Raw genomic sequence first — 142182 nt, 5'->3', positions numbered from 1 at the left:
TGTCAGTGCCGTTGTTCAGCGCAGCATTATCCAAGCACACTTACAAGATGACGTGATCCTGGCAAATATCGCAAATACAAACATCAAAAGCCAACTTGTTGGAAACAGATTATATGATAGATGCTGCATCTGTGAAAGATGTGTTATTTGTCCTTACGGAAAAACAGGCGACTGCGCACAAATGGGGGTAACATATGAGATTGGATGCTTGATGTGCAATGCAACTTACATTGGGGAGGCCGGTAGGAATGTTGGAGTTAGGATTAATGAACAAATGGCAGGAAAACGACGAAAAAGTTTGATAACACCGCTAGGAAGGCACAGACACGAGTCCCACAATTATGATGTGAAATGCGTTATACTGATTCGCGAAACAGAAATATCGGCAAGGAAGACGTTGGAGGCTTTTTGGATTCTTAAAAGAAACGAAAATAAAATAGTAATGAATGTTTGTCGATAACGAATGAGTTCTTGCAACTTGTACCGCTCTGTGACCTATGACCGCCTGATATTCTGCGTGTAGATCAAATCATCTACACCGTCGCTAGTGATCTACACGCAGCAATACTCATTTGCTGGTACACTGAGTGATAAGTGCGTGCTACCAGCCACGCCACATCCGGTGGAACAACACGTAAGACTATTTCAATGTAGATGGGTTTGTGTTTTCACTCCCTTGAACGATTATCGAAACACTGACCCAGGGTAGTGTGGCTCTTGACGGGATAAACTAGCACTGCTCAATTCATCCTCTATTTAGGCCTCTGAAAACGGCGAAAAAGCCGAAACGTCAGGCAAATAAAAAGGTTCCATCTAAAAACCTCGCAGGCACACAATCACAAAACACTGGAGTTAATCAATCCACATGGGATGCGCCCCACGTTCACTTCAATTCAGAATCGTTTGCGGTTTACGAACATGTAACTGGCCTATACAATGACTTGCGGTGGTTAGCCGATATGTGAAGTCAGTGTTTTTATCCTCCCAGACAAGTCCGGTACCAATTTATCGACCACGGAAGGATGAAGAGCTTGGTGAACCCTAGGGCGGATTCGAACTTCCGTGCAGGAAGCGGAACCTCTAATCGCTACACTATACCCGCATACTGTGGATTAATAAAACAAGAAATGTTACGGAAACCTCACATTGGCCCCCGGTACCATGTTCATGTGCAGCAGCGGCTTGTCGTCAGGAAGCCAAGTTGATGGGTCACTGAAGGTATACGTTATGGCCGGGGAAAATATGCATGCTATGCCTTTCAAGCGAAAAGAATCTTAAAAAGTGTATTTCACCTGAACCCAGCAAACTCCGAGTCAGATTGGAAGAAGACGTCTGAAATCTTCAAAATTATGGGTAATAATGTACTCAAAAAAGTTTTTTCAGCGTTTTGGTGACTTCCATTTGAAAAAGAAATTTTTCTGAAATGAAAAGTGAAATGGAACTTCTGGGATTTTTGCATGTGTGTCTGAACTTTGCCAGAAAATTCTCACTCTTCTCTGTTTTACTTAAGCCTGACGTACTTTCGGGGCTTTTACGATGGGTACATTGCCAACGACTCTTCTCGCCGAGCACTGAATCGTCAGAGAAGATGATAGCGCCAACATCGGGGAGAAGCATCGATGTCACCTCAAGCATACTCATTTGATTTTGTTTTTCGAAAAAATTTGGACGAGGTGAAATGGATCAAAAACATTTCCATTCAGAATAATTTCAGAAAAAAAAACCAATTTGCAACTGCAAGGAATTCAATCATACCTGAACGTTTTCATCAACAAATGTTACTGTCTTTTTGTTCTGCTCAAATATTATCCGATCTCCTAAAAAAACAACTTTTAAAATTTCTATTTTTTTTGTTTATGATGCATCTAAAATGTTGGTTTTTTGTCGTTCAGAGACAGGATGATTTCCAATCAGTGAAGTGCAAAAACGGAGTCTACAGAACGAAATTTAGATTTCGATAAGGAATTAGAATATCTCATTTCCATGATTTTGTGAGGATGAAATTAATAGCTCGAATGGGAAGAATTGGAGGACCTTGCTTTCGTGTTGGGTCACATCATCTTGAAAAAAACGTTGGAATTAACTAATGCATAGATGTATCATCACCTTGACAAGGATAATCCTGGTTCAGCCAGTTTTTCAGGTGCGTGAATCTTGTACTCGCTCCAAAAACAAACGTTTTAGCTTCCATTCCTTCCAACAAAATGCTTAGGATAACCAGGAATCGCATTCCGAGAGACTCTGAAACGACACCACTACGACATGGAACTTCTGAATTTCTGTTCTGATGCATATACAGTTTGCGTCGAATGTGTCCGGAGTGATGCGGCTTCTACTCAAATATGTCAGAGCGAAAAGCGGAGGAAATTTACTTCAAGCAAAGTAAGGAAGGCAGAAAGTGAGTGAAAGAGTGCATTGCGAAAGATTCATCTCGATCACACAGTTGAATCCATAGGGCGTGGACTATCCGACGACACCAGACACTGCCACTTTCACAAACTGATATCAGAGTTGCTATCCACAAATGGAAACTCTTGTGTCCAAGTTCAGAAGGACGAAAGACGAAAACACTAGTAGAAGGAAATTGTTATAACGAGCAAAATGTAAAGATGACAGTTGACAGTGACAGCTTAGCAAGTTAACACGGTATAAGAATCTGATCACATGGCTTTGTAGAAATTATTTACAATGTGCCATACGATTTCTTGCATTTCAGACCAGGTTCATCTTTTGCACCCTAAAAATTACTATCACGCATTTTCTGCTGTCTATGTCCATAATTGATGGTCTTGTACTCTTTTCCTCATCCTCAAAACAACTTGTCCAAGTTCAAACTTCTATTCAGTCAACCAAAATAATCTAAGTTCTGATAATATGTAGTTTCCAGTTGAAGCAATGAAGACAACTATATAGGATTAGGATAACTTCGTTGTATACAGTAGATTCTCTTCAACGATTCTCTTCTTTAACTGTCCACTCTTACCTCTCTCTAGACTCTATATACAACATAAACGGCTGATCAATTTTTTGAAATGAACTTCTCCACTTCTATAGAAGTCTCCGGCTCATTTTCTGGCGAATTTCGTGGTGACTTTCGGTAAACCGCGACATGACGATGAATCGTATTGAATTTAGATCAGTTGCAGTCAGGATTGTTAGTTGATTTGCTGCTCAGCGTTAAGTAAAGTGGCATTCTCTAGATTTCTTCAACATTTTGCTTCGTCATATGGCGTAGCGATCAGACTTCCAGTACCAAGCAGACGATGTTATGTGATTTTCCATTACTGAATTAGCCATTATGCTGAATACTCACTTTAGACTGCAGTGCCCTTAGTAGTTACGACTACGACTGTCTGATCACAAAGCTGACTAATTTAGATGGTCAAACAAATCAAAGGGGCTTTTAGATTCCCTCCACGACCTTGGGCGCTAGAAAGTAAAAAAGGAGTCGAGAATGAAACCGAAAAATGAGTCCTTCTTCGGTACAACGAAATGATGTTCTGGGTCTTTCTTCAAGATTTCAAGATTTCGGTATAGGTTTCAAAGGATCCGCTTCAGTTCATTCAAGGAGGGTTAGAAAGCGCACTGTTTTGCACGGTCCGTGCCCATTAGTAGCCCATTCACTGGTTTTATTTCAATGGGCTGGTGAAGACACCACTTTGACCTTGGACTGCTCACTCGCGGACTCCGCGCGCGCACAAGAGAGTGGCGTTTTCACGTACCTCGCAGAAAGAAATGCAGTTTCCCACACAGCATTTCAGGACTATTAGGAGGAATTGAGCGGATCCATCCCTGTACCAGTAATCTACACCCCTAACTCTATATTTTTCCATACGTTTCCCAGTTACACGGTACGTTGCTTGCTGCTCACCGCATTTTTTCCTGCTTGTGAAGTGCTCAGGTTTCTGAAGCATAGGTGAAAGCAAGAAGGACTGTGGTGTTGAAGAGGTGAGCATGAAGCGGAAGATCTTCTTCAGTACATTCTTGGCGCTATTATAAGCTCCTTAGGGTGCCTGTTTCCTCCTGTCCAGCTTGGGTGTCAGATCGTTCTTCATGTTCATTTTCTGACCCGGATAAGAGTAGATGGTGCATTCGAATATGGTCGTTCCGTTGAGCGTAATTGGGGCATCCGAGACTCATCCGTTTTGCATGAACATCGTTTTTTTTTCAGATACAGCTGAAGACCCATGCATTCACATGTTTCGTCGAATTCGGTCAGGATTCGTTCCGCCTGGCTGACGCTAGATGTTATCAGAGCGATGTCATCAGCAGAGCACAGATGGTGTAGCTGCCGACCGTACACGTCCACCTCCATGTCGTCCTATTCCAGCTTTCGCATTGCGAGAGTGCTTATGAAAATTAAAGGTAAAATTGTGCCATCCTGCCGGGCTCTTTTCTTCACGATGATGATATCTTCATAGAATGGTGAAATTCCGATCGTTACGTTACTGTATAACTCTCGAAGTATCATTATGTACCGTTGAAGGTGAGAAATAGCGGCATCTTATGCTTAATTTTCCTAGCTTGCATAATCGATGGCTGCTTCCTACGCAAGCGTCAGTTATAAGTACAGATCGCTATCCTAGCCCTTTTCCTTTTCGGTGGCCTACATGACTCCTGCAACCCGTCTGTCCAAGCGCTACCGTCCCGGCTTTCCGCCGTTGTCAGGAAACTCTCATTACTGTGACATGTGTAAAATTTTAATACCCAAGAGCAGGTTTCAAGCCTCTATTCCTACGGGCTTTTGGGAGAATGTTGCGTCCACTCAAACTAGACAAATGAAGCCTATTTGATGGAGGCGGCTTGGAACTGCGTCTATTGCACCTCCCAGTCACTTGAAGCTTTTCGCAGCTTTTGGCCGGACCGACGGGTTACAAGAATGTTTCTATTTCAATACTAGCACAACAGAAACGGGTAGTCCGTCTTCTGAATCCACCCACGTCTCACGGCAGACACAAGGTCGCTTTTGGTCTGCGATAATACCCCACCAACCACCTGGGGACTGTGATCTAGTGAAGGAGATCCGTGGAAGTTGGGTAATGCACCTAGTTGAAGGCAGCATACCACGGAATAAATGATGTTCGGCTTTCTCCACGAGTAGGTGGCGTAGACCAGGATCAGGCATGTGGCTATAAAAAATAACCGTCCAGAAAATGACCCCTCATCTTATTCTTTCTAGTATAGCCGCTCATACAGCAATGAAAATTAGTTATAATAAACTGAGTTGAAAAAACAACTTGGATGCCTAATAAACCAATCGAAATAATATAATTAAGTGATTATTACTAAACGGTACTATAATGGATATTAACATAAAGTCGTGCAAATGCAAATTGTAGTGCAAACAGTGTTCTGGGCTTCTCCTTTTACGCCGGAGAGATGAAAGAAATCACCCTCTTCCCCACAATCTACGACCCCGTATAGGCATATCCCACCTGAAATCCGTACCACCCAAAATTCGTGGGGTGATGCCTTTATTTGGTTGTAATGAAGGAGTGTCGAATTACTGTTCGAAGAAAAAATGAAGATGAAAGAGATGAAGTTCTCTTACGACCTTGTAGTACTCAATACGAAGTTACCTTTGGTAAGTTCCATTCATTTTATATAAGATAATAATACAGAAGTTTGAAATGCTCAGATTTGATAGTTATGGCAGCAAGTTAAATTCTTAGGAGGATCAAAATTTTTACTTAGCCACGTGGATTTAAAACATTTCACTACCTTCACAACTTCTATTATATTATTTATAATGCATCATATTTACTTCGTTTTTTGATGTTTTGTCCTCAGAATGAGAGCTGACTGTGCATATCGGATACTCACTCGTTTTGATTCCTTTTCTGATACTCAACATCTTCGTTTTCTTAGTGAAATGTTTTAAAACAACTCACTTTAAATCAAGGCCGCAAGGGGTAGTTCAGAATGAATTATATAATTTACCTTCTTTTTCTACCTTCGTACTCATGACCCCTCGCATTTATCCTAATCTCGATCCTTCATTTGTTTAGAATTTTCCCAAACTAGTCCCGTACCAAAAGGTATCAAATTATGCCAGCAACGTCTTTAAAAAATACTTAACGCCTTTTTTTTGTAACATTCTGCATCCCTTAATATGTGCTTATTTAACTTCTACTAAACTCTCGTTTTTTTCTCTTTGTTCTCTTCTTTTTTATCCTCTTCCGACAAACCTTACGGCCCCCTCCCCTCCGTTTTTCTAAGTATCTACGGGGAATCGAGCGTGATCGTTCGTGAGCTAACCCTATGACCCTTTCTATTCTTGGCGAGATTGTAATGCTCTCAATTCCTTTCGTGTACGCTTCTTCCGAAACAACCGCAAACTAATAAAGCTGCAATTAATTATCTATTAGTTAAAGGAAGATATGGGTGTATGCATAATATTAGGGTGCTCGGAAAGTATCTGCGGAAATACGGCAAAATTTCAAAACAACACAACCTTTTAACAACATTTTATTATTCGTCGAAATAATCTCCATCATCTCCAAAAACCTTCTACCAATGTCTCACAAGATCACGGATTCATTTGGCGTAGAACTACGGCGACTTGAAGGCGAAGAAAGCCCGAAGGTCATTTTCGAGGTGGTCACGATCATCGTAGCGCTTCTCTTCCAGGCGATGCTGAAACGATCGGAAGAGGTGGTGGTCGCTCGGGGCCAGGTGCGGGCTGTACGATGGGTGCTGTAGAATTAGAAAGTTCCAGAATTTTCTGGGAGCTCTTCTTCGCGATGTGAGGGCGCGCGTTATCGTGCAGTAGGTGAACGTTGTAGAGCTTCGGGTGCTCCTTGCGGATCTTGTCGGTCAGTCTTTGCAGTTGAGCGCAGTAGACCTCGGCAGTAACTGTCCTGTTGTCCGGCAGCAGTTCGAAATGGTAGATTCCATGAACTCCCCACCAGACCCTCAGCAAGACCTTCTTCTGATAGATTTCACCTTCCACGAAAGGATCCGGCATTTCATCGCCAGCGCACCACGCACCTTTGTGGGTATGGCTGACGTAGAGGACCCATTTTTCATCTCCAGTGACAATGATATCCAGTCAGTCGAATCTGCAGCTTCTGGAGAGCAGCTGAGTGCAGATGTCCAGGCGTCTTTGGCGGTTGCCGTCGCTCAATGCATGTGGGAGCCACTGGCCGAGCTTTTTCACCATTCCGAGAGATCGCATTCCATTGCTCACGGTGGACAGCGAACAGCCAACACTGGCAGTAAAATACCGCACACCTTCATATGGATGCTGCTCCGCCAGATTCTTCAGTTCGTCGAACGATATTGCAGTCGGTCGACCAGAGCGAGGCTCATCTTCGAGTTTCTTGTTTCCAGCTTTGAAGCGCTGGAACTAGCCGCGCACAGACCGCTCAGAAGGGGCTTCAGTGCCGAATACTTCACTTAAGTTGCGATGGGCTTCAGCGGGTGGCCAGATTCGAACTCGTAAGGGAGTACGTGTCGAATATGGGTGGAATGTTCGGCCGTTATAACATGTAATAGGTAAGGAAGAGGGAGCCAGATGCATATGTTATTTATATACAAACGATAGTGTCCTTATATAATATATTTAAAACGGGAACTTCCAGAACATCTTAAAAAATCTGCGCTACTGCGAAATTTTCGGCAGATACTTCCCGAATACCCTAATAAATCACTGAGAAGGGGACGAGAGTAAACTCATGTTTCATTCTTTCTCCGTCCTTCTTTTCAGGTTCGATGCTTCTACTTCTCTGAAACTGTCAATTTTCGGATCGACATTCTTGTTCTAATCAGCTAAATGTTCTAGACTTTCATACTTTTCGGGTTTTTGCTTGATTGTGGTGCATAGAATTCTTTTTATTGTTGTTGTGCTACATGAATACGCGGGTAAATTTCAGCACATGTAATTGAGGTAAAGTAAACAGCTATCTTTGAAAACTATAATAGCTGCTAATTTATGATTGCGATTTGATTTTCAAACGTGATTAGGACATACGGAATACGAACTACATCACGAAGGAGAAGATTTGAAATGAGGAACTGAAAGGGCACTTTGAAATTCACTCATATGGCTCTATCTGACTTCAAAATAGATCGAGTGAAAGAAATCAAGCTCTTCACCACATAACAGTTTATGCAGAATAGTGAGAGAGGTTGAAAATGGTGGACCAGAAAACGGAAAAATATATCATGATGACAAAAGGCACTGTCATTCTTGGAAACCAAGACACGACCGTAAATTCAGCAGCCGGACTTCTCTTCAAGTTACTGGTTGCTTTACCGCAATTACATCTAGCTTCCCCCGAGGAATTCATATGACATGAGAACATGACAACCTCAATAGAATCGATTGAATGAATGGGAATGGGGGAGCAGAATAGTGGTTTAAAACAACACAAGAACAACAAAAAGAATTATACATATCACAATAAAGCAAGAAATTGGAAAAGTTATAGCTGAATAGAACAGGAATGTCGATGCGTTAATTCAACGACCGAGCTCCAGTGTAGAACTAGAGGGATCAGGAAGAACAGCAAAAAGAATGGGAACACAGGGCAACTCACCATTGTTCGACATGAAATTATTATATGTGTAGCCGTCAAAGCGTATACTCTTCTCTTCCCTTTGAAGTGCGTTTTGCGTTTGAATGCGACGGGACCCACGCAATGTGACGTCCTCCTCGTCGTATGCTTTTCAGGCCTTGCAGTTTTGAATCACTGAAAACGCGAGTGCTATTCACCAATCGGAGGCTCTGTGACTTTCGATGAACTCGGCACAGACGTTAGTAAACTGCAGTGGTACAGTCGAATGATTGGTTGCAGCATCTTTGCTAGGAATGTTCATCGCTGCAGCAGGCGACGGTGCTACCTCTATACTAGCCTCGATACTACCACCGCGCCGCTTCAAACGCAGCCGTTTTACAGCTACATCGAGCTTCATCCCGTTTTGTCTCGGCTATAGGTATGGATAGAATTGGATGTGGTTGAATGTTGATGCAGGCTCCGATTTTGTGGAAATCCTTTATTTCTACAATTTCCGTTCTCTCCTGCTTGTCATTTCCTTTTACATATCTTGGAATTTCGAACGACATGGCTCTCTCTGGAATAAAAAAACGAGCGGACAACTGAGGAAAAGAGAAGATCTTTAACAACATTGGCAGAAATGCAAAAATAGGAAGTAGAACGAAAAACGAAAGAAATTTGCGAACGGGACCCATGCGATGAACACTTGGAATCAACCTAGCATACCTTTAATAACCTGCAATTGCTCTGAACCCAAGAAATTGCGCAACATGTTGGGACGAAATCAGAATACGTGCCAGGATCCGTCAACATCATGAACATTAGACGAAACTCATATCATTTACGCTTGACGCAAACATGGGCGTGATTGTGGTCACCATTTCTCGATAAAACACCGAAAAGTATTCTCGTTAGACCGAATTATTTCAAGATATGTCCAGTGGACACTCAACGAAAGGACGAGGTCTCTGCGTCTCACGGTACCGTATTCTCTTTTGCTCATTCTAGCCGATTGCTGATCGAATACCTACTACCCGAACTCTACGCTTTCGTTGTGCCGTTGTTTTCTGCTCAACGTCGGATTCGTGGATTGCTGTCTTTAATTCAAATTTTAGGCTAGCATCAGAATGGAGATTTCGAATAGATTACTACCACTACAGACGGACTACTTTGGTTCTCGTGCAATATTGTTGTATCACGTGTGAGGTTAATAAAACAACTCAGTGTTTAGATGATGAAGGTGTTTTCTCGAAGCGATTCCAAACTGACAATAGATATTGTTCGATGGTACTTCTCCGACCAAAAAAAAAGCCATAGACTAAAACCTACTCTCCTCAATCACCGTCTAGTGGCAACCTTCACTTCATCCGAGATGAGAGGAGGGCAGAACGATATTTTCCCCGTAGTGAGGTTCTTCTTTGCTGAATTTGTGGAACTCAATGCCTTTTTTTCTGAATGTTCGGCTTTTGTATGGTTTCGCAAAAACTGTCTTTTGAAGAAAAACTCTCCTCTGAGAGTTTGAGTTGAAAGGCAACTGAGAACATGTTTGGCTGCACGGAACATATTTGCACTTGCAACTTTGCTCATTTAAAGTGAATGAGTTGAAAAAGTTCTACTAAATGCCCATATTACTATGAATGTGAAACCACTACGTTAGGTTCATCCTAACTCGTAATGCTAAGCTTTGCGTTTGGAAAAGAAAAGTAATCGTTCCGTAGCTTTTCTGTAAATGAGGTAGGTTCAAAAAGCCCATTGAGCAAATCAACACAATTGTCGAATGTCTGTGTCAGAATGGATAAGGCAAATGACAGGGCAATCATCGATAACTGACTGAGTGGCAAAGGATGAAATTTGAGAAATTCATTTTTAACAACTTCATTGTTGGCTTTAAGGAATATAGCTAAGCTAGAAACCATTCTCTGAGCCATAGCAAATCTCCAACTGGTGTAGCCCGAGGGCCATATACAGATATTCCAATAGGGGTATGTGGCGAGGAAAAAGTCAGCTGAAAGACTGGAAGTCAATGTAAATTGATGTTCTTCCTCTGGTTTCTTGTAGTCAGTTCAAAAACAGAGTAGTTGAGTCGTAGAGTTAAATCTATCTACACAGAAGGCGCTGACATCAAACTATTCTATAATACCACCTCTGTTCAAATGTGTTATGCGCGGGCGTCCAGCGTTAATGTTTGACAAATTGGCGGGAGTATAATTCAATATTTCTACACAAATGTTGTGCTGCGAAACTACCCTGTTCCAGAAGGAGGTCTCCTGGAGTAATGTCTCAGATTTCCTAACTCATCTGAGCTTTATCAATTCAAATTGCCTTCCACATACGCTTTCTTAAATTCTTTGACTGATTCAAAAACAGCTCAACAGAATGATTTCTACATCTTTCTCTTTGTTTAAAATTTCACTTGAAAAATGGAGTGCTGTGCATTTTCTTTGACTCTACACCGATGCGTCGAACATCTTACAACGGCAGTGTCCTTCATATTCTGCAGTCTGCGATCTCCGAAGATGCTCTCTCGAAAGAATGCTGTTTTATCGCATGTTGTTTCTCATTATTCTGCCCAGTTACTTGCTCCTTTTTGTGGTTGAACATTTCGTTTCCTTGTCGGATTAGAGATCAAATGTGTCTACATAACTGGAACAGATTCGTAACACAAACGCATGTGAAATGTATACGACTATATATCATGGAAAATTTGTAAAACGTGAGTAAAGTTGATGAAGAAGATAAGCACGAATGAGAAGAACCACGTTTTTTCGAGAGAGAACGGAAATGGAAGTTTTATAAGAAGATCAAAAACGTGTTCGCAACTTCATGAAAATGAGAGTGTGCTTACTAATTAACAACTGCAATAAATTCTTCAGTTCTCAAAATGCAGACAGTCATTGATTGATAGCTGCGCCGTACTGTAACACAACACCTAGGACTCAATTTGCAGTTGATAAACAGTGGTGCCACCGTTTGTTTTTGGCGCCACAGTCAGGGTCAAGCGTGTGTTGAGAATTTCTCAACAGGGGGTCGTAAGAAGGGTGTCGTAAGAAGGGTGTCGGATCAGGGGGGGAGGGAGGGAGTCGTAAGAGGGGGTCGGAAAATCAGAAAAGAGCAAGGAGGAAAGGAAGACGGGGTTGTCGTTTTCAAACACACACATATTAAGGTGTACAAAATGAAGTGTAATTTAGCTATGCGACATTCAGCAGAAAAACAGGAGTGAAAACTGTTTCTTTTCAGACGTAGTACTGAAACTTGGAGGATGATCAGCAGTAAATGGCATGTTTTTATCGCATATCAGAAGATATTCACAACGCATTCTAAGGCTTTTTTTCAAGTCCGGATATCTGCAACTAAAAAATGGAAGAGTTGTCTCAAAGAAGAAAAAACGTCAATGATGCATATTCAGTACTTGAGTTCTGTTTAATATAGAAATAAACGATATAGAATAAATAATTTTTTCAATATTCGAATAAACGATTGAAGAAGACTCGCGGTTGCAGTTGAGGAAGACTATTGTAGCATAAAAAGTTAGGATAAAAAGAGGGTACACAAACCAAAAAATGATTTTTAAAAAATTTATTCTTCATAATTCTGGTGATGAAACTAGTGCCCTTTTTGAGCCAATCTTGAAAATGGACGACTTAGCATTTTTTGCTGCTCTAACTGATGCTTGATGACGTCGGAGTCACTTCAGTGGACCAAACCAAAACAATTGAAATCTTGAATAAATGTGATGCATAATAAATAAAGTGATAATGTTGTGATGTGATAAAATAGGAAACCCATTATTTTAAATGCAATTAACTACCTGAAAGTTTTTGTTCTTTCAAAAAATCGACTTTTTGTCAAACCCATCAAGTCTCAGCACTACAAAATTACAGTTCTACAAAACAAAATTACAAAATTACAGTCTACACAACAAAACTGTCTGTTACAAATTTATATGAAAGAAATGAAACTAACCAGAGGTGACCTCGTATTGAGTACCATAAAAGGCAATCTTTATAGCTTGCACACTGCTTTGGCACTCTTCGTCACAGCCAATTCAATATATTGAAGATCTGCAGTTGTACGGGAACGGATGACAAACGAGATCTTCAGAAGCTAAAAGAAGTGTAAGAGCACTAAGTAAAAGTAGAAGCATAGCTGCAATGAAAAGCAAGTACGCTGGCTCAAGTTGGTAAGTGTAGTGCAGACTTATTTATGCGCGATTACAAAGACTTCGATAAGGATATCTGTTAATTGGCCATTACACGCTCTGTTGAAATAGGGCTGATGCTGCTCATCTAACAAAATTGGATGGCTCAACGAGATCCTGCGCTGTTCTTATTGTGACGGTCAGGGATCAATCCCTGGAAAGGTGTTATCTTTGCATTTGGCGTAAAAGAATTTAGAGAGCACATTTCTCATCCTACAGTGATCCTAGTCCTTCTTACTTTCAGTCGAAAAAGCAAATCTGATGCTGCTACTGAGCGAAAAAAAGACATCTACAGGCGCAATTAGGGTTAAAATTAGTACAAAGTAGGCTCCACGAGTTTCTGAATATCTACGCTCAAAGTGAATTTTATGCAATAATGCAGGTTGCGATCTGTAGAGAGAGATTTCTTCTGTATTTCTACAAAGTTTGGTGGCTCAAGCTTTCCTAGTCTTTTTGAAACCTAGTTGAGAAAAATCCCAATTTTTGCCTCAAATTTTCGAGTTTTTCTCAACTAGCTTTTGAGAGAATCAGAACACCTACAGAGGCCAAAATTTGCATTCAAAGGTTTTCCTTGATGCACTATCCAAATATGGAGTCGAATTTTTCAACGGCGCTACCGTATCCTCGCAGCGGGAAAAAGAGCGAAATCTCAGATTTTCGGCAACGCGTCAAAATCTGTGTTACTTTAAACAAATTTCCATAACTCTGGTCATAGTTTATAAAAACGAATTCGGTTTAAAGTTTGTTGTAGAGGAAGATTTTTGCTATCATAGTTTTCTTTTACTTTTTTACAGGTAGTTTTCGTCTCTAAAAAAGCTAGTTGAGAAAAAGTTGAGAAAAATGCCAAATTTCTCAACTTTTTCTCAACTGGGTTTCAAAAAAACCAGAGGGTCCCTACAAAAGATTTTTAAACCATTTTATAGCCCAAATCTTCCTCCACTCAACGCAGCCAGCTTTATCTTCTTATGTCTCTTTGTGAGTGTTAGTGAGTTATTCATGTTTATTTCAAGGTAACAAAATCCGACCTGTCCAGCAGTAATTTCCAATTAAGACCTGGTTTCAATCGCTAAAATAACCTCTATATAACACTTGTATGTGGCAAACAGTGCTGCTTATACAATTTCAAAAAATTACCGATGAAATGTTCTCCACAGTGATTTTTTTTCGATTCTGCAAAAATCTAGATTCCGGCGGGGATCGAACTCTCATCCGTTCATTTCCATTGTCGATGGGTAAAATTGTCTATTAATAGTTGGAAATAGTGTGAAAATTGTTTTGGAAGGTGTTCTTCTTCTTTTCCAGCTGTTTTTTCGTTTTGCAAAAATAATGGTTCCGGCGGGGATCGAACTTTTGTTTATTGTTTAAAACTTTTATTTTTCTTGATCTTCTTCCATCTGGCACACGTCACGAACATATAATTAACATCTTAATTAACATGAACATATAATTAACATGAATATATAATTTTTAGTTATAATTTATTCCATTAATATCGCTGCATTACAATATGTATTTTGTTTTACTTGTAGCATTACTATTTTTTAAAATAACCTATTATTTGTTTATTACATCGTATTGTTTTAATTTATTTATTAGGCGTTTATTTGTTTTTTAAATTTTTTATTATATACAAATTTTGATTGCTGTGTGGGCAGCTATACTGGTAGGAACGAGATGAGGGGTCGTTTTTGGGAGGGTCTGCGAGGGGGGGCGGGTCGTTTTTAGGAAGGATTTTTCCCAACTATACGCTTGACCCTGGTCAAAGCATCGTTTGGTAAATTAACACTTGGTGGTTTCACTCACTCATGATTAATTCATTTTATCATCATATTGTTTTATTATCGCACTGAAAAAGAAAAATCATATATTGCAATATCATAGTCGAAATTTCTTAATTGGGAAGGAAAGGGGAAAAGATGAGGAGAATGGTCATTGGCCTGCCAACATTGTAATCCATACAGCTTCGTAGAACCACTCTGGATACCGGTCTACGTCTGCCTGTTAGACCAAGTGCTCCTGAGGTATTAGGTTGAAGCATAGGTAATGGCAATTTTTAAAATTCAAACATGCCCACAGAAAAAAGATAACGTTCTGTAGCGCGATATTTGCAAGAGCACTTTGTTCTCTTCAAGAGAGCGTCTTTCGTTATTTTTTTGAATGCTGATTTGGTTGTTGTTAATTTTTAGATCCGTAAAATAAAGTGCCAAGCTGACAACAATGAGCACTAACAAAAAAAAATTAAATCGACTTAAAAAAAAACAAAAGAAGGCTTGTAGAGGAAAATTTTTTTTTTTTTAAATTTTTAATGTGGGCCCTCTTTTTTCTTTTTTTAATTTATTTTTTTTTTCTTCTTTTATTATCATAAACCCAATAGTAAGACCCCTGAGCTGCAGTTATTTTTAATAACTCTTTTCTATCATTTCGTTTTTTTAAGCGGAAATTATAAACATCTACATCGTGTGGTTCAGTTCATCTTTTTTTAAATAATTTTTTTGAAAGTGACCCTCCGATATTGCACTTTTAATGAAACTGAATGAATGAAATGAGTGAATATGAAGCTCGAGTTTTGTACCTTGTTTCACATTTTCACACTTTTTATACATCTATACATAGTTGATTGCTGCTTGCGAACGAAATGGTCGTTAATAGGAGAAAACATAGTTTCTCAAACTCGTCTTTTTTTCTTCGTTTGCTTCTGCATTTTCTTTTATCAGTTTTCCATTAACCTCTTTATTTTGTTTTTTTCTTGAGTATACAATAGCAGGCGATTATACGAAGAACATGTAAAAAGTTAAATTACTCTGTTCATGAAAAAACTAGTCGAAAATTAAGTACATTTTCTACATGTTGTAGCTTCACGAATTTCGCTTCTTTTCCATTCCGTTTCGATATGTGCTCTATTATTTACTTGAAAAACTGCGTATTTTGCATGAATGTATAACCGATACGGTCTTAATTCCTCGAATGAATGAAAGAAACAGGAATTCCTGGTAAAAAAAAAACTTTTGATCATCTTTCCCCAGCAAAAACCATGATCACAAATGCAATAGAACATGCTATGTGCTGCTAAATAGAATGCAACGGAAAGAACAAACAGTAGCCGAGAAAAAGATAATTACAAGTTGATCACAAGGAAGCACTGATATTTCTCCGTGAGCCCCGCTGTGCTGAGAGAACGCTCACGAAGATCGACCCAGAGAATCGTAAATATATGTTCAATGATTATGCCTACGGACAAAGGGCGTCATATGAGATAGTGGTGGAAGGAAGTCAGGAAATACCATGCCTGGCACAGGAATGCATCGTAGGCAAAAGAAAACAGAGAGTGAATGTGGCAGATGAAGAGGTTGCTTGACAAGGAGTAGAAGCGTAGCGTCGACCGACTCCTCTCCGAGCCTAATCGTCGTTGAACGGCATCAGAGTGTGCCATTGGGCGACCGATCTCCTTGGCGTGGCCAGCATGTCCGTCCACTGCTTCAACGCAACTCCAGAGGCGTTTGCTCCGATGATCACCTGGAAGTTTAGTTTTCTGATCAACAAAGACCACGAAAATTCTTCCGAAAAAGCAATGTTGAACAGTCTAATTCATTAACAACCAACAAGGATGAAATTTGATGAAAATAGATCTTTTCGGGGGAGAAATTGCTGCTATAATTTCCATGTTTCAGATCTTGGTGTGATTGAAGTTTTTGATAATTGAAAGTAACGTGGAGTCGTTGAGACAGGCCTTCACGACATTTTTTTTCTATTTTGATAAGAACAAAATCTTCGGCAAGTGCTGATGGTAACGACATGCGCGGACGACGCGTAATAAAAAAATCTCATGTTCACAAATGAACGGGAGTCAGATTAGTGGTGATTTTGCAACGTTTTTGCAAATGTTGACCGGGCGGTTTAGTCCCTAATCGCGATCCATTTTGAGCTATACACTATGCACTGCTAATTTAATTCCATGAGTTCGCAGTCTAGCTTCCAGAAGTTTAAAACTACTCTCGAAAAAATAGCATTTCGACCACCTAAAATACCTTTAAAAAAACTATCTGCTCTTAGACCTGCAGAGCTGTGAAGCGTATGTAGGTCCCTCATGTGCACCACATATCGTGATTCTCACTAACTTTTTCTTGCAGAAATTATTGATGCAAAACGTTGTAATCAGTTTGAATTTTTAAAAAATCCATCAGATCTTATAGTTCTGCTTGTTTTGGTTTGTCGGGATATTTGAATGCATGGATGAACAGCTAATATTTGAATACACGAATAAATTAATAATATTTCGGTTGCTTTGCACCAACACGACTATCTCAGGTTTATCTTACCATAAATTAGAAGCAGATTTTAGAAGTGAACTGGGAAAGATCAATCTTGAGGTGCTCCAGAAGTACGTAACACGCATTCGCAGGCCTAAGAAGCAGTCAAAGAAATTGGATATGTTCGCTTCAGACATAAATAACATCATCATTGTAGAAAACATGTTTCGTGGCTATTACCTCAGGGGCAAGTGTCATAAAAAGAAGAAAGAGCAATGCTGAAGAGAAGCAGAGCATATATGAAAGGGCATACGCTTATATGCCCTTTCATATATGCTTACAAATGTATGCATATGTATTCATATAACTTTCGCCTGACATCAAACTATATGTCGTAGTCCTCGGAAAGAACTCAGCAAAAGAAAGGTAGAGAAATAAAAAAAAAATTCATTCAAACAGCGGTACTTGAGGGTATGGGTCACATGCCGCCTAGCGTCACAATGACCCAAAAATTTCTTGTGAGTGGTATTTTTCTTGCTCTTTCTTGCTCTTCCAGATCGCCGCAAACTTTTCGTTCTCTTGCTGCTAGGATTTTCTATTATAATTTGTTTTTTAACGCGCCAAATATGTTAAAGCGCGTGAGTGGGACGCGCATGTCGCAACGCAGGCTTTTTCTGGCCTTCTTGCATACACACACAAACAAATTTCTTCCGTCAACTTTGTCGCAGTCGAGTGTGCATCAAATTCAGCCTTCCAGATACGTTAAGCCACATCTATGCACTACTTCTATGATGAGAAGGAACTTCAAAACATCATAGTAAATATTATTGAGCGGTGAAAATTGCTTACCTGTCCTATTCTTTCGTTCGAACCAACTCTGTCATAATCGGACACGGTGACGTGAAGATGGACCCTCTGAATCAAAATTGACGTGGCCTCCAAGAAAAAGAACCATCTCTGAACAGTTCTCGATTACCTGCATTTTCTCTGGTGTTACGTCGAAACTAAACGATTCGTTGTAGTATGGATTTAAAGTCTTCATTTTGATAGTAGTCTTCTTCTTTTCAAGCCGTTTGTTTTGTAACATCAAGTAGATCTTCACGTATGGATCTGAATGGTGGAACTGAATGCTTTTGGTGGGCATAAAATAAAGTGCTAAACTTCCGATATCAGATCAAACCAACAACTTCCGTGTATAGTCACAAATAATCAGTGTGGGTCGCGCTTTGAGAACAAGTTACAGTACAACGTATGAAAAACTATTCGAAGCATTGCTCGAACTCTATTCATCTCCAAATAGTTCAGTTCCTATATGTTACTATGTGAGCATGGCAGGAAACCCCTCCATAGAAAGTTTTGGCCAGCAACGAAGACTATAGAACGCTAGCAAACTCAGAACCCTCCTTCATAAACGTTATTTTGATTCCCTTCTAGTTCTTTCTAAGGAGGCACAGCACTGCTAAATTTTGCATATCGTGAGGAGGAAGAAAGTTCAGGGATTTCTAGATTTTCCTTTCTAAACAGCTACGACAACAAAAGTTTCCTTGCATTTATAATAGGATTGTTTTCTAATCCTATTATCCGATCTATAACATCTAGAGACCCCAGCCGCATGCAAGGTACTATGTAACCATTTAAAGGCATCACCCCACGAATCTGAGGTGGTGCAGATTTCAAGTGGAGTATTCTTATAAGGGAAAGTAGATTATGGAGAAGGGGATGATTCCGTTCATTTCTTCCTAATTGCCGTAAAAAACGGTCCGGAAGATTCGGCGCCGCACAAGGCTGGCGCGCTCCAGTCGAACTCCTTGTAGAAAATAGCGCGCCGCAACGCTCGGAGCCCGTATCTTCCGGGCCGTTTTTTTACGGCAATTAGGAAGAAATGGACGGAATCACCCCCTCTTCTCAATCTACGATCCCACATACGAATACTCCACCTGAAATCCATACCACCTCAGATTCGTGGGGTGATGCCCTTAACTGGCCTTCGTATCGTGTGCTGATTTTTGTGTTACTGTTTACATCGTGTTATATATAGTCGTTTTGCTGTGGAGCCATCTTGTATTGCCTGGGCACGACGAAACCGATGTTTACGCGGTGTGGATTTAGATCAATATATCGATAAAGTCGGCTGTGAACTCCTTTGAAATGATCATCATACTCGTAAACAGCTGCTGAATCTCCAGTTGGGGAAGCCTCATTAAGCTTAGAATAAAACTTAGTAAATGTTGATGAATCGGTGGAATCAGAATTACCCCTCGAAATGATTATCACATTTGTAATCGTCGTAATCTCGGTTGAGAAGTGTCTACTGCGTCAGGTCAATATCAGTAGAATCCATATATCAATGCATCCATGCGAACAGACGCAACGAAGAACAAACAACACGTTTCTATACGTTTTCGTTTTTCGATACCAATAATTGACAGTTGCCAGATTTTTTTAATACAAATCTCCTCAATAGAGTTCCCAAGGAACAATAACTGCTTATTCCAGTCGGTATAGACGTGTTCACCCAGGCTAACGCGCCGCCTTAGCGAAAGTAGGCACCGCCGCTCCATGAATTCAGCGCAGCGTAGTTGTCGTCGGATAGGAGGAACGCCACTGTCCGATTACATATCACAGAAGAGACGCTTTGAGAAGTGTTCCACTTAGCGTACGTAATGTAAACGTTTCGATTAATCCCCATATCCAAAGCGTACGTAATGTGACGCAAAACTAGAGGGACAAGAGTTCATCATAGTTCCCTCTTATTTCGCTCCCATTCATTCATCAAACAAAAGCAGCTGCTGAGAAATGGAGACATTGAGAGCGTTCCCATTGTAATGCCCTATCGCTAACAAAAAGTGATGGTCACGACAGGCATTTTAATAATATACAGTAACTCAAGGCAAACGTATCACGAAATACATCACTATCACGAACGTATCATGAAATACGTTTCCCAACTACGCTGACACCGCATTCTAGTAATCAAGGAATGCGCACTAGTAATCAAGGATTATGTGAAACACTCTCCCGTGATGCCATCCTGCTTACAGTGCAACTTATTACGCGATGGAACGCGGACAACTCCGTCGTCCAATTTCCGCAACCGTATTAATGTACCTTAGGCACCTGTACAATGCGACAGACGTGTAGAGGATTGAGGGGAGGGAAACAAAAAAGATGCTAAACATATGATCTTCTGGATCTGTGCGGGGAATTGATCGTGACTGCGCTCAAACACGAACGTGAACTGCACCCTAAACCCACATATTCACGGAGGGATCCCAACATCCTCAGTAACGCAATATGCAGCCTCTAGATTTCATTTTTTTGCCGAACATGTTCAGCCAGAAAACTGGTAGAACAAAAAAACGGTGCAAAACCGGTCATGTGAAAAGTGCGAGTTGCTCAGTTGAAACGCGAAGTCACATCTTCACTATAAATTTGGGAATTATTTAATTACTGACTTTAGTCTTTAATTATTGACTTGGTTAACCATTTAAAATTTACCTGATAAACCTAAAACGTCCATTTTCTTCAAATTTTTGCACTCCATAACGACAACAGAAAGTTTGTTCTTATTCGGAACGTAACGTAACGCCAAGCAAACTTCGCCAAGACGGTTCTCCTGAAAAGTTGCGTAGCGATTTAAGCGTCTGGAACTGAGTCGATTACGAAAGAAAAATGATGTCAAAGAAAACGTACCGGTGGGCTTTCAATATTTACTGTTTTCTCGATAGTCGCAGCAAGATCAATTTTGCCGAGGGGGATCGAGACCTGACCAATCTGAAACAAATATTCGAAACATAGCGAAGAAAACTGTAATGTATGAGAACTAATTCCGCAGTTTTTTCAATTTTTTATTCTATTTCATTGAACTGCTGCATCTCCTTTGCTATATATTCCGTCGCTGCAATTTGTAGTAAGGGGAAATCAAGGGAACAAATATGGTGTCTATGATGGATGTGCCGCATTTCAAATGCGGCGACTCCGCTTACGTCAGAAGAATGTTTCAAATATGAGGAAGTTCAAATTAACTGGAGCAAAACAATGTGTCAGTCTTCGAAAATTCAGAACTTCATGTTTCTCAACCCATGAAAGAACGGTTAAAGTGCTACGCGCTGTTCAATCCTTTTAGGACGCACCTACTGTTTGAAGTTAACGAACGTGTCCCTCTGCTGTTTCCGACGCCTATCGCTGCCCTACACCCCCAGCAGAGTATGAATTAATTAGAATACTAGAATTAATATTACAGATATGAATGTAATGAATAACAATCTTTACACAGCTCCTATTCTGGGGCTAAAAATACACATATTCAGTGACTTCATTGATGCTTTTCTTTTGTTCTGTTCTCAAGGAGACCACTCAAAAATTATTAAAGCATATCAGCAAGAAAGGGCGGGTGTAGTGTACAGGTTAGAGGTTTCGCTTCCTGCACGATCGATCGGAGGTTCGAATCCGCCCTAGTGACCACCAAACCTTTCATCCTTCCGGGGTCGATAAATTGGTACCAGACTTGTCTGAGAGGATAAAAACACTGACTTGACACATGGACCAGCCCCCGCAGGCCACTGTATAGGCCAGTTTCACGTTCGTTAACCTCAAACGATTCTGAATTGAAGTGAACGTGGGGGCACATCCTAAGAGGATTGACTAACTCCAGAAACGCTATCCTTTTATCTTTATCAGCAAGGAGATAAACTTTCAGTAAAAAAAAACGTGAAGCGGTACACAGAGCACATAATAAATAGTTCTTTGAAAAAGTAGAATTGAATTGAAACTGGTATCAAGGTCCATAATTCGCTAGGAATAATCTGACAGTTTTATCAGTAAGCATTTCTTCCATCCTTGCCCTGAGCAAGCCCTCCAGGAAAAGCAATACAGTGAAGCAGCCATAACGATTAGCCGATAAATAAGAGCGTTATGTGGTACTCGCATACCAACAGTGATTTTGTGCCGGAATTAATTAGTATCATAAATCCATTTCCTATTTCCTCTGCACAGTAGAGTGCAGTAATGACAATAACACAAGTACATATTTTATGAGAAGTAATATTTTTCAAAATGAAAAATCCTCACGCATGAAAACATATATTCCTGGAATTTTATAGTTATTAGTAAGGGAATCCTCTTATTCTACAGGGAGGTTTTGTCCTTATTTTCTTGTTTCATTGATTTTGCTATTTCAGATCATTAAAATGAAGTGTCAAATTCACAAAAAGAAGCATTTTCGACACTGTCGGTCCCTCTGCAGATAGTCCAGGCGATGAAGCCACTCGTGAGATTAGTGACCTGCGTAAAGTAACGATTAATGCAGGGAAAATTTGAAAAGAATGAAAAATACTTGGAGAAACAACATAAACCATTGAAAGAAGACAAATACAAACATAAAAACCTAGTTAGACGCACGACAAAACTATTGATCGAGCAGAGAAAGTTGTTTCGAACGATTGGAACAACGGCAGCGGAGAGTACGCAATTGACTAATTTGTATTTCGTTTTGTCTTCGAAAACGAAGTCAGGACAAAAAAAAAGAGTTCCCGCTCAACCTAGATCAGTTGGATGAACTGCTGTGATTCGTTTTTGAAGTCAAAATCCCCAATTTTGAAGCTCGAGGACTAAAGAAAAGATTTTCTAGCACTGCTCTTTCTCTATACACAGCACCTATCTCAGCTTATCGTTTCGATCGAAATGCAAAAAAGAACAGATGGTGTCGAAAATGTTTCGTTTTGTTCACTTGACACTTCACTCCACTCTAATGATCTTAAAAACAAGAGTCAACATAATGAAAAAACCTGATCCTTTATCTTGTAGAAGAAGAAATTCTCCTTTGAATGGTATGTAATATTTTAAAAATACTTATTTCGCAAGTCACCTTAAAAAAGGGCTCACGGCTCAACCCTAAAACCAAACTCTTTCGAACTGTTCATTTTCCTGCCCATTTTTTCTTTGTTTTTTTACTTCTCACTTCCCTTTCCGCTTTCATCTTCAATTTTTACCTTCCAAAAACTGGGAGCGTTCCCAATAGTGATATATCATCTGCACAAAATCTTCGGGTTTCCAAAGTAATCTATCACTAGGTTTTTCTTCTGTGCCTAACCGCCATTTTAAACGGATATTTCCCTGCTCTTTTGAGAGACGACACTACACGTTCTCGTATTGCATGTGTTACGCGTATTCCTCCATTTAAACAACTCTTTGAATTCGATTGCATCCACCACACGAAGAAAGTAGAAAAACCCGGCGTCCCTGTGTTTCGCAGAAATTATGGCTAACCTGGTCATGTTTTCCAAATCGATCAAAATCGAAAACATTCAACACCAAGGTCTGACCGCCTATTTCATTGTACGGTATCTGAATTCAAATAGGTATCAAAGCAAAAGAAACATAGAAATCAAAAAGAACTTGGACGAGAAAATGTCGTGAGAATAGCGAAGTATCACGTATTTACCTTGAATGTGAAACTTTCGTTGAAAACAGGATTGAGGGACTTCCGTTGAACTTTCGTCTGGAACTTCTTCTTCTTATCGGGAAGAAGAAACAGTTTCACATAAGGATCTGAGGTACCGCCGAGATCCATTGCAGGCAATTCTTCGGCTTGTACTATGACAACTGTCAGCTGGAAAAGGATCCTTGTGGTTGGTGCAGAAAGAAATTCTCTCATTCCGGATAAACAAAGGAATTACTTTTTACGATCTGCTGTCCTGCTACCCGTTTTGCATGAACAGAACACATGTTTTTAGAGAACTGCAGGGAATTGTAGTGTAACGAAAGGGTTGTAGATACAGAATGCACTTTTCCACGACTCAGACATTTTGTGGCATTTCTTATAAAACCGAAGATGTGCTAACAAACGAAAATGAAACATCCCTATATATCGAATCTTAAAAAATCAATTTGTTTATAGAAAACACATTTCGAATTTAAAAAAAGAAACCGTGCTTTATGTCCTAGAATCATTAACCATTTTGAAGAACTTTCGCTGCTGTAACTGTCGACCTGAATTATAGTAAATAGCTGAGATTACATAAATATAAAATAAAGGGTTTAAAATGCAAAGCCTAGGTTTTTGCTGGAAATTTTTTCTCTAGTCTTATTTATGACTTATTCTTATTCTCTTATTTGTGATTCGACTAACCCGAATGCTGAGTCACTAGAACGCTTCTCATGCTTCTCATCCACAAAATGGGCAATTGCTGGAAAGTTCACTGACTTCGCAACTTGTTTTCGTGCACCAAAAATGAATCCATGCGACTCATCCTGAATTCTATATACTCTCCCCCGTACATGCAGTGAAGCATCAGTCATCTGATTTCTAGACGCTGCTATTTTTTATTCACATCACTTATTACTACTATTACTTATTATTACTTAATTTTCACCACTTCCAGAAATCTGAGGGAGTGTTTTCGTGGGCCACAAACACGAAGGCGATGTATATGAACATACGTATATATTAACTATTGAAGTCAAAATCCGAAGACTTTTATTTCCCTGGCACGCCATCTTCCTTAAACGAAAAATTTCTGCAAGCTTCTTAAACTGTGCACTATCTATAATCTTTGCGTTAGAAAATCTAGCTAATGAGTCAAGTACACGTCAGAATCGATCATTGTGGGATGTTGCACCCGAGTAGCGCAACATTAACTTCGTTCCTCAGTTGCTTTTTAGACTGGTCTGTTGTATTTCGTCTCATTCCATTAAATTTACCCCATAGCTGCTGACGTTTTTAGCCTCCGCCAAAGCAATTGCAGTAGTCATTGAAGCTTGCCGTAATTCTCATAGAGGTGATATTAAAAGTGCAAAAAGGGCGACCGAACTACTTTTTTAATTTTAAAATTCGTTAGCCCAACTTTATGTTGTTTTGAGCGTCCTCTCTGCAATCTTTCAGAGTTTGCTTTCTTTCCTCATCACATTCGTTTTCTCATCCCGTTTAATTATTTTCTTTTGGCTTCTGATTCCTGGACTTAGTGCGTAGCCTTTTTCCGTCTTCGATGCGCTCAAAACTAACATTTAAGCCTAGTTTCTCTCTTCTACAATTCTCCCCACTAACTAACCTATCAGAAGCCAACTCATGAATGACATTAGCTATTTTCGGTCTTCAATCCCAACAATTCAGTGTCCACGTTAATCACGCAAGACCCTGATTCAATGCATATGTGTGAGAGGAGAAATTCGAACTTCTAGACTACGAAACGAAGCTTAATCAAGCGATTGTGCACGAACAAGACCGCAATCAGTCGTTCTTTCATTTTTCGTTATTCATCCGGAAAAGCCCTAACATAAAAGCATGCCTCAGGGACACATGAACATTCCAAATCCGGCTCAGCTCCTCAAAACAAACACTGGAATGGTGTTTTTGTTTTGTTGGGATTGCTGTGCACATACATATATGATTGCATAGAGTATACGAATTGTTCCGTCTCAGAGGAACTCAATGGCAAGCACAGGTGACTGTCAAAATATTGGCACAGAAAGAGTTGTTTTTGGTTCTCGACTGACACGAACAAAATTGGCTCTGCATTTGAAGGACAACCCTTAGCGCAATGACCTTACAAACCTTGCATAAACAAGATTGAAAGGATAACGAAATTGATGTTGATGCAATGGAACTAAAAGTTTCTACTTTGCATCTTTAAAAACACGGATGACAGTTTCCTGCTAGCTCAAGCGACTGAAAAATGCCGCAACTGCCTACGCAGTTGCTGCTGCGGTGCGACCGTCACTGGCTCCACTAGGACGCCACCATCTTTGCAGTCCAGTTAGAGCTAGCGAGGGTGATGGTAACTGCTTACGAAATTCCATTACCGTCAGTTCGTACCTCAACTGTTTGTATTCTCACAACTACAATACCTGACTGTAGTTATTGTAATTGTGAGAAAAGCATCACATCGGCATCGATGAAGAAGAGATAGCCCCAGTTTCAGTCATTAGAAATAAATAGGGAGCTGCCTACAGTCACACAATTCTCTGTACTTCCCTTTTTTGAAATCAATTCATAAATCCTCTAGAAGAAGAGTTCCGATCAGGTAATAAAACATTTGCCATAGCCATCTACAGTATTCTCCAGCTGCGGATGGCCATTCGGCTCGTCAAGGTATGTGGTTATGTCACCTCCTTAGAAACTCCTAGTGTTCGCTTAGTTTTATTTCGTTTGGCAACAATTTTCTAGTGGAATGATTGTTTTCATAGTAAAAAAAAAGAGCTTGTGGAATCAAACGCAAATAAGATAGGTCCTCGACGTAAGGGATCGGTTACATAAGCACATACGTCACTCACGAAACCCTATTACTGTTACTGACTTGAACATTGGCGAAATGGTGCAACAACGCTGTTTTGGTGGGTTTGCGGAAAATGCCCAGGCAACCACAAAATGCTGTAAATCGAATCCGACGTGTATAACCCGAAGATTCACTGCATAGCACTGGTGCGACAGCAGGCGAATGTGATGGACGCGACGTCGTTTTTCAGTACTTCAAATTCAATTCAATTCACTTTCGGTCCTGTTTGAAGGAAGTGGGATTGACGTGGCACGGAACCCCTTTGGAAAACGCAGAGCTCCGGTTGCTGTTTTTCGGAAACGAACGTAGCGATACTCAATTTAACCTAGCCGTCCAAAAAAAACACGGCTCAGGAACCGCTTCAGTTATTACGAGGTACATTGAAACGCGCACGCTCGTGCACGGTTAGGTCCCATTAGCAGCCTATTCATTGGTTTTCCTTCAATAGGCTGGTGAGGAGACCCCAATAATCCTCAGTCGCTTGTTTGTGGCGCTTGCACAGCGGTGGCACGTTGCAACTGATTTCGTAGGAAAGAATGCTGTCTTTCACGCCGTTTTTATGGCGATTAGGAGATGACGAGCGAGAGCCACGCTCATTTCTGTAATCTGCGACACGAACTCTAAATTTTCCTTTGGGTTTCCTTGCCACGTCAATTTGGAGACACGTTTAAGAAAGTAGTTCGAATTCTTTAGAATACATGGAAAGCATGAGAATTACTTGAGTAGGAATTGAGTGACCATCTGCAGCGTGCAAGGTCCGAATAGTCGCCAGGAATTTCTGTTCTGCAGCGGGAGACTGGGTAGGGTTTCTTCATAAACGTTTATTTTTATTGCATTTCAAGGAAATATGAAGCAGTTGAAAATCGATTTAGTGGTTCAAAACCAACTGATGTGCGCCCTCAATTCCGTTGTCGAACATTTGCGGCGTTCTCGCTTTAAGTTAGTTTTAGTGCAAAAATGAAAGAAAAATAAGTGTTCCACGGTGAAATCCTCCAATTTGCTGAACAACAGAGCGCAGCACACAGCTCAGATGATTCTGACCTGACTGTAGATTTAAGTCATTAAATCACTATTTCTGGGTATTCGAGAAATTGCACAAAACCGTGAGCCATAATTCAGGAGAAAATTGGAAAAAGTACAACTTAGATTGTTTGGAACATTTAAATCAAAAGGTTTTAACATTAACTTTTTTTAGTGTGGTAAAATTCTAATAAAAATCAATTGTTATGGATTTAAAGAAAAAGGTTCGAGTTAACTCCCACATTTTTCAGTTGTTGTGTGTCGAAATTGGGAAAAACAAACCAAAGTAAAAATAAGAAACAAATGAGAACGCAAATGGAAGGATATCCCCAAAACAGAGCCTTAGACGCAAGCAAAAGGAACAAGCGATCAAATCAATTTCTTATAGATTACCAGAAGGATCTCCTGGAACAATGAATGAAAAAATCCACGTATCTTACCTCACTCCATAGAATCTCAAACCAAGTTAATCTGCGAAGGAAATTTCTCCCTTTTTTCTTGGGATTGGTGGGGAAAGGGAGGTTAGATGCAGATCTGTCCAATGTTAGTGCCCAAATATGAAGAGGCCAGGTGGATTGCACAACAAATTGTCAGAAATGTAACACCTCCTCGATAACGCACAACGAGTGCAATTCATGGAAAAGAAGACTGAAACAAAGAACTCAAGGTACACTGACCGCATTTTTATCGAAATCGTAATCCAATTTGTATGAAAGTCGACCGAGAAATTTTTTCTCCTTCTCATCTTCTTTTTTCTTTGAGAGCGACATGCTGGAAAAAAGAACAAACGATTCTTCTTATCCGGAAGTAAAATCAAGGATATCAATAAGATAGAATATGAATGGAATGCCGACAACGTCATATCAACAAAGGCAGCAACAGCTTTTGTGTTGGACAACAATAAGATTTTGCAAATGGACTCACATCACAACACTTTACCACAACAACGCGGCGAGGTTTTTCGTCAACAGGGAGATTAGCGCACTCGTTTTAGCTTCTTAAAACTGCATCGTTAACATTCTTCCTCGGACATCATTAACATTCCCATCGGAAGAGTTCGAAATCACGAAAGAGTTATTGGAATTTAGGGGAGAAGAAAAGAAGAAAAATAAGACCCGAAGACCTATCATTACAATTGAGAAATTTTTCAGCACGATTGGACTGGACACGGTAATTTATGGATAAAATAACGGCAAGAATGGTTTCCTCGCGGTACTCCGTGTTCATTCATCTCAGTAGCCTCTAATTTCTTACAATGCCAATTCCAGTGAGATGTACGGAATTCCAAAAGAATCTGTACTGAATTCCTACATTTTTCATATTTCTTGGAAGACGATCCGGTTTCCAATATCTTCTTCAAGTGTTCTGCCACCAGAGCCATGCTCAAAGCGGGAGACCAAGAACCTGCCTCAGCCCCGTGACCTTCTCATTACGAAGGCCGTGAAGGCTAAGAGATGGGTCACGTATTGTAAGACCAATTATGTTTCTTCAAACTTTGTAGCAGTGGATACATCCCTATCATCGAAGGAAATGAATAAGGCAGCTATTGGAGTGATTTCTAACTTCTAACTTTTTTCTAAATTCAGAAGGTATGCGTGCGTATACCGGGTACTATCCTTACCGCTACGGATGTATTGTTTATTAAAACAGGGCCCCAGTTATTTCAAGAAAAACTGTGAACGGGACATCCCTCAACCACATTCACAGGTTACCCCACGTTTTGAAGCGTAATTTGAAATGCTTGAAGAAAAAAAGATTTTGGATGCTGTGATATCAGAAGCCTTTCCAGCCATCTCTCGACCCATTTCCATTTTTCTGCCTCATACTCAATAACGAGGACTGTGCCTTCCAGCTAACACACCCTCGGTCCCCTTTTTGCCCTTGCACTCTCTTCCGTGCCTGCTCTATCTTGTTAGGAATACGGCTAACAAATTCCCGCAGGTATATGAAGTATAGTTTATTTAAGACTGTTCTGAGCAATATATGACATATTTATGGTATTTCGGATATTTTATTGGAAGGCGAAGGTTTACCAAATTGCGCCAAATTACGATATTGCCAGCAATGTTGAGAGGAAAATTGCCCACATACTGGATTATACCGTTTCTCTCTTTTTCAATTCTCAGCTGCTCGTCTTTTGCCATCAACGTGAATTAATTTAGTGTGTGATGTTATTCCAAAGTTTGCTTGTTCAGAGAAGGAATGGCCATTAAGTGAACAATTCACCATAACCTACTCAGTAACTCCTCACTGTGCTAAACTCCAGTGTATAGCAACCAAAGGCAAATAGTCTGCCAGGTAAAATTCGTTGCTTAGTTTGAGTCCCTCGACCAAGAAAACAAGAGAGATTCACGAATTGCCCGCCTGTCTTCTGGGCCACATCCAATTCTCGAAATGTAGCAATTATTGTATCCTTCTATGCGAAGCCGTATGTAAACAATCAACGCTGAACTAAACAAAATATGTGCCCAAAAAAATGTGCAACATACTGTCTTTGAGAAGGTGAACAAAAAATGCACTCCCGCTAGCAACTGCTAGCAATTTGTCACCGCTTGGAAGTAGTAAAATGATGTTCGTGTCCAAAAGGCAACAAACCACAAGACGTACATAGTTCATTGAAGAGCTGTCGCAAAAAAACGAAGTGAATTCAGGAGAAAATGCAGGGTCACTAATCACGACGAAAATAGCTTCAAAAACTGAGCGGAATTCGAAGTTCCAACTAGTAATTGCCAAGCCCTTCACCAGATATTTTCGGAAATTCTGAAACATTGGAATTTCCAATGTCGCAAAAAACTAAGGAACAGATTAGAGTTCAAGAAAGTAACAGATCATCTCGGTGACGTCACAATTATGGACATCGGCGATGTCACAATTCAGGACGGTACTGTAAACATGGTGCACTCAGAGCGAAAGATGATCTGACCACGAAGAGATCTAGAGCACCATGAAATCACCTCTGAGACTTTCAGATCCTTATTATTTAGCAATTTGATTGTTATTCTACATCATGGTGCTCACAAAGAGAAGGCAAATGATGAATGTTTGCCATACTTTTCGGGAATTTTCTTGTTTTCTTTCAGGGAAGATCGCTGTCTTGCAAAGCTTGTGAGTGAAAGAGAAATGAAATAAAGAAAATGAACGAACATTTAGTTGACAGTTCGGGTGAATTATTGATGATTTTTCTAGACGCTCTAGACATCTCAAATCACATCTAATATCACTTTTAGTTGCGTTAAAGAGGACAAGAAAGAAGAACAGAATACGGTAACTGAACAATTCAATGGTAATTAAAGCTTCTCATTTGGTTGTTTTTTTCCTCCTTAGGAGACATTAGGTCGATATATCCTCATTAACTGATTAGGCAGTCACCAGGGAACGTTTTTGCAGATTTGGAATAAGATAAGCATGCTTCAAAGAGCATATCGAATAAACTTGAGGTGGGAAGAAAAAGACTCCAGTAGTTGAGGTCACAATTAGCTGCTCGAGTCAGTGGAGCGCACCAAACAAAGCGGTGGGAGCGATGAGGAGTTAAATTTTCGAAACAGAAAACCAGCAGTCCATTCAGAATCGCGGTGAGACGTGAAAAAAAAGATGAATAAACAAAAATAGGAATGTAGAGAGATGAGTGAAGAATGTCCCTGTTCATACCTTATACTAAGGTGATTCTTCTCTGACAAAATTGGAATACATAAAGTGAGTTAAAAGAGTTCTGACTCCAGTGTTAATAACGAAAAACAAGAAAGAGCGGAAAAAGTTCATATTAATTAAATCAGGTGCTCAAGAAAAACCAGATCATTGGAAGTGTTGTTGTTGTTCTTATCGTTCCTCATACCTTTTGCAAGGAAATGACCAACTTCTTAACCAACAGTTCGAAAAAAGCGAAAGCGGCCGGCGGCTGCCGAGCACTTCTCTGCCAAATGAGGCGTCTAAATAGCGAAATGAGCAAGGATGCATGCTTTGAGATGACAAGATCAATAGTGCGGGTACCGACGGTGGGTGTGTTTCCCCAAAGCGAAGTTATAAATGCAGTTTGGGGCGAAACGCTGAAGTCATGCCACGATACGTTTGCTGGGTTTGAGTTTCAATGATAGAGCAGCTCATATATCGGTAAAAGAAGTCTTCGCACGACGCTTCCACTACAATCTTGAAATATGATCACGTTTCTACTACATCACAACAATTCTATTCAAATCTGCGCCACAATAAAATTACCTTAATACGTGTTTTTACATAAGGACCATCTGGAAGAATTTTGTTCTACATTCCTGTTTAGACCGAGCTGCCTGGATGTTATCCAGTAGAGCAGCGAAGAAGACAAATTGTGACAAGGTGGAACGGCAGAGGACGCACACAGGTGAAAAAATGGTGATACAAGAATAGAACTTGTTCTTATACTATAGTAGTAATAACTGTTATAATATAACATATAATACATATGTAGCAGTAAATAATTACACAGCGGTGAAATAATACAAAAGCGAAGTTAGTTGCTTTTCTTTTGTGCTGTAAGTACTCCCACAAAAAAACACCGTTTTTCATATGTTGACGGAAATGCCTTCAAAAGATCCTAGCTTGTGCACTTGTATTTTTTCTTCAAAAAATTTGCTTTAATACATTACAGCATCATCTTGGCAGTAACCTCGCAATTTACTATTGTAGAATTCACTTGTAAGAGATTCCAAAAAAGAAATCTGCTTTTCTTGTTGACAGTTTTTCCATTGATCTCCGTATTTTGTGTGGTTGGAGAAATATTTTAGGGAACGAAGCATGAAAATATAGGCCTAAAATAGAATAGAGAAGATTAGCACGCAGGAAAAGAAAACGCATAGCGATTTTCTTATATTAAGGTAACATATGAACTTAGATGCGCAGGACCGACAAATTAGAACTACAAAAGTGAAAACTGCAGTGGACCTTCCTTTCACATTTTCTAGTTTTTCAAGAAGAAAACTTAAAGAAATATTGCTATCATATTAAATATTGCGAAATATTGCGTTATGGTACCATTGGACAAATTTTGCCGAAGCGTTGCTTACTTTTCCGTTACAAATTTTTTCGATACGACAACTTTTATAGCACGGGATCGTTTTGAGAAAATGATGAATGTTGCGAAAAACTGCAAAGGACACCGTTAGTTAAGCGACTAAATCGGCAATGACGTAGCGCTAAAAATATGATGATGTGGTCTGTTGGAGGTGTTTAATCATCGTCCATAGAAGAGCATAGACCTTAGAGTTTTATTCTTTTCTTTTTTAAGAACGTTTGTTCTTCATAATTACTAGTTGGTGTAATTTCCAGCAATTAAGAAGTCCAAGTGATTGATAGTTCAGCTAGAGCCAAGACATGCGATCGAAAGGAATTGTCTTGGGGAAAACACTGCCAATTTCCGTTTTTGTTGGGGATTACCTTCCAGAAAAACACCTCTTCGCCAAGTGGAAAATGGGGACCCACAAAACCCCGTTTAACTGAATAGTTAACTTTCAGTTCTTTACATACCCAGCAGAACTGACGTAAGGCAGCGACAGAAGGTTCTGCTGCGAGTGCACGGCCATTGCTTCAGCAACCAGCCCTCTTTGAGGTTTGCGAAATGGCACGAGATTTTTTAATGAAGAGAAAACCACTGGATGCATCGGTTTGCAGATCACTGTATAGGCTTATTAAGGGTTCATAAACCTCATACGTAGAACGAGTTCGCACATTCCAAAATGATTGCTTGAAATGATTAAGCGCTTTTTACTTGGTTCAATAATTTTTTGTTCATTAATTACTTTGTTTCTTGTTTTCTTTCTTTTTTGCTGTTTGTTGTTTCCTCTATCTACTGAGAAAACGGAAAGAGTCTACAATTACTACTTTATTTTCGTACGAGATTTATACATCAGACTGAAACTAAGCGATTTTTGTTTTAATATCATAAAATTCTAATTTTTGTTCCATACAAAGACTGTTAGCGACATATCCATGGAAAATGTCTTGCAGGTTTCCCGTCAAGCCATAAATCAGTTTTTTTAAGGTAGGTGAGAGATAAAAGGGATGGAGAGAGCGGAAATATAGCGGAAAATATACTGCAGTAGTTTTTCTTGTATGTTTATTTAAGCGGAACAGTTCAAAAAGGTAATAATAACACAAAAGGCTGCAAATAGTACATATCCTGAGACCACGACTTAAGAGTGCAGCATCCTCCGCTGGAGGATAAGAATACGACTTCGCTAAAGCTCAAAACCTTCAGCAGGGAAAAACTGGAGAAAGTATCTAAAACTCCTAACACCAAACACCAACATTTAAAACCTACATCTGGAAAACATGCATTAAAACTAAAAACTCCATGAAGCATTTCTAGTGGAGTGAACGATACGCCATCAGAATTGAGAAATGTCCTTTGCCAAAAACGATAAAAGAGCGAAACCACTGTGGAACACGCGGATAAAGTACATGGATGCTCTTCTAGGAACTCGAATAACCGACTGAATAAGAAAAGCTACGGTAGTTGTTGAAGAAAAGGTCAAAAAAGTCAACGTTCTGCTTTAGTGAATACACAGGTGGAGCCAGTAGCACGGATTTTGTTACGTACGCAAGTTTAAATGTCAAAGGCTTGGAAGTAAATAGGAAGATTGCGGAGAGAATCCCTGATAGACCATCTTCCCCGGATTTTACAACGAATAAAGAGAGCAGCAAAAAGAAAGAGACCTGAGAAACCAAATGCTTATCCTTTTTTTAGCGGTCCGGCAATACGAGATAAGCGTGGCGACCAACTCACAACACTCGTTATCTGGAACCAAGTGTATCTGACGGGATTACTCCTCCTCCGCCCCTTTTTCAGAGCAGCCATAACGAATCGATACGTTGCATTGCTATCCTGGAATTCGATTCCACATACTAAACATTAGCGCATTTCCATAGTTATTGGTTCCGGAGACGTCGCCACTAGATGAGGATTCCCTCTCTTGGATGAACGAAAATCTGCTTCAGATTACGCACTACTCGGAAAAATCACATTAAAGAATTCAATAATAATAAAAAGAACTACAAGGCAAAGAAAGAAAAACGCTATAAAGCGCTAGAAATACTCCTGCAATCAACAGATGACACAAACGTAACCTTATTGGAATAGGAAGTTTGTAAATGTCTGTTGAATTTGCATGTCGTCAGCAAATTCCAACACGATCTCCATATTTTTTCCCGCAGGCAGTGTTTGCTAAGCAAATTAATATTCCTTAGCAAACGCAATATGCATTCAGCGTTGAAAGGTCTCCATTACAAGTGCTCGCTCCAGTTTTCTCCATTACTTTATCTCAGACCTCCTGCATTGCCACGAAATTGGCAGAGGTAAATATATATATATATATATATATATATATATAAGAATTTTTCTTTTAGAGAAAACATGGAATATAGAAACATATCTAATCTTCACGAACGATGAAACGAATGAATTTGAGGGGCACCAACTCCAAATAAGGTTGAATGTAAAACATGCAACCGAGCCCTAATGATTTTCCGGATCGACTTCCTTACAGCTCGAAAAAAACGTCTTGTCTCGGACGGACTCAAATGGTATCACTATGGGTTTTCATCTTGTTGTTGTTCTTTCTACGCAACAACAAGAATGAAGAAGCAGCTACAAGTAAGGGGGTTTCAGCATCATTCATCCATAAGGTCATGGGGTTTTATGACCAGAAAATTTCCAGTTATCCTTGTGAATTATACGTAGACAATTATTCCATTCTAGTTATTGGAAGTACGCACACTAGATCCATTAGTAAAGATCTGACCTGCACAGATGATCTGGCTGCAGTAACTTTTGAACTGCACGCCTTCAAAGAAGTTCTGGTGATGTCAAGCGAATACTTTCGAATTAACAAGAAGTAATGCAGTGATGTAACGCTAAGGGCAGAAATCTGAAGCAGAAAATAAATAAGTCCTTTCAAATTGTCCGATTTCGTACTAAGAGCGGAACGCAACGACTCTTCCGGAATCAATCGCAATTCTGAACTTCTTCTGTGAGAAAGCTTTATTACAAAGCACACCGTCGAGCTAGTGATACTATAATTAACTAAAGTGGTGCGCTCTGAGCATCAGGGGACAAATGGCTGCAAGTGCAGGACGACAATGATAAATTCTCAAAAGTACACAAGGTATTCCTTATCCATTAGCTTGATTCTTTTCTTAACCGCTCATTCGTGTTCCACCTCACATTGTGTGAGGTCATTCCGTTGTGTAACCTAGGATGCAGTCAAGAATTACGAACATTCATATGTTGAAATCTGGATTCTTGCTTCCGTCCTACAACCACAATGGCTTTCAGTATAGTGACCATCGCTATAACCCATCAACGTCGACGCTGAAGTGTTTCCCTGAAAGTTTCCCCACTGTTAATTGGATGAGGGGAAAATGCTCTCGTATCGCATGCAAAAGCTTTCATGGCCTCGGCTTCACAGCAGTGTCGCATTTCCACGGGTCTCATGCTTTCCACTCACACGCGGAGTTCACGGGTCTCCATGTGAAAACAAAGATACTGTCGGGGAGGCACAAGTTTCGTTACGTTCTACAAGTCTTGTCAGTTAATCTTTTCGTGATCTTTTCCTCTTAAAAAATAACAAAATAATGTTCCATTTTCATCAAAAAAAATCTTTGCAGTATCTAATGCAACACTTTGAGAAGGCTGTGATCTCTTATCCAAAGTTATGATCATCTACAGGTTATCTCACCTTACGCGTACTTCTAAAGGGAAATAAAGGGACTTGTAGAGGGCTTCCCGCCGTCAGCGAGAATTTCTGGTAGGATAGTTGAGATCTGTGAACTAAAGCAGAAATGATCTTGCACAAATCGAAATAGTATATTCTAAAAATATCGGCTAACATAAATCTTTTAATTATTAGAATTGAGGAGGCTAGAGACTACCGTCGCAACCGTACTGTGAACTACCGAAAACCAACTTTCTTCTTCCTGAAACAAGAAGTTTGTGTACATTGCACCCGTCGTTGATTTATACGTTCCTCTAATATAATCTAATATAGTGCTATATCTAAACTAATATAATGCAATATTCACGATTTCAAGGTTACAATTGCCCCAAATCCTTTTGACCATGGTAGATTAATAAATGATAGGTAAATGAACAAATAAATGAATAAATAAAATGCAAATGTTCGGAATTGATCACTCCTTTAAAGTACGATGCCACGTTCGGTTCGTATTCAGTATTACTTCAGATTTACGAATACGATTTCGTATGTGGCTCACAGAATGATTTGCGGTGGTTATCCGACAAAATTAAGGATGCTCAAGGACAAATCTGATACCACAATGTCAACCCCGAAGAGATGCAAGGCTTCGTTTACCTAGGGCGGTGTCGACCCACAGATCGGATGTAGTGATGATCTCTTACTGCTCGATTACAATCGCTTACAGATAACTAAATTAAAGTTATAGTTGACAAAGCTGTAATAAAAGGAGCACCTTACAAATGTAGGGTTGCGAACATTTACGTTAGACATAGGAAGTAAGAACACGACGAGGTTTAAATAGAAAACTTTTGTCCGTCGCATTATTCTTCCAACCCTGTTGCCCGCCGGTGTCGTCTATTTCAACGTTATCCTCCAATATTCCGCAAAAAAAAGCACAACCACACATAAAAACCTTACGTGTGAATGCCTTAGAAATGACGCAAAGAATCTCGCATTAGAGCAGTATATTTCTTACAAAAATATCAATCACGAAAACCTCATCATTTTATTAATGTGGTAAAAAATGAGCAATGAATGTCGCTGCGGTTATCAGCGGATTACAGTGTGCAGCCAGTCATCAACTTGAATATGGAGTGAAATTCTAATATATATCTCTCTTGTCCAACAGCCAAAATTTCACTAAAAATTTTGAATTATGAATTTTTTTATGATGTTTTTATTTCTCTGTGTCCCACAATATAGTTCGAGTTAGTTTGCAAAATATACATTTGAGAAATAAGAATGTGAAAACTAGAGAGGCAATCAGGAAAAAAGGAAACAATGTGACGAATATAAAACAAAAAAACGGGGAAAAGTGGGAGAAGACACGTCTCCGATGCTTCCAGGAACAATGATATTATAAGTTGCTCAAAGGACTTCGATTAATCTAGAAATTTCCGTGTTTGATGTCGTTTCAGCTTCGAATGCATGTAAGGAATTAAAGAGACAGTTGCAAGAGAGAGAGAGAGAGAGAGAGAGAAAGAGAGAAAGAGAGAAAGAGAAAGAGAAAAAGAGAAAGAGGAAGACAAAGAGAGGGAAAGAGGAAAAGAAAGAGAAAAAAGGATGGAGAGTGGAGGTCACGGAATGGGTAAAAAATGCATCCTTATAATTACGTAGGGCACCGATGAGGGTATGAGGAGCGTTCATACAGTCAGAGAGGTACCATCCTTCATTCGTTTTAACACAGAATTATTGCTTTCATTCTGAGTTCTCTTGTAGATAGCGGATAGCAAGAAACGAATCCCACGATTCCACCTTTTCACTGCAAAAACAACTCAACGGACATGATGTGGATATGCAGCGGGGAGGAGGCGAAAACTATAGATCCTGATCAGTTCAACTGCAGCTGCCTTGGTTGCGAGAACGCGTTTTCAATTTGGTGCTGCTGCTCTGATGTAACTTAAGAGAACAGTAAATTTTCTATAACTCAATTTTAGCATATATGGGATTAGTGTATATAATATACGGAAGTTTTTCACATTAAGGCACAGGACTGTGTTCTTCTTTCTTGGATTCATCCTGTTGATAGGTCAATTTCACCTCTCCCTTGGGTGCAACGAGTTGCGTCGTTGAGCAAACTGAGACATCTGATGGTACTGATTTAACTAATCCTCGATCTCGTATGGGTTTTTTTCGTTTTCGCTTCCATTTTTGAAGACTATGTACTTGCCGTAGCCTGGCTGTGGTAGAATTAATAAAAATCCGCAAGCACGTTTAGAAAAGTGGTAAAGTCCAAATCTCTCTCGCTGTTACAGTACTAGGGTATAGGTCCTTCGAATGATCCAGAACTATATTATAGTCAAGAATTAATTATTCTGTGAATATTTCCCTACTCGTTCATGCTTTGGTGAATATTCGGAAAACAAATGTTTTCAGAAAAGCTGTTTTGAGAATATTAAAATGACAGGGAGAATTATTGAAAATGAGACTAGTGAGGTGTGGGAGAGGACGAGAAGTCGATGAAGAGCTACTGCGTGCGGTAGCACAATCAGCTTGGGTTTGCAGCAATTCCGAGTGGACGGCGTCCTCGCCGGAAGTGCGTCGAGAACTCGTAGTAATGCATAATTGTATTTCTACGGACGAACTCATTTGTAGCTCGTACACTGGCACTTTCGAGGAACTTTCTGATGCCTTACGTAGCTTCTCAAGCGCTTACTAGTAAACGTTACTTCCACATACTTCGAGAGACACAGTAAACTTCCATTTATCTATTTACTTGCTTATTACATCATAATCCATGCGACTGTTACTCGCTACCATGAGATAACTAAACAGTATGGAATTTTATGACGAAAGTATCCAGTAAGAAAAGATGTAATGAGAAAATTTGTAAAAGAGCACAAAATTCTTAACAGGTCACTAGCCAGTTGCGTCTGTTTTTTGAACTTTGCCATGTCCGACGGCAATGGTAACAAAACAAAGTGAAAGTAAAAAAAAGGTTTAGTTTTACAAGCCGATAAAACATGGAGTTAACTAGGAGTTATGAAGTCAATTCACACGAAGGAGTCCAGGCGGCCATTTACTCTTGGTAGAAGAGCGAATATAATAAATTATTCGTTTATAACTAGAACAACTGCCTAGGTGGTTGGTCTTAACACGAAAGCTTCCGTTTTCTGTTCTCATCGCCATTTATGTACGTAAGTTACTAAGCAACCGAAGCTAAGGAAGGACGAGATACTACAAAATGAATCAAGAGAGCCAAGATTAATTGGAGTTCCCCGTTGGATACCATAATGCGATGCGCTTGTACTGAATTCGCAAATCTTATAATGCAATTTGCTTCCGTTCCTTGAAAGCAACACATCCAAAGACTCCAAACATTGCCCGGAGTCGACTTAGCGCTCACAGAAGCCGATTTATTCGCCAAGCAAGAAGTATTTGCCATCTTCCAGCAAGCGAGTTTGGCTATTCAGGACAATCGAATCTATTAAAAATTGAAGATACGATGAAAAGTACTTAGCTAAGAACGGATTAGAACAATTTAAAAGCATCACTCCACGAATCTGAGGTGGTACGGGTTTCGTGTGGAGTATTCGTATACGGGATGGGAGACTATGGAGAGGGGGGGGGTTCCGTCCATTTCTTCCTAATTGCCGTAAAAAACGGCCCGGAAGATACAGCTCCAGGCGTTTGGCGCACTATTTTCTACAGGGAGTTCGACTGGAGCGCGCCAGCCTTGTGCGGCGCCGCATCTTCTGGGCCGTTTTTTACGGTAATTAGGAAGAAATGGACGGAATCACCCCCCTCTCCATAGTCTCCCATCCCGTATACGAATACTCCACCTGAAATCTGCACCACCTCAGATTCGTGAGGTGATGCCTTTAAGCCTAGTACAACCGCCTACGCCTTCCTTGCTAGAGAAGTAAGTGCCCATAAGTCATCTCTAAGGTCCCGTGTCAGTTCCTGTTAGGTTGCATTTCCCGCGGTCAAACGCAGTGTCTCCAGCACTAAAAACACTTTCACTCTAGCAGAACTTGTTCTTGATTAAGGAAGAAATTAGCAAACAACAAAAAATAGGAAATGGCGTTCGAGGACACGATGTTTTCCTGGTTTATAGACTAGAATGCATGCTCGGCGGGCATAATTGCAGTGAAATGGCTCGAGTCAACGTGAGTTGTTGGTTTCCGGCAGTTGTTCGGAATTCCACCGTTTTCCAGAACAATGACGAGCAATTCTGCAGAAGAATAAGAGAACATTGACTCAGAATGCTTAAACATTAAATCGTTTAGTAGGTAGATCTTCAGGATTTGGATTCTATGGAGTAGGACGAGAACTTTTGGGTATGTTTTTGCAGTCCTACGAAGATGGATGGGAGAAGTTTGATTCAGATCATATACATCTTGCACGGATTCCTCATTAAGACTGTATGTACTGACGGTTTGATGAATAAAAGTTAATTCCGAAGAATTTCGCACAAATACTTGCATAATTTATTTTCTGGTTTTCATACCGTTTACGTTGTGCATTGTGTTGCTTCGTTACAAAGCCCTGGAAAGGCAGAAACACTCCTACCAAGCGTGATTCTTCTTGGGATACATAGTAGCGTCTCACTTCTCTTTCTTCTTTTACAGAGTATAGTTATGAGTATAGTTATAGTAAAACTCTAACGCTAATTACATTTTGGTACCCACTTCAGCGAACATGGCAGACACAACTGTCTTGGAGGATAATCCTCACTTTATGAAAGCGCGGTTAGCCAGAAACAAATCGCGTACAGTCGACACTGATTGTCTCGATCGGACGCAAGCTTCTTCCCTCTTTTGCACATAATCTCTTTTCCTTGTGCCGTTCCCAATCGAGGACGCCTTTGAAATTAACAACTGTCCTACCATGCAAAAACATCGAAAATAACCTCATAAGCGTTTTCCTTTTTAGTAGTGTCTTTCCTTAGTATTAAATGAACTGAATGGTTTTAGTCCAGTCTTCTGGCTATTCCTGACCTAATTTGTTGGTTAATTGTTCTATTTTTAAACACACGTATATCCTTTACAATTTCATAGTTTCGTAATCACACATTGATCATCCGTCACTGTATCCACCGGTGTTAACTATCCCAGTGGTCTTTCTGAGAAGATTGGAGTTCCTTGGGATCAGAAGCTGGTGCCTAAGACTTGATGAAGAACTCAACAGCGGAGGGTGGGTAAAAGAGTTGAACAATTTTTGCTTCAGCGAATCTTTAAGTGCCTAGAGCAAGTGGTAGTCTGGAGAATAGGGTAGATGGGCCCCTTTCCCAATCCAGGACTTCTGTTGGGGACTAGTGGCCGAAGCGTGGCTCGTGTAGCCGCCCGTTGTGGTGGAGAAGGCGAACGGCAGCACGCCTCGTTCGCTTTTCTCAAGGCGGCCAACTCGCGAGGCTGAAGCGTCGACCGTCTGGTTTCGGGCAGCAGCTCCCTCCACAGCGTTCCCAGCTAGCTGCGGACGGTAGGCAAACCTCAATTTTCTTCAAAGTGTAAGAAAAACAAGTAGCTAAGCTAATGTCTTTCGTAACTTCCCCTAATTGAAGGTACATCGCGGGTGAACACATTCTGCAACGACTATATACTATTCCTTCTTCAGAAGTAATGTTCTAAAGAAAAAAAAACTACATGTAGAATGCCACTGAAAGTGCAGTGCTGAAAAGAGTGACGGCAAAATTGAAAAATCGAGCAACGTCCACCACTTGATTTCTGATGGCATCGTTAATATAAAAATTATAACAAATAATATAAATATGTGCAATTTAATTTGACACTAGAAAGGGAGCTCAACGTTAACACCGCAACAGGCTTTTTTCCTTTTCCAGAATAACGACTACAGTTTTAATATAACCTCCAAACGAGTCCTCAGACACTGCTAAGAGAGACAATTCTGTTTTCCTCTAAAGTCACGGAGGATAAAAACATTTAAAAAAAACAGGTGAGATCCACTTTATTACCCCATTTGATCCCAATTAATATGGGACAGTGGTTTCCGCAAGATCCCTCTTGGAGGGGGAAGAGAGCAGGAACAGTCAGCTTGAAAATAAGTTGAGCGAAACGCAGTAAAGCCTTCTTGTGGAACCTCGACTGCCCTTTGAAGTACTCGGCACAAAACCTTGCGGCGATTACTTAGGACCAAAAGGGAATGGAAAGACGTCAAAAGGCGCGTGGAATTCATTGAAATTTTTGATTCCACTTCTTCGGAGCAACATTTCTTTCAGCGCCAAACCCTAACAAACAACAGGAGACTCTCCTTTTCAAGCTCTGCATAACTCTATCGAAGAGAAATCAAAAATCTTACATAATGATTGTTTTGGATGAACGGTAGTTATTAGCGGTGATTGGTCTGGGAATTGAATCCGCATTTCAATACGATATTTTATAGGCGCATAACAAATTTTGCGAGAAATTCTTATTATCATTGAACGTCAACTGGGGCAGTTATTGTCATGCACTACTTACTCTTCGACCTTTAATCATTCTATTGTTCTACCAAAAGCATCTATTTATATTTCCATACAATCCCACGGCCAGAGTCGTTGTGAAGCAAAACTTCTAAACAAAGCAGAAGTATTCGATCTACAACAGATTTGTAGAACAAGTTCGGGAACGTTTAAAACAAACGCAAAATTAAAAAAGAAGGAATCAGCCAAATGCGACAATTGAGGTACCTCTACAAGTGCTTTTGAATACAATAATTTCGGATATGACTGACTACTTCTCAGAATTTCGTGAAGTTTCTAACATTTCTTCTTTGCACTCTTAAAATTATTTGTTTCTATGGTTCCACTAATATAATTAATGTCGCCGCACTGATTACCATGTTACCCTTTGTATTCCCGTGTCAACGGAGAATAATCTCAGCCACATTTACAAACAATCTTCTTTATCCCTAACAAGGAACCTAAACATTAGCTCTCGTTCTACTTCCACGGAAAGAAACCCTAAGCTAAGATTTGTGGTATTGTTAAAACGGGTCTGATTAAACCAGAAGCTAGCTAGATGAAATCCATCTAGAAATTCGCATCTGAAAGGACTTCGCACTCTTTTCAACAGTCTGTCAGTCCCGCATCCGTGGATAGTAAATGCAAGCAGAATAGTCCAACAGAATCCATAGGTGCACGCATTTAGAAATATCCTTAGAGAAACTTCAGATGCTACTGACGAAGCCACTAACGGCTATTAGCTTGTTAGCTTTGCACCTTCAGAAGAATGTAGAGGGATAGAATCTAGAGAATCGAACCGATGCATTATTTCAGCAGATTAATTTTGCACGAGTTCCCACTTTCTTAAGTGAAGAAAGAAACGCCCTTCATGCATCGTTGATGCATTAACGAATTCGTAAGTCTATACTAAATTCGCAATTCAATTTTCTCAGGAAGTTCTATGGAGTGTTCCTGAAATGGGAAAAGAAGGGAGTATGATTCTGCAACATTTTGTATTTGAAGAATTTTCTAACTCGTTCAGACTTTAAACGGTTCGTTAGCGTCGTTCCAAAGAAGGAAAATCTCTGCATAACAAGCGTTTGAAAATGTAATGTGGAATATTCGGAGAAAGTCGTTGCAGAAGGTTTCATGTTTACAATTTCAACGAAGCTGCATCGTTTATGCTTAATTCAATCCAGTGAAAAGCGTTGAAGCACCAAAAAAGTGATGTATTGTGCTTTTGATTCACATTTCAAAGTCTTCGCTTTAGTATGGATGCACACCAGTATATTCCGACCTTCAATACTTAGACTCCTTGTGTCTTTTCTTTCTAGGAATGAGCATAGCCTCACGTACGTGCACGTGCACCATAAAAGCTACCACAAATTCCGCATAGGTAGTTCTTAGTATTAATCAAGCTCGTTTTAGCCAAACCACTTCACATCATGTCCGTTATTGAAAATATAATTAGTTTCACGTCTACGTAACTATTGCTTCCCAAATGTTTCCAAAGAGAACAATAATTATAATAGTCACAAACATCATAAAGATTATAGCATAATGTAATAATCCAAACCAAATGAAATACATGATTCTATAATACGTGCACGCTGAATAAAAAAAACTAAATTCTTTTATGCCCAACGTAGAAGTGGTGATTCTGTTCTCAGATGGTATGGTGCTCTAAAGAAAATCAAGGGTAGCATATTAATTGTACGAAAGAACATTTTTGTCCACGAAACAGTAGTGCGGTTCCCGAGAAGAATGATGAGTTGAATGTGCGAAGCCACGTTTCCTGACTACCTTACTAGTTCCTTTTTTTTTGTTTTATCTTTGTTTACGCTTAAATTCTGCCTATTTTCGCCTGGATTCTCCACGAAATTTATCCGGAATCGTAGACCGCAACGCTGAGCTCTATCATGTCACTTTGTAACTCATGAGAATTACTCACGCAATCAGAGCCGTGCGATCAATGGGAATGGAGACCACAACATCGCTTCTAACGAACTTTTCCACCATTCCCGGCTGACAAACATCGTTACTCGATACTCAGCAACGAATCATCTTTGCAGGAGCTGGAACTTATCGAAAAAGGGAAGGAAGGAAGAAAAAACTAAAAAGTATGGAATTAAATTATCCGCTATGCAGAATTGTATTTCGGAAGTGTACTTTATTGGAACTTTTGCTCTTGATACAACGTTTTCCTACATTTTTTTCTTCCTACGGTTACTGTTTATTGCCAGAACGCGGATGGAAAAACTGCAAGCAGAGAAAATCCTCCTTCGTTTGTCTCATGAATCCGTAACGATGTGAAGTTATTTAGTACATCAACAGATGTTCATAATTTCACTCAGAGCAAATTAGTTCTCGTCGAAACAATGAACAGGAAAGTACTAAGCATTAGCACTCAGTATTATTATTAAATATAGAAAAAAGCTTTTTCCAAATTGGTTTTAAGTGCTAAAACGACATAATTATGACCTCTGAAAGCCATTCATGAGCAACTGTTATTCTCGATGAGTGGGGCACTTTGTAGAAAGTTCTGGGGTAAAAAGTGTCGTTACATGTTGCACTGTGGTTTTCTAGGGTTTTTTTTTTTCTAGGGATGAAATTCCCTTTCAAAGATAATAGTGAGCAAAATTTTCCTTTGTATGCACACACGCTAATGGTCGCGTTGGGAATATTTGTGCTATATCAAATGAGGAAAACGCTAAGCATTAAAGGTCGTAGACGGATTTCCGTACATTTCCAAGAAGCATCGGTCCCCTAATCATATTTCGTGCTTAAGAGCAAGATTACTTCCAGGAGTGATGGACGGACACCAAAATTTTAATGACTAAACAGCTCTCGTTTGCACGCAAACACATCCTCGTGTTGTTGTTGTTAGTGAAATTGAAAAAATTTATGCTCATATTGACAGGGTAGAAAATTATGATGAGTTCCCTAAAAAGATTCTTAAAATTAAATTCTCATTTAGTTACAAGAGGGGGTGGGGGTGGAATTGTTGCTACTTGCGTGAACTAAACATGCGAATAGCAAAACGATATCTTAAAGACGACAGCTCAAAACTTAGGCAGGTCGTAATGCTGATGACATGACTCTGTACTCCGATGGTCGGGACGGTACTATCTTAATCCCCTCGGGCCTTGCTGCTGCTACCTGACAAAGGCTGGCACCCACATTTACAATCATTTTCATGACTAAAATTTTATATTGTAGAATAGTGGACAGGTAACTGCATACTGGCGTTCCACAAATAATTGAGTGTTCACGTCAACTTACAAGTACAAGTTCTGGCGCAGAATACTAGTTGATATCACAAAATCTAATAGCAGAATGGTTTTGGTTCTTTTTCTTCCAGCACCGCTCAGCAAAATGAAAAACTCCGTTGTAGGAAACGCATAAGAAATCTCTGAAAGATGCGACAACTCCCAGACCGACAAACTATGAGGGAGTTCTATATTTTTACGCCACAAAGGCATCATGTCAGTCTGCATTGCGAAAAAAAAGAGGTCCGTGACTTCGGAGGCATACGTGATGGTCACGCTTCGTCACGTGAAAACTAGCAATCGACACACGCGATAACTTGCTTTTTCTGTAGCAACGTAATGAATTCCTTCCAGTGGTGAAAGCGTCTGAAATCCTACGTTATAATTCGTTTCCTGGCTAGCATACTAATTATCTCCATCGAGAATCGCGGACATTTTGCGGTGTAAGTGCAGACCGGAGGTGAGCAGATGGGTAGTCACAAGGTAGCTGGTTTTCCAGCCCCTTGATCTACGCTGCAAGCGCACCACTCTACTGTCAGTGGGCAGCACTCAGCACGAGAGCCGAGTGGACCGAGGGTACCCCGGCCATATATCCGCCGGAAGCAGAGTGAGCCATATGGTTGGGATTGAAGTCGAATGAATCACACTTGCTGTATATATTTCCAGTGCTTGACTATATTCAAATGGTTTGAAAATGAAAATTGAAAGAAAGAAAGAAAATACAAGTTGCCTTAAAGACAGTGTATCACGATTTTGTTGCGGAAGGCACAGCGAAAACGTAGAGTGCAAGTAGTTACGCCCCGCCCCCACCTGCGATTCGTGAAATGAAATGAATTGCCCATTGGGACGTCTGGATGGATTTTCGACAAATCGCAGGCAGGGGCGGAGCGCAAGGGCGACGCGTTGCAATACAGGACTTCGTACGGAACCGCATTTTGAAGCCGTCTGTTTACAGCGGTACAGGGAGAGATGAGCGAGTGAGTGAGTCTTTGGCCCATGGAAATCTATACCACGTCAGATTCGTGTGATGATACCTTTAAAAGTCGTAAAAAAACGGAGCATGGACAGCTTTACTACCTACCTAAGGGATACGTTAGAACACGTCCTTTTTTACACGCTGAGGTCCCCCAGCAACCTCTTTATTGGTTTAACTTAAGCCGATAACAAGACATCATTGATCTTCGACAGCACGCACTTGCATGCGGCGCATGCAGAAGGATGGTGCGTTGCAACTGAAATCCAAAAACGATCGCGGACAGATGAATGGAACCACCCGAATCCCGCAATCTACAACTTTATCTCTAGATTTCCCTGCGGATCCCTTCATCATATTGCATTTGTGATATGCTGTTTTTATCCCAAAATCCGTGCGTCATCTAAAGCCTCTTCAAATCTTAACAGCGAAATTTTATTAAATAATAAAAAATTAATACAAAAAATAAATTAAGACCTTCCCAAAGATCATTTTGCTGATAGAAATACCTAATCAGAGACCCGGACCCCGTAAAAAATAATACAATTCTACAGCACTGAAACACACTTACAGCAGTAAGTGTGTTTAAAAATAAAAATCAAGAGTTTGTCCTAATAGCCGTCATGTCAAATGTATTTAATTACTTAGATAGGGCCCTTAACTACAACATGAAAATTCGATAAAGGAGTACCGCAACAAAAAGGTGAGAACATTCTGCCAGCTAATTCTTTAACTTAGTAGAAAACCTAAACATCAATTATTCCAGTACGTGATGCAAGATGGAAAGATTCTACAGATCGCAATTTCAAGGGAGAAACAACTATATATTTTGATTGAAAAGGGAACGTTCCTTATGACAAATCAGCTTGAATATGGTTGAATATAGTAGCGAAAGAACATGCATAGAATATACAATTGGGCTCTATTCACAGTGCTACCAGCATGGCTCCTATTTCTGCGAACATTCCAAACACAGTTCAGCGAGAAGTTCTAGTGGTTTCATAGATTCATGGCGTTTTTTCGGCGTTTAGATTTGGTCATACTTTCAATGTGTTAGAACTCATCTATTAATTTATGGGCACTTGAACGTTTGACATTCGGCTTCTACGAAAGAAAAAGTCTCTGAATCGGTCGGCAATTGTACATTTTATAAAATTTTGAAGGCAGAAAGTCAACACAATTTTAACCAAGCTCACTATTTTTTACGTTTATTTAATTTCCGAGAGGGAATAAATGTGATGATGTAGAGGTTGAGAGAAAAGCTACAGTGTTCCATTAGATGTGCGAGAGCCGACATTCTTGCTGCACATCCATGTCGCCCACCCCGATGCACACTGCACATTGGGGTGGGCGACAAGGGAGGAGACTTTGTGGTCGCAAGCACTATCCCGAAAGATTTAAATGTAGCGTATCAAGAAACTGACATTGTTGTGCTCTCTGTGGGCGACTATAGGTCTCTGCGGATCGGGATGCGAATGCGAGTATGATCTTGATCCCTCCCCTAATCGTCCCGAAACAGCAGTTCTTTTACGAGGTACGCCACCTGTGCATGCACCGCATCCACGAGCGAGCGGCCGACAATCGCTAAACTCTCCTCAGCAGTCCATTCAAGTAAAACCAATGGGGGGTGTTGACGGAACAGAAGCAACAACTTCACATTCTGATGTATCCCGTAGGAACTAAGGCTGAACTAAAATAAGGATAATAATAAGTTATCTAGGACGACCATCAGATTTCTTTGCTTCTGAACAGAACTATCAATTCTATACTTCCGAAGTCTCCATCTATATCCAGTAATCCTCAATTTCCTGAACATCTCACAAATACCACTTCTGAAAAACTTTATATCATGGAGTAATTAACAAAGTGAGTGAATGCCTTAGAATTCTGAATTAACCACTGTAGTACATCTAACTACTCATGAACGCAATACGATAGCAGGCTTCTTTATCTGAATGAGAAAGTGAAACTGCTTAATGGCACTGCAGAAGTGAAACAGTCCCACAGAGAATGAGATTGTCGACTTGATTATGGCTACGAAGCTTTACAACAGTGATAACAGTGGTTTGCTGCCTTTGCTCTGGTTGATGTATCCTCAAAATTGTTTCTCGCAGTGGTCGGTCATGGAGGGATGATGATGACTGAGCAAAGACACTTTCTAAAGTGAATCCACGTTCTTAATTCAGCGTTTTCTATATATCGAGTTTAGCAGAAAATTTTTGGTGCTCGCTAGTCACAGTAGTGGGTAGAGTTCGGAAAGAACCACGCTAAGAACAGAATTTCAACGGAAAGAACTTATAACTTGTATAAATGTAGCAGGGAAATAAATGAGAGACATCATTTACGCGAGCGACCCAGACTTAAACTAGTGCAAAACACGCGGATTTCGTAGTAACTGTCGTTACTTCAGAGGCAGTTGCCATGGTTTTTGTTCTTTGTTGTCATCCCATCATTTCTTTCAGCTACTCTACCGTAATGAAAACTTGCTTCGTCCAGTTGACTTTGGCGTCTGACTCTTTTTTGTTCTCTGATCCTCTGATTTCTTGGTTTCTACGTTTTTTTTTTTTGTTTTCAAAGTGATTTCGCAAAACACTTCTCCAGCTCTACCTACTATGTACTGAGGAGAACACAGCACAGACAATTCCTCTGAATGCTGTCTTCAGAATTTTGAATGGGGAAGTAAACCTCGATTCGAAACAGATTACAAAGTGAATGAAGATAAAGTGAAACTGATAAACACTTAAAAACTTCTGGAACGTGATAAAATTGGAAAAAAATGACCGCCTAGAAAATGAGAGTGATAACAATCTGAATGAACACGATTATTGGAAAAAAGAATAGGTGGGGAAACTTCAGACGAGATAACAAGAAGAAAAGTGAAAAAATATCCCTATTTGATGTGAAATTCAGAAGGTTGTTTTTCTACTAACCACGGCAACGGTAACCCATGCGTAACTTTGATGGGTTAAAGCTGCTGGAGTTAGTATGCCTCCTCTCATTCTCCGCAGCTACAACATCTATCTTCATCACCTGCGCATTTGTTTGGGTCCTTGGCAAGTGAGGGGTCCCCCCAAGGGAGAATTAGCAAGGGAGAATTTTCACTTTAGACAACGCTTTCGAAAGGCTCTTAGTGAGGTTTCACGGATAAAACACGGAAGATGCTTATTGAAAACGACGTCACCAGGCTTATCAAAGAAAAAAGAAGAAACAATGAAGGTAATATATCTCTGCGAACAGTAAATATTCGACGTTGCTTGATTTCTGGCTTGGTCTTTGCTCTATTTAGGTTATCAATGAGGCTATTTGCCGTTGATTATTTACGTTGTAATATTAATTGTATTATTATTTATCACACTTCTTTAATGGAAAATAAAGTGCTTGGGTATTAGCGAGAAAGTATTTCCAACAGTGTTTCCTGCGCACTGTATCGAAACAACGGAAGGTACTTGTCAAGAATGCGTACATTGTTCAGCCAACACTATACTATCTCCTTCTCTTCCGAAAACAGAGACGTATCCATTTCTTAAGACGAGGCCGTCGAAAACAAATTATCTAATGCCTATCATTTGTGTGTCGACAATACGCTGCTAAAATGTCCATGTTTTGGGTAGCAGCCAGCCAACAACTAGGAATTACTGCCAGAAGGGAACACGAAAAGCGAAAACATTTTCAACTTGGATGCTAAGATAGTGTTAGATGGAGAAAATTTTTGTGTCCTTCATAACAAAACCTTTACCGAAAGTGCGACAGAGGTAAGACAAATAAAGTGAAGTACAAAGTACAAAGCAAATAAACAAGTAAAAAAACATTCTTTGTCGATGCAAAGAATTTCGAAAGAAGTGTTAATTCCAGTTTAGTTTATTTAAAGTTCCTAATCCTCGCACCTGATCACCAATTCAGCAGACAGAAAAACGATCAGGAGTATAACCAGTGATTCTTTCTTCTTTCTTTCATGAATTCGAAAGATTCAAAAAAAAAATGCCGAAGGATAGTTTCGCCTAGTAAAAGCCAAATTTGCTATTATTTAGCTGTAAACCTGAAAATAGCCCATCTTCGATTCTCCTTGAATTCTGAAATGACTTAATATGGAGTTTCGATTGTTTTGATCAATACCAATCTTGGCTGCAGCTCAAGCAAACCAATCAAAACTGAAAGTTACCGATGAGAAATTCCCGGAAGAGATCGCCTGGGATCATCAAAAAAACATATCAAACACTATCTCGCAAAAAGGAAGTTACAGATAAATCCATCTCGGTGCTATTAAGTGCGAAATTCAGAAGAAAAAATTTATTCACCACACAGATCTCCCTTCACAATGTTGTTCTCGGAGCAAAAGTAATACTAGGAAATCCCATGTTTTCGTCGCTGGCTACAAAATATTGCACGATATACTGGAAGAAGGTGGTTCGATTTCGACATATCTAAACTACTTTAACCAGCCGCGGTTTGGATAAGCAGCGAAATGTCCACCAAATGTCTGCATAACAAGTGACAAAGTGTAAGTCATCAAGACCAAAAAGGATCGAGTTTCTACTTTGTTTGCATTGAAGATGCAAATCATTGCGCATGCAAATCATCGCAATTATGGAAATTATGATGTAGAAAAGGAGAAAAAGAGTTTCTCAAAGTGTTAATAAGGCTTTAATATCCGACTAAACCATTTTCTGCAGTCATCACAACATGTTCTTTGCAAAAGGAGGTTTTTTTCCGAACAATAACATCATAGAAGGGGTCTGAGGGGTTCAAAAAGAACTCTGCTAAGCTACAAAGTTGCCACTCAATTGAAGAATTTGCATAGGTGCTGCTTGATCTCTCACGATGAAGGAGAAGAAAGAGATTAAGAGAGTAGGTCAAGAACGAGTGAAAAGCCGAACCACCCCATCAAACTTTATTCGGAAAACTGTGCGAGTAGATATGTAGATATGCGGTCTTTTCATTCCACGAACACGCAGGTACTATATACATTTGCATAGGCTCTCCTTATTCACTTACTTTCAAGCTCTTCTGGAACTTGAGCTGTTCTCCTCGTTCATGCAAATCTAGATTCTGATCTAGCTCGTTTCGGTGATTAAGGCACCGACATATCTAATTACAGCGACGAAACGCTTGCTAAAATACGTTTATTTTTTCATTTCATTGGGATTTTATTCACCTAATTATAGTCGATTAGCGGCATCTGGATGGATTGCAAGCATAACAAAAAAGACAAATAACATAGGCCAGCGAAGTGATGAATAATAGAAAGAAGCGAACTGCCTTCGGGCATCGATCCTTGCTTGCGTCGAGCACATATGCACACGCGCCAAAGGCGGAGTTAATAGGCTCAACATCGCGCTTCTATACTGCCTAACGAGCAGGAAATTGCAAAAACCGAGGAAATTGGCCGATTTTTCTAGTTGCTCTCTTTTCTCCTAACTCGCTGGTGTTTCGTCTTGTTTCTAGCCTAGACGTAACTTTGCTACGGTTTCTCTGCGAGGAAATTGTTCTAGAAAAGATTTTGATTGTTATCCTAATTGAGCAAAATTAACGATTTTGTTACAATATGAAAAAAGAACCGAAAAGTGGAGGAATAATGTATGGTCTTTATTGGTACCTGTGCAGTTGGGAACAAAAAAGACAGTAGTGATGATAAGGCAGAGGGACATCAGCTGAGACAGATTACGTGTCTCAGCTATATCCGAGCAAATAACTCACCGTATATCCCGAGGGTTTGGGGACGAAACTGTAATCCCTTCCATTAGATCTTTAGAATTACTTCTTCAATCTGCGAGCTGGTATTATCACCTAATGCAATTTCCTGCGTCTTTAAGCATATATCCCTTAAAGATGTTTCTGTACAACATTTTCGATTTACAGCAAGAGCTCGTGGAGCATCCATGCATTCGTTACTCTTCCAAACCTTGTAAGAATTGAAATCTGACGTGAACTGCCAGTCGACACCGAGTGACCAGAGGGTCAGGTCAAAATGTCCGGCAGTTCAGCGCAGCGAAACAGAAGGCTGTAACCGAAGATTCCATGAACCCTCTTTCCTGCTCGTACTAAATGCAGTACGATATTTCACCTATGTGGATTAGGCATCGGCGGTGTGCAGACCGACATCACTTTCTTGTTACATTTCTGTTACTTTCGACAAACTGTGCATAGATCGTACGTGCCCGAAGCGTATACTCAAATGCCTGACTGCATACAGGACCACCACTAGCAGGACCCTTACGTGGCCCCTTCCTTTAATTAAGAAAAAATATTCATAAGATTCACCTTTCCTAGAAGGAAAAGTGAAATGGAGGAATAATGAGAGTAGTGGAGTGGATTCATCTTTTTTTCTTGGAAAAGACCAAAAACACGTGCTTTTGAATTCCTTCTCTTTATTTCTTTACTTATTCCACTCTCTCTCTTTTGCTTCAAAGAAGCTACAAAATCGCATAGCCAAGGTTTACTTCCTCCCATCCGCAAAAAAAGCAAGAGGCTTATAAGCGGATGTTCTGCTTACAAAGTAGGAGCTTAAAATAATTCCTGGCAGCTTTCGCTTCATTTTGTCGCTCAGTTCCGATTGAGGAATTGAGAAATTTCTAGTGACGTTTCCTCTTTATCCTAGTCCTTCATGTCGAAAAGTCGCTGCTACCTGATTCGATTTTATTAATGGAGTATAAAAGTGATAACTAACTTACCCCTTTCCTGCAAAATTTTAGCCTAAGAATAAACGCTTTAATCTAACTGCTACTTCTGCCTTCATCCACTTGCAATTGAACAATATTTTAAAAAACTATTCAAGAAATCACCTATGGAAAACGAGAATAATGCAATAAAACATCCATCACAAAGTCTTTTTCTAAACTACATTCTGAGATATTCTCTCATAGAAGTGAACTGCCGTGCGTAGCTACTGATCTTCTATTAGGGCCAAGTTGATAATGTCGACTGAAAATTACAACTTTATGAAGGGGTAGTGGAGCAGAAACAGGACAGTGAACATTCTGGATGAGCTTTGCAAGGAGAAAACACATTGTAGAGACTTCAAAAGGTGAAAAAAAAGTTAGGAATGCAAAACTAACATAAGTTTTTTTCCTCCAATTGAAATAGCTCGGGAGAAATGAAGCTGTTTTTGGTTCTTTCTCCGATAAAATCGAAACGACCGCACACGAAATTAGTTTCACCAGGCCTCCTCTGTTTAATTATCCAAACAAAAACGTTTATTACTATGTGGAGACAGAAAGATGTAAGGTGAAAAAAAGGGTTAACGAAGCTGAACTGCAGAAATTATGACTTTCAACAGTTTACATGGTAGATTTGTTGCAAAAATAAATGTTTTTGTTTCGAGCATAAACGTTCTACAAAAACCAGACAGTACCTTTCCTTCCTACCTCAGCAATGTAGACGAAAGTTACCAAATATGTAAAGAACTAAAATTTCTATTGATTAGTATAGTATAGTAAGTTTCCAGTTGATTAGAATTCCGTACACATAACACATGACATCATCATTGTGATGGAACATCATATAAAATGATTCTATGGGAGTGTGAATGCCATTTCGTACCATTTATCTGTTTCTGATTATCAAAAACACATTCTGACATTGAGATGCACGCGTACCATGCACTGGTCACATCAGCGAGTTGGTGGAGTTCTCTGAGCAACCACACAGACATCGCAACATGCAGGGCTGGCGTACGTCAAGAACTCTCCAGCCCCTCCGTACAAAACAATACCCCACGGTTCGATAACAGATCAATCTAAGGATGTTACCGGGTGATGCTGAAGAAGCTCTGCATTGTACGCAAGTCCTAGTAGCTTTTCGATCCTAAAAACTACTCATGTCTATGGAATTATGTTCCTGTTCTTTTTCCTTCGGGGAAAAATTTCGACCATCATTGATTCCAAACAAATATTCTGTTTGCGAAACTGCTTTCGTGTTGTTGCAGGCTGGAGTTTGAAAGCAAGGCGTTTTCTCACATTCCCGGATTCCGTTCAAAGTTAATTATAAGAGAATTTTTTTTGTCTCTCATTTCTGGACTAATATTTGTTAGTATCGTTCGTTCTCCGGAGGTGGCTACTCATTTTGAAACACGATGAAACTTTTGAAGGCAAACGTGTTTCACCAGTCAGATTCGTAAAAAAAAGCAAAAGCAGCCGCACCTTCCGAAGTTTCCGAAATAAGTATAGAAAGATAAATACAAGATCAACGCTCCCCTTCAGGAGAATTCCATCAAACTGTTGATAGCGCCTGAAGCTCGAATTGAATGCATTAAAGGCATCACCCCACGAATCTGAAGTGGTGGGAATTTCAGGTGGAGTATTCGTATACGGGATCGTAGATTATGGAGAGGGGTGTGATTCCGTCCATTTCTTCTTAATTGCCGTAAAAAACGGCTCGGAAGATGCGGCTTGTGCACAAGGCTGGCGCGCTCCAGTCGAACTCGTTGTGGAAAATAGTGCGCCGGAACGCTTGAAGCCGTTTCTTTCGGGCCGTTTTCTACGGCAATTAGCAAGGAATGAACGGAATCACCTTTCTCTCAATAATCTACGATCCCATATACAAATACTCCACCGGAAATTCGTACCACCTCATTGATTCGTGGTGTGATGTCTTTAAGCTAGGTTATAAACAATGCCGTTGGAATATGATCGGTGACTGTGAGGGGCAACTGAACCGTAAGCAAAACCGAAAAGTCCTAAAGGTCAGAAGAAACCAAATAATTGACACAGCGACCCCATCTATCCGTGTTGTTCGTGAACAGCAATCTCTCTTTTTCAAAATAGAAATTCATTACTGGTTTCGTAATGAAAGACTACTACAAAAGGGAGAACCGAGGTGATTTCTGTTGCAACAGCTGTAAACACATTTCTTTCTTTGTTGTTTTTCCGCAACGGATGTGGTTCGATGTGAACAGCTCAAACACCGTTGCAACGAGAAAAAATTGGGAAGTTTTGCGAAAGCATAGATGGACGTTTGTTTGGCTCCAGTTTCTTGCAAAAATCTTGAACGAAAACTAAACAGCAGCTTTAGCATAGTCGCGTTAAAACTCCTTGAAGCTTAGTTCAGTTGCATGAGCGGCGGCTATCGAAGCGAGATAGTAGAGCAAGATTTTCGAGTCGAGGTTGGCCTCTCATTAGTTCCACTCATCGCTGCGGACCGAGTGAAGCCCTCGATGGTTCCAAGTCTAGTTTTCAAGTACCTAGCAACCTACCAAGCCTTGTCCTTGCTTTGTCTTCCAGTCTTTCAATCATCCCTTTTAATTCAGTGAAGGTGAACGAGAGCACTGAAATTGCTCCTTAGTCCACTTTTGGAGGGTTCTGCCAGCAATGGAAGTTAGGCAGACCCATGCTTCCATATAACTTTTCAGTTTTCGTTCCTCATTAGGGTAAAAACAACCATAAATAGTTGTTACAGCTGACCACGTCGAAAGTCGGCTAATCAAAACATGATGTGTTTGAGCTATCCACATGCAGCCACAGGCGTCTGCGTCGCAGCCAGAACAACATGGAAGAAAATCTCATGACAGCTGCTTCTGCAAAACTCAGTTTGGCTTCCCTTTTCTAGTAGTTATTATGACATCATCCTTCCACTAATTCTCTATTTAATTAACCAAACAAACTTAACTTGCCCACCCAAAAATCAGTGGTCTCTTAATCTCTAGTCATTCAACACGTTCTTTCATCTTACTGTAGAATGCACGACGACGTTCTCGGATCAGATCGTCATGAAGTCTGCAACTGTCTGCAACTGCGTGAGCAGAAGCGTAAGCGGAGCGGTTTCGAGGCGGTGTGGTGGAACGCAGCAGTTAAGATCGAAGGGGACCCTTGCTAGCACTACTTATCGCTGCCTTGGGTCATGGCCCCCTTCGACCCCAACCATTTGCTTCCCCGCACCGCTTCAAAAGCCTTAACTGTATCGAGTTGTGTGTTTTTTTTTCGTTTTGACCCTGCTATGGTAAAGCTGTTGCTTTGTTTTCGTTTAAGATTTATGCAAGGGACGTTACCCAAGCAAACTTAAATCTATACTTTCGCAAAGCTTTCTAACTTCTCCAAATTCATTATTATTTGCCTGCACTCGCTACTTTAAAACTCATTAAAATGGTAGGTGTTTGATCTGTTCATATCGAGCCGCAAACGTCGCGGAAAAACGACTCAGAAAGAAGTGTGTTCACAGGTGTTTCAACAGAAATCACCTCGGTTCTTGTAGTACTCTTTCATAACACATCCAGCCAGGGAAAACACGGATAGATGGCTTCGCTGTGTCAATTATTTGTTCTCTTGTAATCTCTTCTACAGTGCGGTTTTGTGTAAGGTTTTGTTCAGGCCCGGGTTACCTCTCACTGTACAACTAGCGATCACCCCCAAACGGTATTGGTTGTATGGTCGGGTCAAAACCACGTGGACATAGGACAGTTGCGTTACCGGCTGCGTTCGCGGCGCGGTGGAGCTAGCGGTTGGGATCAACCTGGAACCACAGCCAACTGCAGCGATGAAAGGCTGTAAGGTCCCCGTGGATCCCGACCGCTACGCTCCTCTTCAAGCGCAACCGCTTACGTAACTGCATTACGATTCATGTCGTTCTGACATGCCTAGAACCTGGTTTGATGTCTGTAGAGTGTTTTCTATCGAAACACAAAATGGTATTTGCTCGGATTAGAATTGTTCGTTGTTAAAATATGTTAAAATAGCTCTTCGCCATGTGCAATACTTCAGCTTTTTGAAAAATAGTCTATCCTGCAACAGTGGATTTCTTGGGGATAAAAGCAGGTGATCAAGGTTCCTGGTCATTTCGAATACCGCCTACTGCTGCATTGCTACGAGAAAAGGTCATGGACAAGTTTTTGATTTGTTTCGCGCTTCAAAGCTATGTATAGTAAGGGCAAAAGGACATGAAGCACGTACGCAATTGCGTACGCGGCTTCTCTCGAGGCGCTTCGGCGGAGCGTAGGGGCTAGGAGCGTGGTGAAACTATTGCTGGCAGCACCCATCGCAGCAGTTTGCGACGGTCCCAAGTTGGTTCCAACTGCTGCCTCCACCGTTTCGAGTGCGCTGCAACTGCACTCGTGATTCATGCCGTTTTGACCCAACCATACTACTTAAAGGCATCACCCCACGAATCTGAGGTGGTGCAGATTTCAGGTGGAGTATTCGTATACAGGATGGGAGACTACGGAGAGGGGGGTGATTCCGTTCATTTCTTCCTAATTGCCGTAAAAAACGGCCCGGAAGATACGGCTTCATTCGTTTTGGCGCACCACCGCGCGCAACCTCTTTTGTACAAGAGGTTCGATTGGAGCGCGCCAGTCTTGTGCGGCGCCGCATCTTCCGGGCCGTTTTTTACGGCAATTAGCAAGAAATGGACGGAATCATCTCCCTCTCCGTAGTCTCCCATCCCGTATACGAATACTCCACCTGAAATCTGCACCAGATTCAGATTCGTGGGGTGATGCCTTTAAAGGTAGCATACCACGAATCCTGTGATGAGGGAATCTACGAGAAAAGCAAGAGATGGGGTTGTAAATTGAGATCCGGGATGGTTCCGCTCATGTCGCCACAAAAGTAAAAAAACAGTGGTGAAGACGCCGTTTTTCATCACGAATTCAGTTGCAACGCGCCACTTTTGCACGCGCCGCATCCAAATGAGAACAGCCGAAGATCAGCGGTGTCTTCTAACCACACCGTTCAAGCGAAAAACCAAACCAAAGAATAGTCTGCTGAATTTGCCGAAACGTGCACATAAAGGAGCGTTATAAGGATGAGATGAGTGAAATCATAACTGATCCCGCAATCTGCAACCCCATCTCTAGCTTTTCCTGCGGATTACCTCACCACCTCAAAATCGTGCCAAGTTGCCCTCAAATATGCTATCTGGACGCAAATAGCAGCGCACATTTTGATGGAGAGATTTTACAGACCAGTTTCTGCGGAAGAACTTAAGCAGCATGCGGAAATACATGAATTACTCTTTGGGTTTTGCAAATACTTGCCCGAAATCTGCTCCAAGTTAGTGCGATGAAATCGTTAAAATCACCAGGGAGCCAAATTAGATATGTGCTTGCAGAAAACGTTTTTTTTTTTTAAGAAGGCACTAAAACGAACAGAACTTTTACTACGTGAGTGGATTCTGCATTTGCTCCTGAACAGGGCAAAATTCATGTAACGCCACCTTCCTCTAATGAATGATAGCAACTTTAACATTATCCGTGTCTTTTTTTACGTTTGTCTCATTTTCACAACTTCTGTTTAATTTTTTGTGCAAGTATCCCGAACAGCCACCATTATTTATGGTTTTGTTGGCTGGAAGGACAAGGTAAGTGCCGGAATAAGATGGAAGATTCTTCTGGTTTTGTTAAAATAATAGAACCGTCTCCTTCAGCGAAGTCCTGTCGGATATTGCAGATCTAAGTGTCTCAAATTAAGACAGAATCCAAGGAAAGAAAAGCAGAACAAAGGATGCAGTTTGAAACGTAGACGAAACATACATCTAACATGAGCATGATGCATTCTCCCGGTGCACAACGGTGGAATCAAAGATACACATATAAGAGCTCATTATTTCGTAGCTGACTGAACTTTTGAATAATAATGTCGTACGTAATTTGTAAAAATGAAAATATCTGTAAACAGTGTCATTACATTCAACAAAACCAACATTCCACGGGGCCTTTTCAATCAATTCCGGTGGAAGGACACTGTACGCCAAGCAGAAGTGATTCGTAGATATAACATGAGTTTGACCATCTCCGAATGGACAACGTACAGAAACAATCTACCATTATTCTGATATTTGCTACATAGAGTTAGGGGTTTTGCAACTTGGAGGATGCAAACGAACTTGCTCCTGTAGGTAGGTGATCTACTGGAAGGGAACAAAGTCACGAAATTTGTCGACTTAGCAGCTACGATTACATTAAGACTGCCAAATGTTTCATGAATGACCCAACTGCTGCCTTTTCGTCTTCGTTAGCGTTCTGTTGCTTAAGAGATTGTCAGCTTTTTTTTTCGTATGACACCTCATTCATTCCATTTTGAGTTACCATCAGTTTAATTTTGTAGACAATAGTCAATATTCAATGAGGTAGCCAGTTTTCAGCCCATGGAAACAAAAAAAAATTCGTAAATTCAATGAGCAACTATAAAAAAAAACTCACGGGAACATATTCATTAGTTGTTCTTGCGAACGAATCTTAACTATGGATGAAGAAGCTTTTGACTGGATGTAATGGAGCGGAGCCATCAGTCGAGATCCATCCATCGCAGCAATTTCGAAATGAATATGACGCTGTAGAATGCAGACCGGAGGGGGTCCCAGTAATGCAAACAGGGATGAAAGAGTCGGCTCTACCACGTGAAAAGTATGATAGAAAACGCACCATACGCATTGATTGAAATTCCCATTGTGAACACGAATTACAAACAAATTTACAGAATACAAATTCTTTTCAAAGCTGATCAACGGGTTATTGGCTCTTGCTGCATCTTTGGGGAAACGAGAAAACGGTTCTTCTGATGTTTTAATATCTTAATACTACTATATTATAATACTTAATAATACTTACTTAATAATAAATAATATTATAATAATATTATTTATTCAGTTAAAGACTCCCTCATTTTGACAAAGCACACATTTAATGAAACCATTAATGTGGTTTTTTTTTGCGCTGAAAACATGAAAGTGAGAGAGATTTAAAAAACGTCCACATGTCTTAATTTTGAACAAAAAAGAAATATGGAATACCACATTGTTTCTTGGATGACCAATTGCATTGGATATTTTTCGATGACGAGTTTTAAACTTAGAGGTGATTTTGGCAGAATATCGAAATATTCAAGGAGTGCTAATGGAGTGACGGCGTCAAAACGAAATGTCATTCGTCGCTATTGAGTTTAGATTACTATGTTTTCACTTCCGCTTGTACTTGGAAATTTGCTCAAATTATGTATCGTCTGGGACAGGATCGAAGCGAAGCGTATCTGTTTGCAAAGAGGTCAGAAAGTAGTACTGGCGTCAAATAATTATTTTATGTGAAATGAGAAAATGTGGTCGCGATGCTAAGTGGCGGGTTAGCGGGTACAGGATAAGGGGCTTAACGTTGACAAAAACGACCTTGTACTTGCACTGAGACTAAGGTGTATTCAGGAGTTTCTTTATTTGTGCCAGGATTGACTCATAATTTTCTTGTGTTTTTAGTTAGACTCTAGACACAACAATATGAAAACGTCTCTTGACTGCGGTAGAACGCCTGATGAGGCAGTGTCAGAAAGTGTGGGGTAACACGAGCCATTATATCGGAGCGGAAGATGGTTAGGATGACGACACTGTGCGTACGACACACTTACGCTTGTACTGAAGTGGCCATAGAAGATCTGATAATGCACACCAGAAAGATTGGCGTCAACGGACTGACGCAGACAAGACACCGTCACCGACCGGATTCCGTGTATGACACTGGAGAAGCACTGTTCCTAAAAACATGCAAGAGCAGAGGAGTCGATGAAGTCCATGTCTTCGTCAACAAGAGCATGATGACCATCGCCTCCGTCGAACAACTTAAGACCCGAATCGGACGTCTGCGAATGAGACGGTCAAAAAGGCAGATTGGGCGATAGGTTCGGATTTCGTGTGGATTCCGTTTTTTTGTACAACATAGTTTTCCTGGTCGTCCACTGATTAGGGTTCTTACATTTTGGCAGCTAACGAGTGAAGAGCCTTGCTAGCGTATAAACAAGGACCGGCGGTACGTTCTTCGAATGGTCAGAACCGATCCTGTCGGAACAGGGTGAAGTACGATTCTTCGCGGACATGATGGCATGTGAGACTTCGGAATGGAGGGCCTCTGAGATGACCTGTTCATGCTTCCTCAGATGGTCTGAAGCAGGTGGTCGTGTCTGAAAAAAGAAGTAGAAGTTGTAAGTGACCTTCGCCATACCTTTTCTCGATGCTATGATTGGAAAAGCAACAAACAAAAGCGAAGAAGGACAGTCACTCAAGCAAAGAGAGCTTCGGGAAGATATTTAACGACTGATCAGGAGTCCACGAAACTCGTCAGAGTATCAGAAATGAATAAAGTGACGAAAGCGGTGTTTGAAGAACCATAGAATTTCTGCTCACTACGTAAGGCGATTGCAGTTTCGCTATTTTATAGGATAATTATCATGACGTGAAGAGAAGGCTCAGACACAAAAAGAAATCTTAAGAAAGATATTTAACGACTGATCAGGAGATCACGATTTAAAAATATTAAATTCTACTCTTGGGCAAAAACTGGGACCGAATTTAACGAGACGTGTAGGTGGATCAATCTTCAGCTGAAGCAAAAGACGATATTTATCAAGAACAGGTAGATCCCCAATGCCTACCCGCGCTCAAGGAAACGAATATATCCAGATGCCGGATATGCAGATCTAGATCGGCAAATGAGCATCATGAAACACTTGGTCTTCGAAGCGAAAGTAAGAGACGACAATGTTGGTGAGCATACAAGAGCATAGGGGCTGAAGTGAAGAGGGTCAAGAACATATGACCCTTTGTCGCCTCAGGAATCTGGACTTTTCGCATAAGGAAAATGCAGTTAGCGTCAAAGAACGCTTAAAGGCATCACCCCACGAATCTGAGGTGGTGCAGATTTCAGGTGGAGTATTCGTATACGGGATGGGAGACTACGGAGAGGGAGGTGATTCTGTCCATTTCTTGTTAATTGCCGTAAAAAACGGCACGGAAGATGCGGCGCCGCACAAGACTGGCGCGCTCCAATCGAACCTCTTGTACAAAATGGTGCGCCAAAACGAATGAAGCCGTATCTTCCGGGCTGTTTTTTTACGGCAATTAGGAAGAAATGGACGGAATCACCCCCCTCTCCGTAGTCTCCCATCCTGTATACGAATACTCCACCTGAAATCTGCACCATCTCAGATTCGTGGGGTGATGCCTCTAATATGAAAGAGTCATGCCGGGAGTACTGCGCTTTACGCACGCAGCGACGCAAGTGAAAGTGTTTATCAAAGTTCATTAATACATCAACACAGATCAAGACGCAGCCAAGGAAAGAAAACCTCTAGTTCTTTTAAATCTTAGCAAAAATTGGAAAAACGGCTATCGTTGAGCCGCATCATGTGTGCACGTCATTGTCCTGTGAGTGATTGAGTAACCGCAATATCAATAGCACTGCAAGGAGATCGTCGCCCAGATTTTCGGACTTTTCACAAAATTTGAAGGAAAATGTGATACTATTCCTGTTCCCGAAGAAAGGCCAGTGAGCAGACCTGGTTGGGGGAAATACTACTGCGCAGCAAATCAAAGAATAATACCGTTGGTGCATGTAATTGTTGATATTTAACATGTAAAATGAGTAATAGTGATGCAGTTTCTATAATTTCATAGAATATGAATTGAAGTTTACAAACGATCATTATTGGTGCGTCCAGGTGTATAACGAAAACTACAAATGTGATTCTATTAATGTTATCTACAACAAAGCTAACATTTTCTTAATTATTGCGGGTTTTGAGGATGATCCGAAGTATTCACACTGACTAGAAGGGCTTCTCTGTAGTTGTCTGAAATGCTGCAACTTTAATTTGGATTCTGCATTGTCGCCTCATCCTATTGCTTCCAAAGAAGTGATTTTGAGACATCACTGCGGGAACGTTTGCCGGAACCTCTTCGCGACAACGGAAATTCCAGTGGAAATAGGCATTTGTCCAGAAAATAGGAAGCTTTGAACAGAATAGATCAAATGCCACTGAAGAAATGCGAACAGCTTTCATCGCTGAGTAATGTAGATCAGTGTAGGAAGCGCACGTGAAACACGTGAAAGGGTGTGCGAAGATGTGTCGTGGGAGCCTCTCGCGAATACCCAGCTCTGCTGAACATGCAGTGTTCATCGCTGAATCTAATCCGATTCACGGGCAAATTAATCTTTCATTCATCTGTATTGTTCTTAATATTTTTTAATCTTTATTTGAATTCATTTATTTTATTTGGAAATTTGCTTGTTATATTATTTTTAAGGCAGGAGTAGCGCAGTCGGATTCTGCTGTGACCGCCCGATCGATCGATGCTTCGAAACCGTCCTGGTGCAAACCAAGCCTTTCATCTTTCCGATATCCATGGATTGGTACCAGACTTACATGGGAGAATAAAAAGACTGACCTGACCGAATCGGATAGCTCCCGCAAGTCATTTCATAGGCTAGACACGCGTATGTAAACCTCAAATGATTCTGAGTTATGAATTAGGAACCTATTGGCCCATTCTAAGAAGATCAACGCTACACGCTTTATCCATTATTCGTTCACGGACGGGATAACGGAGCTAGGAATAGATCCGAGAACGTCGTACTCAGGACGATTTTGACGGCCAGTGCGACCCCTTGTAACGCTCCCGCCCGCCACGCACAGCGCTCAGCGATTTTGGACTGATGGGGCCTCCTCACTGGACCGTGTACGTAGAGGAGCGTTCCGACATATCTCGTAGCAACTAAAGCTGTTCCCACGCCGCTCTTTGCGACGATTAGGGAGAGATGAACGGAACCGCCCCGGATCTCACGACCTACAGCATCAGCTCCAGCTTTTCCAGCGGATTCCTTCACCACGTCAGATTACATATGTTGTCTTTAAATACGAAGAATGTGTGGGTTAGAGAATCCTCCACTTTAACCACTCGACTCAACTTTAATAATTTAAAGGATAGTTATCAACAAAGGTGGGACTGAAAGACTGGAACTACACCATTATTTTCCTTGTAAAGCAAGAAATTCTCTATCAAATAGTGCGAGACATTACTGGCAATACGAATAATCTATGTGTATTTCTAACTGGAGCAGAGAAAAAAGAACGAGTCACTCCTTCACTTTCACGCAATATTGGCTTGTAACGTGTACTCTTCTCAGCAACACATGAAGTTTTATGCTGACGTTATCAGCCCATTGTTTTCCCAATCACTTCTTTTTCTAACTCACCTCTCTTTACTACAGTATTGACTGGTTTTGTGTACATATTTGTAATCATTTTTTTAACTATTTTCATTTCCGTGATAAGTGGTCCTGTCACGCAACCGATCACTTGTACTGATGCGATTATCAAAAAGTAAATGGCTGCAGAAATGAAACCTCTCTGTAAAAAGACGAGAAATTTCTTTTGCATCTTAAAATATTTGCCTTAAATGCCGTACTAATGCAATTCATTCCATCTACCTTCAGAAACCCTATGCTGTTTGTACCACGTCTTATCAAACGCATCATTGACATATTGCTTGGAAGATTCTCAAAATGAAATCATATCCACTCCTGAAATCCCTCCAAATTTGAAAATGGAGCGAAAAAGGAAATTATTGAAACTATATCCTAAAGTTGAAGGTGTGTTACATTTAGTATTTAAAAAAATATATATATAACACCAGTTTGAACGTCCGGCTAATACCAGAATTTGTAACTTATTGTGCTCATTTCGAACGTTTTTACGGTTCAATAAAAATTCAAAGCAGAGCTGCATCCCGTGTATTTCTCTCAAAGAATTGAATTTGTTCCTTCCTTAGCACAGTTTTTTTCTACTCTTTTTCCAAGAAATATTGGTGGAAGATCTCATCATCCCCTCTCCCCAGACTTCTTGTTAAAGGTATCAGTACCAAATTTGGAGAATATTCAAACTTTTTTTCTCATCTATATTCCTTCCATGGCGCTGGAATTTGAGAAAAAAATCTTTGAGGCGTTAGACAAAGTTCTTTTCGTCTCTCTTCCCAGCAATCAAAATAGCATGATGTACTAACACGAAATGACGTGAAGGTCGTCATTCTACTAACAAAGGTAGGGATCGTACGTGAGATCGCGTAAACTGCTAGTTAAATATTATTTAAGCAGCTGCCTGTATGAACGTGCCCAACTTTTGTGGAAAGAATCTCGCAAACATGAGGGTAACGAACAGAAGAGCAGACATTCGGAGGTGTTCATTTAAGTGGAATGCTATGGTTGTCAAGGCCTCGGAGTATTTCACAACTTCTCACTCTTATTTTTTTGGCAAAGTCGCTTGGAGCTATTGCACTATTTTGGTGCACCAATAAACACGTTGATTCCATTTCCTGGCACCAATTCGACGCTATTCGACCGTAGGAGCCGTCTCACCACACCCTATCCCATTGCGGAGCCGGCACACCTATTTGACATTGTTAGACCTGTTTCACTGCTTTCTGAAATTTTGTTTTATATATATGCGTGATATAACAAGTCCGTTATCGTAGAGCATGATTTTAGAGCCTCTTATGTTTTAAAGTCACAGTAACCCTCGACGAATGCATGTCTTTGAGGTTCCTTATGTGCTCACAAACTGCGAGTACTCTAGGTTCTTTCAGAAACCCTCTACACGAGGTTTTGTGAAAAAAAAGGTAGAAGAAGCGAAGACAACTAATCCCAAAGAGTGAAATTTATGCCTTCAGGATGACTCGACTTGTACGTTTTACTCAATTTGTCTGTTATTCCAACTCTTCAGGTTCAACCTGAGAATATGTTCTTAGAAACGAGCATTAACTGGAAAAGAAGTCACACGGCTGCGTTCGGTATGTTGTTCGGTAGTAGAATTCTTCCAGTTTAAGGAAGCAGTTACATAACGGTAGACTGCTCCACATGCAAATTCTCAGAACTCAGATTATCCAGCTTCGCGAGCTACTCTGTAGTGTGTTTTCTTAAAAGACAATATATCTCAAGGAACATTTGCGCGTCACTAAGATCCTAGATGTGAGAACTACTTCAGAAAGGAAGGATGCACGCACTTTGTTTTTCCCTACTTTTGTGGATTTCGTTCGCCAGGCTTCCCTCGTTCTCGCGTGCCTTTCTTCTTTTTTGCTTTTTGCAGGTATCGCTTCCTCTATGCTATGCTACTTCTTCACAGAAAGCCAGTCTGTTTGTTTTGGCTGAGCTCCAGCTACTGTTTTGTGTGATCAAGGCATGTGACTCAAATAATGGAATGACTTATGTCTTCGTCACGGAGACGTAGTAGCATCATGGTAATGTAAATTTGTTTCCTGTGTCTGATGCTCTAAATTTTTGCCAAATAGTTAATTGATCTGAAGAGTCAGCAGTTCGTAGAAGACGATCAACGCGCAAATTTGAAAAGGTCCATCAGTGGCTCGGCGGAACAACGCTGAAGTGTTCTTGCACTTTGTGTGTCATCAGTTTCCCATACTTATTTATACGTCATCATTGTTTTCAAGAAACAACGATCCTTTCTCTTATATGTGTACTGCAATCCTCTCTAGACTGATAGATGGCCGAAAAATCTCCGAGATTCGTAGGGGCAATCTTCTTCAGAGACGGCACGGATGGCATTCATTTAACGCTTCCGGAAATGCAAATGATCCAGCTTTTTGCGTCCTGAAGGTTATTCTCGTGCGAACATCCCAGCCATAACATGGTTCCCTGTGCCATGAACGAAGTCCTTCGAGTGCTAGACTTCCGCGCGTGGCACAGCAGAGAACCCCTCACCTCAACCAGCCCCTTACGGCCTTTGCTACGTCCCAATGCTTTTGCAGAAATCATATCAATGCTATGGAGGTGACAGCGCCCCCTTTTGGATAGAATATGATGAAATGTCGAACGAAACAATGATTCATTGAGTTTCGCAAAGGATCGCTAACAACTTAATCCTTGACAACGCCTGACACAGATCCACTCTTACAAAATCCATGTAGATTTTGTGCGCTGCAATCTATGTTTTCTACTTTTACTATGACCGAAATCTGGAAATTGCAAGTGTTTTGACTCTGTATGAAAATTCATTTCTGGGAAAGGTTGTGCAAACGATGCAAACGATAGTTGTAAGTGTTCCTGTTCATAAGTTCATTTTGAAATTTGTGTGCTCAGAAAACGTTATGGTTTTCCACATATTTTCACTTATACTCACTCGATGTATGATTCAGAAAGCTTGCGAAATAACTGTTGAAATCACAATCGTATCTTCTTGAATAAAAACTTCATGAACATGATTTGCGAAATAATACTAGCCTTTTACTCTTATTCAGCAGGAGAAACAGGAACAGTAGCTGCCTCTGTTGCATCAGTTGCTCTATCAGACGAGGCGGTAGTTGTTCTGCTCGTTTCCTGCACATCTTGAGTCGAGTTTGCTTCAGCAGTTGTCTGATTCTCTTCAGTCGTTGACAATTGAGTGGTACTTTCTTCTTCTTCACTCGAGTTGCTTTCCGAGCTCGACGAACTCTTGTGGTGTTTGTGTTTGCCTCCGTGCTGAAATGAGCGGTATTGGCCCGAATTCCTGTCTTCAATGTTCTTGAAGACCTCATTAAATTTACAGTGTACCGGTCAAAAATAAGCAATTAGATCGCAGTTATATTCAAATCGAACTATTTATATTAATTATATATTCGTTTTTATTAACACATTAATATATTTACACACATTTTGACATATTAACTCACTCTTCTCCTATGTAGTGATGATGAGGGATATACAAGAAATTACGCGATAGAGATTTCGGCAGTAACCTATGTCTTCAGCACAGCATCATCACTGTATTCTCGTTCATAAGCTGTGTCCATTGGGTGCAATGCGCAACAACTTCGAAACTTCATCTCTACAGTAATCTGCTGTTGTAATATAACCAAACGTTCACACGTTTGAGTGAGGCTTAAATCGATCTTGCGAAAGGAAACTGTCATTGTTTTTGCGCAGTTCCGAAGAAATCACATCTCATCTCAGAAACCACTGCGGGTATTTGGTGAATGCATCTTCCATGCATTGTCCTGAACTTTTCCTTTAAGAAAAATATTCAACGCTTTCGGCTATTCCCCAGTATTTTTCCCAGTGATTTTGTTAAATTGTGCTTTCTAGATTTAAATGCATGATTCGCGAATATGATACGAATCACATTTTAGCAGTGTTTCTTTTCATGAGTATCTCGTAAAGACGTCAAAAGGATTCCAGCATTCCTTATTGTTCATCATTAATGCGTCTCTCCACTATTTCTAGAAATATGAGTCTTTCATTTTCTTTCCTCACAAAAAGCAGCTTTTTTTTGCTTTCCAAAATGATGCAAGCATGTTTAAAAAAGTCATGCGCTTTTTTTCAAGAAGATATGCTTCCTACGTTACGTAGTCAACAGGAAACGTGGCTCACAAAACTATTAATGAAGAAAGGATGAGAATATCGCTGCCACTGTAAATTGATCATAGACCTCTGCAGAAACATCACGAACCTTCTTTTTGTCCTTATGTTTGTCTTTTCGTTCTTTGTCGTCTTCACTGGAATCAGAGCTGTCCTTTTTGGGCCGTGCGAAGGCTACAGCAAGAAGGGCGACAACAAGTAGAACAGCAAGTTTCTTCATGGCGTTACCTGGACCAGTGATGAGCTCCTGATGACACAAAAGAAGAGAATTTATATATGCTTTCCTTTGTTTGCTTATCTAAAATCTACCCATACGCCCACACAGTGTCACACAAGAGCACGCCCCATCTTTGATCCGTGTGATGTCCTCCATCAAACCATGTGTATATTTGTTTAGCGACATTAATGTTTCTTGATATTCAGCTGGTCATATTTGCACATCATTGTTCGGCGTCAATTTCCTCTACTTCAACCCGTCGTTCACAATTTTTTAAACGATAATTGCTTTCGACAACCTCATAGACAAAGCCTCACTTTTTGCGGTGTAATAGAACTATCTTGACAAAATGATTCAATTGTTTATTCCCGATTTTCATTTTGTACTGCAAGTTTACACAAATATAACCATTCAATAATCCCTCCGTTTATATAGTTCACCGCTTGGCAATAAACATTCCCATTTCAATCATAACTCGACAAAGCTGTAATGGCTATGAATCCCGTTTATTGACGCGATCACTGATCACCTGTGGACGTTCTCGGAAAACATTTGACTGCGGCATGGAATTGTAATTTCTATTTTTTTAAATTTTCCTTGCTATCACAAGAAAAATGTGTGGCATTAAACGACTGTATTCGCTTATTGTAAATAGCCTTTGCTTTTATAGAATCTTCACGCTAGGCACTATGTGCTGCAGCAATTAAACCGAAGCTGCGTTCTGTTTAGGAGATTTGGCATCTCACTGGAACAAGAAAGGGTTGAGACAAGTTTAAATTATTGATATAATGGATTTGCATAAAACGCGACTTAAAGTTTGCTGCTGCTTGGATGAATGGTGATCTGTTTATGTTTACAAATATGTTTTCAAATATGGACTTCTTATTAGAAACATTTTGTTAGATGAATTTTGTCCACTGTATTATGAATAAACTTCTTATCAAAGTTTTTGTTCCAATATAAAATATTGATCTGAAACATGCAATATTCTCTAACTCTACGTAGATCTAAAATCAACAGGACCTGCAACAAAAGAAATCAAAAAAAAAACCTCTGGAATCTAGGAAGTTATCTTGGATGAGTTTCTTAAGATTCAGTCGGCAACGTGGCTAAATCCCTCACGTTCACTCTTCTCAGATGCGTTGTCTTTGTGCCCAAAAATTAAACTGAAAATAAATAGCTTCAAATAAGAGATTTTAAGTTGTCTAATACATTTAGAAATACACGTCCTGTAATTCGATCAAAATTCGTTTTATAGAAGCGAGCCATCTAAAGGTAACGGACGTAGTGCCTGACTTCAGAAAATTAAAGTAGTTTTTGGAACAACGCAAAATCGTGAGTTATCTGCAAACCAGTCCCGTAGAGGAAATGAAACGAACATGGCGATAAATGGAGGTTCTACGTCCAGACCCATCAATAAAAGAAAAAAAGAAACTGGAGCAACCCCACCACATACCACGGATCCTATATTTGTCAGGTGATCCACTGCACGGCAGTAATACATCATTCTTTTTTTCAAAAATTGGGCTGTTTGGAACAGAAATACAGCACTTTGGGGATATGAACACCAGTGTTCAAAAGTGGACCGAATTCATGTGGATTAAATTTAAATCAACGGATTAAATTTCAAATGCAAATTTCTCCATGGAACTTTCTTCCGCTAAAAATCAGCAAGTTCTTCACTTTGGAGCGGAGAAATTGTTCGAGTAGATGTTTCCAATTTCGTCGATAGCTTCCAATCATGGGGACACTTCTCAACTACCACTCGAACTAGATGTAGTGCTGAAGGGAATTCATATCTGAGATTTCTCCTGCTGACTCTTAATTTCTGGTCCTGAGCGATCTCGGATCTAGACAGGCACATACGCAATGTATACAGATGTTTGACGTGGCCCACATGATGCACACGATGTAGCGATAGCTCTAAACATTGGCTCTGAAAGCCAGAACACAAGATTTTAGATGTGGAACTGCGTTAAAGCAGAAGCCTTCAAGAAGTTAGTTCGAGTAAGCGTTCCGTTGTAGACTGGTTCAACAGTCTACTACTTACGACCCAGGATGCTTGCCACCTTATCCCAAAACTTACTTAGATGGCCCGTCTTCACTGGACGTGCGGGCCCCAGCATCTCTTCCACTCGTTTCGTTCCCTCGCCATTGTCATCCAAGATGTTCTCAAGTTTCGTAAGTGACGCTGACGAGGTCCTTGAGCCGTATCCAGCTGAGCTCTCAGCTGGTCCATCCGTGTAGCAAACACGTCACCCCATCTCGTTGGCGGTCTCCCTCGAGGACGTTTAGCATCTCTTGGGATCCACTCTAACGTTCTTTTAGTCCATCTATCGTCGATTCTTCTCATGATGTGACCGGCCCATCTATGTTTTGCTTTCGATACATAATCCGCTGGGTCGCGAAGACGGGACATTCCTCTTAAGTCGGAGCTGCGAAGACCGCCTAGATGTTGTGTGCGCCAGTTAAACTTCAGAAGACATCTCTCCCAAAGGGTGTATGAGAAATCTAGTTCCTCTTACCCTGGCAATGGTGAAACAGAAGCTGAACAAAACTCTGAAGAGACGTGATAGATTCAAAGACAAAGGGCTGTACTGCTTCATTTCCTTCAACACTGAACTGCATCTCATTACCCCAAGACTTGGCAGTGTGAGAAGAGCAGAAAGTGAACTCTGTGTTGCACAAACAAGCAATTATACATGAATCTCTCCACGTGCTACGAAAACACCAAACTCCTGATGAAAATTTTGTTTGATAATAATAGAAGAAAGAAAAAAAGCTTCACGCGTGGAACATCTAAAATTCTATGCACATACATAGCCATACATCGTAGTACCACTAACTGCGCTCTATTGTTTATCAGCGTTTAACATCTGCTTTCATTTAAGCGGAATTGTAGTTCAATTCAGAATAAGTCAAAATCATTTTCAGTTTTAAATTTAACTGCTATCGAAGACAGTATCAGGGAAATCTGAAGAGTGCCAGAAATGAGTCAAAGACAACCAGAGACTTTATTTAATTCTATGACAATTCTGCATACACTAGTGCAAAGAACATTTCTTATTGAGCCCAACAGTGCGTCTACTTAGCGATCGAGACACACATAGAAAGAAAACATTTGCATAGCACGTAATCAGTGATAGATTTATGCGACGCTTTAAACGTGATCTACCGTTTTCTTCTTTTTCCGTTAAGCATTACAAGTGGTCACAAGAAAATACCCCTATTCCAAAGGCACTCAAAACCAAAAGAATTTTCCACCTGCCCAAGGACGATTTCGTGCCTCAGTGGATTCTGTGTTTCTGACAACAACTTCAAAGAACATCTTTTTTTGGCACCGATTCCAATATTACAGCGCAACGAATTTTTTTTCCTTTGAAGAATGAGCGCCTTCCAAATCCAACAGAAAGATAGGTTCAAATTTTATGTTCTAGTTATATCAAACATTCATATTTGTTAACATTAATGTTTTCTCCCTAACTGCTTCCTTTCTTTTACTGTCTTTCAAGAAAATGGAGTGAAACTGAAATGACTCAGCAGGCTATTACACGAGATAGAAAAAAATTGACTGAAAAGCGTGATGTTGCAAGGAAAAGATCCAGATTTCCTATATGCGTTGTCCTCCTTGAACATTAAACAGGCTTTAGAAAGAATGGAAGCAAACGGTCATTGAACATTTTTGATAGCCGGTGATGTTCATGTTCGAGTTCGCAGGAGCAGGTTGCTGAAACGAGTGGGAACATCTTTCCGTTGTGTTTCCGCGAACAAATTTTTATTGGATAGTAATGTATCCCACAAAAACACATTCTTCCGTGGTGGTTTTTCTGGTGCCCCATTATCTGGCTGGAAAAATTTCATTGGATATGGGCTTAGATTCGTTCCGCTTGCGAGCAAAAATAAATGATTCATCCAGGAAACACATTTCTAGGTACTTTAGCAAACACTCCCAATAGGTTCGCTGATAAGGATGACGACTTACGTCTACGCCCGCTCACGACCAAGGAAACGCCCAAAGATCCATTACAAATTATATCACGCTGGGTTCAACAACTGCCATCAATTCAAACTCATAAAAATGCGGCATAAAACAGGTTTTTGCTCTCTCACCTATTTATAACTGAAAGGGGAAGAATGCAGATGAATTCCATGAGAAGCATACAGCATATCCATGAAAGGTCGGTCGAAGATCGCAGGAAAACGAAAAAACTGGCATTCGTTGTTTTTTTAAGACAATTGTGCCCAAATGATCTACGATCCTTGGCGCTAATATATTGTTTGAAAAATAGAATAATAGTTACATATTCGTTCGAGAGTACAGGTCATAAATATTTTGATCCATCTCACAGTTACTTTTCAAGCAGCGCAAGATTTTCCGTTGTGTTCAAAATTTTCTAAATTTTTTAAAAAAAATTTCACTATGCATTCGGTGTTATTTTTGAACATCCCTAACAGCAGTCGAACAAAGTGTTACCTCTGCAAGCATGGCAGCCTTTAGCAGAGTTTCTTACCTCTGAAATGTTTAGCAATATTCGGTTATCCCTTGGGCTTTTTCTACACCTCTGATCTTTTATTTTTTTAATCGACAACGGTAGTTTTCCAATCAAATATATCTCGTCTACATGTGCAATATTCGAAAAATTGATTTTTCAAGCATATCATGAATTGAGCATACTTGCAAACGCTGATTTTGTTCTGCATCTAATCATTCAAATAAATGAAGCGCTACATCACCATTATAATCGCCCAAGGTGAATGCCTGGAGCCTGCCATAAGGACGAGCAGTGCCTAATTGTCGAAAAGTTGGATGGAATGCAATCATAAGTCACTAACGTCGTATAATAGGTTTCATTCCCCGTCTATTTGTCATTTGCAAATGTCAATTGCAAAAATTACAAAACGTTACCCTTTGAGTGCTGTTCGTAGCTGAGGAGTACAGATATATATTAACTTGTCCCACAAGTTTCATTCCACGGTCGTAGAAACTTTACTCTCAGCAACTTGAGTCCTAAGCCAAAGGAAGGATGGATAATTGTCCACTATGTTCGCTATCTCGTCCGTTAAAGGCTAGCATGTAAAGCTTCTAGCGTTGATTAATTTGCGTGGAACGGACCAATACGTTTCAGTTCAAGTAAGAATATTTATAGAAGGGTGTGGCATATACCATGACTTACTGGGGTGACAACGTGTAACAACTCAGTGCATTCATCTTCCCAGACAAGTTTGGTACTAATTTATGGAAGAGTATAGTGCGCTTTGGAACTGCTAAATCTGCAGTTACAGCCGAGCGTACCAGCAACTGCGATACCCAGACTTTGCTTTTAATTGGGAAAATGATGAGTTTATAGCAAAATACAGTACAGCTCCTTTCACTACGCAGTTGTCATTCTTTGCATGATTCTTTCCTCTACAAATGTTGTTAACGAAGTGAGTATAACTGCCAACTTTTGCTAACAAAGATGTTCTCGAATTAGCCATAAACGTACCTAAAAGCGGCCCGATTCAGGGATATCGACTCACTCTCCAAGAAATGGAAAGTCACATACCTTTACAAACGAAACAACTGTACACGAGGTGATCTCTCTTCCTCTAAAGAATCATCATTTAATGAGATTCAGGAACTGTAGTTTAACATCGCTCTTCTCCCAATATTTCTTTTTATTAACTTTTTTCTACTAATTCTAAGTCGCAAAACAATTACGTATGTTTATCCTGAATTCGTTATCCGAAAATTTCTATTCATTGAATATTTCGGCTCTTCTGAAAATCTTCTTCCCCTCGCTACTTTATCTATGATCTGTTGATAAAGTACTCACTGGTGACGCCCTCGGACTTTTCAATTACTCTCTAATCACGACGTTACTTTAGACTTCTACGATCAGCACCCTCTTCTTCTTCTGTCCCGCGTTGTTGCAGGGTCCGCCTTTCTGCTTCTTGTCTTCCATTTGGCTCTATCCATTGCATCAGCCGCACATAAACGCGCATCTATCATATCCAGCTTCACACGGTCTAACCAGCGAATCTTTGGCCTCCCACGCGACCTCACTCCTGAAACGTCGAGCTTCAGTGCGGTTTTGGCAACAGAATCTTCCTCTCGCCGCAAGACGTGACCGAACCATCTCAGTCGGGCCTCCTTCATCTTCTCAGTTATCGGGACGACGCCGAAGATAGAGCGCACAATGTCGTTGGATACTTTCTCTTTTAGCGTTACACCTATCGTCCACCTCAACATCCGCATCTCCATAGCGTGCAGCACTCTTTCCAAGGCTTTCGTCGTCGGCCAGCACTCGCATCCGTAAAGGGCAACAGGACGCACAACCGTCCTGTAGATCTTCGACTTCAGCCGAACAGGGACTTTCTTGTCGCACAGCACCCCTGTTGCCATTTTCCATTTGATCCATGCAGCATTAACACGTGATCTACCTTCTTGATCAATGTCGCCTGTGGAAGTCACTTTGGATCCAAGGTACTTGAAACAGTTCACCTTGTTTAATTCGGTGCCATCGACACGAATTGAACCATCCTCTATCCTTGGTCCGCTCTCCATGTACTCAGTTTTTGATGTGTTGAGGCGCAATCCATATTTCTTCTATCCGATCCTTCCAAGACTGTACTTGTTTCTGAAGATCACCTCGAGACTCCGACGCGAGCATGACATCATCGGCAAAGAGTAGAGTCCACGGATGCTGCTTCTGGATTTCCTTCGTTATCGTGTCCATGCACAGTATGAACAGCAGGGGTGAGAGGGATGAACCCTGGTGAGCTCCTACATGTGCAGGGAATGGCCTGCTTGTTCCAGCAGCACATCGGACAACACTGGTAGGTTTCGCATAAAGCAGCTTTGCCCACCGCACATATTCCTCTGGTACTCTATGCGACTTCATGGACATCCATAACAGCTCATGTGGGACACGGTCGAAAGCTTTCTCGAGATCGAGAAAAGCAAGATGCACACTGCGGTTCTTCTCTCGATGTTTCTCCAGAAGAATACGGACAGCATGGATAGCATCTATAGTGCTGCAGTTCTTCACAAAACCGCACTGGTTGAGTGAAACGCTAACAATTTTCCTCAGACGAGCTTCCAGGACACGCTCAAAAACCTTCATCGTATGGCACAGCAGTCGTATAGGCCTGTACGAAGTGCAGTCAGCAATGTCTCTTTTCCTTTCCAGACAGGCACGGTCACGGAAGTTTGCCAAACGTCTGGAGTCCGTCCCTCTGCAACGATCTTGTTAAATAGAGTTGCGAGCCACACAGACCCTCGATCTCCTAGCAGCTTCCAAACATCAGCAGGTATGTCAGGACCGGTTGCCTTGTTCGACTTCATTTTTGCGAGGGTAGCCCTGACTTCGACGGCAGTAATTGGTAGAACAGGACCCTCGACGCTGGGAACGGTTGGGATGGGAGGATGACAGAACTCTTCGTTACATAAGTGATTGTAGTAATCTCGCCACCTCTCCAGGATCTGACCAGGGCGGCGCAGAACGGCTCCATCAGCTCCCTTAACGATCTTGGTGTGTTCCATATCCAACGTTGAGCGATGTCGCCCTCTGACTAAACGATACACTGCCCGTTCGCCTTCTCTAGTATCAAGCATGTCGTACACAGCCTTGTAGCGGTCCGACTTCGCCTTGGAGACTGCCTTCTTAGCCTCCCTCTTCGCCGCTAGGTAAGCATCCCGATCTTCAGGCTGACGTGTCCCCCACCAGAGCTTATACCTGGACTTCTTCTCACGAATCGCCGCCTGAACTTCCTCGTTCCAAAACCACGTAGCCTTTTGTACTTTGGGCTTACCTAGAGTCGTCTTTCCCAGAGTGTTCTCCGCGGTCAAGCGTATAACGCTAGAAATAGACGACCACATTTCCTCCACACTACGAGTAGGGTGGAGAGGTGCAGATGGAGCCACGGACGCAAAAATTACCTCCTTTCGATCCTTCAGATTCCACCATTTGATGCGCTGTGTTTCAGTTCTTGGATGTCTCTTCCTTGGACGGGAGATTTTCAAGTCCATAACGAGCAGATGGTGTTGGGCAGCGACATGGTCTGTAGGGATGACTTTTGAATCCTGCAGAAGTCGGCGATCTCGTCGGCGTAACATCCAGAAATCTATTTGTGTTTCACGACCGCGGCTGGTGTACGTGATCAAATGCAATTTTCTTCTCCGACACTGCATGTTAGCAATGATCAAGTCACTTGCAACAGCATAGTCCAGGATTCGCAACCCGTCGTCGTTGCGAGCTCCAAAACCGTATCCACCATGACAACTCTCGAACCCGTCTTTCCGAGAACCGACATGTCCGTTGAAGTCTCTTCCGATTAGAAGTACTTCTTCGCCTTCCAGGGATTGGACGTACTGCTCCAGATCTTCCCAAGCGCACGCCTTCTCTTCTTCACTACAGTCCATCTGTGGCGCATAAGCAGAGACGACTCGCAATTCCACTTCTCCTGTATCTACTTTTACAGCCATCAAGCGATCTGATAGTCGATCCACCGCTGTGACGCTATTTCTAAACGACTCGTTCAATATGATACCAACGCCATTGCGATTTGATATGCCGTGGTAGATGAGTTTGTAGCCATCGCCTAATTCCCTTGACTTGGAGCCTTTCCAGCGAGTCTCCTGTACACAACATATGTCAACACGGCGTTTTCTGAGACTGTCTGCCAGTTCACGGCTTCTTCCAGTAAGCGTCCCAACGTTAAGTGTTGCCAAGCTCACTGGATGTTGCTGGCGATGGCGAACTAGCTTCTTTGGCCGGCTCCGTCCTCTAGCCGGTAGCCCTCGCATATTTGCCACATTGCCCGGGCGAGGACAATGCGCGTCGCTTCTGGGGTACGCCCTAGCTTCTGAAGAACACATAGTAGACATTAGCAGTATGACGCGACGGGAGTGTTGCCTCTGCCCTCGCCCTCGGTCGGCTTGTCGCACTAGCAAGCTAGCAGCCTGGCACCGGAATCGTCGTACTACCCCCTCACTCAGCCTTGGCCCAAGGACCGGGCCTGGACACCTTTGTGGCATGGTTGAACCTGCCGAGACGAAGTCTCGCCACCTCAGCACCCTAATATATGAAATTTTTACGAGGTGCTAAAACTATGAGAGCAATTTGTGCCCAAACAAACCAGTTTTCTAAAGGAAGCCCACATTCACGGTACCCAGTTCATGAAAGCCACGACCACCATTCCGAGCATGAGCGTCGTGACAGGTTTGTTCGAGAAATTTCTTTTGTCCAGAAGCGTTATGTTGATTGAACAAGAAGTTAGAGTAAATGTGGACGCCAATGGAAGCGAGTGAAAGGCCTGATTAGGAGGTAATTGTAATTCTGAAGAGACATTCTGAGTTATTATTTGGAAATAAAGAAACATTCGCGTTACGAAAAACATACCAACTCCCAAAAACAGCAAATATGTACATCACCATTCAACGTGTGTGCCTTCTGCTTTTACTGTGTACTCTATTTCGAAAATTCAAACAATACTTCTTTGTAAGCTTATTTGTCGAAAGAATATAATGATACATACATTCTACATAATTACGATGGAGTTCGAAAAATCCTATGCGTTCGATCCGATTACGTCCTGGGAATCGCACTTATCCTCACAATATCTTTCTACCCACAAAACGAGTACTTGTGCTCAGTTGGGATAGAGCTGATTATTTCCAGGTCGTCTTTGAGTTTGTCAGCATAACTCCCGGTTTGGCAAGCTGTGAAAACACTCCCTGCGGCAAAGTACGGAGTCTCCGTCTCCTCTCGCAACGGGCAAAGAGGATTAATTTGTCAACGTCTACAGTTGGAGAAATGAGATTGGAAAATCCTTCATACATCATGTACTTAGTCAAGGCGGGGATGTGTTTTCTGATGATGATTTCAACTGGTTTGCTGACACGACTTCCTGTTTTCTTTGCTGTAGTTTATCCCTTGTAACTTATGCGTTGTTTGTAGTTTCTCATGAATATTTGCAGTATTTGAAAAGTTTATTTTTTAGAGATACCAGATTTCTGTTGAGTACAAGCAAATGCTGAATTTTCTTCTGTATTCAGTCATTTAAATTAACAAGCGTTGCAGCACCGCCTGAAGCTAATGCGTAGGATATGCGCCCGTTTACACGGAGGCTTCGAATGACACTAGGCCATAAAGTTGGACAGTGCCCAGTTGCCGAAAATTTGAAAGTAGTGCAAGCCTACGTTACTAACATGGCATAATCCCAACCATTTATCATTTGTAGATTTTTATGAGAAGCCGGTAAAATAGTGGTCCCTTAACATGGCGTGTAAATTTTCAGAACTACCGCTTGAAAACACCTAGCAGCTAAAGAGTATACAGTATAACAGAAGTGTATACTCTGAACGGTTCCAAAAGATACCAGTGTTCTAAAAATTGTTAAACTAGCAGAGGTGATATTTTATTCGATTCTAAGCTGTGTTTCATCTGACGAGCGTAGTTTGTATTATCACTTGTCAGGCATTTGAAGATCAACAGGAAAAGCCGGACGTCCACTTCGAATCCAGTTGAAGGAACATCTGCACGGCATTGCAAAGTCGAGACGTTCTCCGCTGCAGTCATGCCACATCATATGGAGGTTCATGACAATCATCATTTGGCATAGCTTTCGATTTTTTCGTACGGGCGCGAAATCGTTGCGCGCAGAACATTGGAAACGTTTTGGATAGAGACCAGAACTCCAAAAATGAGCAGGAGGGAAGTGTGGATCTTCATGAACAACGAGCTGGCTTTGGACTATGATTTTTGCGGATTTTGATTTACTGGCTTGATACGGGAGAGATGCAGATAGCACCTTATTTACTACTGGCGGAACAATTATACTGTGCGAGGGTCCACTGGCAGCATGGCTGTTGAGGTAATTTTAACGGTTTTGTGATTCTCTGCTCCGCTTCCTTGCCCATTCCCTTGTTGAAAAGTAATTTGTGTTGTGATGAGGTGTTCGGGAGGATACATTCCATACGACTTTGGCTTCCAACCTCTAAAGAATGCGGGTACGCCGAAACGTTAGCCGGTACAAGCTGCCCTGAAGTTCACTGCTGCGGAATCAAAAAGGAAAGAATCTGCTACATAGCATCACATTTGTGCAATATAGGGAAAGTTTAACGCCTAACAGTGCTCGTTATTTACCTCATTAGTCAGACAATGCTAATCCTCTAATTTGAAGGTGAATGGATTTCCATTCAGCACAGGCGCTGCGAGCCATTTCACATCTGACCTCATTTTTATACCATACTACTCTATTTTCCTAACTAAATTAGAATCCCAAATTTTTTAAACCAAGATTTAATGTGTTGATAGGAGCAACTAATAGCGGATTGCAATTCGTTTTTTTTTTCTTCTTCTTGTCTCGTGATGTTTTGAAACACAATCTGTCATATATCAAAACAACTCGTGATAAAGTGCATTTATTAGAATCGACATGTAAATTGTAAACTGTAAAATATTGTGAATTCAGAAAACGGACAAATGATTCGTGATGAACTTGGAAGGCACCTATCGCTCATAAATCTTTGCGAAGACGTTTTCTAAAGAAATCCTAATAAAATGGAGAGTTACTGTGTAAAATATTATGAATTTTTCTAAAAAAAATAATCCAATTTTTGGCATAATTTCACAACTAGTTAGTGCGTAAGCGGCTGGTATTGCGTGAGAAGTTTAAGGCCTCAAACTTTAAGGGCAATATTATCGTCCTGATTACATAATCAGTGTTTTTGACTTGAGAATTGAAGGGTTTCACCAAATTACCCATGATCTACAGGACCAATTTGTAATCCAAGTGTGAACTCAATTTCCATAAAATACAAGAAAGGACAGTGATACGAATTGGCAGTTATCTACAAACTCAGTGACAAGATGAACCAATGAGCAGTAGACACATATCAGTAGGGAAAACGAGTCTGGAATACTCTAGAAACCCATTTAAAAATACATTTGATTTTCAACTACACCCATCCTCCGGTCAATTTATGAAAAAGCTCTTCGTTAAGTGTTTGATTCTGTTCCTTGCTTCGCATAGTTAAGAAAATGTAGCCACCAATAAATTCGTGAACAATCTGAAATATAAAGTTGAAACCGTTTAAAGCAGGTGAAAATTAAAAAAACAGCTGGAGGACTAACTTTGCAATCAGCTGACAAAGGCTTAAACTCAATGTCTTCGTCCTCGAACTGTATCTAAAAAAAAAATCCTTTACAAATGTTTTCATGACTGAACTTCAAAAAATGCTGAAAAATTATAGTTGTGCGGCAACGTCCCGCATTAAGTCAAATTTAGTACAAGAGCTGAAGAACTAGAAGCTAAGAAAGCCATAACAACTGTACAAACCCCAAATTTGCATGATCTAGAAGCAGTCAATTTTTAAAACATAAATCTATAACAGTCCCTAGAAATGACTGTGGACATCCGTGATAATAGTAAGGTTCCTTCTTTGATCTTTTTTCGAATTAAAAAAAGAGAAAGTATAGAGTACTGAGAGCTAAAAATTAAGCGCAAAAATAAAACACATTAAACTAGTTCCGCAAACATCAAGAGTGTCCGAAATTTTCACGGAATTTCACGAAGCACAATCTTAGTACGAAACGTTCACCTGAATCTTGTTCAAATATACTAACCTTCAAATGTCGGATTTCCCAATTGACGTGCCATTTTTTCATATTTGAGAAACGCCAAGTTTTGATGCTTTCGCCATTCTCCATATTCATCTTTACAAGCCGATTTATAGCAACACCTAAGAAAATAATTTAAAGTCATTTAAATGTTTGGTATGGGGAAAAAAACAAACCAATCAAATCAGCTTTTCGCCCATTTCTAAATCGCACAATAAAGTAATGCATTCCGTGCTCGGGCAAGGCTTGCCACGCTCTTATATACTGGAGTTTTGCTTCAGTAGATGTCAGTTGACGAACGTTTGCGTGTGCATCCGCAACACGTTGTTGTAGCTGTAGAAAAGTAATAAAATAAAGAAAAGGTAGTGACCCTGCCTATACAATGTTGAATACTTTTGATATTAAATGGCAAATGCATCCAGAAATATACGGAATAAAACTAACTCCCTGTTTATACACCCAGAAATACACGAAATAAAACTAACCCCTTGTTTACTTCTCGCTTTCCGCACATATCTTTGTGAAACATACTCTTCCACATTGAAATCACTAGGAAGTTTTACTGGTGTTGCACGACGAGCATTGCTGTTCTCATTCCGTCCATTGGCTGAAAACGTTCAGAATAATCTACGTTTTCAGCCTATTAAATGACTAGCTTCAGGAAAGAATGCAGATGAGCTTTAATGAAACTACATGCAGTTCCTTAACTAAAACAGTAGAGCGAAAATACTCAAAATACACACTTCAAACTAAAAACATACCTGTGGTTTGCATATGCAAAAGATTTTTGATGCTTTCCACTTCCTGAGGATACGATGAATCAGCCATAGACTTCCCACGAGAAGCTAAGCGGCACGCTGCCATCCATCTTGCATATTGATGTTCCTGTAACAACACGAAATTAGAAATGACTACACGAAACAAGTGTTTCCATACGGAGTACAGCAAACATGTCTCTGTAACATCTCAATAATTACCGTGTCACACTTTAAAACAAAGTCAGTCATGCCTTCAGCAGTAGGTACCAGCAGTTTTATGTGATACTTCCCTTGGGAGACAGAAACATCTGGGCTGACCTCACAACCTAGACAATAAACTTAATGTTAAGAAAACCCTTTGAAACTAACAAAACCAAAATACCTTTCAGAGAAAAATGCCCGAGAGGCGGTTGATGAATCTCTGCTGAGCTTTGATAATAGCTCAGATATAGGTCTCGAAATGAGAAAAATGCACGTTTGAACCCTTTAAAGGCCGCGAGCTTCTTCGGCCTCAAGGAATCAACATATGATACATGACTCAATCTATTCAGTAGCACTAAAAGAGAAACTCACTTCATGTACTTTAGGTAATCGGCTAGCTCAGGCACTTGCATAAGGTCGGAACGACGCCCAAGAGCCGCAGCATCCAAGTTCTGCTCCTACAACAAAGTTTAAATAAGGGCTCGTCTTATTTAAATTTTGTTGCTCTTTTTTTTTACACGCAACCTAAACCTGAGGAATGACTAACCAGTTCATCTAGCATCATGTCTACATCGTCCTTGGCTGGACCTTCGGGTTCCGGGGAGTCCCGCTGGAGTGTGGCTTGCAACTGAAACAGGAAAATAGCAAACTAAATTTGGTCACGGGCTACTTAAGCTACTTCTCCAATAGCTATCTACTTCTACTTCTCAAATAGCCATCTACTTAGCTACTTCTACTTTTTTGAAATTTCTTCAAGATATTTCACTGCATGGTTAATATTGAGTAAAATTCTGCTGCTGGATTTCTACAGCGCAGAAACTTCTTCTACTTAAACCACTTTCGAAGACAAGATACCCATTTTCTTCTCAATTTTTTCAGATTTTGTAAGAGGCAGAAAACAAAGAAGTCCTACCACAAAACATGTATGATATTGGTGTCCTTGACTAGAATTTTAACACATTGACTCCCACGTCCATTAAAATTGAGTAAGGTGAGTCACATCTCACGTATTCTTTCCAAACTCAAAAACATCACACATTTCATTGAATTTGAATTAATCGTTTGATATAAAACATTTGATGATCTAAGAATAAACATGGTCGTGAAGTGAAACCAGCGCACTTCCTGGAAACCCTATTTTCGTGAAACAAATCCAAAGGGTAATATAACAAAGCAGAAAACGTTATCCAAGAGCTTGCAACCAGTATCTTGAAGAATACGAGCAATATTCGTGCTAAGACAAGTCTTCCAGAACTCACATTTCAAATGAGTGGAACAGGTCTCCTGGTCAGCGTAAGTACAATACTTGCTAACAACACTACTTCTTACTTTGTATACCATTTGTCAAATAATTTAATGTGTGTGTGAAAAAGTGTATGACGTTAAACAATCCGCTTGGGATGCACCACCACGTTCACGTCAATTGAGAATCGTTTGAGGTTTACGAACGTGCGAGTGGCCCGTACAATGATTTGCGGAGCTAAGCGATGTGTCAATTCAGTGTTTTACCCTCCCAGACAAATCTGGCACCAATTTATGGACCCCGGAGGGATGAAAGGCTTGGTGAGCGCTAGGGCGGATTCTAACTTCGATCATGTAGACAGGGAAACCTAACCGACGGCCCTACACCCGCCAAATAATTTAGTACGCTGACAAAAAGTTGTATTGGGGCTTGTCTGATGAGAAGTACCTCGAGAAGTCATAAGAAAACATTTTGCCTTTTTGAATCCCAATAGATAAGGTGACAAGATCTTAGATGATCTGAGAAGAGTTCACCAGTAAAGCAATTTGGGATCGCATCTTTGGATGAATTCTACAATATATGGAGCGGTCAATAGAAAGCAGGAGAAAGTAGTGATTTTGTGCTAATATTTACACATTATTCTAACATTGTAAAGTTTCAAAAAATTAAAAGGACGCAACTTCATTTATAACACACCGTAAAAATGTCGCTAGAATTACTGTTCAGCACAGAAACTTTTCAAAAATTTACACTAATTCCTAGAAATAGACAGAGATATGTCTTATTATGTAACTTTATCAATCGACCACAGTAAAAAAAAGGAATAAAATTACTGGCTCAGCACAAATACAGCATTCCTGACAAGGAAGGTGTCGTGCAATAATGACACAAAGTGTAGACTAGTTCAAAGCTCTACTATAAAAGTTCTCGCGTGCAAAAGGCATAATGTCCTAACACAATATGTTAGGTTGGTGCAAAATTTACTTAGGTTTCGAGGTATGTGTAAATAAAACAATGCTTTACCCTAAATTATTTCGCATCAAGGCAAACAACACATATCGTTTTGTAGGTTTTTGCCTGCTCTTTCAAATAGGTATATAGCTGTCGCTGTAATTTTTTCAGCCAGCCTTTTACAAGGCTCTGAAAAATCATGAACTGACGCGACCATCGTGTCATCATGCTTTACGACTTTAAATTGGGACATCCGCGGCAGAAGCATCTCGTAATCTTAGCAGGGCTTTTGGGTCAGACTGTCCTTGCGAACGGACAGTGGGGCTATGGTTCAAAAAATTCGCTTCTAGCGATTTTGATCTCGAAGTAAAAGTGAGTCGCGGTCGCAGGTCGTCGCTTGATAATGAAGACCTGGAGAGAGAGGTGGAATCCAAATCCGGAAACTAACACACGGACGTTAGCAGAAGACCTGGGCGTACATCGCACTGCAGTAGTTAGACATTTAGCGGAAATTGGCAAGGTGGAGAAGATGTCAAAGTGGGTCCCTCACGAGCTGAGCGAAGAGCAACGTGGATTCGTGTGGGTAGATAAGGATCTCCTCCAAACACTTTTCCTAAATCCGATCTTCACCCCCCAAGAAAGTCATACTTACAGTTTGGTGGCGCTATGAGGGTTTAATCCGCTACAGCTTCATGCAACCCTGCCAGACAATTACAGCCGAGTCCTACTGCTGTGATTTAGAGCATATGTATGAAAAGTTGCAAAAATTGTGGTCGGGAGAGATGAATAGAGGAGGGCCCATTCTGTTGCAAGACAACGCGAAGCCACATACCGCACAAATCAGCCGGCAACAATTAACCCATTTGAAGTTGTGTAGAAGTTCTCGCTCACTCACCGTATTCCCCAGACCTTTCCCCAACAGTTATCACTTTTTTCGAACTCTTGATTCACTTTTTCGTCAGCGAGTTCACTAATTCAGACGATGTTGAAAGTATTTTCCATAATTTTGTTGATTCCAGTAATCTTAGTTTTTACATTGAAGGCATAAATTTATTACCAGTTTGTTGGAAAAGATGTGTAGATTCCGATGGTTGTATTTCAACTAATAAAGTTGTGTTTAAGCTGAGTTATAGCAATTTGAGTTATGCGGTCCGTTTCCGAAATTAATTACGCACCAACCTAATATTAACATTTCTCATAACGAAATATTCCATTGTTTCCAAAAAACCCACTTGTTATTATTATACTGGTTATACTAAACTTTTTTCGATTTCAAAGTTATCTAAGTTAAGTTCTGAGTGGGAAACTTTGTTTGACTTCCTTAACAACGTAGTGGGATGAGTGCCAAATAATAGAGTAATGCATGTTTTTGTTATAAAATACAGACGGTTTCCCATATAAAGGGAGATCACTGCTAATGCATTGAAAAAAAACAAACAACAGGGACACAGGGAGAGCAGAGAGAGCACGTATGTTCCGAGCTGAAAAATTTACTGAAAAATCCTATCAGTCAGATCAACGCGTGACTTACGACAATAAAAAGTGCAAGAACAAACAAAGAAATAAATGACCCCTAACCTTATACAGGAGAAATAATGAACTTTGGAAAGGAAGTCTACTTAGCAATTTTCTTCACAGTTCGCGGAAAAGAACTATAGAGGTAGAAACAAGTAACCTGTAGTGCTGCAAACAGAGAAGCCTCCTCTTCAGTATGATCAAATTCGTCCAGTAAAATTGACCACTTTGCTTGCTCATACAACTGGTTGATACGTACAGGGTCGTACTGAAGAAGCAAATCGAAACATAGCAAATAACACAATCACTCAGTACCTTTGGGTTCAAATCGAAGAATGTCATATATTTAAAACGGAGCAGGACAACATCTCCTTCGAAAACACCTTGTTCCATCAGCGACCTAAACAACAAATAGTCGAACACTTCAGCAACTTGTTTGTAAAATTTATCATATCAAGGCTTAAAGATTGAACGTTTCGAGTTTTGCATAAGCAAGTTAACTTTCGTTAATTAAATGTTGCTTGGCATAAAAATGCTCCTATAAATACAAGACACAGTATAAAGACCCACTGCTCCGTCAACAATTTGGATCAACAAAATGTTGCTTGAGTAGTAACTGTAACGGATATTAGTTAACTTAGTCAATAGTTATTTGACAAGCGAAAACGACGTAATCATAGGTGCGATACGGAGGACCTGGACACTGCTCAGGTGAAGGGGGTCGGGCTCATGGGGTGCAGCCCAATGGATTAGGATCCTTTACAACCGTCCAAAAGTGAACGAGGTCGGAGCACCGGCTTCGACTATCGCATCTATGGATGTAATAGTAACGAACAGCTCACTAACCTGCTAGAGTCTAACCAACCCCTATTCAGTGCTGCTTTTTCAATGTAATTTTGTGGACGGAATACTACTGTATCTCTGTTCACGGCCTGTCGTGGGGTATGTACAAGAGCCATGTCGAACTGTTCATTCTCCAAACCTGGAAAAGAAGAAAAACCGCGTATCTTGCTCCTGAGGAAAACTGTAATAACAAAAGTACTAGTCACTCAAGTCTACTCAAAAGCAAAGGAGAATTCAATAACTCTAATCACCTTCGCAGAAGCTGATGCTAGGCATAATTGGCACACGACCCATGGTCCCATTGTACTGAATAAAGAAAAATTAATCAAATTAATAATAACAGCAAAATTAGTGCTGTGAAAATTCAAGGCAGGATTCTTTTAACATTTGGATGGATCTCGAGGCTCAGTGAATCTAAAATATTCGCATTGCTTCTGTTCTAAGGGTCTTCTGAGCTCATAAAAAGAATAACCAAGAGTCGGCCTCAACAAACATCAACTATCAATCGGGCAACAGCAGTACCTGCTCAATTTTCATTCACTTCACTTTAACATTCATAAGATATTTAAAGTGCGCCACTCCAATTCCAACTTTCTGACAAAAATAAATAAATCAAATTAATAATAACAGCAAAATTAGCGCTGTGAAAATTCAACGCAGGATTCTTCTAACATTTAGATGGAGCTCGAGGCTCCAATTTCAGCCTTCTGACAAGTTTTTTTTCCTAAAATAGTTGTTGAAAGAATTGAGTTGCACGATACATACAACGAATATACTTGTTGAAAATGTCCAAAGAACGTTATAGGCGCACCCTGCACATTTGTTATAGAATCTTTCCAAAACGAGCAAACCTCTGCTCTACTAATAGAAGGTAATATACGGAAGACGCTAGATGTACAGCGTGATCCTTTTCTACATATCTCAAAATACTGCACAGCAGTGCTTCACCTTTAATTGCATTCTCTGCAAGCCTTTTCGCTAGAAAACTCTTTCACGCAAATGCACGAGAATGCGGTGGAAGATTCCTGTGCATTACAAAAATTCGGCTTGCATAAAATTCATTACCACGTATAGATCCCTTTGACTGATTTTATTCCGTTCCAAAAGAATCCCTTTCAAAAGTATCCAATTTATCGCAGCTACCATCTGCTGGCATTAGCATGAATTTTCCCCTAGTTTAAAGAGAAACATTTTGGCCGAAACCACATGTGTATGTTGATAATCCATCTACACAGTGCTTACATTCTTATGGATTTTGTCGGTTTGCTCTGTTAGGATAAACAAACAGTAGAATTAGGAGTACAGATTGCTGGTGTAGCAACATACAGCGCCTGGACTGGGGCTTGCTCCCCTGGGAAGGGTCCCATGTCTTGGCAAAGTTCCCATTTCATGCGCGTTGAAAATGTGTCCGCTCGTTGAAAGAGCTGGTGATTGCCCACGTCGTACTCGTCCATCAATCTGTGTTTGAGAGGCGAAAATGGGCGTTGCTTTTCTTAGTGTCATTGGACCAACGGACTCCTGAAATCCACTGATTTCTCAAGAATTTTCGGTCCGATTCAACTTAGCTAACATTAAAAAAATAGAGAGTAAATATTCTCGAAAAAAATCATTTACTCACTTCCCCGGGTCGTATGGGCTGGGGCCCTGTGGAATTTTCTGCTTCGTACGTTCCCTTTCGTAAGATTTCAGGGGGAATCAACCTAAAATAGCCAAGATAGGCGTACAGCAAGATCATAGCTAATTAAAACATTTGTTGTTGATTGAAGCACCTCTTCAAGCCGAGCTCTTCAGAGTGTCGTATTCCCAAGTCGCGACACAATTTCTGCGTTGCTTTAAAAGCATTCACAGAGAAGTCCAAACGAGCTTCAATGATCTGATTGTCAGGCAGCTGTACCCTGCAAAGGTTCATGATTACTAATGATCGCAGATTGCGCTGTAAAAATAAGTAAGATTTAAATAAGCTTTAACCAACAAGTATACTTGCAGTCCTAGTACTACAGTAATGCTAAGCAACATGATCGACAGAATGTCGATGACTTAACCTGCTCACACTCACACGATTCATTTAAAGACCCCACGAATCTGAGATGGTATAGATTTCAGGTGGAGTATTCGTATACGGGATCGTAGATTATGGAGAAAAAGGTGATTCCGTCCATTTCTTCCAAGTTGCCGTAAAAACGGCTCGGATGATACGGCCTCGAGCGATCCGCTACTACGAGTCCGATTGGAGCGCGCCAGCCTTGTGCACGCGCTGCATCTTCCGGACCGTTTTTTTTTTTACGACAATTAGGAAGAAGTGGACGAAATCACCCCCTCTCCATAATCTACGACCTCGTATAAGAATACTCTACCTGAAATCCGCACCACCACATTCGTGGGGTGATGCCTTTAACAATAATTTACTCATTGAATAAAATCGTCTCATTATGAGCCTTCCAAAACTCTACTGCGGTAAAGCGCGTTAGGAAACACAGTCGACAGCGACAAAAATGTCTACACGCATCGAATACTGTTCGCATCTCCAGTTTCCGGCACCTTTGAAACACGTCTTCCAGAGAAATAGCACGACATAGTGGCGAGTATGTTGAGCTCTTATGATGGTTACCTTTGTCTTCGTCTGGAAGTTATACGCATTCGACCACACTGTATTTGTGCGTACCTTTACCCACTACTCTACTAATCTAACTTCAGTTACACTCCTCCACTAGTGTGGTATGCAATACCATGGAATCTACATATGTGTGCGTTTCTTTTTTCATGCGGTGAACTTTGAATAAACCAAGTCTCTTCATTCAGTTTAGTTCTCAAATTACTACTTTCTTTCCACACGCTCCATTCCCAACTCTGTAGATCACACGGGAAGAGGAACAAATACTTTCCAATGTATTTGACAGAGGGAGGGCGCAGCGCAGTCGGTAACAGGTTCCGCTGTTTTCAAAAGGTTTTCTTATGACTTTTCTGTGGTGCTCCTCATCAGACAAACCCCAACACGACTTTTCGCTCGCGTACTAAATTATTTGGCGAGTGTAGCGCCGTCGATCAGAGGTTCCACTGTCCACATGATCGACCGGAGGCTCGAATCCGCTCTAGTGCTGACCAAGCCTTTCATCTCCCAGGGCTCGATAAATTGGTACCATACTTGCCTGGGGAAAGGAGGTAAAAACACTGAATTGACACATCGGCTAGCCCCCGCAAGTCATTGTATAGGTTACTTACACGTTCGCAAACCTCAAGCGATTCTGAATTGAAGTGAACGTGGTGACACATTCCAAGCGGATTGATTAACGTCAGACAATTTATCGTTTACTTATTTTTATATTTGATAGAAGGAGACTGCGAAACTTTTTACAGATACTTTTATGATGATTTCATTAAGTTGGTGGACGTCCGCACGCAATGTATTAAAAACATGAAATTTAAAGATAGTCCAATTACAAAACAACATTCAAGATACTCGTACGACACCAGAAAAAAAATTGAAGAAAGAGAAAAAAACAATTGAAGCGAGAGCAAAAATTTACCTTGCATCCTTATGCATTGGAGTAAACTCTAATTTAGAGTCTGCAGTGACACCACATTGATCTAAAGTTGAGCGAGTGTGTTGAAGCCAACGTCGTTTTTCCGGCCACCACAACGCATGATCAGACCAATCCCTAGTCACGTCTGTAATCAAGATTACACTGTCATCACAAAATGAAAAAGCCGAGCTTATAAGCATGCCAGTTCATATAACTCTCTGAGGTTCCTTCAGATGTCAAGAATGAAACTCAAAATAAAACGACAAATCAATTTCAGAATTTTCCAACTCTTCTTCCAAACCTTCCAAAAGAGAGCATTAAAGAACTTAGTATATCCCAAATAAGAAGAAAAACAGGATTATACTACCATGACAATAGGATCTAATAACGAGAGAATTAAAGAGAATTAATAAGAAGAGAATTAAACATCTTCGGATACCAACGCAGAAGCCATATTCGCTATTCCTAATCAGCCCAACATCTTCAAGATTTTTGCACATTTCGTAGATTTAATTTCTCCTCCGATGCTAGCATCTCCTGCGTTTGTCACTAAGAACAAATAATCCTCCAAGAATTAAAGTTTGTAAGGGCTGAGAACTAATTACATTAGTTGTAACGTTCCAAGTATACAGGCTTAGTCTAGTACGAATTTGTGTGTGCAATCCCGCAAAAGATCTCATAAAAGATGACTGCCTTAGAAACATTTTCCGTTTAGTAGGTTTCACCCGGAACATGAGCCTTTAGCCCAGCAAATGTGGTGAATACAACGCCGCGCTGAGATGCAAGTGAGATACTTTAGAAACACTTTGATCACCGTTGTGTAGTAATATCAGTATATCTATATCTATGGATCAATGTCAGCTGGGTTTAATTACTCGTATTCTCATGGGATCTAGGTCTGGACAGGCATGGCCCATAAGCACCGCGCGCAATTTAGCCGCAATTTTCGCAGGAGTGAGATTGACCCACTACTTTGACTGGGATGTATACCCCAGGCTTCTACAAAATTCCCAAACTTGCGCAAATTCTTCATCAACTGATTCATAGAAAATGAGTAAGCTCTTACTCATACACTACAACAACAATTTGCCTATTTATAATTGCCTATTATATTTATTTGACTATTTTCACGCTTTTCTCACGATACAGACGAATTACTATGTCCGAAATAAATTCATATCGAATTTCTCACCCTGCTGATCATGCTTGTGCACTTCAAGAGCATGGGGGAATGAAAGCATAAAAATACATATACATATAGATATACACAGTCCTTTTCAGAAGTTGGAGGTACTGACACAAGTATCTGTGTGGCGATATTTCCTTCCAAACATGACATTGAGGTAATATCCCTTGCCTGACGTTGCTGGCTGAGTGAACATTAAAGGCAGCATACCACGAATCTGAGGTGGTGCGGATTTCAGGTGGAGTATCCGTATACGGGATCGTCGATTATGGAGACAGGGGTGGTTCCGCTCATCTCTCCCTGCATCACTGCAAACGGCCACCTCCAGAATGCTGTTTAATACGACGCCATCTATTGCCTTGCGCCGCCTCCGCCCTACGATCCATCGAAAATCAACTCGGACGGCCCCGATTGGCAGTAAGGGATGCTACGCGTGCAAGGGTGGCGCGCTGCGATAGGAGGAATCGTGCAAAACAGCATTCAGAGGCAGGCTGCTCGCAGTGATTCAAGGAGAGATGAGCGGAACCACCCCGGTCTCCATAATCTACTACCCTGGATACTCCACCTGAAATCAGTACCACCCCAGATTCGTGGTATGCTGCCTTTAATTGTACTAGAGGAACGAATAACATCCTTAATATCAATGTACTTGCTCATCAGATTGTGTGGTTAGCGAGGGACAGGAGAGTGCCTGTCACAAAGAGGAAGTGCGCAAAGTGCAGTGGATGCATCACCGTCGCACGAGCTATTATAAATACAGATAATATAAATAATAGCTACGTGCCCCTGATCACCATCAGCAATACTCCATGACTACACGTCTCCGTCCATTTACAAGCATTGTAAATTGTGGAACACAGCTCGCATTGTTAAGTCAAAACAAAGTCTTCACCAGACTACATTACAAACGCACTTTGGTGGAAAGTATGCGCCAGAAGGTTAGAAAACATTACTGTGTGAAATAGATGTCATGCATAGCTGGGAATATTTTCTAAACACGAAGTAGACATCTGCACATATTTTTTTTCTGTTTTTCTATGTTTTCTGAAGCCTTTGGAATGTGTTTGAAACTGTGCAATGGGCAATTAGATTGCGATGAAGCAGTGCTGTTTTATTTTGTTATGATCTGGTTGTTCTTTGTATCTATGAACAAAGAACAACCGGATCATAACAAAGGCTATTTTCCGAATGTGTTATTCGCCAAAAATGTATTAACACATTTTTAGTGAAGAAGTAAGCAGTAAGTAGTACGGAGGCACAGGAATGTGTAGCTGAATGCATATCAATTACTAACACATTTGCAATGTTGAATGTTACGCAAGTCGTATAAACCAAAGAGGCCAATGTCTTGTGATATTGATTTATACTATCTGTGTTACCCTACGCCCTTCTGTTGAGCACTTATGCAGTGATAGCTGCCTAAGATTCCTTCTACATAGCTATAAAACGAGAGCTGTGATCAATATGTGGGCGATATAACGAGGGTCGTATTAATCCAATAGGAGACACGAAGTGATTCGATGGTTCATTATATCACCCATTGAGGACACCCGCATTGCAAAGTAGTTCGATGGCCGCGTAAGATCGAGGACGGGGAGAGTGCGTGTAACAAGCATGCATCACTAATGTCGTGATGAGCCCCGCAGATCCAGTAAGAAATGTTTGATTCGACTCCAACAACAACCACCTTCACTCATGTCAAGCAGTAGATGACGATGACCAAGCATATTGTCTGAAGAACAACACGAATGTAGAGTCATGAATAAAGGACGATTAGTGTATCTCTCATCCAGAAAAACGGGGAAAAAAAGAACGCACTGAGTGAGTCATCTCAAAGTATGGAATTTCAGCACTATGATCAACGAACTCTGAGCAGCACATACATTCTTAAATTAGATCAGCAACAGCAAAGTAAACTACTGGAGTCCACTTTTACGATAGCAACATTGTTACAACAGACTATAGCGTCGGCAAAAAAATTCCATAGCGTATATATCCTTCTGTGCACTAATAAAATTTTTGTTATTACTTAGACATCATAGTCAAAACTTGTAAGAAACGGTAAAACAGGTATCTGCTAATTTAATTTTCTTCTAATTTCCAACGCATGAAGGATACGACAGCAAGGAGGATAATCACTGCTTGACGATACTCTACACAATATAGTAGTGTTCTGGTCAAATTCCCTTGAACAAGAAAGTTAACGACCTTTCTGCGAAATAAATACACTATTTTGAACCCAGTGCACCGCGAATGTTTAGTGAACACGACAATGATTGGATATTGAATTTTGCGGAAGTAAGAAAATGTTTAATAAAAGCGTAACAAAGATAATCTGCGTACTCAAAATTAAACCAATCTTTTGGAATATTCTTCAAAATTCGTTCCGATTTTATTGGGCAGGATTGGGATTAAATCTTGAAACAAGAAAGGTTGTAGATTTTAAAAATCTCGGCAAACGAGACGCAGATGATAAGATATTTATTCACACAAAGGTGTAGCTAGAAGAATATTCTAGATTAAAATGTAAACTGTTCGTTGTAAATTTGGGGACAAAATGAATGCTGGGAAAGCTAAGGCACAACATGCGAAACGGTAAAGTTACATCAGAAACATAATTTTTAAAATGAGTTTCATAAAAGTGGAAAGTTGTCCTCTCATGATACATAGAATTTTGAGGTTATTATACCGAAAGAGATGGTTAAGAACATATTATGTTGAAATAACGATATCGCCTATTTATTGAACGCACATTAGCAGTGTGCTTGGTCAACTCAAATGCAGCAGAAAACTCTTTGAAGACATTTAACAGAAAATTTTACGTGCTTACTACTTAACAGAACGTCGTTGGAAGAAAAGTAGGATACAATTTCATTTCTTCAGCTGTTACAATTTGGAGCACACATGAAAGTATTTTTGGATATGAGTGGAACACTCATTTTCTTATGAACTTTCAATTTACGAACAACTTTCGTACACTTTCGTCGAAAGCACTATAAGAAATGCGTACTGAGTTAGTGTCATGCTTAATTGTAGATGTAAGTTCGAATAAAGTACAGTAACGTAAGGTGATGAAGAACTTACGACTCAATCGAAGACATTATGAACATTATGTATTATGAATGGCCGTTCAGACCGTAACTCATTTTTATGTAAAGGACTGTTTCTACTTTCTAAAGTTAGCAAAATTTGTAGGTATTATTAACTAACAGATACAGTTTGAGCTGTTATGTCGACGTTAGTAGTGTCCTTCACTGTGACGTCATAGTCCTGACATTCCTGCACGACTCCCTGGACTTCCTATTTTCTCGCAAGGATTTGTCCTCATAGGAAGAATCACTTATCCACGACAGTGAGTGTAATAGAAAGGCGAGCTACGTAGGCGGCACAGCCTTGAGGCGCCCTTATCGATCAATACTGAAGCACAGCAAAAGACGCATTGATTGTAAGGCCAAGTGCAAACCATTAATGTGTTTTAACTAAATTATGCACTGGCCCCGCGGTTCAGTAAAAACAGGGGTCACTGTTACAAAAACAAAGGAGCAGAAGACCAAAAGTGGCCAAGTTCAACGAGTTCACTACAGTTGCCTACCTCGATCAATACTAGAAAATGGCACTCGGTATTCAATATAATGCAGATCTCTGTTATATAACAGTAAAAAGGCTGTTAGCCGTCTGACTGGAACATGTAAAACGCAGTGTATGAGGCACAGAGAATCAGGTTGAAATTAGTATTTTGAATGATTGCATACGGCTGCTCTACAGATGTGGCTGCCACTGAACCTCATATTCATATTCTAACAAGGAAGAAATGAAACAGAAATATAAATTGCAAAACAGGAAATTGCAAGACGTAAACGCGAAGCAAAGCAAGAACAAAATCAATAAGTGCAGCTGTATCACCACCGCTCCGAAAAGGAAAATATTGTGAGAAGCATACGAGCATCGAAACAATCCGAAGCGTAGTTGTAGAAAATGTCGATCCATTCAAAAAAAAAGAACTCAGTTCATCGGTTAAAAACCTTATCAAGCACTGGTAGCACTGTAGCGACCTCAGAGAAAAGCCGGAATAGTTGACTATAAACACCCATCAGAATGCAGGTTGACAAAAAAGTGATATAACACATGCATTGTGGAGCAAGACTGATGCGAAACCACTTTCAGCCTTGAGGAAGCAAGCAAGGAAGGAAGTAGTTTATGCGACTACTTTCCTGAAGAATAGAATGAATATTACTCTTGTCCCAGCAAGAATGGGATGTTCAAAAACCCTTCAGGTATTTATCAAGTTTCTATCAACATTTGTCCATATAGCCCAGACCTATGGTACCGAATGGACTGCAAAGATTCGACGAAGAGCAGAAACAAAGGAAGCCCGTTACAGAGAAAGAGAATCGTGTTTGTTCCTAAGAACAGTGAAGGAGGAAATTCATATCAGCAAGGAAAGCTTTGAAAGCAGCAAAAGCAATGGATGGTTTCAGTCTTTGCAGCAACTAAAGCTCACCAATTTCGTCGACGAGGCGCATCATTAGACCACCTATATGCAAGTCTCCACGAACATAGAGGTTCCTAAACATAGAGCGATGAGAGATGATATTGATCAAGTGCTTATCGACTTGTACCTCTGTATATTCATATCTGTCACCAGAATCGGAAGGCTCCATGAACCATCACTGGCTGCAAGGCCATCGACGACCAGATGCGCCATTTCAACTGACTAATGTTTCATGCAATGAGCCCAGAATGTTCCCGCCTAGAAAATCAAGATCGATCAAACAGAGTGCACTCCGTCCTCATGTAATCAGCCAGAACCAATTTGGGACAGCACCAGAGACGTATTTCGTCAAAAATACAGAACATAATGAGCAACGTGATAAGAGGGATTCGAGAACAGCTCAACAAGAGAGCGTCAGCGGCACGCGTGGGGCGCGATTACAACGTTGTGGATGTTTTCCGGTGGTCTACGGACAGCAACAGCAGCATCAGCAGCCTCCGCCTTCGCTGACCCAATACGACGGGCGGCGAGCACGAGTTTTCTGCGTCCCTGACAGAGATTGTCCATCGCAGCTTGTCCTAGCGAGCTGTGCGTCTCTCTTGTTGCTTTGGGTTTGGTATTATATTAAGTTTATTTGGGCAAAGTTATTGTAGCTGCCATTTTTTTTCGGCATTCAAAATGATCGGCTGGGCTGGTCATACAACACCAGCACTGAGGAGATGCAGTCGTACAGTTAGAACGAGAACAACACCGCACTATGTCCGGGTGTTGACCGTCTGCGGCGATTTCGTTCCGGGGCACTCACTTGCAGCGCCGAACTTACGGAGCGGAACGCAAAACATGAATCATGTAATTTCGACCCGACTGTATGCTCGCCTGTTTTTCCCTTGATTCGCCGTAGATGTCTTTTCTTATTTTCTTTTTTTTTCTTCACAATGTTATCAGTGTAGAATGCTATCGTGGTCACCCGAAGAAAGCTAACCATTGGTGATCCTAAGTGTGATACACAATACTTGAACAATCTATTCCGTCCTTGTTGCATGGTAAAAAACCACCCAGTTCCAAAACAGGTCTTCTTCGTCGATTATCCAGATCAAATCAAAGAAGTACATCTTGTGGAGGTAATTGGGGCTTCAACTGTACCCAGATCAAATGACCCGACTCGGGTAAAATGTTGTTGGCTGAAGCACTCAGTGGCGCCCTTATTTCTCGAAGTAAACAATTAGATCAATCAGGGCCTAAAGCCTAAGCATTAGTCTTAGGCTGCACGCAGAGTTCACAGCCGCGCGGGCCTCGCTCGATGGATAATGAGCGCACTGTTGTGAACGCTCAATAAGCATCGAGCAAAGGCCCTCGCAGCTGTGAACTCTGCGGGCAGCCTTAGAACATCTATGACATGCAAGCCGAAGTCACCAGAAGAAAAATGTAAGTTAAAGGTCGGGAAATAAGGGTGCCGCTGAGTGGCCCCCAACTACATTTCGTAAGATGGATGAGGATCCCAGCACTAGTGCAAACTTACTCAACTGCACCGCAAAGCAGTTGTTCTTGACCCATCCGTAACTCTGCTCATCCATTGCGGCGCACAGACCCGTGTGCACACTTCCGTCTGCGGTCCTTTGCGGAGACCGAGAGCCTGAAGTGAAAGAACTCAGTTTTCCATGTCCGGGGGTCTCGTCTACATCTATTGAGGAGGCTGCGCTTGCGGTCGCGTCGCGTTGCTTCCTGCTAGGTCTCCTGTGTCGGCGGGCTTTCATAAGCGTGAGCGTCTTTAGTGTTAGAAGGGCTAAGTACCTTCGACAAAATAATTAAAAACGATTAGAATGATTTCAGCAACGAAGAAGGAGGGGAATGCAGTCTCTAAATGGTAGAGATAAATACCAGTGGGCATGTGTGGGCACATGGCAATCCATGAAAGAAACCCAATTTTCAACTATATAAGTATGTAAGGCATTAGCGCAGAACGTTTTACCAGCCGTGAGTTGTAGAAGCCATGAATCATTAAAGTTCCTGCCAAAGAAAAACTTCAGGCAAACACATGTCAACAAAAACTATTCAAATGAGAAAAGAAGTCGCAGCATAGAATACATATCTAGAAATAAGTTACTTTAGTCAGCAGACATTTGAAGCTAGAGCCAATGTAGCAAACGCTTTTTTGGCCTGGCCAAGAGAAAAGTTGTCTGTTGGGCCCGTTAAAGTGAGGTCGAATAGCTACGAGTGCCTTTCAACACCAAAGGCCCTCATGCTTGTGGAGGCCCACCGATACGGCAGACATGGCAGCGACGCGATCGCTCGCGCAGCAGTTTATGGAGTCGGAGGCCGCATACGTCGCCGCTGGTTTTGCGATCATCTGGTACTTGGATTTTCATTCTCACTGCACTGTAAATTCTCGTTGCATTTCTAGCAACGTCGTTTTTCTTTGACGATCTTTCACTTCAACGTTGAATTTCTACCGTAAATGTGGCGAGATAGCCACATCGTAACGAGTTATCTCTTTTGCTTCAGAGGTGCATTGGTAGCGTTCTGTCATTTTTGCTTTTCAGTTCAAGAAAATGGTGCGCACAAAGCAAATTGCCCCGGGTACGAAAAGGCCACCTACAGCAGTTAAGCGGCAGGTTGTCCCTCTCAGCAGGAGGTTGGACACGAAGAGAAAGTTCCACAGTGGCGATAAACGGGAATCTGGTACAATAATAGTGAAGAAAAGAGCCAGTGAGTGAAACTTTGCTTTATTTTATTCCTGTTTCTTTCTTGACCTCCTGTTCTCCTCCCAGAATTTGTAAGCTTGGAAAGTACGAGCTAAAGCACAGAGCGCTAAAAGAGGCCGTATGTGTGAACCTAGTCCTCTGCAGCATCTATTACAACCCACCTCACATTGCACTGTGCTATAAATACCATTTCAAATGTTGTCAGACTACTCGAGAGGTCTGGGGTGTGATGTGCTCTTTAGGCTTTCGTAGGATCAAGCCCCATCGACAGCTCTAGTTCCTTAATTTTTAGTATATTTTCATGTTTGTCCTTTTCCGAGATGCTTCTCTTTATCCAGAGGAAATGGTTGCATTTTTTGTTCCTGGCTGTGCTATTTCTGACAGAAAGTTCTTTTTTGGGAGTTGTATGGAAGCGCGTGAACGTTCTGATGTTAGATATAACTCCTCGACAAGTTGAGATATACCAGTAAAAGCAAGACAATAATTTTCATTTTCTATGCTCGATGCTCGGTCTGAAAGAGACTTTAAAACTTACTGCTGATGTTTAAAACTTTAAAAGTGCGGGAGATTATGTCATATTGTGAGATATATGTTGCATTGCATATTTGTAAGAGATATTTGATCCTACGTTTAATGGTACGGTTCAAGAGACGTTCAGTAGGAAGATTGGATGATGTATCTTTCTTTTAAGAAATACTAGACACCATTTACTGATTAACTTCCACTTTACTTCGTCCAAGTCACTGATGTCCCTTTTCGTATCCCTTTGATCCATCTTAACCTTTCTGACTCTCAACAGTGGACATTATGTAATATGTAATGTAATACGAGTTGTTTCTTACACTACTTAGGGACCTAGCGAGTTTGTGTTCGAATGGTTTTCCCGCTATTTGTGCAGTATGGAGTGTGCTGCATCTTTGGCTACTTTTTTATTAAAAAAAAAAAACAAAGACAAAACAAAGGGGTTTATTGGCGTACATTTTGCTCCCATGTTTTAGTTCAACGCGATAAGAAGATATGGAATAGGCTCTGTCCGCTTGTAGGGCGTTGCATGTCACAGCAGCAACGTCCTAAACTTCAATTTCTTGGGCTACTACTGCCAGCCAATGCTTTCCAGAAACACGAAACCGGAGCTGATATAGTTTTTTTTTATTCATTCAATACCCTATTCGCTTTTACACTGGCAGGTGGTAGGGATACTCCATCAGAGATCACGATAATGCGCCATTGCTTAGCAACTTGGTCGCTCCACTAGACGGTGTTCCGTAGCTTTGGGAGCTGACTGGTCTTCCGAAATCAATGAGTACAGCTTTAGTTTAAAGTGCCACTTAACGGACAACAACTACAAGTTGCAATTCCGAGAACTAGCAACATCTAAAACCTTTGATATGAAACACTGGACATAGAAATAAAAGATTAAAAATTAGTGGGTTATTTTACATGCTTATGATGTGTTTTGCATCAACCTCCTTACAGTTGGCGTTAGGATTTCATTACCGTACAAGTATATAGCAAGTAGAAAAGCTACGTACTATGCGCCTATTGTTGCACACGTACTTCACAAACTTCTTCCTCTTTCTTAATTCAACAGAGTGCCCGTCGCGGTCATCTAGTTTGAGAACATCAGCAGTGACTCTATGTGCTATATTTTGTACGATGGTGGAAATCAAAACGACTATCGCATGGGTACGTGACTACATTTATAAATGAGGAACGCCTTTTTGGAGGCAGGCGGAAAGTACGCAAATATCATTTAATGAACATCTATATTTTGTATAAGCTGATCGCGTTGTCAAGTAAGTTTCCATAGTGTCTAGGACCAAAATGGACGAGAACTTATCCCGTCATTTAGAAGAAACTTCGGTAATTTCATCTGCCTAATCCCGCTGTGTTATTACGGGTTTCAGCACCAAGAAATTGTTATTAGTTGTTTTTTCCATTTATTTTTTTAATCTCCTGTTATATTGTGTTACAGAGCCTGGAGTGAAAGCGCTCCGAGAGATCCGTCACCTGCAGCGAACAACTGAAATGCTCATCCCACGTCTCTCTTTCCAGAGAGTTGTACGGGACATAGCTAACAAAGTTTGTTTTCCATACAGAGTATCTTATTGGTTTTCACGACTAAAGCTTCAGCGTTCACGGTTTCAGATTTGTTTGAAACGTAATCTCGATGATGTAAGATGGCAATCAAACGCGCTGTTGGCGTTACAAGTATGTTCTTTATTTTAGGATTAAAAAAGCTCGATTTTCCTCCAGAGATGTGTCATTTTTCAGGAGGCAGCCGAAGTATATCTAACGTGCATGTTTGAGGATACCAATCTCGTAGCTATTCATGCTCGTCGCGTTACCATAATGCCTAAGGATATCCATCTTGTCCGGAGGCTGCGTGGCGAGCATGTTACTATGAGGTGAAGAAATATTCTTGTAAATTCCCCTTGATTTGTGCTTATGCAAAAGTTATCGTTTTGTTCTATTGAAAGACGACCTCGTCCTTGAATCTCCTTGCTTACATATTAAATCGGACTGGATCTTTTTTTAAATGATGTAGAACGAGTCATCTCACGTTCCCAAGCATTTTATCTCATCCTAGTCCGTTGTAATTCGCATTGATGGATTTGTATAAAGTTATCATAAGCGTGTGATGAGGTATTTTCCTCCTTTCTCACTATATATGAAGTTGATTCAACTCTTTAGTGGGAAGTTTCCAGTGGTACAGTAGTTTTTCAAAATCTATGCAGATTTGTTCGTTAGAAGGTAATGAACCGCACTACATATTGTATCAGTTATAAGTAGAAATAGCCGCCAACGCTGTTGTGAACTTTACGCGACCATTATTACAAACCGATCCCTTAGAATTTCTTGAAGGGAAAGAATCACTTAGAAAGTACTGAGTTGGCGCTAAGTTATTTTATAAGTGAAGGAGTGTACCTGGGATTGAACACTATTTTATCATTTAGAGCCAGTTGTTGACTGAATGGGCTGCGTCCGTTTACTCAGAAGATCGAGTATGGGTTCTTGGTCGCATTTGTTCTCTTCGTTTATTCTACTTTTTTTTCTTGTATTAGCTAATGTTTGTGCTTTATCGAGCGACTGAGACGCTTCCGCTGCAGGTCAAGCATTTTCTTTGCGAGAATACTATATTATATTATATATCTCTCAGCAGTACCCTCTTCAACCTTCTTTGCAATGTTGTCCTTCGGATTAGCACAATCACCACCTTACTGTTTTTTGGAGCACCAAACATCGCATAGAAATAAGATCGTGCTTGTCTCCCCAAAGTAATGTCACGAAGCATTCTCATAGAGTTTTTCGTGGTATTTAGCAGAAATGTGATTTTATGTCTTCCCAATAAAAAGTGCAGCAAATCTGTCCATATTTTAGTAGTTGTTATTGTTCAAGTACAATGAAATATGTCTTTAATGTGTATTAATTGTTGGACCAAGTGCTAGTATTCTACCTCATACAACCAAACGCAGTTCCCAGCTCTGTTATTCTTTTAGTACCTACTCATTGAGCGATTCGTTATTCCGTTTCTTCTGTCTCATTTGTTACCAATCTGAGCACCCTTTTTCCTTGTTCTGCTTCTTTACAGCAGAAGTGAACAAACCAGTGATTCATGTCTTTCTCAACTATGAAGTGTAGACAATTCTGAATCAACAAAAATCCGATGTGAACGAATCATTCCCTTCATTTCTATCTAATGCCGGTGAAATAATGTTAGTTCAATGTGTACTTTTATTATAGAAGGTGCAGACAACCATTCTAGGACTATGGGATGAGAAGACCCGAGATAATCATGATCTTTCAGAATTATCAATGCCTATAATACAACTTACTCTTGGAATTCGTATCAGATTAAAGAGGAGACGTTGTGAAGTTTCGTGATGAACCATTAACTTTCGTTGAGTGTCTTTCCTTATCAAGCGATTGACAGGATTCAGCATTTAAACTGCATTCACACAAGGTAATAATGTGATATACTGTCACCAAGAAAAAATTTCTGTGCAGACGAGGTAATAGTGTCAAATACTGTCAGCGGGAAAGTATTGTTTAGTGGCTAACTCGTGCCTTAGTATGATGAATTACCCATAACGGTAGTAACTCTAAACCTAAAATTTGCAGCTCGTTGCATGGAAACTTTTGAGGTGACTCGCCTTCCATGGCAGAGTAACCACGTAAGAATGCAAATTTGAGACTGTAGCGCACTATCCGAATGGCTTATCATGTGTATACATTATTTGTTCGCTAGCCATCTCTCTTGCTGCTCACTGCAGAAATACCTGCATTGAGTCAACTATGGATCTAGTCACCTATTTGTTTTGCCGCTTTCCCCGTAGAGTCTTTCTTCAGCAGTTCTGTATCTGCCTTTCATTGTTTTGCCTTAGTTTCCGTAACTTTATGTTGTAACTGAGAGCTAGGACAAATGCTAACATTCGTGGCGAATCTTTCGTCTATCTCTGCTATTTGACTATTTAAATTATTGAACTGTTCGCTTCTAGTGGAGAACTACCACATAACTCATCTCCGAAACTACTTGAAATCAAAGCGTCAAACGTATAATACCATTATTAACATTTTTAAAAATAATATTAGAGGAAGATTTGTGTTGATTTGTGTATTATTTTGGCTCTCTTTGCATTCCAGGCTCAGCCTGAAGAACAACCCTGTTCTATGAGCAGCTGTTTTTCAGTTCTGTATTATATTGTCAAGGCGTTATTCTCAGTATTACAACGGTCCCGTCCAGTCTATTACTGTTTGCCCAAGAATTTGTAGCTTGCGCGGTCTGCTTTGAATAAAAAAATCATCAATTTCCATAAGAAGTAACAATAACAAGTAACAATAACAGATCGAAAGTATGTTAACATTATACGCCGTGCGTATAATGTTAACATACTTTCGATCTGTTATTGTTCATCGCACTTTTTTCTTCTTGTTTATCTAGGCTCGTACGCGTGAAAACGGAGAGTAGAGTTGTCACGGAAGGTGCTCAGCCGGCCGTCTTTCGCAGACGTTGCAAAGCCCTGTGCTAAATAAGACAGATTCATAACCATGTTTATTGCGCCCTATATTTCGGCGTCGTAGCCTTCCACGAAGCCGTGTTAATAGCATGGTGCACCATATACCATAATGATACTGCTTCGTTAAAGGATACACTGTGTTTCGAAGATTTTGTACCTAAGATCTCTTTCCTTTGGTCATTTCAGGTAATGGGTACTTCGAGATTTATTCTTGTGCTAGTTGTAATATTCGGCTCATGTACATGGATTGGCACAAATTCTGTATGGATGCAACTGCCAATGCTTACATCGGAGCTGCCGGAAGGCTGGAACTTGCCCAGCTTTCTCTCAGTAGTAGTGCAGGTGAAATTTCTATCAGAGCTCAAAATATGTGTTTCGTTATTGAGACAAGTACTATGTCTAATTTTGTCACTTGTACAAACAAACCACTTTGTTCCACTGATTTAACATGACAGATAGATTTGACATGGTTGTAATAATAAACCTATCACTGACTTAACATTTGTGAATAGGACTCTCCTCGGTAGCTCCGTTAAAAAAGTGATTCGTAAAACGTCTAGTTGTAGTAGGCCTCTTATTACATGCTGTGTGCTTTACTTTCACCCACAACAGATGCAGATTGCAGTGGGACCAAGATATGCAGTTGAGATCCACTTTATGAGAGTTTTTTTGTGACCCAATGTGCGACGTCCTTTGCAGACCTTACTGAGGATGACTTGCAGAATCCCTCCATAACTTTTTTTTTTTTTTTTTGATATCTTGTACCTTCGAATAGTTGTGATATCCAGTTTTTTAAAATCGGCAGACATTTGCAAATGTTATGCATCGGAACATAACTGGTGAAATGGATGTTAGAGTTGTTGACCGCTTGTTATCCCAAAAAATGAAAACAAGCTCAGGTATGTTGCTCGGACCCGATGCTTTCAGAAAAGAGCGATCTGTGTAGAACGTGTGATTCATGGAATAGTATTTAGTTTATGGCTATTTGTAAGAAAATATTTACTCCATAGAACTCTTGAATCCTAGAAGTTTCTTTTCTCTGGAAATATAGATAAGGAACTGGGGGGAGGGGGATTTTGGTTTAAAAAAAAAACTATCTTTTTCCACTTAGCCTTTAGAATAAAAATAGTCAGCTCCTCAACACGGAAAATCAGATTTCTGATAGAGGAAATCCTTTCCCACAATACTTTATGTAGAACAAAACGTTTATCTCACGCATGAGAAGAGTTACTAGTGAACTAATCGAACTGGCGGGGATTTAAGGGATGGGACTTTCTCATTTATTTTTTCTGATTTTTGATTTTTCTGAACTATTTCTTTCTGTGAATGTTATGTCATGAATGCATACATGTCAAAAAAAAAGAAAAAAAAAAAGAAACGCAAACTAGAGCTTGTTGCTTGTGAACTAAATTCGTAGAAGCACTGCAGCTCGCTGAATTCGACGCCTCTGTACATTGGATTTTAATTATAGATGTGGAATATTTCAGGGATATTCCTCATAATATACGAGTATAGTGCTCTCAAATTACCATCGTTGGGATAAATCGCTAGTGAAAAGTGCGCATTCGGCGTTTACAATAGCTGTAGAGGATAATTTTTTTGCATATGTCAAGACTCTGTCGTTATTTTCTCTGAATTACTCTGCTACTAATTTTAAGGCTCCAGAGGGTTAAAAGTCTTGGTTACTACGCTCGCCTCCCCTCGCCCCTCTAAATTTTTTTTCGAAAAGCAAGGAAAGATGATATCATGGGTTTTTTTTTCTTTTTTCAAAAATTCAATTTTAACTTTTCAAAAATGGTAACGTTTTAAATAAAAAAGTTATTAATACTGTAATGAGAACCTAGTTGAAGATTTTATAACGTTTTTGGCAGAGTAAAAAGATATGGAAACTTGAAAGTTATTGGTGTGTATGGAATGTTTGACGTTATTCAAGACCACATAGTCTGATAACATTAAATAGCCAGAGGATTTCAAGATCAGCACTCAATTTTCCACCCAATAATGAATGAATCTAACGACGACTTTGCTGAATTGAATAGGAGTTTCGATGAGTTACTGACTGAAAGCGATGAAGCAGAACCTTTTGCATATGACGAAGCTGCTGTTCAAAACTTGATTTTGCCTGTGGAATCAGACTCATCCGAGAATGAGAATAATCATGATGAGAGTGACCACGATGAAGAAGAAACGTGGCCTGAAGATGTCGTCATCCACGACAGATTTACTTTCGACATGGAATGCGGCCCTCCTATAGATGTCCAAAGGTCCAAGTTTAGCAGGCAGAGATGGCTATCGACAGTATTCGATAGCCATTTCTGCCTGCTAAATTTGGATCTTTGGACATTTCTGCCTGCTAAACCTCATAATAATAGAGACGAACAGGTATAGACGTCAGAAGATGATAAAGGAGAACAAAGATTGGAGAGAGATTACCGTGGATAAACTCAAACACTTCATAGGCTTCTGTTTGCATATATAATTGTGTGGTTCCCAATGCTTCGCCACTGCTGGTCTACTGATCCTATTTTTATTACTCCTTGATCACCTTGGTCACCTTGACTCCCGTTGTTCTTCGAACTGATAGAGTGGGAGCCGGTCTTCCTTTTATTTGTCCCGATCGCATGGTGGAGTCGCCCAATGGTTTCTCCTTTCGTCAGGGACACGAAGAGCATCGAATTTTTATTTCAACGACTTAGTGAAGAAGTTTGACTATCGGCTCGGCGGTCCTCCTGCATTGCGCCTAATATTGCGTGGAACCCAGTCGCTCACGGCCATGGTCCAACGGTTGTAGTTGAGGCGCATCACGTGTCCACCTCTCCTTATTTTGCTCTACCTGGAAAATGCGGCGGCGTCTGTGATCCTCGATGGTTGACGTAGGGCAGAACCTCGAATCCCGTCCCTCACTTGCGTGAAGAAGGATACTCATAGCATCACTCTCGGTTGAGCGTTCAATGACGCTCACCGCAGTTTCTTCCTGCTTGCGAAGTGCCCAGGTTTATGTAGCATAGGTGAAAGCAGGAAGTACTGTGTTGTTGATTAGGTGAGCACAGACCCGGATGTTCTTAGTTCTCTTCACTACATTCCCCATGTTCTTGAATGCTCCCCAAGCCGCTCGTTTCCTTTTGCCCAGCTTGGTCAGCTCGTTCATCATGTTCAATTCCCGACCCAGATAAGCGTAGCTGGTGCATTCGGATATGTTCGTTCCGTTGGGTGTGAAGGTAGCATCCGGGACCCATCCGCTACGCATAAACAGATTCAGCAGATTTTGCAGATTCAGCTGAAGACCGATCTTTTTACACGTTTCATCAAATTCGGCCAGCATCTGTTCCGTCTGATTGAAGCTTGCTGTTATAAGAACGATGTAGTCAGCGAAACAAAGATGGTGTAAATGCCGGTGTCAACTTTCACTCCCATCTTATCCCATTCCAACCCTGGCATCGCGTTCTCGAGAGTGGCACTGAATATTTTGCGTGGAATTGTGTCAATCTGACGAACCCCTTTCTTCGATTATGACATTATTGTAGAATGGGAGAATTTTGGTCGTGAAGTTGCTATAATACTCACGAAGTATCTTTATGTATGCAGTGGGGACGCGTTGGTTGTCCCTCATGTCTGCTTCGGTCTCAACTGTATCAAAGGCTTTCTTCAAATCGATGATGTGAGACACAGCGGCAACTTGTACTCTCGCGATATTTCTGTGAGTTGTGAAACCGTGTGTATGTGGTCAGTCGTACTGAACCGTTTTCGAAACCCTGCTTTCTTGCATGGCTGTCCTTCATCTGATGTTCTTTCTATCCTCTTTAGGATTACCGGATAGCGATAATTGCCGATGTCTCGTGGGGTCTCCCTTCTTATATAACAGCACTATTTTGCTGGTTTTCCATTGCATACGAACCTTGCAACCGACAGATTAGAATTGAAGAGCATCGCTAGAGTTGATGAGGACTGGCAGTAGGTACTTCAGATGTTCAGGGTTGATTCTGTCAGGACCGGGTGAAGTACGATTCTTCACCGATATGATGGCATGTCGGACTTAGGAAGGGAGAACCTTTGGAATGACATGTCCATCTTTCCTCAGATGGTGAGGAGGCAGGTGGACGTGGCTGTCGAAGAGATCTGCGTAGAAGTTTTGAATGACCCTCACAATACCCCTTCTCGATGCTGTAGTTGTTCCATTTGGGATTCGGAGAGCAGCAATATTGTTTTACGATTGGCGAAGTTCCGACGGGCGTAGCGAATGCTCTGTCGCGCCTCTGCCGCTTCAGCCAAAACTTCTGCTCTTCTCTCTTTGAGGTCTTCCTTTATCGCCCCTCTGCAAAGCCTTGTGAGCTCCTACGTGAGTTCTTGGTTGCCTGCAACTCGTGCGGCAGACGTATCAGCTTGGGGGTTTTGAAACTCCTCGCCCTCCTCGTACAGTCGTGAAGATGTTCTACAAGCCGTTCATATTCGTCCTCGATGTCGACCATGACGGTATCTTTCCAAAAGCCGACAAGCGAAGCGAAGAGCTAACAGTCGAAGAAGAAGGCGATAGTCGATTTCGTATAAAACTTTGGTACAACAGCGACATCCCAGGCAAGACCTTTTACTGACGATGATGTGGTCAATTTCATCATGATACCCTCCATCGGGTAACTTCCACGACCAGGGTAGAGAGGAGGGCTTCTGGAATTGCGAGTTCCCACGGATGGTCTTAGTCGTCATGATGAACTTGGAGAACCTCTCCCCTGCTCATTGCATTGAAGGCCGTGAGTTCCGAAGTGAAGTTCTCCAGGAGTTCTTCTGTGGCCAATTTTGGCGTTGAAATCACCAATTATGACCTTGTAGAAGGTATGATCTTCTCTGTAGAACTTCTCCAGGTCCATATAGAAAGCTTTGATTTCTTCTTCGTAGCTTGATGTTTAGCGGCAGCGACAAAGGCAGTCAAAGCTGGTGTTGGACCACTTCTTCCCATCCGTGAACGTCCGATTCGAGTTGCAAGTTTTTCGAAAGAGTTGATGTTTATTGCAATATTCGTGTTGACGAGGACACCAACTCCTCTACTGTCGCATGTTCCTAGGAACAGTTCTTTTCCAGTGTCATACACGGCATTCAGTAGGTGGCGTCGCCTCGTCTCGGTCATTTCCATGACGTCATACTTAAACCTCCTAGCTTGCATCATCAAACCTTCAATGGCCCCATCCTATGCAAGCGTACGGGCCTTATAAGTACAGATCGTCATCCTAGTCCTTTTCCGTTTCGGTAGCCTAGATGACTCCTGCAACCCGTCCTTCCTGGCGCTACTGTACCGGACTTTCTTCCGGAATCAGGAGACTTTTCTATTGCTGCGTTTGGCATAAAAATTAAAAACTCATGGACAGATTGCAAGCCTCTAGTCACATGCGTTTTGGGAGAAAGTTGTGTTCTCCCGAAGTGGACAGGTGGAGCTTATTTGAATAATACGGAATACGGAAATATTATGTGCCGATACTAGGACAGCAGAAACAAGGAGTTCATCCCCTGAATCTACCTGTGTCTGAGGGCAGGTACAAAGTCGCTCTTGGTCTGCGATTAGCCTTTATCCGCCATCTGGGGAAGCGTTACCTAGCCTCGCGACTAACCGGCTGTGATTGTGAAAGTGAAGGAGATCCGTGGTTTGTGCTTCTATGGTAAAAAATTAAGGTCAGAAGCCGGATAGATATTTTCGTGCTCCCTACGAAGCACGATGGGTCCTTCCCCAATAGAGCCTTAGGTTATAGAGGACTGGAACAAAATTCGAAAGGAAAGGACTCTTAGATTTCAGTAATCTGATGGTCGCGTATACTCCGTTTGTCAGAAAGACTCTCAAGTGGTGTACGTGACTTTTTTCTATGAGGTGACGCATATCGTCCCCTCTAATGAGCGAAATCCGTTGGACTAATATTGTACCATTAAATATTTGATATTTACTCATAAATTATTTTTATGAGTCTGTGCCACAACACGCAACGTCGGACATTGTCCCAGGCGGTAAAAGGTCCGACGGCATTGTCGCACATTGTAGTCGACGTTTTAAAATTGTGCGCCCATTTAATGTTTTTCTTTCAGATTGCCTGCATTGCTCCAGTTATGTATGCAATAGTTCATAAGGGATGCAAGTCTGTTGAAATTCCGCACATTAAACTCATTCTCTTCTTTCTTATAATGGCTTGCGTTTGCCAGCTAGGTGAGATTGAAAGGTATAATGATTAATATTCATCGTGGTTACGGCAGCAACTTGTATAATTGTTTAAATTTCAGGCCTGGTGTTCCTCTGGAAGTACACTGTTGTTATTGGGAGTAGAAGCTACTCTGTCGCTCTCTACTCGTTGTTATTCGGTCTTGCAGTAGTTGATGCCATCTCCAATGTTCTATTTATGCCTTTCATGGCGAAATTCCATCCTTCTTATCTCAATGCTTATTTTGTTGGTATGGGCTTCTCTTCACTGATTCCCAGCATCTTAGCTCTCATTCAAGGTACGTGAATCCGCAGGACTTCAGGTAGTTGATTTTTCGTTTACTGGAACGGATGCAAGCAGTATGCAAGTATTTCCATTTGTCCCGGTCATGCTCGTCTTTTTTCGAACTGCAGGAATAGTTTTATATCGTTCTCTGGAGTACTCCAGGAAAAAATATGATCATACGGTAGCGGTCTTCCTTTCGTCCTTTATTGGTGAGATTGTATTATTCCGTCCCTCTTCTGGCTGATAATGTCGTTATTTTAAAATAAGTACAGAAACTCCGAAGTTTTGGCTGTGGGGTTGTTATATAATTCAAGAAGAATCTTAATGTATCGATTATGGAAACTTTGGTTGTTCAAAGCTTCTATGACTTTTAAGCTCAAGCGAATGCCCTGAAATCCATGGAAATAGGAACAAAAAATGGAAATATAAATGGAAGTCCGTGAAAATCCTCTGTTTAACATCTTTATCTTGAAAATAAAGCAAAGTAGCTGTGGTCAGCAAAATTTCCAATGCCCATGGAAGAAAGTTGAAATCATTGGTGCTATAGCCGAACTTTCCTCAGTTGAAGGAGGTCCGGCTGAAAGAGTCCAGCTCAAGTGATGAGGATTCCTCCGCCAACCGTCCATAATAAAAGCGGGTTGGAGCACTGGCTCCGACTATCGCCTGTATGTGTACGACTATAAACAGATGTGATCGCTTGTTGGACTTCGGAAAACAGGATCTCTTTTTCGACACATCTGCTTGCTTGGAGGCACATGAGCTTTGCTATCGAAAAAATCAGAATAGAAGTTAAGGATGATCTTCTTCACCCACCTATCATTTCGCTGTACGTTTTGTAGAATCTCATCTTCGTCTCATAATCGGAAAAGTCTCGGAGGATTCTTTTCCACCTGTGCGGGATCAGCTATTAGCTTGAGGATTAAATAACTTCCACCCAGGTTCACGGTACTTATTTTTATTTTTTACGTGTATAAGGGATTACCGAAATAAGGGATTTTTGTCATCGCTACGCAGGCAGAGCTCCGACTAATCTTTAGACAGCAGTCTAGTGTCGTGCAAGTAACGTTAAATTTTTTTTTTGTTCACCTTGAAAATTGAGAATCAAAAAATACACTTGCGCCATGTAATGCTTTGGGAATTTAAACAAGATAATAGTTTTGCGGCTCAAAAAGTGTACAGTGTGCATAGCGAAGGAAATTGTGCAATGTGGTGACCAGATCGGGGATTAAAAATTGGTTTATTAAATTCCGTCCTGGAGATGTGGCCTTGAAAGAGAACCAACAGAGGGACGATGAAGTCACCCTCAGACTTCGAACAACGAGAAAGTTAGTAGAGAAGCTCAAGACTTCACAATCACGATAAATCATCCCCATAGATGTATCAAAACAAAACGGAAGTTATTTATGACTCAACCTAATATTACTGTTGTTGTTCCGTTGGTGCTAAAATCGCCAATAGTGGTCAGGTATAATCTTCTCTGTAGGATTTCTCCAAGTTCATGTAGAATGCTTCGGATTCCTGTTTTTGTTTTAATTGGAGCGTAAGCAAAAAAGATCGTCAAGGTATGCTTTCTTGCATGTAAAATTCCCTTGCGAGACGTCAGTTATTTGTAAGCATAGATGGCAGTAAATACACTTGTGTTGAGAACCGTACTGCACCATTTCCCTTGAATTAGTCAGTATGTCGAGCATGTGGAGTGGTCAGTGCTGTTGAAAGCGATTGCGAAAAGTTCAGTCAGTGGCTTGTTCGCAGGTCTTTTTTTCACTGAATCGAAAGCGTATCTCTTCCCTACCAGCTACTTCGGTTTGTGATATATAGCGAGTAAACGTTGAGATCCCCCTGGTGAAAGAGGGTGTACTGTACCGTAGTGTACTTTGTTTTGCTCAGGAAATTCGTTAACACGTGCAATAGATTAATTGAGTAGCAGTCACGATAGAAAGTCTTCAGGCACATCAACATATGAATGTGAAGGAGATGTCCCACACTATTCTCAGCCACGGTTTACTGCAGCCACATTCTTTGCTATCATATTTTTTTCAACCTGCATGTCCACTATTGCATTCATTATTTTATTTCGCATAGCCGACAAAAAGCAAGTATTTTTGTGGTATATTTAACATGCCAGTTCCACGTTTGGTGGGCTTCTTTTCTGTCATTTGTAATTTTTAATTCTCTTCTGTTTCCGTTTACAAAGCAACAAACATGTGTAGAAATTCCTAGATTTTTAATTATGAACCGAATTATTTGGAAATTCAGGGAATCACCGCTTGAAACAACAGAAAGTGATCAGGGAACGAGTTCGGAGACGTTGGAAATAACATCATCTACTGAAGAAATGGTTATTAATTAGTCACACACCGTTAAAACATATCTTGGTCAAAACTCAACAAATATCTTAAGAATGAAGACATAATCAAAAAGTTGTTGCAGATAACAGAAGATAAACAACCACTATCAAAGGCTTGCTACACTCTCGTACTATTTACGATATCCGTAATAAATGCTCAAATGAATGGAATTATTCCTAGCATTTCCAGCTATGCAGCACTACCTTACTCACAAGTGAAATCTTCAACTACCTTGCACTTGACAAATGCAGTAAAACTTTTATTTAAGGACGTGTACCACTACAGTGTAACTCTGTCAAATGTTATGATGCCAGCAGCGTCATTTCTATCCTTTTTTGTCATTCTTAGGTAAGTATTGCGTCAATTTTCATTTGTTCTCATATATGAACAGGGCCGACCGCGATTGATCTTATGAACCAGAGACCGATGTAGATACCTTGCAGTAGAATGGTGTGTAAGTGATCCAGGGTTGTGATTGGGATATATTGACTGAGTAGCAGGATCATCCAACTTGGTGTTTCTCATCTGCGCACCCAGTAGTGCATGTTTTATGACATTCAAGAAGACAGTTCTATCTAATATCCAACGTTTTGCTAAAAGAAAGTCTCCAGTAGATGATGTGTGCAACGGAATTCGGTAGAAGTCCTTAAAACGACGAAAATTCTGTCCTTGACAGACTAAATCTTTGAGGAAAGCGCGTTTTGTTCAGCTTACACAACATGCCTGATAGGAGCGTCTCGGTCTTTAACAAGTGTTCCTAGTTTTAGGTAATGTCTAGTACAGTAGGGTCAAAACGATATGAAGCACGGTGCAGTTGCGCAAACGGCTGTGCTCGAAGCGGTGCGCTCAAAAAAGAGGTTGGAATCGAGATGGGACCTTGGCGAACTGCAGCAAAGATTGGTCCCTCATCGCGTCCTTTCGAGCGCAGTCGCTTACGTAACACCGTAGCACCGTGCTTCATGTAGTTTTGACCCCACTACATATAAGATGAATGGTAGAAGATTCCAAACTGATGTTCTGAAAAGAATACGTATAAGTAACGTTGTGGAGAAGGGTTTTACATGGAATTTAGAGACACTGCATATTTTTAATTAGCGTATTGCAATCGCTTAAAGTGTTTCAAAACCTCAAGTAATAATACTGATAATATGAGATAGGATTCTGTTTCTAGGAACTTTCTTTTCGTAGATTATTTTAGGTAGTGCAGAATCATAGACGTTATTAGACTGTTTTTCGGCGCGCAGTTGATGGAATAGTCCTTAGGTGCTCGTGCTTGAGTAGAGTCCAGCCTTTTTCTGTAGTCGATTGAATACTCCACCCATCTTCAACGCAAGCGTTGGAGTTTAAGTGCACGAAACTGACGTATTGTGGAAACCTGATGGAAAGCTTAGGGTTCAGGGTATAGATTATGAGAGTGGCCGTTTTCCCAGTCAATTCTTCTAATACTCCTGAAAAACGGCGTCCTCAGCGGCTTATTCATTGCTTTTACACAAATGAGTTGTTAAGAAGATCTCTTGGATTCTCGGTGCGTGTACCGGAGTGGCGCGTTCCAACTTATCTCATAGAAACGGATACCTTTTCCCATGGTGGTTTTTTAAAAACAATTAGGGGGAACTGAGCAGGGCCACGATGTAATGTTCTCCCGGAATTCATCAGTTTTCCGAACCACGCTGATTTCGTGGTACGCTGCCTTTATTGATGAACAATACAATACTGCCTTTTGTCTCGAACAGCTCCATAGAGCTCCGCATTGGGTTAGATGCTCGTTTATTTTAATATCCGGATAGTGAGGTTTCCATTTTCTTTCACAGGAGCCAAAACATTCTGATCTGTGCGATCCGATGAGCAACTCTGGCAATTCGCAGTAACACTACGAATCCGAGTATCATCGACCCCGATGATGTATAAGGGGTGTGGTATAAAGGACCGTTCGTGCTTATGGTTATGCTAGCACATTACTACTTGTACGGTCAAAGAGTGCGGCAGACAACGCTCTGCCCATTCTTTCATCCAACTCTATTGCTGGCAATTGTTCTGCTCACCTGTATTCACATAATAAAGACATTTCACTGAACCACCGCTTTTTGGTCTGTTCAAATAGGGTGATAAAATACCCTAAAGTCTCTAGTCACCCACTCAAACAGTTTGGTGCATCGGTGGTTCAGTGGTAGAATGTTCGCCTGCCACGCGGGCGGCCCGGGTTCGATTCCCGGCCGATGCACCACCACCTCCGCGATACTGCCCACCGCGCCCTCTGCCAGCTTCTCCACCCATTCCTCATCTTCCTTGACTGGAAGGAGCATCGCGTTTAATCAACGCATTCTTCGCCTCCGAAGCCTTCTTATATCCCACATCTAGCCAGCTGCCATTCATATCCACAATTTTGAAAAGATCCTTTTTAGTCTTCCCGTCTTGTCCTGTGTATAAGTAATGCTCTAGAGGTACTGGCCGTTTAACAGTAGATACCACATTAATTTTCCGATTTTTAATACGCCCGACCCAATCTGCAAATTCGATACAATTTGGGACTGTGGCCGGTAGCATCACAATCTTCACATGAGATGGAAGCATAATAAGAATCTCCTCCCACACATGCCCTCTTTCCGCGTTATTTATACGATGGACTTCGTCGAACACTATCCACTCTAAGTCTTGAATAACTTCTGAGCCATTGTAGAGCATTGATCTTAAAATTTCAGTTGTCATGATAAGACAGAACGCCTCAGGGGAGAGCTGAATGTCGCCAGTGACGAGACCTACGTCGGTGAACATCATTTTGAGGTCACGGAACTTTTGATTCGACAAGACCTTGATGGGCGAAGTGTAGATTGCGCGTGTTCTGTGTTGTTCACACAAAGCCACAACGGTCTTTCCAGCTGAAGTATGAGCAGAAAACAGATTCGCCTTTTTCCATACAAACTACAGCTGCCTGTTGAAAGCCATCCAATTCGAACGGATACTTCTTCGCCATATTCGGCAAGATTGCTTTGTATTCTCCAATGCATGACGCCGGATAGAGCTGTTTAGCATAGGCAAATCTTTCAGGAGCAGTAAATTTCAGCGCAGACTGCGGTAGCGGAGTTTCAAGAGCATCCTCAATTTCTTTGACAACATGTGGTGGTTCTTGCTCTTCCAAGGTAGATTTAGACTCTTTGGGCACCTCCACTTCGTTGGGAGTAGTGGTTTCAGCAGGGATCACCAGTGGAGATCCTCCACCCACGAAGTCCATAAGATCGAATAAATCGGTTGAGTCGAAATCTACTTGACCACAGCGATTGACCCCCAAAAAGTGCCATCAGACTATCCCAAAATTAGAGTTGCTCGGAATCCTTATAGCAGCTAGATTAGGATGCAGCATATTATCAGCTGTCCAAGCAAAAATCGAAGAGGTGAACATAGTTTCGGACAGTGAAATTGCCTTGTACTGGATCAAACCTTCGAAAAAGTTCCTATTTTCGTAGCAAATCAGCGAGCGAAAATACTTAGTATTAAACAGCAACTCGATAATCGTGAAGCTACGGTCAAATTCTTCCATGTTAGCACCGAAAACAATCCAGCTGATGCTGGAACCAGAGGTCTGACATCACAAGAAGTTATCAAGCACGACTGGATCAAAGGACCACGCTTGCTAGAAAATCACTGTAGCGAGTGGCCTATCAAGTCGACAAACACACTATCTGACGTCCATGAGGATGACGGAGTAGAAACAATGGTTGCTACTACATTGAAAGTAATCACATCAGAAAACAAACAACAAGAACAGCTTATTGATCTCAAGCGTTTTTCGAAAATCGACAACGTGCTACGTGTGCTAGCAAAGGCTGCAAAAACAATGAAAAATCGGGTTTCAAAAACCAATCAAAATCGCTCGTCACCGATAAAAATATCAGAAGTCGACAAATTTGGTAACGTGTTCGAAATAACCGCATCAGATATGGTCAACGCGGAACGCCTTCTAATTAGTGATTATTCGCGACGAAGACAGAATCATTCGGCACCACTCCCGCCTTCAAAATGCCTCAATTCCGTATGACACAAAGGCACCAATTTATATCCCAGAAGACTCGGAATTATCCAGGCTGATCGTGCAGGATATTCACATCAAAAATGGTCATTCTGGCAAAGAGCACACTCTTTCAATCGCAAGACAACGCTTTTGGATTTCACGTCCCTCTTACGTATTCAAGAAATTCTTAAAAGATTGCGTCATTTGCAAAAAATACCAAGGTCTTCCCTTAGGAGCACCGATCATGCCTCCACTACCAAAGGACAGGGTCATAAAGTCCAGACCATTTCAAAATGTCGGATGTGACTTCATGGGTCCTTTCACTTCAAAAACTCTCGAGAAAATGTACGTGTGTTTATACGCATGCCTTACAACTCGAGCAGTACACTTAGAAGTGGTAGAAAATCTTTCGGCAGGAGCATTCCTCAATTGTTTCGTGAGATTCGTCTCGCGCAGAGGAGTTCCAGAGATTGTCCGCTCAGATTGCGGAACCAACTTCAAGCTTGGTGAAGTCATTATCACAAAGATGTTCTGCGACCTCAACGAGAATGGTCGATCTCTTATGTCATATTGTGCATCCCAACGAATAAACTGGATCTTCAATCCTCCTGGATCCCCCTGGATGGGTGGCGCATGGGAACGACTAATCGGTTTAACCAAGAAAGCGTTTAATAAATCAATAGGGCGCAAACGCTTGAGTTTTGCAGACATGTGCACCGTAATCACTCGAATTGAGGCGATTCTAAACACAAGACCTCTCACGAAAGTGAACTCCAGTGATATTGCAGAGATACCATTGAGGCTAATTGATTTTTTGAAGGGAAATTTCAATTACTCGCTTCCAAGCACAGGCGACAAAGCTGAACCTGTGCCTCCTCTGCCTAAAAACGGCACACGAGGACGTATGTGGAAAGTTGTGGTCTTGGCCACAATTTTCTGCTTTGCTCCTCCAAAAGAGCGCAGCCACCCACGAAGCGGCCATACAAGAAGTAAGCACTCTCGCCAACCGTCAACGCCGTCATCGTCATCAACAAGCCAACAAGCCATCATCAGTGCACCTGCACCAAGCCGAATTCTCAAAACGCCATAAGCAATCCACTAACCCAACGTCAGCCCGCCACCCACGCCACTCCACAAAACTCCGCAACAGTCGAACCGTACGAAGAAAACCATTTGTAAAAGTAGAATTTGTTTCGTAAATTATTACTTTGTGCTGTTGTCGCTCGCGGCAGTATCATCGACTCCGATGATGTATAAGGGGCGTGGTATAAAGGACCGTTCGCGGTTATGGTTATGCTAGCACATTACTACTTGTGCGGTCAAAGAGTGCGGCGGACAACGCTCTGCCCATTCTTTCATCCAATTCTATTGCTGGCAATTGTTCTGCTCACCTGTATTCACATAATAAAGACATTTCACTGAACCACCGCTTTTTGGTCTGTTCAAATAGGGTGATAAAATACCCTAAAGTCTCTAGTCACCCACTCAAACACTGAGGATATTTTTCCAAATGCACTTTTTAACGATTTAAGCATGAGACATGAAAACATGAGAGAAGTAAAAAAAGCTTAGAAAAAAGAAACAAACCTTCAAGATAAATATAAAACTATGGATAATTGTGACAACTTATATTAAGTGATGTATTCTGCAGAAAATTGTCGCTATTGGTGCTTCTTTCTGCTATGTCTACTTGTGTCACAGGCTTCCTAATTTATCTAGCGGCATTAAGTCCTTCAATGATTTTCGATTCAAAATCTGCTGGAAGTGCACTTTCGGTAGGTACTTCGTTGTTAGCACGAACTGGGAATATATGTACAGTCTACTTCTAGGCTGTGTGTGAATTTAGATAACGGCATCACTGTTAGCTGCTGGACTGCACTCGTACCTCAGGGTAGCATTCGCGTCGCTTTTGCGTTGCTACGACAAAAGTGAATCGAGATTATTCTGGTTCGGTTTGTTCACACAGGTTAGACACTACTGTGTATTTCTAATTTAACATTACCTAATGGAAAAATTCTCTTTGCTTTCATAGAAAGAGAACATCCAGTGCCAAAAAGACCGGAAAAAAGGATGTAAAACGATATGACCATAAAAGCCTAAGCGTTCGTTCTTCAGAATAACAAAAAATTTCGGAAATTCTGTTGTTCATTATTCGTGTTTGTTCTCAGCTCTCATATTTTGTACATTGGGCGTGACAGCTAATATTTAGAATTCAGAATAATTCTGTAGCTTCCATATCCATTTTCGTTGGCCAAAAAAAAAACCCTCAGAACATCTGTTTGACAGAGGGATTTATGAATTCAGCTCCGTTGTACATGTGGGATGTACTCCGAGTTTCTATGACTACAAGTGATGTATCTGATAGCCGACAATAATATACCGAAGTTTCATTCCTTGTTGCTGCTTATCGGACGAAGTCCAGATATAAACTCATTACAACATCGCCGCAACTAGAATGGTCTACAGATGCTTCGCTAAGGTGGATAAATGCAGGGAACGATTTAGATAAGGACATGAGATATCAGCCGGCTTAGGTTATTAACATGCATATTCGAAATGGGCTATAGCGGGGATTTTGTTGTGTCTTACATTGGTTTTCAGTCCCACACCTATATTAAAGGATAAAGGATAAAGTCTCTGGCGTTAATCAATCCGCTTGGGATGCGCCCACACGTTCACTTCAATTCAGAATCGTTTGAGGTTTACGAACGTGTAACTGGCCTATACAATGACTTGCGGTGGCTAGCCGATGTCACACTGATATTACTCATTATTACTGCTGCCTTCACGTTGAGCATTGCTAGCCAAACGTCTGCTGTCATTGTTTGAATGCTGGCAGATGATGTTGAATGAAGTGAAGTAATTTGCTCGTTGCATCGTTACTGTGGATCTCAGTAGACCGTCCCGGCTTACTCCTCTAAGCAAAAAATATGATCGCATATGCAGTCCGATTAGTAGGACTAAGCACAACTAACTAGGAACTTTTGATCTACAATGCAAGGTACGGTAAGGCTACTGCAAATAACTCCAAACCAAAAGCGATTACGTGCTTAGCGGTATTGCGCAGAGATTATGTACATTCCGGTGAAAACTTTTGATTTATGGTGCAACATCGCGTAGGCACTTACATGGCAGTGAGCTACCGCTGCCACTTTGTGATCAGATATTAGTTGACAACGACGAACCACAAAAAATGTTAGACATCTATGAAGTGGGCTTCATATGTACTGGCAGTCACAAGAGTAAGTTTTGCTAAGTGCTAATAAGTGTGCTGGACTGGCGAAAGCACGCTGATATAGCAACATATACAGTGGTTTTTCCCTAACAACAGAATATTAATACAGGAAAGAGGCTCTCTTCCCATTATTTGAATTTATTGAGACCTGTGCTGTTCAACAAATTTGTTGTTATTCAATGAGTGATCTTTTAGTTCGTTCTGAACTGTTAAGAATTTGATCTTGATTCACTCTTGGTTTTTTTTTTAACGTAAGTTGAAATATTTTTCAAATGTTTGATAGAGGAGGATCTTTTTTTACCTTATGAACTCCAGTTTCAGGTTGCAGGACTCCGTTTTTCGCATAATCATTCCACAGAATATGTCTATGAACATTTTACAGATTGGCTCCTTCATCGGCTCCATGGTTATGCTTCCTTTAGTTGACATCGTGCACGTGTTCACGTCAGCCCCACCATGCAGATAAAAAAAGAAGGGTATTGAAATATTATAACATGTTGTAACTATTGCTATCTTTTCTACTGCTCATTAGTGTTTCTATTTCTTTCGCATATCCAGTCCACCTGAAAATAATGGGTGCGCTGTTTGATCAATGGGGATAAAAAGAGAAAATTAACGAGAAGGAAATGGACCAACACTGCACTCTCAAATTTCGCGCCACTATCTAAAGTTACCCGGGATGACGTTATGATCCTGAATTCCACTTTCAAGTGCATCGGAATAGCTTATCAAAATGTCAATAACAACTTTAACTTTAACTCAAACTTTGTAGTTTTACTGTAGGGAAAATTAATGGAGAACGCAAAGGTGACGAGAGCAAGCCCTTAATTTTCAAGGCGACCTAGGTGGTGTGAAGTCCGATGGAGAATCTTCATTATAGAGAAGGCCATCAGCTGCTAGAATGATCTGCAACCGAAAATTTCGCATCAGGAAAAATTCGCGAAAGCGGGAAATTGTCAAGCGATCGCTTTGTTCAGAATTATTAATTATCTATATAGGAGTTCGTGAAGAAAACACTCCTGCATTTTCATTAACAAAAGTGCAGGAATCAACGGGCATACCAAGACGAGGTAATGAGACTTTGTGACTCAAAATAAGACGATCTTTTTCCCCAATCTTCCAGCAATCTGCGAATGGGAAAAAGCCGACGATGCCCTTTCTCAACACTCAAGCGCCGAATATTTAAAGGCATCACCGTACGAATCTGGGGTGGTGCGGGTCTCAGGTGGGTTATGCCTATACGGTGTCGTAGATTATGGGGAGGAGCGCTCCGGAACGCTACTTTCTACAATGAGTTCAATTAGAGCGCGCCAGCTTTTTACACGCGCCACATCGTCCGAGCCGTTCTTTACGGCAATTAGGAAGAAATGGATGGAATCACCCTCCTCCCCATAATCTACGACCCCGTATAGGTATAACCCACTTGAAACCCGCCAGGTTTGTGGGGTGATACCTTTAACATAGAACCGGTAGCCTAAGGGCAGGCCTTGTCTGAACACCTTCGACTTTTTGGTTCAAATTCGCTTAGGAGAAAAAGCTCAAAATAAAAAAGTCATCAACTTGGAACTCTGAATGGCGAACATGAGATTGATATTACTCTGGGGTATCTAGAAAATAAATATCGCACTGCCACTTCTTAAATCCCACTTCGGGCAGTTCTGAAATTTCGAAAAGGGAACATTTTGGGGTAAATCTTACTGTTTAATTAAACTCTAAAAAATGACACACCAAACAGTGTATTTTTCGAAATAAAATAGCGTTGCGTGCACCCATACTTTTCAGCCATCTTTTATAGTTGCACTTACGCTCCTATACAGATGTAAAAGGCAGGGAAGGAGTTTTTTTTTTCAGTATATTAATTTCTGTGTTGCGCTTCCATCTAGATCCCTCAGTGCTAACACATTTTTCTTTTCTTCATAAAACTGATATTAATTCACTCTGACACAGAAGTCGTTAGAACCTGATAAGTTGATAATAAGCTAAACGTGTCGACGAATTTCATAATTCTATTAGAATTACGAATAAAATGTTCATTCATCTGTTTCATACAATGTAAGAAACCACTGTGAGAATGAATTTGTTTGTGGTTCAACTATGTCGAAGGGTGTGGTCATCACTGTTAAAATTCCGTCAAATTCAAGGTAAACACTTCAAAGAATATTTTCTTGAGGTATGTAATAAAAAAACAACAAGGACAGAGCTCACTAGAATCTTGCCTAAGTTTCATAATCCGAAGCTGACTTTTTCTACTCAATATGTTTGGTGGTTTGATAGGTCATGCTCCTGCGACAGTAAATGAGAAATCCTCACTCGAGATTCTTTTCCCAAGTCCGGTCGCAGTAGTAAAAGGTGAAGTGGATGAAGTGCACAGCGTTAGTCAGACTGTGGAAATGCGTCCACACATTCGACCTCAATTCAGGATCGTTCGACATTTATGAACGTGCGTGCAGCTTTACAATGGCCTGCGGAGGCTAGTCAGTGTGTCAATTCAGCGTCTTTAAAATTCCATACAAGTCTGGTACAAATTCATCGACCACGGAGAGACCAAATGCTTGGCTGGCACTAAGGAGGTTTCGAACCATCGATAGATCGCAGTCAAGGCGGAACTTTTTACCTACTGCACTGCACCCGCCTCGTCCGAATAGTCTTGCAAATCAATGGTTACCAAGGTTTGGGTGAACAACTTAAAGGCAACATATCATGACTTTGACGGAGCACGTAACCCACTGCGAGAACCTAGAGTCCGGCGGTGGATTGCGGAACCCAGTGTGATTCCGGTCATCCTTTCCTAACCCTCGTAAGAAACGACGCCGTTTACTATGACGATTTCAATTGCAACTCACCATCTTTGTGCAGGCGCCGCATCCAGGTATGAGCGGTCGAAGGTCAATTAGCTCTTCTCACTAGCCTATTCAAGTGAAACAAATAAGCTGCTGAAGGAACCGCAACGTGTACATAGAAACGCGTTTCACGTACCTCGAAGAAAATAAGGTGGAGCAGTTTTTTATGCCGATTAGGGGAAGATGTGCGGAACCACGCTGGGTTCCGCAATCTACTACCCGAGATTTACGCTTTCGTTGTAAGTTCAGCACAACGTCAAAATCGTGATACGCTGTCCTTAAAATTGAACGAAGAGTTCCATTAGAGCTCTTGGACTATGAATATCAGCTATCTCAAATTTTCTCGACAAAGCGGTCTTAGTATAACACCTGATAGTCTAGTAGTATAGTCCTACCGATGTAGTAATGTACTTCAAGTACCTTTAAGCTTTTATTAGAATTTTAAGAGAAACAGAAACAATGTATGCGAAAGAAAAGGGAAAAACCAACAAACGGATTCCTAGTGATATCATTTATGTTCTTCTAACAACAAAATCGAGCTTCACAATCACTATGCGGGAATTAAAAAGGCATTTTGTTCCAAATGAACTGCTCCTCCAAGGAAATAGCCTTTCGCTTTTCCGTTATCTCAACGCTCTAAGGGCTATGGGAAGGAGCATGTAGCTGTATCAAATACTTCTTAGCCTAGCGATATAACTATATATCTTCATAACCTTACTTGCCTAATAATCGCTGACCACATGCGAGATATAAACAACTAAACATCTCAAAACGTAATGTTCACAGCTGCGTTTACACGTAATATTTGAACAATTGAAAAAAAAAACATCTAAACTGTAACCTTAATCCTTTGAAGAGAGGGACAATTTTTCGAAAATACGTCTCTGGCTTGCTGAAAAGCGCGCTGGATACGATCCATCACGTATGGTTTTGTAACGCATCTAGAAATCACAAAAGTAAAAACATAGTGTTTCTTTAGTTTCTACATGTACAACCTCGCAGTATTGTTCCTGTCAAACGGTTCCTCAATGAATACGCGGAACACAAATGTGTCTGGATTCAGTTCATTTCTGAAATAAATTCCCATTTAATAATATACCCATATTTGATAACTGAATGAGCAAAATTCAATACCTCGAAAAAACGCAGGCATTTCGAATGGAGATTGCCATATTTTCGAAGTCAAATGTTGAATAGTAGTGAAAGAAGCCAACCAAAAGCTCTCCAACTGTTTGTTTGTTCAGCGGTCTTTCTTAAACGGTAAGGAATTATCCACTAACTTCCTAGCAAAACAAGACAATGGACAATTTAGATGCCCGAGCTACTCCCAGATCGAAATTGAAATGACCGCCGATTAAAATGAAAGACGGCAACGTATATAACAAATTATTTATAAACAACACTCCATTAAGAGCGACAGAGCTTTCCGCTATGCCAATATTCATATTAATTTGTCACGGTAAAAAAAAAAACTGAAACGGTGAAAACTGAAACGAATAGCAAAGAAATTAAAGACGGCGAATAATGAAATTTTCGATGTCTAGGTGTCTCATGGACAGTGTGCTGGTTCGTGGTGTAGATAACGAATTTGACGACGCTCAATTTCCCTAATTCTCCTGAACAAAGGGATGGGAAGCGATCTAAGTTACTTCGAGCTGCGTTAGAAAGCGCCACACGTCTACGCTTCTGTGCCCTCAGCAGCAGTCATTGTTTTTCCTTGAATAGAGCGCTGAGGACACCTCATTGATGTTTCTCCGCTCGCACAAGCACCGTGGCGTGGGCAGGCTCATATTTGTAACCTCAATCCCCAGCAATATGTTATCCACGAAAGATCTAAACCTTAAGAATTTCATGATATGTTACCTCTAAAATTACTTTAATGTAAGCTTCGACATAGAGGTCCGAAGTGAAATTCGAAATTTTTGTGTAAACATGTCCCAGAAAGCCTTTCACTTTTTCTTCTTTTTCCATAGACTTCCTTCCACCCGAAAAGTTCTCTTCGGTGCAAATCTCACCTCCCGTTGTATGCATGCAAACGATCTCCTCTTAGTTGTTTGCACGCAAAGACAAATTTAGAGAATTACATCTGGTACCAACTCATCCACAAACACTGATCTGGTTGAAATCTTACCCGAATGGCAAATGCACTTTCTATCTCTTCTGCAAAGTCTGCGCTACACCTGCCCATTTTCAACATTACCCGTAATTTATTAATATTTGTCTTCATTCCTTCCTGTACTTTCTCGTCACCAAAATTTGAAAATTTTGTTCAAAGTTGAAAAAGTGTTTTTATCTCTTTTCCACTCATTTCTATTTGTCTGGAACATTCAATTATTGGCATCACACCCATTTTCGACGACCCCCGCCTCCATGCTGTTGTCTGACAAACAGATTTTTTCTTCATAGCAAAGGACGATCCTTATACTTCTGACTTTTTTTGGATGTTTTTGTAATTTACGGACTTACTTTTCTCTTCGTGAAAGCTTTTGGTGGCTTCATGAATTCGCTTAAAGGCATTACCCCACGAATCTGAAGTGGTACGGTTTTCGGGTGAAGTATTGGTATACGGGATAGTAGATTATGGAAAGGGGATGATTCCGTCCATTTCTTCCTAATTGCCGTAAAAAAACGGCCCGGAAGATGCGGGGCGTGCACAAGGCTGGCGCGCTCCAATCGAACTCGTTGTAGAAAGTAGCGCGCCGGGACGCCCGAAGCCGTATCTTCCGTGCTGTTTTTACGGCAATTAGGAAGAAATGGACGGAATCACCCCCTCTCCATAATCTACTATCCCGTATACGAATACTCCACCTGAAATCAGTACCACCTCAGATTCGTGGAGTGATGCCTTTAAAACAATGTATTTATCATCCTAACGATGAAATAATTGTTAGAATGAGAAAAACTGTAAAATATTACCACTCTGGAGAAATTTGTCCTTACTAGGCAAATGTTGTAGCGTTTGAAATAGTTTCAGTTCTCGAAGTGGAGGTGTGCATCCGAATACATCGGGATAAACGTGCTGCAAGTTGAAACCATATTCACAACAATCGCGACCCATAAAAGTATTCCTCACTTGAAGATTAGGTAGCACAGCTGGTTGTACTCCACACTGGAAATAGTGCAGTACAAGAAGGATGAGAGAGTAGCTGAAAAACAGTATTCTATAAATAAGTAGTCAATTCAAGAGGTAACTATTGAAAGAGTACCTATTGAAAGAACCGGTAGCAGCATCTCCAATTCCATTTGTGATTGCCCAGTGTTTAACTATGAGGCATACCGCAGGAAATCGTTGATCTAATCTAAAAGATAAAACCGTAATTTTCAGGACCTTCACACATGTTTGTCCTAGGTTAAAGCCAGCATACCGCAAAAAGTGACGATGTTACGATCTCTCCGGGAAAAGATAGAGCTAGAGGTACAGATTACGACTATGAGTGTGACCGTTGCTGAGAGGACCAATGCGTATGCAAAGGTGGCACTTTTTCGCAGGGGAATCGATCGGCAAGGACTTTCCCAGGAAAATTTGAGGAAATTGAGTATGGGTCGTACTTATATTCGTAACCTGCGCCAATATCGCTATCTTTTCTTTGAGAGATCCCAACATCATCAATTTCCTGGTATGCTGCAGTTTGAAGAAAAACTAGTAACTTATTGTACCTCTATCTTATTTTGTCTGTATCGTAAACCTGCTACGATACAAAACGAATTAAACGTAGAATTTGCTATACATACAGACAACGAATATAGAAAGTACAGTTCATTAAACGCCAGGTAATTTCTTTAATGCATCGAGAGTAGAGTTCAAAAATTTTTCCGCTTCCGCATGAGTTGGTTTCCAAAAAATCATTCAGAGAGGACAAACGGACAAACACAGTCTGTGACAGAAAAAAAGGAAGCGTGGAGGTGTTGGGTGGTTATGATGTATGCCCACGTAACAGAATTTAAAAAAAGAATAAAATCTTAGTAAAAAACTGCCTTCCGTCACTCACAACGAGTAGTAGTGAATGAGATGTGAGTTGTAGATACCAGCAGTATTGTTGATATTAACATCTAAGTCCAGCTCTTCGTATGGAGGATGCAAAGCCATTTTGATTATTGGAACCTCAAAAGAGAAAAATCACTCATATCATGCAGGATCACACGGCCCTGGTGTGATTCACGCAACAAATCGTAAGGATGCTGAAAATCCTGAAGACTAATCAATACTACTTACCTTCGCAGGAATTACCTCACTCTTCCGTACTATCTTGCGAAGTGAAGGTTTCCCCTTGATGATCGTATTAAGTCTACGAAGAATTTTCACAGCAGCTCTGGAAACTCTACTTTAATGTCATTTTCACAATAAAACTCAACTTTCTACACGTTTTGTAGTGAAGAAAGAATTTCGTCGCCGGAACTTATAGATTTTCTAACTAAAATGGCACACAGCGTTTATTCTTTGATCGTCGGGTAGCGATCCCCTTGCAGCAAAAGCGTCAGAAGAACTCTAGAGTCGAACAGGTGATCTTGAAGTGCTCGACTCGTCAGCTGATCTGAAGTCTAGTGCTTGCAACCTGCTCTGCTTTCATAACTTTTCTCTTCGTTCGAGTTATATTCAGGCTCACAAAATGCACAAATTACATGTATGATAAAGTATCCATGATGTATGCGTCATTACGTATAGTGATAGAAACAGTTAGCCAATGTTTCCTCGCAAGCCGTTTTACTGATCAGTGCCGAACTTGTTACATCCAATTTTACGATATCAAAGGTTTCTCTTCAGTCATTCAGTGTTCACAAAGCTCTCTCAGCTAGCAAGCTCTTAATCAGGAGTCGAACCTTTGCAGGAGGAATCCATAGAATACAAATGTTCAGCTACGTTTTGTCAGCTTCTGAAGTTGCTGAATACCAGTTCATGATATTTATGATTGATGACTTTAGATGGGACCGAAGTATGACACGACAAGGTAACGAAATTTGTAACAAATCGCTATGAGAGAGCTGGATATACAGGAATGATACCGCTCTGTTTATTCTTTTCACAACAATCATGTGGAATTTGTTGCATCCTTCGAACTAGAAGTCTTATAGGCAGTTGTACGCAAAGACAATTCTCGTGTTTTGGTGCGATGTCTAGAACAGTCTCTGTGGAGTATCAAAAGGAGAGAAGTATAAATATCTGTCGCGTATAAAGCAAGAAGATAACAGTTGGTGTCTCCTGTATTGCGACATCAACAACCGAACGTCTGCGCACGCTGCTTACAAATCGGCACAGTTAAACGGTCCAAAGACAGAAGCAGATAGTAGTCGAAACACTTCAGTGTTACCAAATACACTGAGAACTACTGATTTGGCCACCAATTCAAGAATATCCTTTTGGGTATTTCGACGTCATCTTGTAAGGAAAACCGTAATGACCATAATCGGCTATTGCAGTTAGCGTTTCAGCAAGTATTCGTTCCAGCAACCCTTATTCTCCAAACTAATCCCACTTCACCAGTATTAGGTTTTTCTGTGAGTCTATTCAACATCATCTCAAGAAACTCTTTGGGCGAAAAATCGCGTATCGAGTCAGAATTGAAAAACAGACTTATAGATTGAAACTCGTTCGCGTCGCAGAAAAAAGACGAGAAGAGATCATGTCATAGGTGAAGCAAACTGAGTAGATAGAGGAGATGTGCAGCTGAATAAGGTTGTGATTCGAACAAAAGTAAGTTGTGTATGCTGTTATGGAAAAACATGGCCTGTAAATCCGGCCCGTAAAGTGGCAATATCTAATGGGTACCCAGCTGAAAACTGTGTTGCTCAACAAGCACAGAAACCTTCTCGAACATCCAGCGTAGTGGATGGCCCAGGGAAGATTATGTTCTGTCTACCTTACATATCTGAGCTGTTTGGGAAAAGCGGATCTACAGAACGACGTGAGGATTGTGGAAATACCACCAGCGAATCTCAAGTGTCACCTGGTGCGTAGTCGTGCGTTTTATAGGGAGCTGACGGCCGGCCGTCAGCTCCCTATAAAAAAAACCCTTGTGACTCGTAGTTGTGATACGTGCTGGTCTGTTGCGTTACCAAATCTTGCAAATTAGGTAAGCATTAGCCAATGTGTTGCTGCTGCCAATGTTGAGTTTACCTACCGTCTGAATACTTTCTGTAGGGTAATAAGGCGCTTGAGGGAATAAATCACTAGTGGCTTTGATTTTTCCAGGACCTGACGAAGATGAAAACGCCGAAACGTTAGCTGTTAATAAATATCAATACCAATTTTGCTCAAGCAAATCAGTTAAAAGCTACGTATGCTGTAAAGCTTTCTTATTTTATAATGTTGGATTTGATCATAAAAGGTATTCGTTTCCCGAAAAATCAGCGCTATCCAACTTCAAGGACCCCAAGAGCTTACGATTTGAATCCGCCATAAAAATCACACCCGCTTTGCAACGCTATCGTTTTTCGATGGCGCTAGGGATTGTGTAAAACATCGCCTCAGTACCGCTTTTTTAACTTTTCCATGAACCTTTAAGCTGTGTTCTGTACGAAAGAAGGGATTTCTCTAACGCCAAAACAAGTTCATAATTATTACCATTAAATGCTTCGTTAGGAAAAACTTGGTGTGATTGTAAAAGATGTACTGTTAACAGACTTAATACTGGCACAGAATGAAAACACTGTGACCACTACAACTACGGTGACAATGGCACGTAGTAGTTTTTTTTTTTTTTAAACAAGAAATATACATATTACGAATGAGAAACACCCACATTCTTTCCGAAGAATACATATTTTCAACTCCCATAGGTATGCAAAGACACAAATCCATATCTGAATTATAACTCCCGCAACCATTCACTGTCGATCCTACAGCGAATAGCTCAATAGTCTGATAAGGAAATGCCTGAAAATCAGTGTGGTTATGGTTCTTTAGAAACGAAGGAAACACTAGACTATGTACAGGTCGAAACTCCGTCAGGAAAATATTCCTGACTTCCATCTTCCATTGGTAGACTTCGTCTGTCTGAAATAAACACCATATCTGATATAATCCAAAGCATATAATAAAAGAAATGAAACTATAGAATAAGATAGTGGCCAATTAGGTTACATACATACCTGTCTATTCAGCTCATAATGCCTCCATATATCGTCGTCTAGCACTTTGAAGTCGTTGGGATACTTTTCCCTGAAGATGAAGTTACGGTGGTAACGAACGAAGTAATCATATATCAGTAAATGAAGTTTTGCTTAAACAGTCCTCTGTATGGCATTAACAAAGAGCATAAAGTCTATGAAATATGACAAGATGTGTACATAGATATTAAGGTGAAGTTAAATACAGATTGAAAGATGTCGCATTCGTAGTATGTAACCTAACTGGCCACTGTCGAGCGTCTGCGACGCGATCGTTCTGCAACGCTCATCGGACGCCCGCAACATTGCAGGCCCCTGACAACCAAACGCAGCAAGAAGATCGTGTGTCTTTGACAAAAATGCAGCTATAACCAGCTAACTCATTCGTTAGCTAGCTTGACACTCGTGAAGAAGAGAAGTGTGCTTGTACTACATAACGAATTGTATAAAATTAAGTGAAATTGAAGGATTTTCAAGAGCCAAACAAGGATTTTACCTATAAAGACGGATTATGCTCGCTAGAGGAGTTGCTGCAGAATTGAAATGTACTCCAATTGAATCTTGTTCAAATGATAGGGATGGGTCAGAATCTGAAATTGTGAAGAGAGATTAACTACATATGTCCTCATGCAGCCTCAGCAACAAATACGAATCTCAAGTGAGAAGAAAATAGGAAAGCTCAATCGTCATATTAAAGTTTAGATAAAAACGGTTTAGATTTTTAGCAATATTTGAAGTCCCAAACTCGGTATAACGATCTAATATTTACTGAAAAACTAAAAACATCGTTACAAATTAACTATCCCTACCAAAAAAGACTAAAACGTATAGACGGGTCAAAATGACCTGGAGCCTGGTGCAACTGCATGGGCGTTTGCGTTCGAATTAGTGCGATGTAACCGTAACTCCTTTTTGTAGTACGGTTGGGCCAACAAAAGTCCCAATTCAATAGCAACCGCTTACGTTTTTGCACCAGGCTTCTGGTCGTCTTGACCAAACCGTATTGAAGCTAAAGGCAATATTCAGTCTAATCAGCATCTGTAAACCTCGTGTAAGTGAAGCGCTACTCATAAGCAGATGACATTGAAAAGAAATACCAAATGTGAAATATTGCAACAGCAGTTCTGCTCGGTTTTTTTTTCAAAAAAGCTTGTAAGCAAATTTTGGACTGGGCTACACAGATAAGGCACAAACTTATTTACACTTACGCTTAACCAAATGACATTTACCTATTTACCTATTGACATAAACCATAAGTATTTCGGGGGAAATGTAGTTGGGGGGGGAGGAGTGGCACTCAGTGCCGCTCTTACTTCTCAACGCTTTAACTTACCTTTTTCTCATAGCAACATTAGTTTTCATGTTTTAGATCCTCAAAGACTAATGCATAGGCCTTATGACACCGACTGATTTAATCATTTACTTCGAGAAATAAGGGCGACACTGAGTGTACCGTCTTCACCAAACACTGTCTTCTTCCACTAATTAACATATACAGTTGCGAAACTGTACGGTGCCGATGTACCTCTTAAACCATTAAGCTTTCGTTTCACTGCTGTTGAGCTCAACAGAACAGAGGGATATGCAGGAGAGAGTTGAAATTGCATCCTACAAGACTTCTGATAATACTAGTGGCAATTTGGACGTTTGCATTCAGTATTTACCTAGAGACACTCGTATTAAGCTTTCATAACGTCATAACGTCGCGGTCTTAGACCTCATTTTCAAACATGAAGTGTAATGACTAAGATTAAGCCAATGCAAAACTACGTTGAAAACCAAGAGAACGCAAAACAAAAGTACCCCAATGAAGAAAAACTTACTCTTAGCTTGCATAAAAGTAAGATGAATCCCAAGAACATGTGAAGAAGGTCGCGTTTACACCTCTTTTCAGGATTCAACGATCAAGCGTTCACAGATCACAGTGGAGCAATACCCAGTCGGTAACAAGAAGTCGGCAAAGTTGCTGCATGTGCGCTTACACAATGAACTTTTCGGAGTACGAGTGTAAAAACTTGTAAAATCAATGAAGTTCGATGAGAAATTTGTGAAGTGAAGAAGGCAAGACAGCAAACGAACACAAAGTGTTTTGGGTATTCTAGTTAAGTGACATCCGCCCACCTATTCTTAAAATCTTTAGCCTTAGGCTTCCTACCTACAGTATTCTATTATAGTTAAGTTCTTTTAACGAAATTGCCCCGGGAGAATGCCTACGCTACAGTGATCTATTCTTCGTATTTTGAGCTTTCATTCATAAGACTAAAATAACAACCGCCAATAGGCATCAGTTATAACGACAAGACGTAACTACGAGTGGAGGGCAACAATACTCAAGTCAGCGCCTGCATAATCGCATTCATACAAGAAATCTGAATTTTATACCATAGCTGAATGGCATATAATAGGGGGCGATTATTGACCGGTGTTTTATCTACAATTCAATTGTATAATATTTACAATTACATGTCGGGCATATCTTGACAAAATCAACGAGGATCAAGGACCATAAAATCCTATGAAGCAGAGTATGTTGTACGATGCGTTGGAGAAGATTCAATACTATTAAGAACTCAGTATAAGTTCTCCTCACTTGAAAAAAGATGTAACTGTTGTTTACTTGCGGTTCTGAAATTCAGAGTTAGGAGGTAAACGAAAATTAACGCGAGAATTTTTTTCCGGATTGATGGCTTGAAAGGCAGTACGAAAAGCAGGCAACATTCTCATGTTCTGTCTTAAAGAGTAATCCAGAGAAAGTGAATAATCGTTGGAAGAGCAAAAATTCATGAACGTACTTTTTCCTTAAACTTTCGACACGATCAGCACAATATATCTTTTTACATTACTCAGTTCTCCACTACTAAACCACTTCAATCCTTATTGATTACCTAAACTTATTATATTATGTTCCGTGTATCAAAAGTTTCATCTCTTAATATATAGCGACAACACCACAGCGAAGAAGGCAGAAGGCTTTGATTGAAAGGAATTTCCGTTTGCGTTTTCCATCCAAAGACAACTATGTAACATGACAAACTGTGGCAATAAAAAGTGAGGAGTCCCTATGACTGGATGATCTTAACTTGAATGTTTTGGGAAATGCTATCACAAGAGCGATCGCAGTCTCCAGATGTTCATCTGTAGCAGTGTTACAGTACCATACAAGGCAATTACGATGATTCCAACAAAGTGATGGCAAAGAGTGCTAAGAATACTCGCCGTCATAAAAGGAGCAACCTAGCTTCGTCAAAAATACAGCACATTTCAAACGAAAGAAATCTTCGAAGATCTGCTCTGATTTGTTTACAACAACTAAGGACAGTCGGGTACGACTATAGATTTTTCGCAAACCTTTGTTTACTTGTGAAGCAGCATCGACTCAGAAATCTTAGTTAAGCTTCCCAAGGGTATTTGGGGATATTTCTTCGGAATGACAATCTCTTTCAATCAGTAACTTAATTCTAATGGAACATGCATGCAGAAAAGACGAGTCTGAAAAGTTACAAGCTTAAGGGGAATTTCCTAGATTGTATCAATCTTCTAGCAAGATGTTTTTCTATAATTAATTTTTAAAAAAGGTAGTAAGTTGAAATACGAGTTCTTCTGAAGAGGAAAGAAGCTAATGTGGCACTATTATGGTAGGCAAGTGTACAATTACGTTGGAAAAAAATTAGCATTTATGTACCTCTACAAGGATCTTGTTTTCCAACAATTTGCAGAGAAGGACCACATACTGAAGAATTCGCAGAGCTCGCAATGTTCAAAGAAGGCTTCGCACTTTCCAACTGAAACAGACAGCATAACAATTCCTCACTTCTCAGCAGTTGGTATTCTAGCAGCAAAGTTTTGCACAAAAATATAGGTAGAAACTAGCCACGGGTCCCGTCGCACGAAAGGTGCTGCTGTCCAGCATACTGTCAATGCCCAACCGAAAAAGGTCAAATACCTGAAGAGAACATAGAATCTTTGGTAACAACATTCCGTTTCGTTGCACTGAACATTCAGACATTGTTGACCTGAAGGTACTGGGGTTGCTCAGTCTCGATAGGCATTTCGATGAGAGAGTAAGTCTCCTGAGCAATGGAACAGTGAAAACAGAGGTATTTAAGGGGGAAGAAGGAGCAGTACTTAAGGAGGACGCCCCTCGGCGAAGATGCGGATAACTGCGATAGGCGACAACGCCAGCTTGCCAGTAAAGTAAGTCATAAGTAGGAACATTTGGGAAGATTTGTTTAGGTGAAGAGTTTAAAAGTGGAGATAGAGGAATTGAGCATACAGTTTCTTGGTTAATCGGCGTGCCGGCGTTATCGCCTGACACAGTTATCCGCATCTTCGCCGTTGCGTATCGTCCTTGAATGTAGTAGGGTCAAAACGACATGAAACACGTACGCAATTGCGTACGCGGCTTTTCTCGAGGCGGTGCGGCGAAGCGTGGTAGTTAGGAGAGTAGTGGAACTCTTACTGGTATCACCCATCGCTGCAGTTTGCGACGGTCCCAAGTCGGTTCCACCTGCTACCTCCACCGCGCCGTTTCGATCGCGTACGCAAATGCACCGCAACTACGCTCGTGATTCATGCCGTTTTGACCCGACTATATAGTTCTGCCCAACATTCTCGAACTACAGTTCGCATAGAATCCATCCGTCATCACCGTTCCGTAACTCAGAAAACTTGGTGTCTCGCGTGAAATGCCTGTCGAAACCGAGCGACTAAAGAACCTCAGGTCGACAATGTCCGCAGTACAGTGCAACGAAACCAAGTGTTGTTACCAAGGATCAAATGCACCCTCAAGGTACTTAACCCTTTTGAGTTAGCAGTGCGCTGGATGACAGCATCTTTTGCGTTATCTGGGTTTCTTACACCATATAACTGCGCAAGATATAGGGCTCGTACGCTCATCCCTGAAGCATGTATTGAAGGTCTGATTGCATTCAGTATGCAGACCCAGCGCGAGAGGTTGCAATCAGACTGACGTACAAGGCCTGTGAGCTGACACAATATCACAATAGCTATAGTAAGTTCCTGAATTACATTTCCACGTGAATATTATAAATACTAAATACTAGAAAATACCAAATACTAAAAAAAGTTACTTGTTCGAGGTAATTTCTCACACATCGGCTGATTCACATCTGTTTTATAAATGTTTTAGTGGTTCATTTCTGCGTGAACAACGTGTGTGCTTCTTCAACTGTTAACGAATGTATCATTTATAGCACACATCAATGTTTGTTTACTTCTTCCCATAAGTTGTTGAGAGCAGATGTGAAAAAAATTTAGCATATTGTAGTTGATCTTTCAAGCTTTCGGCTACAGACAATACTGAATAATCGGATGGGCCAGAGAATTTGAATACATTGTCGTGGGACCCAGAATGGGGAATACTTAAATTCCCACACAAGCATAACTGCGTTGGAGGCAGTTATGGTCCTAAGGCTGTCCGCAGAGTTCGGAACTCCACGGGCAGCCTAAGCAACTTTGAATGCAATACTATCTTATCACAAAACGAAAGCAAAATTCACGCTTCAAATTGGCTAACAAAAAGATTTCAGACTCCTTGAGGCATCCTTGACGTGTGCAAATAATTTTGGAGTTGCTTGATTCTATCGAACACAAATATTAGGAACAAATTCGACAAGCACTTATGCAAAAACCACGTATCAAATGCACAATTACATGGAGAGACAAACAGAGATCGTTTTAAACCATACTAAGAAACAATATGACGTAAATATCACATTTAGAGGAACATCTTTGAAGTACAGTTACATTTACTTTTGAAAATTACTGCTCAATGCTACTAGCACATTAGCAATTTTGGCGCATCCTGCATATAGAAGGAATGAGTGCTAGGATCAGATAAACGGTGATGGCGGAGAGGCCCTTAAAAAACGCTTACTTTTTTTTAAAGGTATCACTCCACGAATCTGAGGTGGTACGGATTTCAGGTGGAGTATTCGGCTTCAGGCGTTCTGGCGCACTATTTTCTACAAGGAGTTCGACTGGAGCGCGCCAGCCTTGTGCGGTGCCGCATCTTCCGGGCCGTTTTTTACGGCAATTAGGAAGAAATGGACGGAATCACCCCCTCTCCATAGTCTCCCATCCCGTATACGAATACTCCACTTGAAATCTGCACCACCTCAGATTCGTGGGGTGATGCCTTTAAAAGGCTTACCCCCCTTAGGCGGCTTGCACCTTAAATACCTTGAATTTCTAAAGTGACAGTTATTATTGTGACTTCTACAACAGTTAATGACACAATCCAATCACTGGTCAACTCTGAATACATAACAAGAGCGGACCAATTAGGAGACTGACCAAAGCACACAAAAAATAGATAAGTAAGGGTCCTACTTGGATTTCAATCGCTAGCTCTACTTCGCGCCTGACACATCCGCCAAGCATCAAGGCGTTTTGATCCGACTACAGGTAAATATGTGGTTCAAAAAAAAAGAGCGAACATGTTTCAGAAAGCCTCCCCTCAGAGTATGAATGTGCGTTAATGTTAGAGAAAAAATAACGCGATAAAAGGAAGGAATCATTCAACATACCTGTGATGAAAACGAAGGTGAAGGTTCGCAACCATTTCCGATCTCTTCATCTTCGTTGTCTAAGCATACAACACTCGGAGAAGAGGAGTCTATAACAGGAACAAAAATTTGTACAAAACAGTTCATGAACGTGGACGTATCACCATATGTCTAAAGCAACTAATAGTGACAACGCAATTTTCAATGGCGACAAATGCAGAAGAACCACATGAAAACTAAAGTTTTAAATTATGGCGAAAGGCACAAGTCAATTTCGTATACGTGTGTGGAAGTACAGTCAAAACGACATGAAACACGGTGCAGTTGCGTGGAGCGGTCAGAATCGATGTATGACCACGGCGACCTACAGAGAAGAATAGTATCAACAGCGATCCTCCTAGACTGTAGCCGCTTCGGTCCCCCGCACCACTTGGAGTGCACCCGCGTACGCAACTGCGCCGTGCTTCACGCCATTTTGAACCGCATATACATAACTTGAATAAGCGGTATTTCTCAGGATGTGAAATTATTACATACAAACAAATAACATAAGTATGTGAACGTTTATCCACCACATGTTTGGAAGAGCTTATTAACCTATGTTGAACAGAATTCGTGCAGTCTTATTTCACAATGATGTGAAACAAACGTACTGGCGCAAAATTAAAGAAAACAACATTGAATACCCAATGATATTGAATTGTTTCAACGTCAGTACCTGCTTAATAACTTTTCCTATTGGTGCCTTAATCAAAATACTTTACGAGCTCGTAAAGAATTTTTTTCCCAAACTCTGTAATCACTAATGCAGTGAAGTAAAACTCACTAGATGTTGACAAAGGAGATATGTATGTGAAGTGAAGTCCATCTTCATCGCATTCGTCTGCCCAATCCAATTCCAAGCAACCGTTCTCCAAACTTACTGCCTGACAGGCCTTATTCCTCTTTTTGGGGAGAGGCATATCGGGATCTACAGTGTCGGTAACAATATTATGGCACAGCTTTCTCTTCAACGTTGTACCCGACTGTGCTTGCTGAAGAGAAATCGAAGTGACATAAGTATTCACTCGAATATGATTACAATCCTCGTCTTCCATATGCATCTCCTAGCGCACGTCTTGGAATAAATATAGATTGAAATGTGAATCTACAGAGAAAGAGAGGCTACTTAACTGGGCCAAAAATTGTTCAGAAACCCTCTGATTTATTATCCATTAATAAGCTTGATATATAAGGCCAAAGTCACGGATAGGTAGCAAAAAAAATTATTCCCTTGGAGTGATTGTCGTAATTGTGGTCAAATGCCGTAGTTGAATATCGGAAAAAGAAATCAGAATGATCAAACCAGCCGAAGACTTTTCAAAATTGAGATCAGGCTGTACATCGCGTAGAAACTCTCACATTGACTACAAGATTTTATAATCCTTTTATTAGTCTCTGTCTAACATGTTTAACTTAAAAATAAAGCAAAGGAATTGTGGTTAGCAAAGATCCAAATGCATATGGAAGAAAGCGGTAATACAATCTAACGTTAAAGTACGCACCTGAGTGAATATAGTGCTGCTAGCTGGAGTTGATGGTGAATTCTTTGTTGCAATTTGACGTCTTTCCTTTGCATAAGCTTTGCGCAATTCTAAACGGAGCTGCCGTGCCCACGCTTTTTCAGGTGGATTCACATCAAGAATCGGCACCTAAACCACGATACGGAAGGTAGCGAACGATGACGCTGTGTCCGTAGAACAGCAATATAATAAGGTCAAAACGACATGAAGCACGGTGCAGCTGCGCAAGCAGACGCGCTCTTAGCGGCGCGGTGGAGAGTAGCGGTTAGGGTCGAGAGGGAACCACTGCTAGCACCGTTCATCGTTGCCAGTTCACGCTGGTCCCACGTCGACTCCAACCCCCATCACCACCACGCTGCTCCGAGCGCAGACGCTTACGTAACTGCATTTTGCCCTTTTCTTTTATTTTTTTAGTCGTTTTACCCGACTATAGATGCAGAATCTCAACATTCGAGGGTTACAAAAGAATTTATGCAGTGGGTCTTCTTAGACGACGAAAACGAGAAACCAAAGCCTTCTGTAGATAAAAAAAAATCGCTGATCTCTCAAATACACTATTGAAGGAGATACACGAGAAACAAAAGTTGCAGCTTCTTCTAGAACACTCTTCTTCAAGACTAGAAGCACCACTACTTGTAGGTTTGTCATTATAACAAAACGTATCAAAACTTTGAGGCCACTGATCTCGCAAGAGAGCCCTGAGGAAACTTACCGTTTTGAGTTGACAGAATTGTTCCGAACTTAGAGCATCCTCAATCTTACGACAAACATGGACTACTTCATCTATCTCGGTATCGGCGGATGCCTCAAAGATAGATGCATTTCACAGATGATCAATGATCTATGTAAAATAGATTACTACACAGAAGCAAACACATCGTTTAAAACTCACCCATTTTTTACGCAGAGATTGCATTGTGGTCCTGCTCAAGTATCCATAGAAAAACGACATTAGATTCCATGCGCTATTCGACTCCGCTTCTCTGAGGTAATGTATTACCAACAAGGAAGAAACGCTAATGTTTCATGGAGGGTTTGATATGGAGGTGCCATATCGAATCAAAACGGAGTAACTCACTCAGGGGTTCTTCCAATTCCTTTGGCACCAAGTACAATATAAGGAACGTCACCGAAGGCAACATGAACAATGAACTGCTCTGTTCCTCCGGAGCCTAAAAACTAAACGGAGTCGGTCATTCTGAAGAAAAGATAAATCTGAGGAGCAATGAGAGAAAACTGACCACCGTTGGGATCGCTGGTCCGAGCCATTTGCAGTTCCTTTCCCCATTTCTCTGCTACCTTCCGAACAAAATCAAATCTTGCTACGCTTCAAGAAGACTTATTTAGAGGCTCGAGGATTCAAAGAAGAAAAAAATAAATAAAACGGAGTTCACTGAAGTACCACAGACAAAAAACCTAGAAAGAAAAGGCGCTTACACTGAGATGTTGTTCTTCTTCTGTTCAAAACGACGAAATTTTTTCCGCAAGTTCTTTTGTGATGGCATAACCATAGGTAAGTTCTACGAGTACTTCGCCAGTGTATGAAGATAATAACAAGAAATTGAGCACGTTTCCCGCGGGGTTCTTGAATGCACTATCGAACACGGGCAACATATTTTAGTCGCGACGCTGTCGAGGCGCGGTTTTAGTTCTAGGGGCGCAGAAGCGCCATCGCATACAATTATCATATAACGCTGTGGCAATGTGTCTCTGGAGGTTATCGTTCTATTCTTCGAAGTGTCAAGCTTCTTCATTCGTTTCCACTAATGGTGGACACTTGAAGAGAGAAACCTCATCAATCTCTTTAGATTGCATGTGAGACAAAAAAAGGAAACAAGCGTTAACGTTGTGATACTACGGCATTAGAAGCTTTTACAGCGTTCTCCTGAACCATTACGAGCATGTCTGTCGAACTGTAGAGTTTGGAAAGAGTAGTTTTGTTGAACTGGCTGGTGACTCTCTTGAATTTTTTGCTTTAAATCAAAACAAACTGAGAACGTGAGAACCGATCGCACATACATTCTAAATAGGTCTTCTTTTTAGTAATTTTAGTGAGTACTTATTTGGGTTTGCATAGGCGGAAAAAAAAACGAAATGAAGCACGGTGCAGTTGCGTAAGTGCTGCGCTCGAAGCGGTGCGGTGAAGCGTAGCGGTTAGGATTGAGGGAGGACCCTTGGTAGCACCAATCATGGCTGCAGTTCGCCATGGTCCCACCTCGATTCCAACCGCTTCTACTGCATCTCTTGGAGCGCAGTCGCTGACGCAGATGCACCGTGCTTCATGTCATTTTGACCCTACTATAAATACCGGCTATTTTTAACCTTAGATTTATGTCAAGAAGTCAGACGAAACTAGCAATCCGCTATGCTTATTTTCCAGCGAAAACAATTTATAAAAAACGAAGTAGACGGTACATGGAAGCCACTAAATTGCAGTACTGAAAGCGTCTGTTCGTCCGTAGCTGTCGTCGTCAGTGACTGTTCTTGTTGCCAAAATATTACTTTTGAAACAAGCTGTACTATTATGCTACGAAATCCTAGATCAGTACAATTGGGCTCTTTCGGATGCGCCAACGTGTTCAGGTTTATTTCGGAATCGTAGAGATTTATGGTTGCGTGCGTTGAAAAAAGATTTGTGAAGGCCACTCAATGTATCAACCCTCTTTGTAAAATGTTTTGTTTTTAAAATACCAGACATATCTGGTACTATTTTTTCGATTGTAGACAAATGAAAGGTCGGCTTACTGCAGTGTTGAATCGTTCCCCACATTTGGATCAAGGGACTCTAGATGCCATTTCCAGAAATAATCAAGAAATACAAGTTTGAAGGTTACGTTAATAATTGGTTTTCTTGATTGGTAATCCAATGACTTGTAATAAAAACATTTTAGAACTAATAAATCCTTGTTTAATGAATAAACACTACTAATTGTCGTTCTTAGCCTCTTATATTGTTGTTATTTTAAACGTCAAATAATACTTTTTGGTTCTAATTTTATAATCATTGGAATGACTTCATATAATGGAGTTTTAGATATCAGAAGGTGGGCAGTCAAAGAGCGTTGTTTCAAGAATCTTATATGATGGTGTAGGTGGTGGAGAAAGTATGCAGTTCTTTCATTTTCTGCACGTTTAGTAGACTAGTACCAACTATACTTCTGGACCGAAAAACAATGAGGTTTTTTGTCCAACAATTTACAAGTATGCTGGTAGTAGTAATAATAGTGTGTGGCATGTAATATGGTCAAAACAACTACAGCAAAGTGCGCAGGAGATGGAGAACGTGAGGAATCACTAAGACCAGCCATAACCATAGCAAGTTGATACGACTGCACGAGACCGAAACCCAACATCTAAATTCGAACTACAAATGAAGCAGTAAGGACTCCTCGTGGAGATAGAATTCCCTTCGGCATCCCATTCGTCTCCAATTCTTTAACTTCTGCAATAAGCCGGGTTTTTTTTTCCACGCAAAGTTGCAAAGTGATTTTGAACTGGTGAACATCCCAGGAGAAATTATCAAATGGCAGCTGGTTCGTAATAGATTCTACGAAAAGCAGTATGATTCGGAACGTTGCGTTATTCCCCCATCGGTAAGCCTGCAGATTGGATGAAAATTGGAGTAATCTACCAAATAGAATTCCTGACATGCAATTTCAGTTGTAGTAGAGAAATTGGAAGGATCCTGAGCCTGCGTATCGAAGAACATTTGGTTAGCAAAAGGCGTGGAAACACGGCGACATCATTAGAGCTCCGCAGAAATGGGAACCTTGATGGAAATGAGTTTGAAATAAGTGTACGATACCAACGCACGAGAAATATCTGCTAGGAAAGCATTGGAAATATTCTGGATTTCCATCCATCAATAACAAAAATGATTGCTCATCAATCACTAATCACTTCATGACATTCGTAATACTCTGTGAACTACAAGATTGTCCCACATGCAGTTCCGTAACACTATTCAGGAAACAGTACTTAAAAGTACTGCACAGTGCGTAGATCGTGATTGCCTTGGTTGACAAACTGTAAGAACGCAGTGGCTCACCAGCGTCGCTAGTCGGTCAGACTGGTCAGTTTCTTTTCCTTTTGGGGCTCTTGTGTAGTGTGTTTGGAACGATATCGAGTCTTGGCAAGAAAAGAAGAGGAGATTGATGAGATATGCGTAGTATCAAAGACCTCGA

The 142182-nt window shown here is 40.8% G+C and overlaps 21 protein-coding genes across 33 annotated transcripts in view; 10 read left to right on the top strand and 11 right to left on the bottom strand.

Annotated features, from left to right (window-relative positions):
- RB195_013967 (uncharacterized protein) overlaps positions 1 to 4315 on the bottom strand; it is a gene marked incomplete at both ends in the record, with an annotated part of 9419 nt that extends 5104 nt beyond the window's left edge. The window contains 6 exons of one of the 2 annotated variants that reach the window (XM_064204022.1): positions 1146 to 1212; positions 1293 to 1332; positions 1521 to 1626; positions 1756 to 1817; positions 2107 to 2241; positions 4186 to 4315. In XM_064204022.1, the coding sequence (XP_064059902.1) occupies positions 1146 to 1212; positions 1293 to 1332; positions 1521 to 1626; positions 1756 to 1817; positions 2107 to 2241; positions 4186 to 4315 (540 nt within the window). Of the gene's footprint in view, positions 1 to 1145; positions 1213 to 1292; positions 1333 to 1520; positions 1627 to 1755; positions 1818 to 2106; positions 2242 to 4185 lie in introns of those variants that run through there. The other variant, XM_064204021.1, reaches the window with a different exon arrangement.
- A 2292-nt stretch (positions 4316 to 6607) lies between these two features.
- On the bottom strand, positions 6608 to 6967 carry RB195_013966 (uncharacterized protein; the record flags this gene model as incomplete). The annotated part of the gene is made up of 1 exon (XM_064204020.1): positions 6608 to 6967. One exon carries the CDS (start codon positions 6965 to 6967, stop codon positions 6608 to 6610), a length of 360 nt encoding a protein of 119 aa, XP_064059901.1.
- A 33-nt stretch (positions 6968 to 7000) lies between these two features.
- On the top strand, positions 7001 to 7402 carry RB195_013965 (uncharacterized protein; the record flags this gene model as incomplete). The annotated part of the gene is made up of 1 exon (XM_064204019.1): positions 7001 to 7402. One exon carries the CDS (start codon positions 7001 to 7003, stop codon positions 7400 to 7402), a length of 402 nt encoding a protein of 133 aa, XP_064059900.1.
- Positions 7403 to 16092: 8690 nt separating this feature from the next.
- On the bottom strand, positions 16093 to 59812 carry RB195_013964 (uncharacterized protein; the record flags this gene model as incomplete). Its single annotated transcript, XM_013444663.2, has 9 exons — positions 16093 to 16209; positions 17793 to 17858; positions 17920 to 18053; positions 20442 to 20559; positions 20637 to 20717; positions 23211 to 23288; positions 23386 to 23553; positions 27913 to 28006; positions 59709 to 59812. 9 exons carry the CDS (start codon positions 59810 to 59812, stop codon positions 16093 to 16095), a joined length of 960 nt encoding a protein of 319 aa, XP_013300117.2.
- A 1049-nt stretch (positions 59813 to 60861) lies between these two features.
- RB195_013963 (uncharacterized protein) lies at positions 60862 to 61170 on the top strand (the record flags this gene model as incomplete). Of its 2 annotated transcripts, none has more annotated exons than XM_064204017.1 (1): positions 60862 to 61170. In XM_064204017.1, the coding sequence occupies one exon, from the start codon at positions 60862 to 60864 to the stop codon at positions 61168 to 61170; it is 309 nt and encodes a 102-aa protein (XP_064059898.1). The 2 variants fall into 2 exon arrangements, with proteins under 2 accessions (XP_064059898.1, XP_064059899.1); XM_064204018.1 differs by having other exon boundaries at positions 60871 to 61170.
- Positions 61171 to 67562: 6392 nt separating this feature from the next.
- RB195_013962 (uncharacterized protein) lies at positions 67563 to 71302 on the bottom strand (the record flags this gene model as incomplete). Of its 4 annotated transcripts, none has more annotated exons than XM_064204015.1 (4): positions 67563 to 67790; positions 68758 to 68894; positions 69935 to 69992; positions 70994 to 71302. In XM_064204015.1, the coding sequence occupies 4 exons, from the start codon at positions 71300 to 71302 to the stop codon at positions 67563 to 67565; spliced, it is 732 nt and encodes a 243-aa protein (XP_064059895.1). The 4 variants fall into 4 exon arrangements, with proteins under 4 accessions (XP_064059895.1, XP_064059896.1, XP_013300116.2 ...); XM_064204016.1 differs by having other exon boundaries at positions 68758 to 68913; positions 69935 to 69943; XM_013444662.2 differs by lacking the exons at positions 69935 to 69992; positions 70994 to 71302 and having other exon boundaries at positions 68758 to 68886.
- Positions 71303 to 74761: 3459 nt separating this feature from the next.
- On the bottom strand, positions 74762 to 77902 carry RB195_013961 (uncharacterized protein; the record flags this gene model as incomplete). 4 transcript variants are annotated; one of them, XM_064204013.1, is made up of 3 exons in its annotated part: positions 74762 to 75433; positions 75498 to 76101; positions 76143 to 77902. In XM_064204013.1, 3 exons carry the CDS (start codon positions 77900 to 77902, stop codon positions 74762 to 74764), a joined length of 3036 nt encoding a protein of 1011 aa, XP_064059891.1. The 4 variants fall into 4 exon arrangements, with proteins under 4 accessions (XP_064059891.1, XP_064059894.1, XP_064059892.1 ...); XM_064204012.1 differs by lacking the exons at positions 74762 to 75433; positions 75498 to 76101 and having other exon boundaries at positions 76674 to 76724; positions 76805 to 77902; XM_064204011.1 differs by lacking the exons at positions 75498 to 76101; positions 76143 to 77902 and having other exon boundaries at positions 74762 to 75430.
- A 535-nt stretch (positions 77903 to 78437) lies between these two features.
- On the top strand, positions 78438 to 78806 carry RB195_013960 (uncharacterized protein; the record flags this gene model as incomplete). The annotated part of the gene is made up of 1 exon (XM_064204009.1): positions 78438 to 78806. The coding sequence occupies one exon, from the start codon at positions 78438 to 78440 to the stop codon at positions 78804 to 78806; it is 369 nt and encodes a 122-aa protein (XP_064059890.1).
- Positions 78807 to 80827: 2021 nt separating this feature from the next.
- On the bottom strand, positions 80828 to 96411 carry RB195_013959 (uncharacterized protein; the record flags this gene model as incomplete). Its single annotated transcript, XM_064204008.1, has 20 exons — positions 80828 to 80938; positions 81003 to 81056; positions 81495 to 81610; positions 81665 to 81821; positions 81974 to 82095; positions 82250 to 82373; positions 82466 to 82572; positions 82629 to 82756; positions 82820 to 82905; positions 82995 to 83075; positions 86317 to 86424; positions 86472 to 86556; positions 87003 to 87138; positions 87251 to 87305; positions 88326 to 88517; positions 88618 to 88699; positions 88769 to 88894; positions 90524 to 90665; positions 96208 to 96272; positions 96326 to 96411. The coding sequence occupies 20 exons, from the start codon at positions 96409 to 96411 to the stop codon at positions 80828 to 80830; spliced, it is 2163 nt and encodes a 720-aa protein (XP_064059889.1).
- Positions 96412 to 98747: 2336 nt separating this feature from the next.
- Positions 98748 to 101870, top strand: RB195_013958 (uncharacterized protein; the record flags this gene model as incomplete). The annotated part of the gene is made up of 5 exons (XM_013444660.2): positions 98748 to 98904; positions 100876 to 100982; positions 101049 to 101111; positions 101175 to 101308; positions 101858 to 101870. The coding sequence occupies 5 exons, from the start codon at positions 98748 to 98750 to the stop codon at positions 101868 to 101870; spliced, it is 474 nt and encodes a 157-aa protein (XP_013300114.2).
- Positions 101871 to 101907: 37 nt separating this feature from the next.
- On the top strand, positions 101908 to 113689 carry RB195_013954 (uncharacterized protein; the record flags this gene model as incomplete). Of its 2 annotated transcripts, XM_013444659.2 has the most annotated exons (8): positions 104108 to 104260; positions 109982 to 110099; positions 110174 to 110389; positions 112324 to 112468; positions 112633 to 112714; positions 112807 to 112938; positions 112993 to 113072; positions 113503 to 113689. In XM_013444659.2, the coding sequence occupies 8 exons, from the start codon at positions 104108 to 104110 to the stop codon at positions 113687 to 113689; spliced, it is 1113 nt and encodes a 370-aa protein (XP_013300113.2). The 2 variants fall into 2 exon arrangements, with proteins under 2 accessions (XP_064059885.1, XP_013300113.2); XM_064204004.1 differs by lacking the exons at positions 109982 to 110099; positions 110174 to 110389; positions 112324 to 112468; ... (1 more) ...; positions 112807 to 112938; positions 113503 to 113689 and adding exons at positions 101908 to 101911; positions 102709 to 102776 and having other exon boundaries at positions 104105 to 104260; positions 112993 to 113076.
- RB195_013957 (uncharacterized protein) lies at positions 105920 to 106306 on the top strand (the record flags this gene model as incomplete). Its single annotated transcript, XM_064204007.1, has 1 exon — positions 105920 to 106306. The coding sequence occupies one exon, from the start codon at positions 105920 to 105922 to the stop codon at positions 106304 to 106306; it is 387 nt and encodes a 128-aa protein (XP_064059888.1).
- RB195_013956 (uncharacterized protein) lies at positions 106914 to 107240 on the bottom strand (the record flags this gene model as incomplete). The annotated part of the gene is made up of 1 exon (XM_064204006.1): positions 106914 to 107240. The coding sequence occupies one exon, from the start codon at positions 107238 to 107240 to the stop codon at positions 106914 to 106916; it is 327 nt and encodes a 108-aa protein (XP_064059887.1).
- RB195_013955 (uncharacterized protein) lies at positions 108424 to 109076 on the bottom strand (the record flags this gene model as incomplete). Its single annotated transcript, XM_064204005.1, has 2 exons — positions 108424 to 108580; positions 108736 to 109076. 2 exons carry the CDS (start codon positions 109074 to 109076, stop codon positions 108424 to 108426), a joined length of 498 nt encoding a protein of 165 aa, XP_064059886.1.
- Positions 113690 to 115001: 1312 nt separating the features above from the next.
- Positions 115002 to 115499, bottom strand: RB195_013953 (uncharacterized protein; the record flags this gene model as incomplete). Its single annotated transcript, XM_064204003.1, has 1 exon — positions 115002 to 115499. One exon carries the CDS (start codon positions 115497 to 115499, stop codon positions 115002 to 115004), a length of 498 nt encoding a protein of 165 aa, XP_064059884.1.
- A 73-nt stretch (positions 115500 to 115572) lies between these two features.
- Positions 115573 to 115953, bottom strand: RB195_013952 (uncharacterized protein; the record flags this gene model as incomplete). Its single annotated transcript, XM_013444658.2, has 1 exon — positions 115573 to 115953. One exon carries the CDS (start codon positions 115951 to 115953, stop codon positions 115573 to 115575), a length of 381 nt encoding a protein of 126 aa, XP_013300112.2.
- Positions 115954 to 116073: 120 nt separating this feature from the next.
- Positions 116074 to 116757, top strand: RB195_013951 (uncharacterized protein; the record flags this gene model as incomplete). The annotated part of the gene is made up of 2 exons (XM_064204002.1): positions 116074 to 116113; positions 116186 to 116757. The coding sequence occupies 2 exons, from the start codon at positions 116074 to 116076 to the stop codon at positions 116755 to 116757; spliced, it is 612 nt and encodes a 203-aa protein (XP_064059883.1).
- A 217-nt stretch (positions 116758 to 116974) lies between these two features.
- RB195_013950 (uncharacterized protein) lies at positions 116975 to 117820 on the top strand (the record flags this gene model as incomplete). The annotated part of the gene is made up of 1 exon (XM_064204001.1): positions 116975 to 117820. One exon carries the CDS (start codon positions 116975 to 116977, stop codon positions 117818 to 117820), a length of 846 nt encoding a protein of 281 aa, XP_064059882.1.
- Positions 117821 to 117976: 156 nt separating this feature from the next.
- Positions 117977 to 120431, top strand: RB195_013949 (uncharacterized protein; the record flags this gene model as incomplete). Of its 2 annotated transcripts, XM_064203999.1 has the most annotated exons (4): positions 117977 to 118014; positions 118382 to 118505; positions 118577 to 118696; positions 120348 to 120431. In XM_064203999.1, 4 exons carry the CDS (start codon positions 117977 to 117979, stop codon positions 120429 to 120431), a joined length of 366 nt encoding a protein of 121 aa, XP_064059880.1. The 2 variants fall into 2 exon arrangements, with proteins under 2 accessions (XP_064059880.1, XP_064059881.1); XM_064204000.1 differs by lacking the exon at positions 117977 to 118014 and having other exon boundaries at positions 118467 to 118505.
- Positions 120432 to 120866: 435 nt separating this feature from the next.
- On the top strand, positions 120867 to 123110 carry RB195_013948 (uncharacterized protein; the record flags this gene model as incomplete). Its single annotated transcript, XM_064203998.1, has 3 exons — positions 120867 to 121035; positions 121089 to 121190; positions 122983 to 123110. The coding sequence occupies 3 exons, from the start codon at positions 120867 to 120869 to the stop codon at positions 123108 to 123110; spliced, it is 399 nt and encodes a 132-aa protein (XP_064059879.1).
- A 524-nt stretch (positions 123111 to 123634) lies between these two features.
- On the bottom strand, positions 123635 to 139509 carry RB195_013947 (uncharacterized protein; the record flags this gene model as incomplete). Of its 3 annotated transcripts, XM_064203995.1 has the most annotated exons (22): positions 123635 to 123746; positions 123801 to 123875; positions 123940 to 124057; positions 125722 to 125824; positions 125879 to 125951; positions 126012 to 126104; positions 126795 to 126907; positions 127019 to 127115; positions 129543 to 129676; positions 129734 to 129796; positions 129892 to 129961; positions 130406 to 130499; positions 133592 to 133691; positions 133781 to 133852; positions 136458 to 136546; positions 137263 to 137470; positions 137981 to 138127; positions 138711 to 138803; positions 138891 to 138981; positions 139077 to 139170; positions 139240 to 139325; positions 139436 to 139503. In XM_064203995.1, 22 exons carry the CDS (start codon positions 139501 to 139503, stop codon positions 123635 to 123637), a joined length of 2193 nt encoding a protein of 730 aa, XP_064059878.1. The 3 variants fall into 3 exon arrangements, with proteins under 3 accessions (XP_064059878.1, XP_064059876.1, XP_064059877.1); XM_064203996.1 differs by lacking the exon at positions 133781 to 133852 and having other exon boundaries at positions 139436 to 139509; XM_064203997.1 differs by lacking the exon at positions 133781 to 133852 and having other exon boundaries at positions 125746 to 125824; positions 139436 to 139509.
- Positions 139510 to 142182: the final 2673 nt, after the last annotated feature.

Source organism: Necator americanus, chromosome V (assembly GCF_031761385.1).
Source record: "Necator americanus strain Aroian chromosome V, whole genome shotgun sequence".
NCBI lineage: Eukaryota > Metazoa > Nematoda > Chromadorea > Rhabditida > Ancylostomatidae > Necator > Necator americanus.
This window is presented reverse-complemented; position numbering and strand designations above follow the sequence as displayed.